General features: G+C 47.5%; 1 protein-coding gene across 1 annotated transcript; it reads right to left on the reverse strand.

Annotated features, from left to right (window-relative positions):
- Positions 1-840: 840 nt before the first annotated feature.
- Positions 841-113,593, reverse strand: COL15A1 (collagen type XV alpha 1 chain; the record flags this gene model as incomplete). Its single annotated transcript, XM_080708923.1, has 41 exons — positions 841-1,054; positions 2,042-2,157; positions 3,425-3,610; positions 7,203-7,262; positions 8,018-8,077; positions 8,226-8,354; positions 9,129-9,193; positions 13,608-13,752; positions 14,623-14,724; positions 15,199-15,248; positions 15,662-15,742; positions 16,773-16,818; positions 19,241-19,282; positions 19,394-19,462; positions 20,745-20,804; positions 20,902-20,955; positions 23,682-23,717; positions 23,824-23,892; positions 26,548-26,610; positions 28,446-28,481; positions 30,393-30,458; positions 32,538-32,621; positions 32,731-32,766; positions 33,563-33,631; positions 33,824-33,964; positions 34,352-34,387; positions 42,932-42,994; positions 43,460-43,585; positions 44,738-44,830; positions 47,913-47,966; positions 51,513-51,656; positions 52,017-52,166; positions 53,941-54,093; positions 55,227-55,361; positions 57,611-57,723; positions 61,441-61,585; positions 67,234-67,314; positions 68,715-68,789; positions 70,168-70,709; positions 113,437-113,522; positions 113,583-113,593. The coding sequence occupies 41 exons, from the start codon at positions 113,591-113,593 to the stop codon at positions 841-843; spliced, it is 4,086 nt and encodes a 1,361-aa protein (XP_080565049.1).
- Positions 113,594-144,179: the final 30,586 nt, after the last annotated feature.

Consider the following 144,179-nt stretch of genomic DNA (forward strand, 5'->3'; position numbering starts at 1 on the left):
AAGATCAAAGTATACAGCAGATATATTTTTCTTGGAAAATGCATCCCTACGAACCTGTTTGCTTCAGTTGCAGATATAATTCAAGAATTGTCAAATAGAATTATAAAATCAGGGAGTGGGGAGCGGGGAGGAAGGCCACCAAGGGAAAGGTAATAATTATACACTATTTCTTTTCTAGTTTCAGATAATTTAGTTTCAACTTTTCCAGCAGGTCAGAGTTATATAAACAGATGCCATACTCAAATATGATTGGGTAAACATATAAAACTCCTACAGCATGACAGCAGCAATATTTTAGGGAAAACAAACCACTGAAGTCTGATACTATAAGAAATTACAAGTAAGATCATTTGAGCAGTTCTGTTTCTCTGTAGGAACAGCAGTTGCAAATGATGGCTGTATGTGAAATAATAAAGCATTTGGTTTGCACATAACTTAGAAAGGGGTAATGTTTCTAAACACTGACTTTATAAGAAAACATGGAAGACATCTTACACTCAACAACCATGGTTCAAAGGAGGGCACTGCTCTCTAAAGGTTGTGGTGGGCAAAGGTCACAGCCTCTATTTTCAACCGCCCTTGACTCTGCTGGGATGTGTTCACACTGCACGGGAGTTCCTGCAGAGTCTAGCACCAATATATGGATCAGATGTTTGCCTTTGATCTGAGTCCTTTATGTCTTCAGTTTTGAGTATATTGAGGTATGCTTTCTTTGGTTGCTTTGTGATGAATGCATAATAAAAAAACTGTAATATTTACAACATTTAAACATTTTAGGTTTCAGTGTCAACTCTTCATATAAGAAATACTGGAAAGCTCTTAAGAATCATCGGAAGGCTATTACTTCCTAGCGTCTGTCATGAAACTGTTTTCGATACACAGAACGATTAGCCTATTAGCACAGCTGTATGCTTTTTGGTCCAGCATCTTCCCCGTGCTCAGTGGGGAGGCGAAGCCCGTGACTGCCATGTCTGCTGTTCTCCACGCTTCACAGTAGTTATCCACCAGACGGACACCGTGGGTGCTGGAGCCGTGCCACACGACCTTCTGGGGCCTAAAAAGTAATTTTGTCATATTACTTTTTGAATGACACATCCTTGAGATATAGCTTGGTAAGCAAATTGTCATATGTCTAGTGAATCAGGTTAAACTCCCTATCCCTCCGGAGTCTAATGCCAAATCAACTCTTTATCTTCATTGCCCCTTCCAACATTCTGGGTACACTCTAATCCATCCATACTAAGGTTGCAATAATTTCCCAACCATACTCTCAGCTCCCATGATGCAAATGTGAATCACTGCCAGAGGTCCCCTGGGCTAGAGTGGTCTCTTTGTCATGTTTAGAACAGTGGCTCCTTCTTATCTTTCAAAGCCCATTATCACCTCCCCTTTAGGAAGCTTCCCAATTCCCACCCCTAAGGGAACACGCATGCTTTCTTTGTGCTTGTATCATCCCATGTGTCTCTCCACTCTACAATTACAGTATTGTGTCTAGAATCATAGCTAGGCTGTGTCTATTTCCTCTGTAGAATGGGAGCCTTTTTTGAGTAGGGGCCCTATAGGTTTATTAACTGTGCCTTCCAGGCCTGGCATCCAGCCTGTTATTGACACTGAAGAAAGGTTTGCTGAGTTGCTGTATTCTGAAAAGCACATAGAGTTTGCAAAAGTGAAGAGTGTAGTCCCCAATACAGAGTTACAAGGTCACCAGGAGATGCATCATTTATTACTGATGAAGTGTCTACTCAAGCCATGTCCTCACACACATTTGCTGCCTCTGCCCCATGGTGTAGTTATAGCTCTGCTGCCCGCTTTTCAGACAAGGCAGCTGAGGCTCAGAGAGTGCAAGTGCCTTGCCTGAGGTCTCATACTGAGCTACTGGACTCAGGGATCGAAGACTAGGGCTTTCTCCATAACCTTCAGCTGTCTCACTGTGGCTTTACATTGGCAATAACCCAGAGGGCAGCTGATAAAGGCATCTCATTGTTAGGATGCCTCCTGAAACCATCACATGCCACATAAAAGGGCTCCCATCCCCACTTACCAAGAAGGATCTGTCATCACGTCTCGGCCATCAAAGGAGTATATCGGAACATGCGTATTGAACTGACCTCCATGGCCAGAAAAGATCGAGTCCCAGTTATTAAAAAGAACTTGGCCCTAAGAAGACAAATGGCAGATTAGGATTGTTATGCCACAGTCTGCAAATGGACTAGATTTTTATTCATTCTTCAGAGGCCAGATGCCACCTTACACCAAAGTCCCCAGCCCCAATCTCAGAGCCTGGGTAGAGTGGAACTCAAGAAATGCTAGCAGTTTGACTTTATAATACATTTTTGAACCTTTTTTGTTCAACTGTCTTGCTTCTTGAGACAAGTTCTCTTATTATTACATGCATGGACAAAGCTTCTGCCCATCAAAAGCCTGTTCTAGGTCTGTATTTTATTATTGCTACTTAAAAATATGTATGCATATGTACTGAGCTTCAGATTTGGGCCAGGCCTTGAGCCAGTGTCCCTGAGGGTGATGTGCGGACAAAGCTCAGTCCTTTTTTCTGAAATAAAGAGCCTGGCCTCTTGTGGAGAGATGGGAGAATACCATTCGCGGAGGGGGGAGAGGACCTGGGCAAAAGAGATGAGTCCTGGCTCTGGGTTCAGGTTGGAACTTGTTACTTGCTTGCCTCCAGGCTCCAGAAATGAAGAACTGGGATTCCAGGGACTGAAGCATAGTGTGTGTGTTTGTAAGTATGTAACTGGGGACACACCCAGGGTTATTCTATCTCTGATCTAAACATAAGAAGGACATAAAGCCTTCTTATGTTTTATTTTGAAACAGGGTCTCACTAAGTTGTTGAGGGCCTTGTTAAGTGGCTGAGACTGATCTTGACCTTTACAAACTCCCAAGTACCGGGATTATAGGTGTGTGCCACCACACTGGGCCCAGAGGGTCTTGAAGACTGCTTGAGAGCTGGTTAGTCATTAGGACCGAGGATGTGTGCAAGTAGCAACAGAGCTGTCTCTCTGTGGCTACTTCCATGGAATAATGCAGGGATCCTACAAGGCCTGCCTGGCCAGCAAGAGGAGCAATGAAGATCTGGCAGGCTTTGGCAGCTTAGCTGCTCAGGAAGCACCAAACCAGAGTTCAGGGCAAAGTGCCTCTGCCTTTGGGCCAGTGCACCAGCTAATCTCTGGTGGCACTACAGGTGACATTCTTGGATGAAACCAAGGCATAAAGACTCAAGGTGGTCAATTCTTGTTTGAAGTGGCTTCCAGAAAGCAACTTTCTTCCTCTGAGTCTCACTTTTCCCATAGCTAACCAGGGAAAGACCTGGGCCTTGAACCAAGGTTGCCGTCATGGAATAATGACTATAGCGGTCCCCATGGAGACTGGTGCTTCCAGAAGGCAGTGGGACAGTACTGATTTTTACCTTGAGGTTCACTATGGGAAGGCTGTATCTCTCTGCTTTCCTCACAACTGTGGAAAGATCTTGTAGATGGGAAGATAAGAATGCTCGGAAGGTGGAGAACAGGCCCGCAGCCCTGGCCTGCTGGAAGCACTGGAAATCAGCTCGGAAGTCCCCAGAGAATGGCATGTTCAAAGCAACCAAGCGCAGCTGAAAAAGTGAGAGAAAAGACTGTGGAGTGAGAGTTGAAGACAAACTCCAAGCCTGTGACCATCCCGCCTTCTGAAGAAGATCCAGCCGCTTAGACCTCCACTGTAATGGCCTGACCCTGGAGGCCTGGCCAAGGCCTCCCAGAACAGCCCGGTTCAGCTCTCTGAACACGTTGTGTAGGGTGAAAATGACTTTCTGGGTGAGAAAGCAAACCAAATATTGCTGGGACCAAATAAAGTGCTTCAGAGATCTGAATCCAACTTGCGGGTCCTATGTTTGAGACCTCTGGGCCCGCCCCAGCTCAGTGTCCTTCAAGGATTTACACTAGCATTGGCCCCGAATTCCAGAGCTTCCCCAGGCTCTCCATCCTTCCTTCCACTTCCTGAGTAGGCCTAGGCCTGATCACAGGTGGGGCCACCAGAGAAAGGTATTGGAAGGGAGAGGACATGATGTTTGTACTAAGACTACTTGGATAGAGTCTTCTGGAAGCCAGAAGTCATAGGCAATTCTATCCTCACATCTTTGCCATCTTGTTCAGCAACTAAAAATAAAAGCTATCCCATAGCCTCCTACATTTTCTGTCCCCAAACCAAGCATCACTCAACTGTCCTCGTCCCTGGCCCTTTTTGCCAAACCCTCTGGAATGCATTCCACATTCAAGCAATACTCATCTCCTTAGTTGCTTTTTTATCTCATCTGGGACTAACTTTCATCTCACTACCATAGAGCTGGGGAGGGCCGGTGCAGGTCCAGGGCCCAAGTCATCAAAGAAGGAGAATATTTTAAACTACCTTAAGGGAAAGGACATGGAATAAGCCCCATGTGGCAGAGAGAAAGTAGTTACTGTTTCTCTCCCTGCTTCTGTGCTACCTCTCATATATGAACAAAGCCTCTGCGTGTTACAGCAATTGGTCACCAGGCTGGTGTTCTTCTGTTCTTTAGGCTTCCAGCCAGTTAGCTGCAGCTGGCCATGAGCCACTATGCCCAGGCATCCTGCACAGTTTCTCACTCACCACTCCTTTCCTTCCTTTCTGCAGGAGATGGATCTCTTTTTACTCATCCCTGGTTTACCATCCCAGCCCCCTACTTTGTCCCAACTGTGATTCGGCTCCCCCAGCAGGTCCACCAGCAGTTGCATTTAATGCTATATATCCCCAGACCTTCGGTTGGTGAGGGGCTCCAGAAGGCTGCCTAGCACGACCACTTGCAGGCCACCAGATTTCAAACTCCCATGTCACACATACCCTGCCCTCAGATGCCCTGGCCACCTGGCTGTACTACCCGATCCCTGTCTTTCTCATGCACGGAGAGACTCTGGCTCCTACAGCAAAGACCTGTGGTCTCATCAGCCATCAACCAGCATGCTTCTGGAGCTACATCAAAGGCCATTCCCAAGGGCCTTGATGAAATAAGGCTTTCCCAATGCCAGGGGCCACCTAAGGAAGGCACGGGGACACTGCAGAGCTTCCCTGCCATACCTAGCCCCACCCTCGCCTCCCTCTGTGAAAAGACACAGGAGAAACGGCTGGAATTATGTTTTTTCTAAATGGTGGGGTTGAGGATTGCTCTTACCTGTTGGTGTTTCTCTAACTGCTAGAACATTTTTATAATGAATATGTCATTTTTATGAAGGCAATCATGCTATAGCAATCAAAACGTTAAAATGGCTAGCGCACGAGTATAGTTTGGGTAAAATTATAGGTAATTTACTATTTTCTTCATTCTTTACAGACATTGTCAAACTTTGCTACAACGAATGCATGCATATTGCTTTTGAATGTGTAAAATACTATTTAAAAAACTCATTGGCAACTGCCCTAACTTCTTTGGGGGCTTCTCGAAGGGTTCCCTATAGTCACTTATCTCTTTCCTCGTCTCTCATTTACTCTTCAACTGACCGGTGTCTTGTTAGCGACTGAAATGCTTTGCTCTAGTTTCTAAATTTGAAGGACACCTTTTCGTTCTTTTTATGGACCTCCTGGCAGCCGCTGGCACCGTTGGCTACCACCCTGCTTGGCATTCTCTCTTCCTCTCTGGCCACAGCTTCTCAGTTTCCTTCTCTTATTTCTTCTATCAGCTCCTTTTCAGTTTTGCTTCTCATGGTCCAAGCCCTTTTCACTGTCTAGATTCTCTTTCAGAAAGCTCCATTATACCCATAATGATTGCCCTGGCCCTGCTGAGGTCTCCCCAGGCTACGTTCTCCAGACCAGTCCCACTGTGGGCTTCAGACCTTCACATCCCATTCCCTCCTGGCTGTCCTGTGGGCATCTCAGACTCAGGGTGCCCCAAGTGAGGTCCTCCTTGGCGGTGGCAGCCCTACAGGAAGTAGGTTTCTGATGTCTTCAAGCCCGTGGCTTGTTCTTTGACAGTGACCCACTAAAAGGAGTGGCCTTTGACATTCAAACTCATTCTCTTAGCTAGTTGTGATTGGATGGGGGGTGGGCAATTGACCCAAGAGACCCCAAAGAGACTACCTGTGTGTACCCAAGACTCTGAATTGAGTCAGGTGGTGTTGGTCTCTGCAGCTGGAGGATCACATAATCCTGGGGCCAGAATTAGTGCTGTGGCAACCTGAAGCTGGGTACAGGCTTGCATAACTTTTGCCTGCATTTAAGGATGAATTGCATGGGAGGCAGGAAAGAGACTCTTGCAGAATAGGTCTGTGGATGTAGGAGAGCAGACTGAGCACAGGGACAGGAGCCCCCAGGTCTAGTCATACTTCCTTCCTAGTCATTGAGTTTCATGAGATTCTTGCAGTGATAGAGAAAAACTCTTGATTTAAGCTAGCAAAGAAATAGCGAGGGTTTCTAATGCAAACATCACCAAGGACTCCAGGAAGGAAGCTATGACTCTGGATTCCTGACCTCTCCCACCCTTACGGTGCCATATCCAGGCGACTGTCACGCAGGTTCCCCCGCCTTTCTCATGTTCCTCTGGCCTGGCCACCCTTCCACACGACCACTGTGGTGACACCCATTCAGGTAATACAGGAGCCGCCCCCTTGGTCTTTGGATGCCTGCTCCTATCCTCTCCAATCCAATATCACACTGTAACCAAGGCAATTTCTGAAATGCCAATCTCATCATATCCTGTTTCTACTTTAAACCTGTCAGTAGCTCCCCAGTGTTCACAGGAAAAGGTCAAAGTCCTTATCTTGGCTTTCAGGCCTGTGATGACTAGTGCTTGCTGACCATGGCAGACTGAACTTCTCCCCTGTCTGCCTTGGTCTCTACTCCTTTAGCCAGACTGAAATACTTGCAGTTATAGCACCACGCAGGACTTCCCCTTGTCTCCCCATTCCATCTTTGCTCTGCCTGGAATTCTCACTCTTTTCCCCACCTGGCTCACACCTGCATTCAACTTCCTTTAAGTCCTAATTTATTGATCACCTCCTCCAGGAAGTCTGCTTTGGTCTTCTTGTAATCCTAGTATCTTGTGTTTGTCCCACTCAAACAAGTTACTACATTTCATCTGCCTCTCTCACTATTCTAGAAGCATCTTGACAGTGGGAACCATGGACTATGCCCAGGGCCTAGGACATAGTAGACTCACATTTCAGTATTTGCAAAGTGAATGTATGAATTGTACTTACGGCGGGATTCTCGTAATTGGAACTTAAGATAGGGTTCAGTGGAGGCTGGTGTTGATATGGCTGTTACATAAAAGAGGAAGAGAAACAGTTCTGAATACGCATTTAATCTGTTCTTCCCAGTACAGTTAGGCATAAGTTCAGTGTTTCTCGGGAGGACATTCTGAATAGGTTGACACTGTCTTTAACTCTTAACTGGGAAGAGTTTCATAGTGAGATGGAAAAGTCATCCTCAGAAAAGGAAGGGATGCTCTCAAAACTTTTAAAAAGAGCCCTGAGCCCAGGAGGCAGAGAACTCATGCTTAATAGGCAATAATGTGTTTACTTAATAGAGCAAGCCACATAGTCAAAGCCTCAGTTTCATCATCTGCAGGGTGTTTTGGCAATAGTCATCCCCCTGGGTTACAACAGGGCTCAGAGATGGACCATGTTATTAAAGGGCAAAGTGTGTTGAAAATTAATGTTTTTCTAGATTGCTGATGCCAATCAATGAATAAATGAATGCTTTTGCCGGACAATGAATGCTTGGCTATTTCAGCAATTGAATAAACCGAGGCTAAGAGACGATAAACCCTTGCCCAGAAGGACTCATCTGCTACATGGGAACAGCAGGTGTCCAGTCGCTAGGCCCACTTCTCCTTCTACAGCAGAATGTGAGAACATTGTGTTGGCACCCGTACTTTCTGGGTTCCCACCAGGTGCTAAGCCACGCACAGCTGGCTATGCAGAGTTTGGAGAGCTTGCTGCTGGATACCCAGGGTGGGCTCAGGAGTGCTGATGAGTGAAGGAACAACCATCGAGGCAGGGAAACTACTCACGTTGCTGGAAAGTGCTGGTGGTGGAGGGCTGTCAGCAGGAATGGGGATCAGTTCTCCCAGCTTCAAGGAAAAGAGTACATGGGAAATAAAACATCAACTAGGGACTGTTTGGTTATTTTTGAAACAGAAGAAATGGCATGCACAGGAGTTGACTATTATCTTTAAAGGGTATTCAGAGGTGGTTTGTTAAAGGAAGTTTAAGAATTACCTGTAATTTTTTCCAGCCATCTCGGACGCGGATGAAGAACTCCGTGCTGTCCCTCAGGTAGATGAATGTCCCTTCTATGACCAAATGAGCTTTCTGCAGCATGTCACCCATGTTGCTGAAGGCTGTGACCTGTCAGATCATTTTTAAGGCCAAACACTGCAGTTACTGTGAGGACAGTGGCACAATTTGATGAACAGGCCTCTTTATAAAAGCAAATGGGATTTTATCATATTTAATAAAAAGGCTTATTTTGCAGTGTAGAGATTGATAGCTTTGCTAATAACTGAAGAGCGCTTTTTTGATAAGGCAAAAAACATGCTTTACTTTGATACTCAAATTCTAATAAACAAATTAAAACATAGAAGATAATACCCTATGAGCACAAAGACATAAAAACAGAGTGGTTATGCTTTGATATTAAAACCATCCATGAGTTTTTCCTTTTATTTTTTTTTATGCTGCTCAGTGGCACTGACATGGGAAAATGTGTCTTCTTTCATATTGCTTCTTAATGAATTTCAAATTTATTTGCATTTTGAATAGAAAATGCAAGTAAGTGGGCAATTACACTTAGGTCTTCCTTTTTTGCCTAGCTGGGTAGTTACAGTGTCAAGTGCATGATAGGAAATGGGGGTCTGCAATTTCTGTGTCTAGAAAATTGCTGAAAATTAGACAGCTATTTAGTAGACTTAGACACTGCAAAAAAAATCTATTCATCTGAATTTCATTCATCTGCATAGATACTAAATTACCCTCTACTGTTTGTGGGATTGTAGCAATTCTATTGTCAGGCATTCCTAACTCCAAAATAAAAGGCACGCTGGCCCCTAAACTTGGTAGCCAAATTTTTAAGTAAATCCATCCAAAGTAGAATGATGACTACACATTGACAATAATACTAACCAAGTTTCTGGATCCCGGAAGCCCTGGCTGTCCTGGAGGGCCAGGTGGACCAGGAAGGGCCACAGCTAAGACAAAGCAGAAAACAGAAGTTACAAAAACACACACTCTGAATAGTGTCCCAGGTGTCAGCCAATCACCGGAGGGGAGTGTGCACCACTGCTTCAGTTCTGCAAGGCCTCCTGCCTCAAAGCCACATCCTGGCGCTCTGGACCCCATGTGAGGCAGGCTGCATTGGCTGGCCTGCCTCCACATTGTCATCCTGGATCAAGTGGACCTAGGACTTTTGGGGGTTCTAAGTGCATTGATCCATGTTGTTTGTAAAAACGAGTTCTGGTTGAAATTTCTGTCACTGGCATCCAAAAATATTCCAACTCAAACAACTTATTCCACCCAAGAGACAAGCATGTGACCACCGAACAGAGGAAGTGGGCTCAGAAAGAGGAAGCGAAGGGGCTAGGCTGTGGGACGAGGCCGGGGAAGTGCAGTGACAGGGGCCCTGGCCTTGGGGCCCAGGAGCATAGACTCAAGACTCGTTTGTCAACTCTCAGCTGTGTAATCTTGAAGAAACGGCAAGCCCTCCCAACCCGCTCCCTCATCTGAAAAATGTAAACATTTCTTCTTCACTTGCCTGTGGTGAGGATGAGCAAAATACAAACTATACAAACTAGACATGTGCTTTGCAAACAGTGTAGCATTTGACCAGGGAGTCTTAGCTTTTGAAGAGTTATGTCCTTAAAAATCAGACCAGGGATACTGCCCTTTGTTCAGAAAAATGCATGTGTATGCATTTGTACACACATACACATACATGTACACATGCACACACACACATGTGCACACACACACACACTTACAAAAAAATATTCGTGGGATGACAGATTGCTGAGACACAAACATCCTTGGAATCTCTAGGAGTCTATGATTCCCTAATTGAAAAGCCCTTACTTTAGGCAAACATAAAGAAGTAGTATTGCAACTATTTCTTTGTTCTTCTTCTATCTCTTTAAGCCTCCATTTTACACCCTTCCCCCAAACTGCAAAGTTCTTGGTAGAGTTAAGAAAGTTTTGACAAATCCTAGTAAAATTATCATATATGATTTGTTCAGGTCATTGCGAGCAAGCTTCCGGTTCCAGCACTAGAATAATCCACGTATAGATGGCAAATGTCTAGTGGATAAGGGTCAGGGGAGAACTTGAGTTTGGATCCCAGCCATGCCTCTTACTGTTAGTATGTGTGACCTTGAGCAAGCCTCTTCTTTTCCCTGCACTTCAGTGTCTTTGTTAATGAAATAAGTTTCATAAAAATATCCATTCCATCTTCCTTCAAGGTTTCTGGGACGATTATGTGGGACAGTGGCTATGCACGTGTATTGCAAACCATGCCTTGCCATGCATTAAGTGAGAGATACTTGTCATTCGATGCAGCAAAGTGTCCTGGGGCCTCCAAGTGTAGCATTTTTATAGACAACAGAGTCTCTGCATCCTACACTTTCCATCATGTGACTCCATCTCTTAAAGCAACGATTCATCCCTCAAGGGGATGTAGATTTTATCTGGTTTTATCCTCCCACTGTCTCCCTTCTTTGCAGGACCAGCGTCCTCATCACCTTCTTTTGAGTTCCTCTTCTTCATCTATACAACCTTTTGGTTCCACAAAGAGCTACCGTGTTTTCCTGTGATTCTACCTCCTGGCCACAGGTAACTGGTCCAAGGTTGGCTAAGTGGGCTGATCAAAAACCCTCCTTCAACTCTAGAACTTTTCACACAAAAATTGAGATTTCTAACTGAGAGTGGAAGCTATAAGTTGTCAGTAACCATATTTCCCTCTGTGCAGAGGATGTGGTCTATGGTGAGGAAGTGTCAACCTGGCACACAGAGAGAGGCAGGTGAGAAAAGAGATGGCCAGAGACTCCTTGCAGGGGGCCTGGCCTCTCCTTGGTTCTGACTGCTCTTGAGGCCCAGCTGCTTCTAACAGTAGGAGGTACCGGATATGGAACCCAGGGGCGTTCTACTTCAAGTTATACCCCTAGCCCTATTTTGTATTCTTTAATTTGAAACAGGGTCTCACTGAGTTGCAAAGGGCCTCACTAAGTAGGAGCTGAGGCTGTCATCGAACCGTGATCCTCCTGTCTCAGCCACCCAAATGCTGAGATTATAAGCATGTGCCACCATGCCCGGCTCCTTCTCTACCTTTTCCATGAATTGATTCCCTCCTTCACAGCCAATCAACTCTCATTCTGCCTGAGCTAATATGAATCCTGTCTCTGGCTTGCAACCAAGAGGCAAGGCTAAGTCAAAGCCTCAGCCCTAAGTGGCCTGCTGTGCAAAGTTTCCTCTGATGCTTCAGCCTCTATGGTCTCTTCCTGGAGAGCTCCCACCATCTTTGGCTCATGCCAACCCTATCAGCTAAGAAGTGCCTTCATGTCATTATTGCTACTACAGGTTGAGCATCCTTCATCGAAGATGCTTGGACTCAGAAGTATTCAGATTTCAGATTTTTTCATTTTGAATAATTGCATATACCTAATGAGGTATCTTGAGAATGGGAACACAGTCTAAACATAAAATTCATTTGTTTTATATATCCTTACATACATATATTGAAGGTCATTTTATACAGTACTGTGCGTAAAATTGATTATTGAACACAATTTCATGATGTAAAATTTTGTACTGTAGCATCTGAAACTCAAAAAGTTTCAGAGTTTGGATCATTTCAGAGCTGGGGTTTTGAGATTAGGAATGGTCAACTTACACTATTATTTTCTTTTTGTATGTGTGTGTGGTGCTGGGAATTGAACCCAGGGGCATTCTACCTCTAAGTTACTCCCCCAGCATGGTTTTTTATTCTTTATTTTGAAACAGGGTCTCCCTAAGTTGCAAAGTGTCTCACTAAGTAGCTGAGGCTGGCTGTGAACCGGATCCTCCTATCTCAGCCTCCCAAGTACTAGGATTACAAGCGTGCACCCTCACGCCAGTGACACTTTATTTTTCACCATGTACCCAGTAGGAATAGCATAGGCTTTGGAGAAACAATGATCAGAGTCCTAATCTTGTTGGTGATACTTAAGGCTGTGTGACCTTGGAATGTCTCCTTAATGTCTCAGGTTGTCACTTTTCTCACCTGTAAAATGGATGTGCTAACACTTTTCTTGAAGGGTTGTTGTGAGCATTCAACAAAATACTGTGGTAAAGTGACTAGCCGAGTGTCTGGCACTTGGCAAATGCTCAATACATGGGTATTTTCTTTAATTTCACTCATTTTGCATTTGAGGAACTGAAGCTCTAAGAGATTAATAGAGTTTTACATCAAAAGTTACAATCAATGCTGATCCTTAAGCTAGGTTCTCGGCTCCCTAAGGCATTGACAAGAGAGCCAGAAAGGCTCCAATATATATGAAAATATTTGTTCAACATCATTAGACACTAGGGAAATGTAGACCAAAATCACACATCTATTACAATGATTATAATAAAAAAGATATACTAAATGTTGGTAGATGTGAAGAGAAATTAGAACCCTCATACCATATTGGTAGGGATGAAAAATATTGTGGCTGCTTTGGAAAATGGTTTGGCAGGTCTTCCAAAACTGAACATAGAGTTACCATAGCAGTTTCAGTCTTAGGTATATGCCTAAGAGAACTAAAAACTTGTGTCATACAAAACTTTGTATGTGAATGTTCATAGCAGCATTATTCCTAATAGTTGAAAAGTATAAGCAACTCAAATATCCATAAAAAGGTGAATTAATAAGCAAAATGTATATATATATATTTATTCCTACAATGGAATATTATTCACTAAAAAAAAGTGAAATACCAATACATACCACAACATGGATGAACCTTGAAAACATTATACTGGATAAAAAAAAAGCCAGATACTGAAGGCCACATGTTGCATGATTCTGTCTGTATGTAATAGCCAAAATAGGTAAATTCAGAGACAGAAAGATTCATGGTGCCAAGATCTGGAGGGAGAGGTGTAGTACAGGAAGTAACTTATAATTAGTACAAAATTTATTTTTGGTGTGATGGAGCATTTTAGAATTAGATGGTAGTAATGGATAGATAACCTTGTGAATATATTAGATAACCCTGGACCATATACGTGTGTGTGTGTGTGTGTGTGTGTGTGTGTGTGTGTGTGTGTGTATGTTACTGGGGATGGAACCCAGGGGCATTCTACTTCGGAGCTACAACCCCAGCCCTATTTTTTATTCTTCATTTTGAAACAGGGTCTCACTGAGTTGCAATGGGCCTCACTAAGTAGTAGCTGAGGCTGTCCAGGAACTACAATCCTCCTGTCTCAGCCTCCCAAATGCTGGGATTACAAGCTTGGGCTGTATACTTTAAATGGACAGATTTTATGTTGTGTGACTTATATCTCAATTTAAAAAAAGAAAAGAAAAAAGGCTCCATCCAGGAGACAGCCCGTGTGTGGCTCTGAGGTGAGGGTACCTCTCACAGCACTAACCTGCACCCAGGATTGCTGGAGGTCCTGGTGGCCCAGGGGGTCCCGGTGGCCCAGGGACACCAGGTCTTCCAAAGCCAGGTGGCCCAGGCAGGCCAGGAGTCCCTGGAGGTCCTTGGGGCCCCACAACAGCCTCCCCTTTCTGTCCCTGTCAAGGCAAGCATATAGTAACGGAGAGGAGAAAGAACCATTAGTCATTAGAAGGCCCACCTATTCCTTTTATGAGGATGTCATTCGTAAGAAGTTGGGGAATTACAACTATTGTTATCATTCCTTGCAATCTGGAGCACAATTCCAGAGTTGAAGAAGCAGCAATCTTGTCTTTATGATCAAAGTCAAGGGAGAGTGCTGAGAGCGCTGGTGTCAGAAGGGCTCTTGGCAATCATCTAGTCTAGCTTTGTTGGTCACAAACAAAAGAACTGAGACTCCACAACTGGAAGCAGAACCTCAGCCCCTGCCTTTGCTGGATCTACCCTCGTGGTGATCTCTGGGGACAGTGTCAGTAATCTGGGCCCTGAAGTCAGCAGTCTGGACATATTCTTGCTGAGGAATAACTTGATTTTCTCTCTTGTGGCCTGAAAAACCCTCTTCTGATAGAAAGACCAAGCTCATCTAACAGCTATGGCTTTAGTAAAAATTCAGAAGAATCAAATTGCTCCTCTAAAGACATCATCCCCACCACCTTTCATCCTGGCTCCATTATCTGATTCCCCTTAAATAACCCCTCACTATAAATAACTCTGTGTTGAGTGAATTTCCTACCGTGTACATAAATAAGGCAGTATAGTTAGTTCCCAGAAGTTAAATGACTGCATATACCCTGGGCCAGCTCCCTTCCCATCACAGGCCTCAGCCAACATCTCTGTCAATCGACAAGTAGCAGAGAGAGTGGGCATCCCCAAGTCCTATCTCTAGTTTGTAGCATCACAAATGACCTTTGACTCTCCAACTGCCTGGTCATATTGGGAGTTTCAGGGAAGTCTTTGGGGGAATTTGACATGAAAGGGTTGCTACTTACCACCAAGCCTGGACTTCCTGGCAGACCTGGAGGCCCAGACACAAAGAAGTGGCCATTAGAGTCTCCTTTTTCTCCTTTAAAACCCCTGTCTCCATTCTCCCCCTGGAAGAAAGAACACAGGAATATTTCAGAAAGACTGGGATGAATTGCCTCTGACATAAACCCAAGATACTGGAAACATAGGCTAAATGTGCCCCCAATTTCATGTGTTGGAAACTTAGTCCCCAAAGTCATATATGAATGGCCTGTGGAGGTGAGACCTTGGAGGGGGTCATGAGGGTTCAGGATTAAAGGACAAACATATCATCTCATCTAGAAAGTGGCTCTGCTACAAAGCGGGCTCTCTCTGGCTCACTGGTTCTGTCTTGCCATGTGATATCCTGCACAGCCCTAGGACTCTGCAGAAGCCTGACCAGCCAGAAGGTCTACACCAGGTGAGGCCCTTGACCGTCCAGCCTACAGAACTGATCTGAATGAGCCTCTGTTCTTTGCACATTACCCACTCTGTAGTATTCAGTGACAGCAATAGAAAATGGACTGCATTAAGAGGCCAAATGTTTAATTGAAAATGCTTACCTTCAAGCTGTTCAGAAAATGTTTCAGGTAAGCTGGATCCATTGGGGGACCTGAAGAAGAAATGCTTCTTAAAATTCACAATCATAATTTCAGAAACTTCCAAAGAAAAGCCTTCTAACTGGTTTCCTAGAGGCAGTAACCCTGTGTTGGTTTAGTTAGTAGGAATGGCACTGGAGGCAGCTACATTCTTACTCCAGGCCCAGCAATTCAGACACTTTAGGATTGTGGACAAGTCCCTAGTTCTCTCTGGGCCTCGCTTTGAATATGAACCTGAACAATTAATTGGAAACTCTGGTCTCTGTTGATAATGTTTCATGTTGGACATACCAGACCCATGACTGGGTCTCACTAGAACTGAGTAGCTTGTGGTCAGGATGGTGATGACATTAGTCTTACTTCCTGATTCAATTACATTTCTCAGAAAAAAAAATCAAGGTCAAAACTCAGAACAGAAGCTGGATACCTGGTGGTCCTTGGGCTCCTTGATCACCTTTTTCTCCTTTTGAGCCAGGAAGTCCCCAGGATCCTTTTTCTCCTTTAACACCTGCCACCAAAAATGCACAATTTAAGGGCAAAAAAAGATAATGGAAATGTCACCTTTGTTCTATATAAAAGCTTTGTTAGGAAAGTTTTTAAATTGAGCCCCTTTAGCAAAGTATACTCAAACCAAGGCCTACTGAGAAATCAGCAGGTATAAAATCCTTTTCTAAAAGATGGCAAGGGCACCGCAGATGTTTCAGACACAATTCCTCACCTTGTAAAGCTTGCTGTGGCTGGGGAGACAGACACAGCTCGCAATGATGCAAGGTGGGACAAGAGAAGTATCATGAGAAACCAATGGGATCCACAGGAGTCTGGCAGGGGTCATAACCAACTCTCCTTTGGATGCTTGCATGAATGTCGACTGAGGCTCAACACTGGGTCCATCTTCCAATCCATCTCACCTAGGCCACTAAGTTGTGGACAGCCTCACTAAGTTGCTGAGGCTATCTGCAAACCTGTGATCCTCCTGTCTCAGCCCCCCAAGTACTGGGAGTACAAACATGCACTACTGTGCCTCTGGGCTCAGGGTCTACATTTCTAACACCCCAGATGCTAACCTCTGGTTTTTAAGTGTTCTGAGGCAAGGGTCTCCTGAGCTCTTTCCTGTATTTGCTCTTGGTATACCGTGCTATTATTAACTTTTAATAGTTACTTTCAACTAACACAGTCTAAGGGCCTGGGAGGCAGGAAGAGCACAGGATTCATCTGTCTCAGCCCAGTGCACAGGATAACAGTAGTGAGAAACTGGCATCAGTGACTGTCTCGTGAAGGGATTAACAAATGAACAAATGAAGTGCTTCCTGCTAACGACTTAAGGCGTGTAGAACAGATAGATGCGTAACAAAACCAAACAGAAGTGTCCCACCCCACAGCCTTGCTCGGCTGCCACCCCTCCCACCACTCCCCATCAGACCTCTCTGACCACCTCCTCTGAGAGTGCCCAGCCCTGGACACTTGAAAACAAGCTTCTTCAAAGCCACTAGGCCAGGAAATGTCCCAGAGAAGCATGCAGTGAAGACAGGCGTGTGTACCGTGAAAGGTGATGAGCTCTGCATCCCCGGGATGAGCAGCATCGACCTGAGAAGAGAAAGGCCAGCTCAGACCCTGGGAGCCCTGCCCCGGCACGTACCATGCAGGCAGCCACAGTCCTAGGGCATGTGACAAAAGAGGTAATGCCTGGACTCAGGTCTTCCTCTGGCTCTGGAGCCCCAAAGCCCTGAGCTCCCCAGTAGCTTTCAACACAGAAATCCCAGGTCATGGGCTAGAATGTGCAGAACTGAGACCCACAGGCCAAACACTAAGCAAAGGGGAAGCCCAAAGCTTTCAGACAACAAATCGTGGCAGCTTTGGTTTGGCCAGCAATGAGCACTCTTGTTCTCCCTTCTTATCAGTGACCATTGACTGAGGTGAGAGGTCAAATATCCAAGCCAGTCATGTACCCTGTCCCAAAGCCAGGACGGCCAGAGGCTTTGCTGTTGTGAGCACAAATATTAGCATAAGGGGCAGTGCTGTCAGAAGTGGTAGTTAACAGTGGGATTCGCATTGGATCAGGGGCTTTCTGGACTCCCATTAAGTAAGTGCCAGAGGTCTGAGGTCCAGGCTGCTCTGGATACTATACCTGCCCAGCTTTTTTCCAGCTTCCTGGTTTTTCTTATCTAGTGAGCTGGGGCTGCCTACAGCCTCTCATTTGATACCTTCACCTTTTCCCCATTTGATGGATGAAATAAAAATGACTCATCTGGCACTAGAATCCTTCTCTGCTGATGGGTGGGGGCACAAGCTGCCCAGGGGTCACCAAGACAAGATGGGAGAGCAGGAGGAAATCTTCCAGAAAAAGAAATCATTTCTAAGTTAAGGAGAAGGTCGTGGCACCAAGCTGATGCTGTGCAGTGATGCTGCTAAGGTCATCCTCTGCAGGTGTGAGTGTAAATTGTCGTGGTGTTGGAAGGGCTGAAATCAGAAGGGCTCGTGGAATGCTGGGAGAGAGAGGCAGCACTTCTATTTGAAAGTGTCCACTTTGAGAGCCCCAGCTACCTGGTATCCAGCCAGACAACATGAAATCAAAACTTAAAGGAAATGCTCTCAGCCTGGCTTTGCCTTCTTTTAAGTAACTCCATGACCCCCAAAGGCCATGGTTACTAGGAGGATCCTTGAATAGGTCTTGGTAACTACAGTAGCATTTTCACAAAGGTCTATCAAGTGCTGTCCCATGGCTGGCCTGTTTAAAGCCTGCAATCATGTAAGTTGGGAAGGGCTTCTAGTACTACTGCACCAATGGTCCCAGGGCCAGCCCATTTCCTTTAGACCTGTGGTCAGGAAACTGAGTGACAGTGAGGTTGAGGTGGCAGGAGGATATTTCCAGCCCTGACACCATTGTGTCAGGCCATTGATATAAACATACATTGGGTTGCTGCTGTCCTCCTATAGACCGTGGGCACCAGGAGGCCCCTTTGCTACCACCCTATGCTTTTCCAGGCCAGAGCTCCTGGGCTAGACTGCATACCTGGAGGCCTCAAGTTCAGACATCGACAGGTGTCTGGGGAAACACTCAGCCAGATGGTGTCATTCTAAAGTCTTGAGGCCAAGCCTCATCACCATCTCCAGCAGCCATCAGCCATCAGCCATGAACTCACATCAAAGAATATTCCTAAAATGTCACTTGCAAGCCAGAGAGGGCAGAGACCACACCTGTCTGGTCTATTCCTGTATCCCCAGAGCCTAGCAGAGTAGTTGGAACTGGGTAAGTGCTCAATAAATATTTGTTGAGTGAATCAGACTAGTTACACACAACCCTGTGACTCATGCCTGTGCACAGGGACAGGCCTATTCTCCTGGGTTCCCCACAGAAATAAGACTTTCTTAATAATATGAGCAAAACACCCGAGACAGTGTGGGGGACTGACTGGGGGACCAGACAAGCACCTGAGCCTCAGGACCACGGCGACTGCACCTGTAGCCTGGGTGCAGCTGGGCGCTCCATCATGTCCATGACCCTGGACAAGCCAGGGAGCTCTTGTGCGTCAGTCTATTTCGTCATTATGCAGTAGGAAGGGTCATCCCTGCCTCTCAGGGCTGTATTCCTCAGGGACTCTGTGACCACTGGGAAGGGTGGAATGCAGCAGTGACAGAATTTAGTCCTCAGTTCCCACAAGTGCAGAAACCACAGGTCGGCATTGATTTTTAAAAAGATCTGTTTTAAAGGGGTTTATTTTGCTCATTTTTATGCTTCTCCAAGCATGAAGACAATGGAGACACATCAACAAAAGACATTACCTTTTATTAAAGAAGCCAGCATGAGCACCTTAGACTCCCCAGTGTATATCATTGGCCTGTCTGTTGTCTAGAAGTTTCTAGTCACCTACGGGTCTATGCCTAGAGCACAGAAGACATCTGAGAGAGAGCTTCCTGGATGGAGGCGCCCACCACTCAGACTGATCTTTTTCCCCGAGTTGCTATCTGTGCAAAGCCCACTCTTGAAGACAGTGACTGTGCTACTTACTGCCATTTTGCAGTGTGGACGAACAGGTACTGGGAAAACAGCCTGTGGGAAAGAGAACAAGAGTGTGAGGCCATCAGGCGCCCGACTCCAGCCCAGCCATCTGGTGTCCATTGCAAACCCTGCAAAGCATGTCCCACCCCCACGCCAACTCACTCCTTTGATGTTAACCACAGCTCCAGGTGGTCCAGGGGGCCCTGGAGGACCCGGTAGGCCAGGTGGTCCCTGAAGGGAGAAAAGAAAGGCAGATGCTGAGTTCAGGCTGCTGCGAGGGCGGAGGCAGCTACAGGACACTTCCCCCACATAGCAGGGAAAGGAGGGTCCTCGGAAGCAACCAACTTCTCCCGTGGATAGGCCAGACTGTCCACAGAGTGCTTCCACATCTGTGATCTCAAAGCATCTTCACAGCAAACCATCGGGAGAAAGCGGAGCCATGAACACTGTTCCTGGTTGATATATGCAAATAATGAGGACCAGAGAGGAGAAGCTACCTGCTCAAGGCTACAGAGCAACTTCTAGAAAATTGAGATTGGAACCCAGAGCAGTGCTCAGATGATATGAAGCCTCTGCCTTTCTATCAATATGTCCTAGTGTGGTACCCAAAGGAGGGCCTCTTGCAAAAGTGCGATACTCATGTTAGACAGTAGAGTGATGTGCAAAGCCAGGTTGGCCTGGCCCTAAGACCATACCACATCTTTCCCTCCCGGCCTGGGGGAGGGCTTGCAGTGGGGAAGCAGGGTGCTGACAGGCAGGCACAAGAAGAGGAGAGCGGGATTGACCACTCACAGGAAGCCACCAGCTTCCCCCAACTCTCACAATGAGTGTGAGTTGGACCCTTAATGCTTCAGGAACATTGGATTTCTGGACCTATAGGGACCCAACAGAGGCAACGGTGGATGTAGAGTCTTATGGTGCTTAGAAGCTGGTGGCCTTCACAGGGAGCCTTAACTTGTGCAGGTCCACTTTCCTCACAGAGTATCAAGCACCAAGACAATGTAAGCTACCATCCTTAAAAGCTCTTTTCACAGTGTCTGATATACAGATGGTGCTTCAGAAACACTGGCTTCCTTCTCCTAGAGTCTGGACTAGGCTGATGCCCCCATGTGGTTGACCTGCCTTTGATATTCACAAGCACTAACTGAGGCCCTAGTGAAGAGAGCAATCCCTGGGACTGTGTACAGGGGGGAGAGGGGACAATACCCTTGAGTCAGAAGCCCTGGGATTTGGAACTGCACTTCCTGAGCATCCAGTTCCCTTTCTACCTCCCTCCCTCCCTCCCTCTCTCCCTCCCTCCCTCCCTCCCAGGTCTGCACAGTAGGCTGGAGGTACAGGCACCCTTCTGAGAAAAAGCTACAGGACCTGGGGAAGTGGCAGTGGAGGCAGAAGAAAACAATTTCTGAACATGTAGGTTGTGAGCCCAACTCACTGGATGCAGCTCTCCCTCATCCCTATTCTGGACATCAGCAAAAAGTCCCCTCTGCCCCAGGTGACAGGATGTGGCACTCACTGGCATCATGATCCCTCGATCTCCTTTGGCGCCCTTGAGGCCGTTCAGTCCTGGGCGACCCTGAAACCCACAGGAGACACATTAGTAGACTTCCTACCCAGAGGCCACCCTGGCCACACACCCCCTTGTGTCCAGTTTAACAAGCACTGGTACCCACCGGCCGTCCCGGGAGGCCAAATTCTCCTTTGTGTCCTGGCGGTCCTTTGGGACCCTAGAGGCAAAACAAAATTAAGACTAGGAAACAGCAGAAACTCAAGGTTCAGAAAGATGGAGGAGAGGGGGCACCAAACCTGCTTTTGTGGGCAATGATGATGGTTACCCACGGAGAGGGGGAAGGAAGGCGACTATGGTTATGGAGCACCTGCCTGCCTGTCTCCTTATCTCCTGCCCCTCCTTCAACATACCTCACTTTCCTGCAGGCCCTGCCCCATTCCAGAGCCTGGGCCCAACTCCTCACAGTCAGATATAAGTAAGGATCAAGAGGTCAATAGCTCAGGCCCTCAGTGTCCAGCTAGCCAGATACTGGACTGGCTCAGGACTGGGACCTTTATCCTCAGCCGTATGTCCCAGGGCTACCCGCATGGTGTGGCCCTGCCTCCCCCATCAGGCTGGCCTGCTTGGTTACCTTCCCCAGGACTTGGTTCCTGCCCTGCTCCTACCCATTCTAGGTACCAGTCCTGGCCTGGAACTCTAATCTTCCAGCTGAGTCCCTGACCTGTGGACCCTGGTTTAGTGCTGGCTTTCTGGATCCACATGCTTCTTGAACCACCACCTTGGGGCGGGGATATAGCTCAATGACAGAGTGCTTGCCTTATATGCTCAGGGTTCTGGGTTCAATTGTCAGTACCACAAAAAATAAGATTTACAAAAGAGTTAAAGAGCCACTGCCCTCTTCCAAGCTCTTGCAGGAATCGTCCTGCCATCCAGCATCCGGGATACAGATGACTTAGCCTACAAAGCCACCAATGATGTATCTCTTGCTAGAATATATGTGACCTTCAGTCTGTGTCGTCACACTCCTATGACTCAGGGAGCCCTGTTCCCCAGAGGAATGGCAGGTTAGATCTGGGGCCTTCAGAGTTCCTCCTTCCTTGTCATCCTTAACACAGCCATGCACAAAAATGGCAAATAAAGACCGCACCGAAACAGAGTCTGTCCATAAGTCAGTCCACATGAGCCTTAGGGAAAGAAGAGCAAAGACAGAGGCGGTAATAGGCGCGTCACTTAGTTGCCAGTTTCTAGTCAACACTTCTCAGGTGTCCACCTGCAATGCAACTGCCTACGTCTTATTAAAATGCGGGTTCAGCATGTCTGGGCTGAACCAGGGGTTCTGCTTTTCTAACAAACTCCAGGTAATGTTGGTGATGTGGGTGCATGGACCATACTTTGAGCATCAAGACCCTTGTGCATTTGCAAAGGAGTTGTAAGCTATACTAGTCGCCAGGGCCACAGCTAGCCCATATGGCATCTTTATGCAAATTAAAAGGAGCCCTTACTGCCTGTGTTTGGCAAGCTGTGCACAAGCTGGCCTTCAGTGGGACAACAGCCACGGCCATCTGCAGCCGCCTGCTGGCCCTCATCGTGATTTGTATTTTGTGGTATTGGAGGTTAGTGAGTGTTTAACTAGTTGAGGACAAGAGTCCTCCAGTTAGCTTAGCTGTCAGCTACCTACTTCAGGGTGTTCATTCTATCTGACTTCAGGGATCAGAGGCCTCAGAAAGTCTTTTGAAAGCTGCACCTGGAACATTACAGGCTACTCATCATGGACACGTGTCTGCTATACAAATGTGTGATCCTTTCTCCCCAGGCCTGACATACAGCTTCGACCAAACAAACCCATGTATAATTCCATAGCCCACAACCTTTCAAAAGAATCAAGGGCGGCATGTTCCTTGGAAGCTGTGGGGTACAGTGAAGCCGTCTAGACATGGGGTGTGATGGGCTGGCCTCAAGTCCCCCATCTGCTTCTTTCAAGCAATGGGACAGTGGCCTGGTTACTTAGGCTTTTTGATTCTTGGTTCACTCGTCTATAAAACAGGGGTTCTAATAGTCACATCTTATGGTTTTGAGTGTGAAATTAAATGTACCACGCGAAGGACCAGCAAGCTGGACCCACACATACACATTCTCCACCTGAATTTTCTTTATGGTGGGATTCGGGCGGTGGTGGGGGATATATGACAGAGTTTAGGGTTCATCCTTGAGTGACTGATTAGTTATGAAAAGGGTTCAGAAGCCCAGAGGTTTTTTCAGATCCCTAGAAGAGCGAGGCCAGCAGGGCCTAGACCACCTCGTTCTATCAGCTTCAGGTACAGGTGGGGGAAAATTTCCCAGAGAAAGGAGATGATATGCTGATAACCCCAAAGTAGGTAAGTTACAGATCCACAAATAGAATCCAAAAAGCCCAAAGAGACTTTCTTTTGAGGTTCCCAGGTAATTGGCAATCTGAAACTTGCAAGCACTGTGGTATAACTTTGAATGTCCACGATTACCCAGTTCTCTCTCTTTCCTGGACATATGGCTAAACTACATGTCTGAGGCCCCAGGAATCTGAGTTCTGGCCAGTGGAATGAACTAGAAATGATGCTCATTATCGTCCATGGCCTCTTCTCTGACCCCAAACTGAGCCTGCCAGCTGGAAGATGCTGGTGTGACCACAAATCCACAAGTTGGCAACACCACAGCATGGGTCCTGAGTCACTGACTGGAGGGAAGAGGCTCAACAGGGAAGAACCACAGTAGATCCTGCAAGAGTGAGAAATCATCTGGCCCTGTGCTCAACGCTGAGATGTTTATGTAACTGCAGTTCGCTTACCCTCATGCACACAGAGCTTCCTGCATCCTTTCACAACTGGGACACCCAAATCTACACAAGCAAAAGTATGATACATGCTTCATACTCCAGTCCAGACCCCACTGAGAGGTGCACTGACTTACCATGGGTCCTGGGGTTCCATGCATTCCAGGTTCACCCTAAAATGGGGAGACATATGCTTGTCACTCAGGGGAACAGTGCTGCAGGCACAAAGAAGGAAAGCTGAAGTAGCTGTGGGGCTTTGAGGTCTGGTGAAATGATTACCTTTTTCCCCTTGAGCCTTTCCAGAGGAATATCCCCCGTCAGGATGGCTCCAGGCTCTCCCTTCTCACCCTGAAAAGCAGAGAACCTTTTGATGAGTCAGGTCTCTTCCTGCCACCTTGTCCAGAAGGTCACTAAGATGCCTCAGTCCTGCCCCATGATTCTCACCTTTGTCCTGGCTTCCCGGAACCCCTCTAGCCCCACTGCTCCAACATTACCTTTCACTGGAGTATTGTCACAGCCTCCTGTCACCTATTCCTCCCAGGTACCATCAGTTACTGTCCTAGAGCACAGGTCATGGGCTCCCATGCCTCTCTAGGGCTCCCTCTGACGACAGACCTGGACCCTCCTTCCTAACCCTCCAGGACCAGCCCAGCATGGTCCAGTCTAGTTTTGGCACATGACACCTTTCCAGGGACCTCTGGCCTCTACTATATCTGGTAGCTTGTCTTCCTAACAACTTGACTTGAGATTTGTTCCCACCAAGAATCATTATTCTTGTTAAACATCTGAAATTGGGAAAGAGACAAAGGTATAAATGCTAGCAGCTTCTCTCAATGCGGGGGCCCCATGGCTCCATATGCAAAGTTGCCTCCAAGTTTGAGGATTCTGTGAAAACATGTACTTAGGCAAAGCTATCTCAGTTGCTGAGGAAGAGGAGATGGGAGACTAGGGCAAGGACACAGGATCCTGTCCTCAGCCGAGCCATCTACTATCCCAGGAGGCTCCTGAGAAGACATATGTCTAGAGATCAAGGCCAAGTAGAGAAACCTTTATCCCTCTGAGTCCATGCTGGCCCCTGGAGAGCTGGGCTAGGCCACATCAAAACCTCCTTTCAATGGGGCTGGAAGCAGGCAGGCAGTGGTATCAAAGCCAGCAGGACAGCCTCTTCTCTCCATCCCCGAAGCCCACACGTGTTACTTGGGTCTTACCACTCCACTGGTAAGGGAAGGCAGTCCTGAGCACGCCCGCAGCAAGAAGAAGCAAGCATGAAAGTGTTAGAGGTAGAGTGAGGGGAGGCACATTTGCTGCAATGACTGGAGCAGGGCCACCTGGGCGTCTGTTCCAGTCACTCAAAGTGGCAGGGAGTTATGGACAGGCATGGCATGCTGGCCCCTCTAGATCTACCTGACCTTGCCACATGAGAAACAGAACACAGAAAGCAAGACCCGCTCTTGCATGACCAGACTGCCTCCCAAGTCAGAGCTGCCCCATCTTATCTCCTCAGGCCCCTGGCAGCAATAGCATCCCAGCACATTACCCCCAAACCTTGGGCCAGCACACTGACCCTTCCACCCCTGCCATTGTGGCCCAATAGATACTGGAGTCTCTCTCCTCCTTCTTGGAGGCCAATATGGCATGATGGAAAGGGGGAGAGAGAGAATCATAATGTTCTACCCTCCTGCAAAGCATGCCAGCCCCACCACCCAAGGCAGGCTCCCTGCCCTGTGCATATCTCCATCATGGCAGAGGACACTCTCTGTGGCCTCTTTGCCTCTTTGCCCCTCATATCTTATTTCCATAGCCCTATTGCTCAGTACTGAAAACCTGGCACACTTGGGGCAGAGGATAAGAGGGGTGAATAGTGAATCCAATCCAGAGTCTCTGTGATTTGCTTATGATGTTACTCCCCCCTTACCTATAAAAGCCAAGTGGGACATTAATTATTCTTTTTTGGGGGGGGGGAAGAGGACCAAGCCCAGAGGCATTCTACCTCCAAACTATACCCCCAGCCCCATTTTATTTTTATTTTGAAACAGGGTCTTACTAAGTTTCTGAGGGTCTCACTAATTCGCTAAGGCTTGCTTTGAACTTGCAATTCTCTTGTTTCAGCTTCCAAGAGCTGGAATTACAGGCTTGTGTCACAACACCTGACTGGGAAGTTAATTCTAAGAGGCAAATGTGGAAAGAACAAGAATTGGTTCTTCCTGATTCTCAGGAAGTGGTCTACGTGCATGGAATATTCAGGAAGTGCTCTTATGCATGGGATATTTATTCCAAGGATCTTTCACCAAGATGGTCATCAGTTGCAGAACGCCCTAACTTACAATTCAAAATATGGGCGTTGGTTTCGTTCATTAGTTATACGCTGCTTCATCTACCAAGTGTCTTTAGTGTCTTTTGTGCACCAGGCCCAGTGCTAGTACCAAAGGTCCAGAAAAGCCTGTCCTTGAGGAGTGTGCTCCCTAGGGAAGATGCCCAGCAGGTGGCCACACCCAGCACAGTGCATGTGGTCACAGTACTCAAGGGAGTACTGTGTCGTGTTCTCTTTCCAAATAATCATAAAAGTCAATTTCACCCTCCCCCCTCCCATAGCCAACCTGTGCCATGGAGGAACCCTGAGATTATTTTTAGATATATTTTTATTCTATTCTATTGATATGCCACTCTTTTTACCAATATCACAAAATTTATTATTGTAGCTTGACTTCAACAAGATTCCCAGACACACATTAAAGATGCACATTAAAGAAACAGCTGGAAGCGACTGCCAGTACACACCGGGTTTCTTTGGAACATGATGAAAATGTTCTAGAATTAGAGAGTGGTGTTGGTTGCACAACATTGCGAATGTACTAAAAATTACTGAAGTGTACAATTTGTAGGGATTAACTTTCTGGTATATAAACTATATCTCAGAGGAAAAAGAAAGTTAACAGCTATGTTCAGCCAATTGGAAATGGTAAGCAAATCCCGGAGCCCAAGCCCACCCAGGGTCCCTCTCACCTGGTCTCCTTTCAGCCCTGGAAATCCAGGCACTCCGGTGTCGCCTTTTGGTCCTCTGGGGCCCTGGAAGCAATCATTGGAGAGTATTGTGTTGTTTGTTAAAATAAAATGCCTTAACCAGAAAAAAAATTTTTTTTTTCACAAAAAGTAGAATAGTACGCCATTGCCAGGTAGGTGGGAGTCCTGACTAGCCAGGATGTTTTCTTAACTATGAGAGGTCCAAAAATTGTGGTCCAGCAGAAAGAGGGCTGCACTGAGGGTAGGAGGCCTGGAGGCTTCCTCCAGCAGGGCAGGTACAGCTGAAGCAGGCTGTGACCTGTGTCTGCGGCTTGGCTCATCCACGGCTCTCCTAGGCCATCCTGCAGCCCACTCCCCAGTACTCGCCCTCCATGACTCCCTTTGCTGGTTCCCTACTGCCTATGAGATGGGATCTGACATCCAAGCCTGACACCTAAACCCACCCCAGCCAGGCCATGGCAGCTCATCTACCCCAGGGTGGACTCTCTCCCCTTGACCTCCCTGTGTCCCTCAATGGCTCTGTCCTGATGCTCATGTCACCCCTGCAGGGTTGCCCATCCCCTCTCTGCAGAGCCAAATGCCACACACCCATCCAGAGGTGACCTCTTCTAACTCCAAAAAATGCTATCGGTGACAATGACTTACCTAGTCACAACATCTGCCCAAAGGCATTTCATCACTATTCTTAGCTTTTCACAAGCACTATTTTGTCTTCTGGGTGAAAGCAGAAGAGGCTTTCAAATATTTATTATTATTGTTCAGCAGTAAAGCTCACTCCCCAGTACTAGCCCTCCTTTTCTTTCCTTTTTTTCATATAAAGTCTTAAATGAAAGCCCAAGACGTAAGTATGTCAAGTGGCGCTTCCCTTGCTAGAGGCTGATGGCCGGGATCCCACCTATTTGACCCTTCCCTTGTGCCCTGCGATGGTCCAGGGGTGCTGAGGATGCTGGGGCTCCCTGAGGACACAGACACATTCATTTAAAGAAGTATGTGTTCTGGAATAGTCTCTGGGTCCCGAAAAAGCCAAGTTTACCCTGAAACTCAGTCTTCCCTCTCCCCTCCAAAAAGTTCATCTCCATCTTGTGGCCGGCGCTCCCTCTTCTGACTTCTAAAGTCCAGTTTTTCAGTGTTACCGTAGTTTATACGCCTTTTGAAAATGTAAAAAGTTCAGAAAAATGTGAACGAGATCACCTATGATTCCACCGTGAAGAATGAATTTCTACTAGAGTTTTGATAAATTTCCTTCACTTGTCCTGGAAGCAGTGCCTGTCACCTGGTGGCACTAATCCTTTCAGAGTTTCAGGGTCTGGGAGAGACTGTGCAGGTCCCACCCTGGGGCCAGGCCTTGGTCTTCAGCACAGGCTTCAACTTTTAGACAAAACTAATCACTTTCTCTGCAGACGCACATTTTCCACCAACCATGAGGAGAGCACCATGATGGCGCTCACACACACTATGACTCCTATTCCATGGCTCCTCTCCCTCCACTGCTTCCCATCACCAACATCCTATCTTTTAGGGACTATCTACTTTGCCTTTTTCTACTTGGCATATTTGGCTCATCGACTTTCATTCATAGCAAGCCAACTGCTGGCTCAGGTTTTGGTTGGTCCTGGGGTAAAGAGACACGAGTGAGAGCTGCTCCTCCACCAGCTGTCCACAGAGCGGTAGAGAAAGGCACAGATAACTAAGAGAATCATAAAAGTGGTGAAAAGAAAGCCTGTGGGGCTCAAAGAAGGGACGCTTCCAGGTGGGAGCAAGGAGACAAAGATTAATGAACAAGATGGTGCTAAAAGCTTGGTCATGCAGAGCTGGAGGGAAATGTCGTTCTGGTGGAAGGGACGGCATGAGCACAGTCATGAGACACAGATGGGACTTACTGGAAATCCGGGCAGCCCAGGCAAACCATCCGGCCCCTGTGACGAACCAAAGACAAGGAATGTTCGCAATCAGCAGGAACCCATGGGTCCCAGTGTCTTCCCAGGGCCAGAGCCTGTCCCCCACCGTGAGCTCCTGAGCTTGCTTTGCCGCTCCACAGAGAAGGGTGCTGAAGTCCGGGAGGGAGAAACCTTAATGCCACCTGCCGGTTAGGGCTACAGGCAGAAGCTGAGCTCCAGGACCCAAGCCCACTCCCTCTCAGCCAGAGCTTCACGGCTTCCTCCTCCATGTCAGCCACTCAGCCTTTGAGATCCCTGGGGCAACAGAGCAGCATTGGGGACCTGGATAAGCAAAGTCTGAGAAGTGGGCTCGGGAGGTGAGCTGGGGCCGGGGGTAGATGCGGGTGCATGTTAGTGGGGTTAGCTCTTTTTTCTTGGTAGGAGTGAGAATTTTAAAAGACCCGAGACAGAGAATTTTGTACTTTATTACTCCAGGGGCCAAGACTCCTCTTTCTGCCATCCATAGATACCTGCTGCTATTAAAGGTATGTGAGTGGCAGATTTGGTGGTGTGAGGGAGATAACGAGACAGTGACAAGCTTCTTGACATACTGGAGTGGGAAAGCATACGGTGATGTCCTGAGACCCCTTAGAAGGGAACTGCCAACAAGCAGGAGAAGCTGGTAAAGCATTAGGGATGAAGGGGCCTGTATTCACCCATGGGGAGGACAGCGGTTGGGAAGGAAGCGGGAAAGAGAGGCGCGCTGGGCATGGCGACGCAGGCAGACAGGGCCCAGGGACCCGCAGAGAGAGCCGTCCAGTCTGCTTTTAGGCTGCTTGTGTCTTGCTTCAGTATCAGTCCATCTAATATCCTATCTACTTCAGGAGTTTGGTGAAAACAGAGATTCTCGGTGGATGGGCTTTTGCCAGTGAAGTGGTTCGCCTTAGTGTTTTGATAACTGGCATCTTTTGAATGGATCATTTTGGTAACAATCAAGTAAAGGGGGCTCAGGTGGATGAAATATGGAGATACAGGGAGATGGCCCATGACAGACATCACTCCACAGAAGAAAAAACCCGGTGGCAGAGGAGCCTCTCAGATAACCAACGAAATCTTCAAGCCAGTACCGGGTTTTCCCCAGGACAAGGATAGATGGAGGCTTGGGCCAATTCATTGGATCTGCAGAGGTGGGGGCCCCAGCAGACATCTGTATCCCACAGCTGTGCCGGTATACGCCTCCGCCTCCATAATTACTTGCAGATTGATATACAGAGGAGTTTCACATCCCTTGCGTCCTATAAACCACCCTAAAGACTGGCGAAGTGCTAGCAGAGAACAGACTCCGGGGCTCAGGGTAGTGTGTGTGGTGGAGATGGGGCTGAAACCCCCAGGATCCCAAGGCCAGAGCGTTCCTCTCTCCGCAGCTCCCAGTGGATACAAGGGGATTTATTGCACAGGGAGGAGGGGGAGGCTTCTTTCCTCTCGGGCCTGTAGCACCGTGGGCCAACTTTGCCAACTTGCAAAATAATGTGACTTCCTTGTGTGTTAATTTCCTCATCTTTAAAATGGGGCTAAAAAGACTGAAGCAAGTCACGGTCCCTCTTCTTGCTCATTAGCACAATAGGTCCCTCTGCACTCCTCTTATCCTGTCAAATGGGATAATGCAGATAAAGGCAGTCTCAATGCATTGCACATCCTCGATCTGTTAGTGGGATTATCTGATTTTCGTTATAGCCTTGGAAGCTTCTCCTGCACTGGACACAACTCTCTCTGCATGATCAAATTAATATGATAGCAGCTTTTCAGAAGTGTGAAGTTCTCCTTCCACCCTGCTTTGATCTATTCTAGTGCTATGCTTCGGGAACTACAAGGATCTCAATCTGGCTTGACAATGCTTCAATGGAGTTATCTCTGTAAGAATTCCACTTTAGGGAAGCCATAGATACAAACCGGAGGCCCCATGAGCTCAGGAATGTCCGAGAAATTCATGGATCCATGGGTAATATTGATCAAAGACTGAAAGGAGAAAAAACAATCACACAATGAGGACCCAGGATGGCATGCACTTGTCTTGTTTCTGGAAGAGGCTTTAATTGAAGTCACCCAGCGTAGCACACATTGGTAACACCCCAAAGCCACTGCCCAATGCCCCTCTCTCCCCGCTCCCTACTCAAAGGCCTGAGCTGACTTGTCACTTTGCTCCTTTAATTAACTTTAAAATGACATGATACATGAATGCCTTCCCTCTTTCAAAATTTTAAACACACACACACACACACACACACACACACACACACACACACACATATGTGCCCTTAGAAAGCATATAGTGTTGGGGTATGTGTGGGTGTATGTGGTTATTTTACATAAATGGCATCAGGCTGTATGTATGATTCTTCAATTTGCTGTTTTTCACTCAACCATATTGTGTGGAGATCTGGAGTATGTGGAATTTCAGAGTATGTCTATTTTTAGTATCAACAGATTGCCAAAGAGCCATCCAACGGGGCCGCCCAATTTACACTTTTACCAGAAGCATACAAGATTACCTATTTTTCCTCCCACTTACCCATACTCGATATTTTTAAATCATATTGTCCTTTTCTTTTAACTCTAGTCATCCTTTTCCCAGTTATTTGGAACTTCCTGTCCCTTACCAGCATGATGCTGTTTCTCCCAGAAAGGTCCCAATATTTCATGACTGTAGTGGCCTAATACCAAGCTGACCATGTTCTGATGACAATACACTCCAGCCTTCTCCAGGTTCCATCACTACCCACCAACCCGTGTCATCAGCTCCCTTTGCCTGGGGCACATCGCTCAGTGCCATTCTCTCTTGGCACAGGGTACAGCTGCCACTGGAACGTGAGACTTTCTGTCTTCTGTGCCTACTTGGAAAGATCCTTCTTAGCTTTCCAGCCCCGTACAAAGATTCTTCCTCCAGAGGGTCTTTCTTAATTTTCCATATCTCAAACCATCTTTCCTCCAGTGCTTCTCCATTTACAGTCTTTTGCCTCTGTCCAGCCACTGTCCTGACTACACTGGGCACAATTTGTACCTTATCTTTACACTCACAGGGCCTGGTATGGAAACTCATACAGAGTGTGTGCCCATGAGTATATATCCTAGAGTGTTGATGACGGAAATATTTCCATGTTTCATTAAGCTAATGCTGATGACGCCTGCTGCTCATACCAGGCAGTGAGGATAAAAAGAATAATAATTTTTAAAAAAGCCTCAGGGAACAAGTGGAGGAGACATGTTGCCAGGCCATCGCTGTATGATGAAGATTTTAATGATAAAGTCAAATTCACATGTTACTGACTTCCCTGTTGATGGAGGTTGGAGAGGAAGGGGGTGCTTCCCCTCCTCATGTGGAGATCTTCCCATGTGGAATTCTGGAGTACGAATATTTTTAGTTTTACTAAGCTGCCAAAGAGTTGTCCAAAGGGGTCGTCCAAATATGTTTCCTTGACACAAAGGAGCTCATAGAGTGTCACCCTTGGCTTCTCTTGACCCTGTCTCTTCTGACCTGGAATGTGGAGGGTTTGGGGAAGCCTATCTGGGCAGACTTAGCAGTGTACCATCCTTTCATTTGGCTTTTCCTGCCTTTAGGAAGCATACTCAATAGCTGGTAGAAAAATCTGACCCCAGGATCAGTCAGCAGGAACATTTGGCCCTCCCACTGGGTGCAGGCCTTCAATCCACCCTCCATCAGCAACAAAGATGGCCTCTGAACCTCTTTGCCTTTGGCTTGACTTGTCAACTTGTTTAGAACTTGGCTGCGGAAGATGGACACTTCTTATTTGGGGCTTTCTCAGGACTCTAACACGTCTCATGCTTCTAGGCTGCTTCTTGAGTTGACCCCAAATTCTAGCAATCAGAGAAGAGGGTTCTGGAGGTGCTGTATGAAAGAACAGTAGCACCAGGCAGGAACAGATGGAGAGCTTGCTGCGGGGCGGAAGCTCCACACCAGCTGCCTTCCACTTGTCTCAGCACAGCTAGCAACCTGGAGGCCCTGCAGTGGTGGCCCACCTGATCTCCCTCCAGCAAAAGCAAAAAAACACATAGCCAAGCTCCAACCTTGGCACTTACGCTGGGTAAGACCTCGATGCGCCCAGGTGGGCCCCTGGGCCCAGGGGGACCCACGGTGCTGCTTCCATCCAGTCCTCTTTCACCCTGGTGAAAAAGGAGAAGTGAGAAATAATAATAAAAGAAATAATTGCACAGAAATAATACTTCAAGAACCAGGCTGGAAAGTCCTCCCGCTTTTGATCAGTGACCTTACCTTGGGTCCCTGGTCTCCTTTCTCCCCTTTGAGACCCTGGAAAAATAAACAGGCAGATAAGAAGCCATCCTTTGATTTCCTCTATTCACTGTGCTCACTCTCCACCTCTCTTCCCATCTTGTCAGCTCTCCCTAAGCTCTCTCACTGACTTTGCTCAACCAGAGAGAAGAATAAGAGCAAATTCTCCTTCTACATCAGGAGACTCAGAGGCTCTCTCTCTCTCTGTACCAGGTGAGTGTCCTCTTGACCCCAGTCTCAGAGCCCTCTGCTCAATCACAGAAGGGGCTGATCTGTTCCCTCCTGGGTGCTCAGCTCCAGGACCCATGTCACAAAGATAATGAGATCCAGAGGGGTGTCCTTATGAGAGCAGACATCACAGTGAACACGGGCAACACCTCCCAGGAATAGACACTGGGGAGGGGTACCTGTCAGGACCAAAGGGTTTTGACATGGGCCAAAGGATTGAAGGAGCAGCAGAAGGGAGGCAGAGACAGAAAGATGCTTGGAGAGAAAGAGAAAGAGAGAGAGAGAAGAGAAGAGAAGAGGAGAGGAGAGGAGAGGAGAGGAAAGGAGAGGAAAAGAGAAGAGAGATAAAGAAACAAAGATAGTTTTCCAGTTTCCCCACACGACATTTTGTGCAAAACTGTGTTACCCCCTGGAGAAACAGGCTGTAAAGGACAGGTTGTAAAGTCTCCCGCTGCACAGGTGGGAGCTGAAGACACAGGGCGGGTGAAGGATTGAAAGGGGCAGAGCCAGGATCCTCCACCCTGCCTCCCTGCTCCAGCATGACATCAGGACAGTCCTCACAGGGAGGTTTGCAAAGTCCACCTACACTTGAAGCAGTCGGCCTGGGGATTCTTGGTTCACTCAGCAGCGTGATGCTTCCCGAGCCTTCCGTATCCTAGGGAAGGAGGGAGAATGGAGCTTTCAGATCTGATTCCCAAGAGCCAGCATGTGCCAGGTGTGGTTTTGGGAACTGGGGGGCTCAGAGGCAAATCGGCAGCCTCTGCCCCAGGACCAGCATTTCCCGAGCTGCTCTTTCCAGTGGTCCTTAATACATATCGGTATTTAACCACAGCAAGCGGACAAGTACCTCAAATCCAAGTTCCGTTGTACATCCAGGACCTGGGGGCCCTGGGGGCCCTGGAGGCCCGGGGGGCCCCATGACTCCAGGACTGCCAACTTGTCCATTCTTCCCTGGGGGTCCCGGTAAGCCCCTGCTGCCAGGGTCACCCTGTAAGGAAGAGGAGAGGCTGATTACCACCCAGGATCCCCTGGTGGAAGGGGCGGCACACACCTGAGTCAGAAATGTGCTCTCTGAAGTTAATTAGGCTGATGAATTCTCTGATCGGTACTGCTTAATGTCACAGAAACAGGTGTCATGCTAGGTGACATTTCCCTTGCAGAGCAGCCGATGTGCTCCTGCAGATGAGTTTGTGGGGGTGCGGGGAACCCGCAGGGCACTTGGTCCCCACCATCCCCAGCTGCCCTGCCCCAGCATTTCCTCTGATGTGTGTATTTCTCTGCTCTGCTACATTTATATATTCAATGCTCCAGCCCAGAAGTCCAACCACAGCAAACCAAGGAGAGGGAGCAGGGTTGGGGGAGATGCTTTATTTACCTTTTCACCAACTGAGCCGTTAGGACCTCTGGCTCCCTGAAAAACACAAGCATGGGCCCGTGAGCATATATTCCATGAGGTATATTAGGAAATGCAGAATTACAGATAATTCAGTAACAGGATATTGAAAGGGGACTCTCTCTGTCTGGGGTTTGGCTGATGGCTCTGAGCTGAACACATGGCCATAGGAGGCAAGTCATGCTGAAAGTATGTGAAACCCATTCTTCAACTGTTAGCTCATCCCCAGCTCAAGAGTGAACCAGACAAATTGGAGATGAACCAGGAAATCACAGAAGGCCCCCAGAGAGCCACTGGTGTGCTGAGGGCCCCTCCCCCACCATCTCATGACAGAGGCCAGGCTTCTCCTGCTCTAAACCAAGAGAAGGCTTCAAGAACTCGACACGTACCCCCTGGACTCTTAGAGACATGGGGGTGATGCCTGATTTTCTTCTGGAAATATCTAAAGTGGCCCCAGGGGACAGAATGGGGACAGGAATTGCACTGGGGCAGGTTATGTGTCCACCCCTAGAGGGAATCAGTGCAGTTTCCAGGACAGTTAGACACAGATTCCACAGAAAGGAGCCAGCTGTGATCCCTGAGCAGAGGGCAGGTGGTCAAGGCGGCCAGCTACAGGAGACACTGCTTAACATGGGGGCTCTCAGCTGGCGAGTCTCTGAGGAAAACACAAAGCACCTGAAAGAGATAAGCCAGCAATGGCATGGCCACACGGAAGGAGGTTGGACACCGCTACAACGTGGCAGTCATCTAAGACTGTGCCCTTCCCCCAGCTCGCTCGCTCCCTGGGCTGGAGTCTCCTTCTTCTATGAAGCCCGTAGGAGTGATAGAATGGGCAGTTCTAATAGCCATGTTTGAAAATAAGTAGGGAGCCACTTTGGATCTGAAATAGGAATGCTAAAGGCAATAGATGGGAGGCTGCAGCAGAAACCACAGGGAGGAAAGGATCCTGCAAAGTGGTGCAGGAAGCAGGAGCAGGGTGTGGCCCAGGGGCCTCTGGGAGGGACACAGGGCAGCCACCCAGCCCTGACCATCTCGTCTCACCTCCTTTTTCCCACTCTTGTCATGGGGACACCTCTGAGGGCCTTAGTGCCACAAGAACAATAAGAGTTGTTTATTGGAGCAAAGAGATAGGGTAGAGCCCCAGGAGAGCAGAGAGTCCTAGAAGGTCCACAGGCTCCCAAAGCTCAAATCACCTGCAGAAGCCTCCAGTCTGATGGTTCATTCTATTCCTTCCATCCGTTTCTGAAACTCAAAAGCCTCAAAAGTAGCTACTTCCCATTTAAAACAAACTAAAGCTATATCTCAAGTTTGAAAGCAGACACATGAGCAAGAATCATCAATCACAAAAAGAACAACACTATGAAGGAGACACAGCAAAGACAGTAATAGAAAACACACTAGAGGAAATAGTGTTACAAAAAGCAATCCAACCAGGACTTTAATTACATAATATATATTCTAGTGGAGAAAAAGAAAGATGTTATAACCATTAAACAAGGACAGGCTACTACAAAATAAGAACAGTGGTTCTGAATTTGGAAATAAAGACGCATAACTGTTGGAAGACCTCTAAAGAAGAAGTGCTGAGTAACAGAATACACATATGTGAAGAGAGAATTAACAGAAAAGATAAGGTTACAAGATTCTCTCAGAAAGCAACACAAGAGGACAAAGATCTAGAAAGAATGACAAGCTAGAAGTCAGATGACAGAGTCAGAAGTTCTACTACCTGTTTAATTGGAGAGGTGGATACAGAAGACAAAAAAGAAGAACGAAAAGGAAGGATTTATTTGAAGAGACAAAAGGTAGAAATTTTCTGGAAAAAACTTCCACACACGTTAGTCTCCATATTAAAGAGTACTCCCTCTTTTTTCCCAAAAGGCCATAAAATACCAAGAAGAATAAATGAGAGTAAATTTCACAAAGAATCCACATCTAGTTATAATGTAAGAGAATTTCAATAGACTAAGAACAAAGAAAAGTAAATCCCCTCCCCACCACAGGGAAAAGTCAGGTGACTTTTGACAGGCTGAGAATCAGAGTGAAATCTGACTTTATGTTCAAGCTGCCAAGAGCAGATGACTTCGAACTTGGAATTCTACATCCAGCTGAATGAGAGTAAAAGAAGACATCTTACACATTCACGCGGAGAAACTCTGCCTTTTATAGACCCGCCCTGAAAACATGACTAAAGGGCATCCCCACCAAGGATAATTAAGGAGGAAACACAGCGTGCAGAAGCAACAAAAAATATATATGTATATGTATGTATATATGTGTACACACACGCACACGCACACACACACACACATGCACACACACACACACACACACACACACACATATATTGCAGGTCTGGGGATGGAACGCAGGGGCATTCTATCTCTGAGCTATACCCCCAGCCCTATTTTTTATTCTTTATTTGGAAACAGGGTCTCACTGAGTTGCAAATGGCCTAAGTAGCTGAGGCTGGCTGTGAACCGTGATCCTCCTGTCTCAGCCTTCTAAATGCTGGGATTAAAAGCATGCGCCACCATTCCCAGCTAAAAATGTATATTCTTAGACTGCTTTTATAATGAACATCAATTTTAAAAGACTGTCTAAGATGGAATGGCTCTGTCCCTCCATCTAACGGCCCCAAGGCACTTTCACGATGTCTCACAGTTCTGCCAGGACACTGTTAGGAAACTAGGGAGCTAAATAATGTTCCAGGTTCCTTCCAGCAGTGATTCTTTGGGACTCTCATCAAGGGTGAGCCTAAACAAAGATCTTGTGGTAAATGACAAAGGTGAGGCTCGGAGTGTCCAGCAGAAAGACCTGCACATGATGGGTCTGCAGCTAACATATCACAATCTTCCCCTTTCCCCCTTCCATGGCAGGGAGAGTGACACTGGGGTGACACTGACTTTTTTTGCACTTAAAACCCTCTTTGGGTGCACCTTGGGCACCTCCCTGGCCCAGAAGCCAGTGGGCACACCCTGCCCTCCGGAGAAGTGGGGGAGAAGGAAGCTGGGTGAAGGAAGCAGCCACAACTGGGACCTGTCACCTGCCTCTGGCCAGCCCTGCCACATAGAAACTGAGCGTGAGGCCGGGCGTGGTGGCGCACGCTTGTAATCTCCGCACTTGGGAGGCAGAGACAGGAGGATCGCGCAGGTTCGAACCCAGCCACACTGGCTTAAGAGACCCTTTTTCCAAATAAAATATAAAAATAGGTCTGGGAGTGTAGCCCAGAGGTAGAAGGGCTTCCAGGAACCCCAGTACCACCAAAAAAAAAGAAAAAAAGAAAAAAGAAAAAGAAAAAGAAAAAGGAAAAGAAAAGAAAAAAAGAAAGAAAGAAAAAGAAAAAGAAAAAGAAAAAGGAAAAGAAACTGAGCGTGACCTTCTACCTGGGGCACAGACAAGACTCAAATAATTGAGTTCCTATTTTGCTGCCTCATCCAGAGTCTACGGTTTCTCTGCGTCTCTTGGGTGTGACAGTCACACCATTGCCAGCTGCCTGCCTGCCACCACCCATTTTGGAGGGAAGTGCCAACCTTCTGTACCTTCCCAGCAACAAGTGAAACCACTGTCCAGGCTATAGTGAAATGGAAGCTAAGAAGCCCCGCGTCTGAACGTCTTACAGCTGCCCTGCCACTTGTCCCTGTGCAAGAAAACGATGCTCATGAGGTGAAAACTATGTTTTTGGTGCTTTCCTCATTCCTTTCAGGCCACGAATGCATCTTGTAACAGTTTCAAAAGAAGTTCTAGAAGACATTTTGGACCTCCATATCTGCCTCAGAAACATGATTTTATCCAGTTTGTACAAGGTGGAGGGCTAGTGTTTGGATACACTCCACTGGCTCACAGATAGGATGGCCTCCAGTTTGGAACAGGAAGAGATTAGGTTGGGAATGGGGGAGTCCATCTTACTGGGATTTTGGTGATAAGGTAGGGTGAAAAGTGAGAACTTTGATGAAAAGGCTGAGGATAGACTCCGTACCTCCAAAATAGAGAGGGTGGAGTTGTACTTTATTCCTTGGAGAAGTTTTGTGTGATGAGGCCTGGTACTATCTTGGAATTCTGTCTAGCAGAGTTGCTAGTGTAGCTGTTTAAGTGATGAAAGACGGAAGATCAGCTCTATAATGACAACACTGTTCAAGGGATATGATACACTTGTGCCACATGTGGTAAAATCATGGGGTTTTTTTGGTACTGGGGATGGAACCCAGGGGCATTCTACCTCCAAGCCACACTCCAGCCCTATTTTGTTTTTATTTGGAAACGGGATCTCACTAGGTTGATGAGAGTCTTACTACTTGCTGAGGCTGTCTTTGAACTTGGAATCCTCCTGTCTTAGCCTCCCAAGTGTGTATCACCACACCAGCTGAAAATTATGATTTTGAACTAATTAGAGATTTTGTCTCATTATGGTGAACTGGATCACTGAGAAGATTACTAGTTTACGTGTGTGTGTGTGTGTGTGTGTGTGTGTGTGTGTGTGTATGTGTGTGTGTGGTACTGGGGGTGGAACCCAGAAGCTTTCTACCTCCAGGCTATATTCCAGCCCTATTTTGTAGCTTATTTGGAAACAGGATCTCACTAAATTGCTGAGAACCTCACTAAGTAGCTGAGGTTGGCCTCAAACCTGCACGATCCTCCTGTCTCTGCCTCCCAAGTATGGGGATTACAAGCGTGCACCACCACGCCCGGCGAGAAGATGACTAGTTTTTGACATTTTGACATACAGAAACTTCAAAGAATGGAACAGATTCATGAGTCCTTTTTTCTTTTCCTTTTTTTTTTGGTAGTACTGGGGATAGAGGAATTCTTCCTCCTCCAAGATACACTCCCAGCCCAATTTTATTCTTTTATTTTTAATTTTTTTTTTTTTTTGGTGGTACTGGGGGTGAAACCCAGAGGCTTTCTACCTCTGGGCTATACTTCCAGACCTGTTTTATATTTTATTTAGAAACAGGGTCTCACTGAGTTGCTGAGAGCCTCACTAAGTAGCTGAGGCTGGCTTTGAACCTGCATGATCCTCCTGTCTCAGCCTCCCAAGTGCGGGGATTACAAGCGTGCGCCACCACGCCCGGCTATTCTTTTATTTTGAAATGAGTCTCACTATGTTGTGGAGGGCCTCGCTAAATTGCTGAGACTGGCTGTGAACCTGCAATCTTCCTTTCTCAGGCTCCCAAGTACTAGGATTACAGGCATGCACCACCATGTCTAGCTTGAAGGATCTTTGTTATACAAGATTTAGGGACTTGTTCAAAGGCCAAAGGGGTTATTTGGAGAAAGAGAAGGTGGTAGTGATTTCATTGCTCTTCTCTTACATCCTATGGAATAGACAGAAGCCGATTTCACAATGACATTTTGGGCCCAGTGAGATAGTACTCAACACTGGTTCTGAGAGCTCAACATTCCTCAGTAATTCTGGGTATTAAGAAAATTTCTTTCTTGCCTGGGTGTCTCAGTACCTTTTGAGAATGAAGAATAACATGAATGACCTAGATTCTGAAATAAGCAAGAGAAGCAAAAAAAAAAAAAAAAAAAAAAAAAGAAGAGTGGGGTGATTTTCAGAGGGCCATGATCCTTTGCATACTTTCCAGAGCATTCTGAAGCAGAGAGAGCAGGCCACCCCCATCTAGCTTTCTTGAGCTAAAGATCTTAGGGTTAGCTCCTCATCTTAATTTGGAGAATAAGGAATAGTTCTATCAGTGAACTCAGATTGTCATCAAAATGTGGATAGTCATTAAGATTATACCTACAAGCCTACATTTGATAATAATAATTATAAATGGACCTGTCCATCTATGGGAGGCATTGCTTGGGCAGGGAATGAGGGCCTTGCTGCTGGAGGTATGCAAGCTGAAGGAGAGATATCATGGAGGGGAGCCAAAGATCAAACGTATCATTGGGTCTGTGTATTATAACATCCCTGAGATCGCACACTGAGCTACATTCAGCCTGTTTTGTTATTTTACATTTAGACCATGTTTCTTGGTTTACTTTTTGAGTGGTACTGGGGATGGAACCCATGAGCTTTCTACCTCCGGGCTATATCCACAGACTTTTTTAAAATACTTTATTTGGAAATAGGGTGTCACTAAGTTGCTGAGAGCCTCACTAAGCTGCTGAGGCTGGCTTCAAACCTGCGATCCTCCTTTCCCACCCTCCCAAGTACTGGGATTACAAGCACATGTCACCATACCTGGCTTACTTTTTTTTTTAAGCTAGATAGCATATGCAAAGCTTCCTTCCAGCTCTCCAGATACAAATTCCCAAGTCCCTTCTGCTTTTATTTGACCAGAAACTATCATCTACACACAGTGCAACATACTGGGGTGCAGAACAAATTTTAGAAACAAACCAACAAATAAACACAGGATTCATCTCCAGCAGTCATCCTGGGCAAGCTGCCACTCCGCCGTGCCTCCCCTGCGCTCCCAGCTCTCCAGAGCAGCCAGGGTGGGGCACTTGTGTGCAGATGTGGCCTGGGTACGGACAGTGTGGGAGGCCTGGGTGCGGTGGCGAAGGGAGCTGGTAAGAACAGGCAGGAAGAGTCTAGGTCGTGGTGCTTCCTGCAAATTTCACTTTTTCATGAAACAGTTGGTACCTGTGAGATGAATTCTCTAAATGCTCAACAGTTGTTTCATTTTCTGAGAAATGCATTTCCTATGAAATTGGGTTACTGTTTCAATTAAAATAAACATACTCAAGAGCCATGGAAGTTGGAAACTCAGTTCAGGGAGGATGGTGTCTGGGCGGTGTGTCTTTTTGTGTGTGTACGTGGGGGGTGTGCACAGATGCCCCCACCCACACCCCAGGGTGGAGGACAGACTCCCTTTCCTCTCAACCCTGGTCAGCACTACTGACCACATCACTAGTACATGGTTCTTATTTTTATTGCCTCGATTTGCCAAATGTCTTATCTCATTGGAAAGGCTGGAGGGGCAGTGATCCCTCCCTCTCACAGCACCGGCACAGGCTTACAGACAGGAGACGGATGAGCCTACCGGCAGAGGATGAGGCACCAAAAGCAGACCAGACTGTGAATGGCAGGTCAAATGGCGTCTGAAGGAAGTTTCGTTCACTCATGCATTCATCAAATGCTCATAAAGCCTGTGCTAGCATTTAAGGGTACAGAAAGAGTACCTGGGCTCTCTGGCAGGGTGGGTGGGGACAGAGGGAAGCTGACATTTTTAGTGTCATGGATATGAACAGTCTCAGCTGCATAAATGTCATGCTAATAACCTCTGCTGGGCATGGTGGTGCATGCTTGTAATCCCGCTTAGGAGGCGGAGACAGAAGGATCGCACAGGTTCGAAGCCAGCCTTGCTGGCTTGAGACCCGTTTCCAAATAAAAATATAAAAAATAGGTGTCTAGGAGTATAGCCCGGAGGTAGAAGGGTTTCCAGGAACCCCAGTACCACCCACCAAAAAAAAAAAATATATATATATATATAGCTAATGGGAAGTGGAAGAAGGGGGGATTTTTCTTCTCACAGAGTTAGGAAAGTGTCCAGAGGATATTTCATAGTCCCCCTTTATCCAATTTCACTATCTGCAGTTTCGGTTATCCACTCAGCCATGGTCTGGAAATATTAAAGTGAAAATTCCAGAAATAAACAATTCACAAATTTTAGATTGCACACCATTCTGAGCAGCATTATGAAAACTTGCGCTGCCCAGCTCCCTCCTGCCCAAGATGTAAATCATTCCTTTGTCCAGCATATACATGCTGTATACACTACCCGCCCATTAGTTATTTAATAGCCACTCTGGTTATCAGATCAACTATCAAGACATCGCAGTTCTGGGTCAATTAACCCTTATTTTACTTAATAATGGCAAAATGCAAGAGCAGGGATGCTGTCAATCTTATTATAGTATAGTGTTATAATTGTCCTATTATTGGTTGTTGTTAATCGCCTACTGTGCTGAATTTATAAAACAGACTTTATCATAGGTACGTATGTACAGGGAAAGACATAGTATAGGGCTTGGTACTATCTATGCATCCAGTGAGGATCTTAGAATGTATCTCCTTAGCATAAAAGAGGGCCGCTGAATCTGAGCTGGGCCTTGGAGGATGAGAAAAGGAAACACACGGGGAGGGAACCATGCAGGGGCTGGGAGGCTGGTGAAGAGGCGTGGTCCCGGCAGTTTCAGCAGGCTTCTGGCTGCCAGGCTGGGTGAGGAGCTAGATCAAGGGTATGGATTGGGAAGGTCTATGGGGCATTGTCCTGCAGAGAGCCATTGGTATTTTCTCAGTGGACTAGAAAGTCCTGGGTGAGGGCCTGCTGGGGAAGGCAGATAGGGCTGTGAGGGAGGATGAACTGGGGCCCCAGTGGTGAAGCCATGCCACTGTGTGGTCCTGCAGAGCAGAATGTCTGATCAGGGAGGAAAGAGAATTGAAGTCAGCCTGGCAACCAACCAGAGGTGGCAGGGAGGGAAGGAAAGGAGGAGGGATCTCCAGATGGGGGCATCCTGCAGAGAGACCAGCGGGAATGACAGAGAATCCATCAAAGAGGCAGGGTCAGGGCTGGGGGTCATAGAGTGGGCTCTGGTGGCGGCCCTTACCTTCTCCCCTTTCATCCCTGGAAGGCCGGCAGCTCCGTCAGGTCCAGGCTGTCCCTCGGGGCCCTGGGGAACACCAGTGACAATCAGTCCACAACATTTCTGCTAAAAATCATACACAAACTCTTCCTGGAAGGAGAGCAGAGTGTGGAGGACGGCGAGCCCAGGGTCTCAAGGCAGGGCCAAGGCAGCCTCCACTCTCCGGTCACGTTTCCTCCCCTTGGAGACTGATATTGGGAGCAGGTTCCAACTAGATGGTCTCTACCCACCCTAGACCTGCTCAGGACCCGTAGTTCCAGGGTTCTGCTCGAGTGACGATAAAGCAGGAAACCCATGTGTGGTGAGTTCCTGATGCTGCTTCTCCAGGGTCTCAGCAATGATTCACATGAGGACTTGGCTTACAAACATTAGCTGGCTGTTCTCTCTCAGGCTCTAGCCAGTGATCGCTGGAGTCTGCAATCTGTACACCCTTCCCCTGGCTAAAGCAAGCCCTGTGGCCACAAAGATGGGGAGGGAGCTTCAGTTGCTCACCGGGAGCCCAGGTTCACCGGCGGCTCCGTCCTCTCCAGGAGAGCCAGGGGGTCCCATATAAACATCAGTTCCTGGCTTCCCAGGAATCCCAGGCAAGCCAGGTGGACCCGGAGGGCCTGGCGGACCCTAGAAAACACAAGGAACTCTGTCAGGACCAGTAAGGGGAGGATAAATATGCATGCACACACGTGTTCTTAATTGTCTTCATTCCACATAACAACCCTGTAAGGAGGCATTGGTGTTTGCAACCGGCAGAAGGAAAGGGAGGCCAGAGAGAATTTGACTCAAAGACACCCTCCACATACACAGCTAATACATAGAAGAGCTGGGATTTGTTGAACCTAGGGCTTTCCACACCCATTACAGCATGCTGTCTCCTAGATGGTGTGTACAGTCAAGACCCAATTAGGACCTCTGGCTAATTTAGTTTTCTGGTTAACCATGAGGTCAGTAGTGCCTGTTGTTTGGTCTTGTCCTCGAATCTTCCTGAGGGGTACTCTACCCTTTCATGGGGCTGGCTGATCCCACCAGCCTGGAAGGTCCCCAGAAGCTCCCCCTGGCTTTGGTTCCATTTATCTGCTATAAGCAGAGAACTTTCAGCTCTGGTCATGGGGGGGAGGAGGTGGGTAGCCAAGAGGAGCTTCTGATTGGAGTCAGCACAGGGGCTCAGAGGGAGGGCTGGAGACAAGATCGAGGCCCTGGGACAGAGGCAGCAGCCTCAGGCAAAGAAGGGAGGCACCTCCTTGGGGGCCACTTAGAGGCTGGTGGGACCCCGCCTTGGCAAGAGGCCAAGGGTACAACAGGTGCCGAGGAGGGAGAAAGAAGTCTGGAAATTAGGAAAGGGAGGATTTCAAGAAGGGCCTGCAAGTCAAGGCGTGGGATGCTGTCCAGACAGAAGAGGCCGGGGTTTGTTTTGCGAACACAGAGCAAGATAAGGGAATCAGGAGCCAACTGAGGAGGCCGAGGTCAGCGGGCAAATGAGCCATGGAGCAGCCCACGGATAAGGCTGCCAGGGAAAGGAGGAAAGTGGAGGAGAGGAGGCTCTGATCATAAACACAAGCTCAAACCCACTTAAAATGAAACAGATCGAAATTTGCAAACATATAAAAAAGTAAAGAAAACGTAAAATGAGACCCCATGAACTCACCACCAACAGACCCCCATGGTGGCCAGTCTGGTCTTATCGATCCCCTCAGCCCCCAGTCCACTCCTCCCTCCTGGCTCATTTTGAATTTGGTCCCGAACCCCAGGTCCAGGCCGGTCACCCTTCACACTCACTCTTAACAGCTCCTCGCTGCCCACCAGGTCCCCAGAGCCAGAGCCGACATCCAGGCCCAATCCAAGGCCAGAGCCCTCAGCCTCTGTCCCCATCTGTAGAGAGAAGACAGTCTCACAGCCTGAATTCCACAGCCAGTCCCCAAGGACAACCGTGTCACCTCGAGTTTTCCCACATTCTAAAGCCCTGTAACTCCTGACGCCAGCTTCCCTCTGGCCTCTCCTGCTGTCCATCCACGAGGCCAGCTTTCAGACTCCTTTCCTGCCTTTCAAAGCCCCACTGGGCCTCCCAGGGCCATGGCTGCCTCCCCCTGAGGCCTACTCTTCTTCAGGGGCGTCCATCTCTGCCTCCTCTGACCTCACCGGCCTCTGCCAAGGCCTCAGTTTGGAGTCAGAAGCAGCTGGCTTGAATCTTGCTGCTCAGGTGTCCATCAGCCCTGCTAGACCAGGGGCTCCTGAAGTACAGCCCCAACCCCAAGGCTCCCTGTGCGTCTAGAGGTCAGAGCAAGAGCTGGCGTGGAGAAAACAACGGATGCACTTTGGCGATGTCACCAAATTCCTCCACAGAAGCAAAGGAAATTTCCAAAATACTCTCCTAGGCCTGAATTCCTAAAGACAGGAGCCAGGCAGGGCTCCTTCAATTACTGAATGGTTCGTGCACTCAGCACCACTGAAATTTCTCAGGGAAGAGTTGGGTTTGCGTTAGAGCGGGGTACGGGAGTCATGGTGTTGGGTGTGTGGGTGGGAAGTGGGAGGTGGTCATGGAGGCAGGGAGACCTATGAGGAGGCTGCTGTCTCATCTTAGGGAAAAAGAAACACTCCCTGGCTAGAGCCAGGGACACTTGGGGACAGCCTGAGTGTGGAGGGCCAGGGAGAGGACCCCTCGAGGATGTTTCCTGGTTCCTCTCTTGGTGTTCAGATAAGTGGGGTGCCACTGTCAAAGATGGGGAACCAGGGAGAATAAAAGGTGAGGGGCAGGGCGAGGAGTCCAGTTTGGAGCACTGAGCTGGAGGGACCTTCGGGCAAATAAAGCTCTTGTGACAAGGTGAGAAAACCAGGGATCAGGTCCTGGTTCCACCAAGTCTCCGATGAACAGAAATTAGAACTTCACTAGCAGAACTGTCTGCAAATTGAAGGACTGCCTAGAGAGGTGGTGAGCACCCCATTCCTAGACATATGCAGGGTATTCACCAGATAGCAATACATTGTGACACTGAGTGCTCTGCAGGGTCCTAGCAGAGGCAGAAAGCCCTGAGGCCTGACTGGAAGGCACTACAGGGGTCACTAGGAGAACCACAGCCTGTTGCTATTACCGCACACCGTGTGTGTGACAAGACTGGATGCAAATCTCACTGTGGGTTGAGCAGACCCAGGGATACAGGAAGCAGAGCAAGGTGCCCATCTGACTGTTCTCTCCCTTGTGTGTGTGTGTGTGTGTGGTACTGAAGATTGGAATCAGGGGCATTCTATCCCTTAGCTATACCCCCTGCCCTATATTATTGGTTATTTATTTTAATTTTTTGGTGGTACTGGGGTTCCTGGAAACCCTTCTACCTCCGGGCTACACTCCCAGACACCTATTTTTTATATTTTTATTTTGAAACATGGTCTCTTAAGCCAGCCAGGCTGGCTTTGAACCTGCGTGATCCTCCTGTCTCCACCTTCCAAGTGCGGGGATTACAAACATGCTCCACCACGCTCGGTCTATTATTGTTTATTTTGAAGCAGGGGCTCGCTAAGTTGTGGAGGGCCTCACTAAGTTGCTGAGGCTGGCTGTGAACCTGAGATCCTCCTGTCTCAGCCTCCCAAGTACTGGGATTACAGGTGTATGACACCAAACCTGGCTGCCCCCTTCTCACACATAGGGACTACCCTCATCTTTAAGATCCAGATAACACGAGGTAAAGAGGGGCAGTGCCTTTGCAGGGGCAGCCCAGGGGAGCACCCTACACCCCTCAGAGCTCAGGAGCCCTTTGCGCACACTAGTGTAAGGGGGTATGGTGGAAAGGGCTGATGATGTGGACATGCGCTAGAGACCCCTGCCACGCAGGTCTCTCCCACACTGATCTGGGCCCTGCTAGAGCCCTGGTCTCCAGCTCAGCTTAGCCTCCCCTAAAGCCTGTTCTACCTCCCTGCCTCCCCACCAGCCCCTGCCACTTTTGGGGTCTTTATTGTTCACAAGTCTGCCTTTCCAGGACCCTGGCCTTGGTCAACTCCAGATCCCAGCTTCTGGCACAGGGCTAGAGTTTAGGAAATGCACCTGAACCCTAGGAGATGTTGACTATCAAAAGGTCCAAAGAAATGGCTGCCCTGACAAGGTAACAGAATGACTCAGTGACCAAAAGGAGAATGGAAACATTGACAGGGAAATCCCAAAATATAGGTGCTGTGACATCTCCCTCTCAGAGACCTCCAGAGCCCTGCTGTCCTCTGAACTGTACAGAGGTGGCCAGAGGTAGAGAGAAAGGAGGACAGAGGCCTCCTTTTCTACGCCTCAGTGGGCAGATTCCAGGCTCCAGGGCTCAGGTGCTATTTTCCAAAGACCACCTTCACAAAGCCCAAGGCAGCCGAGCAGAGACGGAGGGCCAGGCCATGGTGGAAATGGGAAGGACCCCAGAGGCAGCCAAGTTGCTGCCTGCAGCTGGGCAGGCTCTCTGAGCAGCACCTTTGGGGATCCCAGGCCAGGGCCACTGTACTGCCTCCTCTTGGAATAGTTTATGGTCTCAATGAGAGAAACTTGTTGTCCTTCTGCAATGACTGACATCAAACAGCATTTCCATAAACATCACCTCCCTTCATCCTGGCTATGGCCCCTAGGGATAATGGTATATCTACCCCCACTTCACAGATGAAAAAACTGAAAGGTGAGGATGTGGTAGAGAACTCTCCAGAGACTCTCCACGCATGCAGAGGCAAAGCCAGGGCCATGGTCCTTGCAAACTCTTGTTCCCTCAACACCTTCCCAGGAAGAAGACTGGGGCAGAGCTCAGAACACGTGCATCTGAAGGACCCTTCCTTAAACAGGGAACACCTAGGCCCATGGAGGTCAAGGGACAGGCCAACATCACCAGCTGGCAAGAAAGGGCCAGCCAGAACTGTTCCTGTGGTTGGCATGACTGAGTTAAGTGCACACTGTGGTCGGGGCCCAGAGGGTCCTGAGAGCCATCTCAGCACAAACCTCTTCTCCTTTAGGCCCAGTCTGTCCTTCCATTCCTTCATGGACTCGTTGAGCCTAAATCAGAAATATTTGGTTAAAACTTGATTACAGTGTCCTTGGGACATGAAGCCGCTGAGCTCTGTGGACATTCCTGGCCCTGGCCAGTGAGCTGGGCATGCTCCAGGGCCTCCTGCTGGGCTGGAGTTGGCGAGTCCACAGAGAGGCCATGGCCGCTGCCGCGTCCTTTGCTCAGGGCAGATCACAGGAGTTCAGTTCCTTCCCTACAGGGAAGTCAGTGGCATTTGGAGTCACCCAGACCTGATAGCCAGTCTCATTTTTTGCTACTGTTGTGCAACACAGACTTTCAAATATAGTAGTTCATTTTAAGGGTAATGTTATCCTATTTTCTCCTAAAAGATTCAAATGTATATTCAGTACTTAGAAAAGGAATGACTTCATTTCGACCACCGTGGGCTTTGCTAACCAACTCCGCTCCTGGCATCAGATGGCAACGGTTGACAGTATATAACACCAGGGCAGAAAGTCCAGAGGCCAAGGCCATTGTCCCTAATTGACCCTGGGAACCATGTGACACTGAGAAAAGTCCTATCCCTGTCTGGGCTCCATCTGCAAAATAAATATATGTGGCTAATTTGTTGAGCATGTACTGTGTGCTAGACAAAGCTTTCCATGTATTAACTCGCTTAATCCTTACAACAAATTAAGAGGTGGGCACCATGATTATGATCCCTGTCTTATTCATGAATAAATCGAGATAGGGAGAGGTGAGCATATTCAATGGATGTGTGGCAGTTAGGCTTAGATGCTGTCTCTCACTCATGAAGCTAAGTCTCCTGTGGTGACTCTGAGATTCAAAGTGATCCTAAACGTATTCCAAAGGGGGTACCCTCTTGACTGTCTTTACTGTGCTTTCAAACTATCGGACCGGGAATCGGAGCATCCATTTCAATTCATTGCAAGATGCTAACATATGCCCAGTGGGGATCTAGCTTCTTCAGTTCCTTTTTTTCTCTCTTCTCCACCCCCGCCCTTCGACTCCCTTTTTCTTAGAGCTTTCAAAAAACCTCAATTATAAAAACCATAAACCTTTGGGTGGAAGACTCCACAGGGCATTAAGAACCTAGCAACCTCCCATACTTCCCCCACTTCTAGGCAACAACTGCTAACATTTAGAGAGGGCAGAGTTTCCTTGCAGAGTTTCTGCATGTGTATCTTCTTAAATACTTAGGACCGCACAATATACTTGAGTTGATAACCAGCTTCTTTCACTTAACACAGTCTGGTAAGCATTTCTCCCATCATTAAATACTAATAAGAATAATGTTAATAACTATGCAGTGCTCCGTTATTTGACTATATCTTAATCCAGTTATCCTCTATTGTTGGTTAATTTAATCATGCCTGATTCTTCTCTATTATGGGCCAAATTGAGATTAATGCCCTTGTAAACAAAGCCTTCTTTACATATTAGACTATCACCATTAGAATAGGTTCCCAAAAAAGAAATTCTGGTCTCAGTTTCATGGTGGTTATTTCCTGGTTGTTAATAGGCAGTTTTTTTTTTTAATACATGTGAACAAAGAGTTTCCCAGAATTAGTGGGCCCGCAGCTTCCCACCAGCATGGCTGGTTTTGCAGGCATTTCTCAAAGCAGAAAACACAAGGGCACCAGTACAAATCAAGAAATCAGTGGCAAAAAGAAAAAGAAAGTTAGGAGATGATCAGAGTTTAAGACACCAAGAGACACACTAACCACATGCAATGTGTAGACATTGTTCTGATTCAGTGGAACTAACTGGAGAAAGACACTTTTTAAAACAACCGGGGTATTACAGAAAGCAAAGGAACCATTGTTAATTTTATTAGATGGATAATAACATTGTGGCTATAACAAAACAAAATAAAATAAGGTCCTAGATCAATCAATGAAAAATATACACTGTATTATTTACAAGTTCTATGGGATTTTAAAAAATACTCCAGCCTTTTCCTTACTCTTCCAAAAGATGGTGGTAGGAGGTAGACCAGATAAAGACACACACACACACACACACACACACACCCCTACACACAAGTTAAAGGAGAACCCCCTTGTCCTGTCCTGAGGTGGCCTGCTCAGGGGAGCTGAACCTAGGTTTGCACAGGCCGGGGTGAGGGGCAGAAGGGCAGGGGACATTGTTAGAGAGTCACCATGTGCAGGGGCAGGGGTGCAGTAGCACAGCCCACTGGGCTGCTCCCAGCTCCTGGCACCAGCGCCAGCGATCATCCCCTGGGGCCCTGCCCAGCCTTGTCTCACTCCCTGACTCCAGCACTGGACCCAGACTGTATAGCGCTATAAGCTGCCCAGGTGTGTCTAATGTACAACTGGGTTAAACCCAGAGCTGTTGCTCTCCTTCCTCCTTTATCAGTGATGCCGAGGAGGCCCGAGGGCCTTTCCTCCTGGGCCTCCATAGAGCACCTCTCCACCACGGATGGGGACACGTGTTGAGAGCAGGAGCTACGCAGGCCAGGGGGCACTCAGTGAACCCCAGCACTGCCTCTCAGAAGCCTGCAATGGCAGCAGGTACCTTTACCCCACTAGTTGTCCCCTTCTTCTCCTGGAATGAGATCCTGCACCTCATGCTGGAGGCTGCCATGCGACTAGGATCAGATAATCATGGAGCAGGTTGCTCCATCAATGTCACCCAGTGGCTTACTTCCTCCCTCAACTGTGGGTTCCTGGGGGACAGGAGGAGGTCGTAGTCTTCTCAGTCCCCAGGTGTCAGAACCAAGGGTCCAGAGACATGTGTCCAGGAACTTGGGAGTCAGCATGGGAGGGGGGCACTCTGGCTATGAAGAGGCGGCAGCATGGTGGGAAGGGCCACTGGCAAAGATGCACGGGGAAGGGTACTGTGGACTCTCTCAGTTGGCTCCCCTGCCCTGCCCCTGCAGCCCCCAGCTCACGGGGCAGCCCTGGACTCCGAGTCGTGGCTCTCAGAGTGTGCACCCGGCTTGCTTGGGAAGCTGCCTTGCTCAAGCTGGTCAGCAGTGGGGATTTTCCTCTAAAGATGCATTCACCTTTGAAGAACATAAAGTGATTCGCATAAGCTCAAACTGAGGGCCAGCTCTGAGTTTTCTGTTTCTAAAAGACAAAGATAGCATCCTAAGTGGTGACAACCTCATGTGCAGGTATGGTAGGTTCTGAACATGCTGACTGACCTCACAGGCACCCCGTTTCGCATCCAGGAAAGCAGGCTCAGAGAAACTAAAGAATTCACTAACTTCACACAGCAGCAGCCCAGAGTCTAGACAGGTCTAGAAAGTGCTGGAAGGGATGATGCTTCCAGCTCCCGTCCCTGTGGAGTCTCCCAGTCAGCTTATGCACTGCCCTCAGTGCCACCTGCTGGAAAGGTCTCATTTCAACTAAAAAGAGCAATTTGGGGACCCCAGCCTAGGCCTCTCAGTTTTTACTTCTTGCCTTTCCCTCCCCAGGATGCATTTTCCTTGCATGTCCCCAATTGGAAGGCCCTCAGATGCCCAAACACACAAACCAAAAGGAGAACCCACCTCTGCAGAGGCCAGGGGCTGGCCCTGCCAGGTCTGCACACCCGCTGCCACTTACCGGGGTGACTCCTCTCTCAGGAACTGCGGTGGGCGTGGGGAGTGGCAGCCCGTCAGGGAGAGCATCTCCAGACGCCTCCTCCTCAGTTGTGACAAGGGGCTCCACTGTCGCAGCTGCTGCCTGGTCTTCTTCATCACCAGGTGCCTGTAAAGGAAACCACGCGGCTGCGGGCATCCTGGCAACAGTTCCTGTGGTGCTGGTTCAGTTTTAACCTCTACTCACAGAGGCACAGGTTTGCACCTGCCTAGAGAAATCTGCACTCTCAATAAGGATTCGGGGCCCTGGTACCTCCTTCTGTCTCTAGACCACTGGTCTCTGAAAAACTTGGGACAAAACCCAATGCTTGACCTCTGTCATGCTCTGGCATCACATTCTGACAGCCTCAGACACTTCATAGCCTCGCTGACTCCTGCATGCGCTTCTTTGGGGAATGTCAACTGCTCCTGTCTCAGGATGTTGACCTCTATCCCTCAAGATCCAGAGAGGATACTAGAGGACACTTACCGCAGTGGTCACTTGCCCCAGGGCCACTGTGGATGCGAGGGTGGCAAGGCCATCAGTGGGGGTCCCGCTGGCTTCCTCTTCTTCAAACATGCCCAGAGACACTTCTGATGCAGCTATGGCTGTGGTTAAGTCTTCTTCACCTTTGGGACCCTAGAATAAAACTGGCATGAGGGATCGTGCCATGTGACCCATGCCCCTTGTTCAGCAGGTATACAGGTGGCTGTGGGAGGGAAGTGTTGGCATCACCTTAAGGTCCCTTCCCTTTGCTCATAGAGAACTGAGCCTGGGCTCACAGAATATTCCTCTCTGGGCATCCCCAACCAGCCCCCAGAATGCCTCTAGCACATCTCTGCCAAGTGCTTATCTGGTCTTAGTTTGCATGTGTCTAGGAATGGGGAGCTCACCACCTCTACAGGTACACCTTCTATTTGCAAACAGTTCTGCTAGAGAAATTCTAGTTTCTATTAAGCTGAGACTTGGTGGAACTGGGACCTGATCCCTGGTTTTCTCACCTTGTCACAGGAACTTGTTTTGAAAGAAGAGAAGAGAAGAAAGGGGAGAGGAAGAAGGAGAAGACCACCTTGTCCACCGAAATAGTTCATGTAATGGCCAAGTGGCCTGGGAAGCTCTGTCACCAGTCATTGCAGGTCCTGAGAGCAGTCTGCCTGCCTGGATGTCAGACCAGAGCTGGAACACTGCCCGACCAGCATGACACAGACCAGGGAGTGGGTGTGTGGACGGCCTCGAGGCAGGGGAGTTGATCTGCGCTGGCCTGGCCACCCCTGCGTGCACTTGCATGGAGGTTGCCTGCCATTTATCAGCAGTGAAGCCTGCCCATGAACCGGAAGCAGCAATCTATGTCCTCATGAGCTTACATTCTCCTAGGAAACCAGGCATGGACCAGTGATCATGGTCATTATCAACTGCAATGCCTACTGCCTTCTAGAGAGGAGGAAGGCCCTCTGAGGAAGCAGGGTTTGAGATGCATTCTGAAGGACATACAAGAGTGGAGAGAAGGAGGGTTGCTGGCAGAGAGCTGGCCCCTAGGTCACAGAAGGCTGCAAGGTGAGTGTCAAAACCGTTGCTCAAGACACTGAATGGGGGGGGGGGTGTATGAGGTCCCTGGGGCGCCGAGGCTGGAGCAATGGATGAGATGTAGTCAGCCAGGCTGGCCAGCCAGATCCTGCAAGGCTCCTCCTGAAGCTGCTCCACAGGTCAGGGCAAGGAGAAGCTTCCAAGCAGAGGGCTGATAGCCAGAGAGGCATTGGAAGAGGACAGAGAGGCCAAAGAGGGGCCTGGGGAATCACCTGGGCTGGACATGTGCAGTACTGTCGGGGCCCCCTTCTGGAGGACAGAAGTGCTGGAGAGCTTAGGAGGCAAAATCAGTCAGACTCCATACTCAATGGGGGTGTGGGATGTAAGAAAGAGGGAAAAGAATTCTGCATTGGGCAACTGGGAACTGTGTTCCTATGAGGTAGGGATGCAGGAGGAGTGGGCGTGGGGAGTTAAATTTGAATCTGTTGAGTGAAGAACTTGAGGGTATCTGTTACAGGGACATCAGAAGGACAGAGTTGCCCTGCGCTACTGCGTCCAGCCTTCCAGAGCTAGGCAGTCTCTGCCTTGCAGGCAGATGTGGCTGAAGCCTGGCCGTGTCCTCCACCCTGTGGGGCCTGGCCTGCTTGCACCCTAATCCTGCTCTGACAGCTTGCTGCAACTCCATTTCCATTTCCACTTCCATACGCACAGACCACCCTGCCCACTGGCTTCCGGGGTGGCTTAGCCACATGCTCACCTGGGCCTGGCCAGCTCAGCCCTGAAAGAGCATTTAATCAGAAAGCTGCTGCCTCCTCATGCAGGCTTTTCTGCATTTGCTGGGTGTGAGACCCATGCTGAGAGGCTGATCCCAGAATTTCACAGAGCTTACCATGGTGGTCTCCTCCCTGGGGTTCTGGGTGGGCATGGAGAGGGCTGGCCCCATAGTGGGCATGCTGCTGGCCTCTGCTTCCCCAGCAGTGCTGATGGGCACCCCATCCTCCCCTGCTGCTGTTGCTGCTAAAATGTCTTCATTACCTGGATCCTAAATAGAAAGACATCCTGAGGGGCCGCATTAGGGGACCACAATCCTGATCCATGGGGCTGTGGCTGGAGGGAGCAGCAGCCCTGGCCCCTTGCACCTGTGTCCTGCTGAGCCCACATTTTTAAAGCGTGTACACATCCAGAATGGCACCACTGCCCTCCATGTGGCATCAGGATGGGAACCTGGTCCCCGTGCTGCCACCCTGCCTGTGCTGTTCACCTGGCTCCTCCCTCACCCTGGAGTGACAAGTGCTCTCCAGCAATCCCGTCCAACCTGTGCACCCAACCCTCAACCCTGAGCACAGAGCTTCCATCGGTGTTGAAATCCTTGTATTAGAAACTCAGGTCCTTGGACTCCAGGGCTTTTTGGTGGAAGGAGCTGTCCACTTGACCACTTGACCACTTCCTGCCTCCCGCTCTCCCTAGCTCAGGCCATCTGGCTTCCAGCCCTCCCACATCCTAGAACTGCTCTCCCTACCTACCCAGAGTCCTGCCTAGAATTCAGTGGCAGCTGGCTCCCCTGTCTTTCCTCCACCCTCCATTGGGGAGCTGGGGGGTCTTTCTAGAATTCCAATCTGGCTGCACCTCTTCCTGGGCCTCTCATCTCTGCTGGACCCACTCAATGACCTCCAGGGTCTCCGCGGCCTCCACAGCCCACCTCCCCTCCCGGTCTCACAGTGACACATGGGCACGCTGCTTCAGCTCCTGTGCTCCTGCTGCCCCTTCCCGGGAACCAGCCCCATTCCCATGTTCCTGGCCACCTCTGCTCATCCTCAGGCTCACCTTCCCCTCCTCCACCCCGACACTGGGCATGGGCCCTTCTTCTGTGCTGCCAGAGCACCCTGGGCTCTGACTCTTGCAATGTTTACCACTGTGACTCTAGGAACCGGGTTGCCCTGTTTACCATCTGTCCCCAAATGAGGCCCGGTGCCCAACACGGTGCAAATGCTTGGCGAACATTTGTGCACTGAGTCAACACACACCTCGGCCTCCTACTCTGTGCCCACTCGGCCTCAGCCCCACGGGGCTGTCATTCTGCACTTAGCGGACAGATGAGGAAGGCCAAGCACTGCTCCCACCGGAACGATCCCTTCCCTGGAGCAGGTGGGGTGTAGCATGCACTTGAGTACTTACTGAGGTGACCCCTTCCTCAGGGTTCTGAGTGGACATGGCCAGGGTTGGTCTCCCAGTGGGTGCACTGCCAAGCTCTGCTTCCTGGGTGGTGTTGCCTGGCACCTCGGCCTCCCCCGTTGCTGTTGCTGCTAAGCCCTGGAAACAAGGACGTCAGGAGAGACCATGTCATTGGCCCTTGGCCCTGTTCAGCATCTCTGTGTCTGGAGGGAATAGATGGCCTGAATCTCTCCAGCAACCTGTGCTTCCATAGCTTCTTTATCTCACGCATGTCCATCTAGGGCCACCCTGGCCCCACGCCAGTCCCAGACTCGCAGAAGCCAGGGCAGGAGAGGCTGCTGTGGTTCTGCCTCGTGTTTGATTCCAGTGTGTTTGCACCTGCAGTGACAGGCGATCACTGCCCCCCGAGTCCGCCCGCTCCAGCGCTGCACACTTCTTGCCTAGATACGTGGGCTTCCCCGTCCCACCCCAGACACAGGGACCAGGTCTTGCCCATGATGGGGCTTCAGAGATGCGCAAGCAGCATCACTGTCCTCCTCAGCCTCTCTAGACCCCATACTCCGCTGTCCTCTCTCCCCATGACTCAGTTTCCTCTGGGCAATGCACAGGCATTACACACACACACACAGCAAGTGGGGAAATAAATGGAAACAGAGCGGCTCTGGCGGTTGGCATCACCAAAGAGGCGATGTCATATCTCCACTTTGCAAAGTTTTTTATTTTTTGCAAAGAGATAGTTTCTTTGGATAATAAGCACATTAGGCTGACTGAAGACATTTATTTTTCAGATGCAGGACTTCTCAGAGTGGAGCACTTCCTATATTTATGCATCCTCAGAATCCCTTTCCAATAGTATAGTAAGTCCTTGCAAACTTATCCTCTCTATCTCACCCCCATAAAACACACACACACACACACACACACACACACACACACACACACACTGGATAACAGTTGAGTGTCTCTCTGACTCAGGGTCAGGTAAAGCCCCAAAGGGCAAGCGCGGTTGTACAGGCAGCAGGTAACTTCCACGTGCTTAGAGGCTTGGCCGGGCTGCACAGGTGGACCTGCTCAAGAGACAGGACAGCAGTTCCACCAGTGTTTAACTATCCCTCTCTTCACGCTATCCAGGGCAGTGACAGAGAGGAAACTCCTCCTTTGGAAAGAGTTTTCAGTGTGCCGCTCTTCCACCTTTCCTCTCCTGACTACAAACCATGTGGTGAGCTGGATATGATTTCCTTGGAATTTGGGAGACAGAGGGACTGGTGTGTGGTTCTCTCCAGGAAAAGACTAAAACTAAAATTAGGGGCTCACCTGGATTCAGAATGGGAAGAGAGGAGGAATGGAGAAGGGAGAAGAGAAGATAGGGGTGACACGTACCTGGTTTTACTGGAGAGAGGCAAGATAATGATCCCTCCAAAGGGAGCTGGCTAAATCCATCATGAGAAAAATCTATCCAAGTTCTACCCAGAGGGTCAGGGCACCCAGGAGGACATGGAAGCCAGAAAGAAGTAAAAGAACAGTACTGGAACTTTGGTTGTAGGTCTACTGTAAGAAGACCTCTGAGGAATCCCCAAGCTCCCCGAGAGAAAATCCCAGTGGTCAGATGTCACCCACACCAAAGGCTCACACTGCAATCTGACTTGCCATGTACAGCTGTGCCCTTTCCTCCAGGTGGGCCAGACTCTGCTGAAAAAAAAAAATGGCTAGAAGGGAGGGGGGAGGCCACGGACAGTGAGGAGGAGAAAGAAATAAAAAACAGAGAATAAACCCCTAACTATGCTTTTCTCCCCCGGCAAATACCTGGTCTGTAACAGGCCTGCATATGCAAGGGGAAAAACTGTATTTGTATTTGTTTTGCAAATTTTTATATTATCCTAGACTGGACTAGTAAAATCTGAGTTCTCAGTCTAGGATAGGGAAGGAAATGAGCTGTCATTGTGTTTTTAGCAGGGGTCATTGGAAGACAACCACATTTGCTTTAGTTTTGTACTCTGTGTCGTCTAGCATTTCAAATACCGCTGGTGTAAAAGCCAATCACCAAGCAATAGCATAGACACACTTGCATTACTGACTCTGTCTTGAAGGGGTCTCAAATAGCTGGTGAGATATGGCCTTCAGATGGAGTTGCAGGGAGGTGGTTACCATGGCAAGGCCCTGGCTCCGATCGCCAGGCAGTTATGAGAACAAGCAGGGGCCACATCCCTTTCATCTGTCCAAGTGCATCCCTGGAGCCTGGGAGTCTTGCCTCCTCCATATCGCGGAAACAGAGGCAACCTTGATGATGTTCACCTAAAACTCTCGTGGTTCTCTACAAAGCCCAAGTCACTGAAATGAGCAAAGGAGTTCACTACTGACTTATCAAACGAACTTGACCATTCACTGACCTTGTCTTCAGTGGCATCAGGGAAGGCTCCATCCCCCGAGCCGATCTCAGGAACGGGGTTGCCATCCTCAGGATGGACCCCCTCCAGTGTGTCATTCAGGAGCTCACCAGACCCTAGGAAACAAACATTCCATAATCAATGACTATATTTTGTAGTCTTGGAAAAGAATAAGTTAAGTCTTCACTTAATAACTTAGAAAGATGTCCATAATGCCATAATACAGGGGAAAAACAAGTTGTAGAACTACAAGGCAAGGTAACACTGCTTGGTGGTTTCCATCAGGAGCTCTGGAGCCTCTACCAGCCGCAATCCTGCTTTACCACCTTCCAGGAATTGACCTGTGGTGGGCTGCTTAACCTACACCTCAAGGTTCTCCTCTACAAAAGTGGGAGTGTCGTAATGTCATAATAATTCCTACCTCATAGGAGTGTTTTGAGAATATTAAGTATGTTAATGCAAGAAAAACATCAAGAACATCCCCTGATATGTAGTAAGCAAGTGACAGTCAGTCAATGTGGTTCTATTTTTGTAAAATGAAAAACTATACATGAATATGTGTCTTTTTTTTTTTTTTTTGCTGGTATTGGGGATGGAACCCTTCTACCTCCGGGCTACACTCCCAGACCTATTTTTACATTTTTATTTGGAAACAGGGTCTCCTTAGCCAGCACGCACAGCTGGCTTTGAACCTGCGCGATCCTCCTGTCTCTGCCTCCCAAGCGTGGGGATTACAAGCGTGCGCCACCACGCCCGGCTGAATATGTGTCTTTTATCATTATTATAAATTTGATAACAAATTCATGGCATGTAATAATTATTCAAAATATATTATATGTATGTTTACATACATGCTTGGCTTAACCACAGTGCTTAATATTTGTTTCTTGCAGCAGATAGGAGTGGAAGAAGAAGAGAGCTTTTTTTTTTGTTTGTACAACTGCGTATTGATTGAATTTTTAGCACATGCACACATTTCTTTTGCAATTTAAAAACCAAACGGAAGCCAGGCGTGGTGGCACACGCTTGTAATCCCAGCATCCAGGAGGCTGAGACCGGAGGATCGCAGTACACGGACAGCCTCAGCTACTTAGTGAGGCCCTCTGCAACTCAGTGAGACCCGGTTTCAAAATAAAGAATAAAAAATAGGGCAGGGGGTGTAGCTCGGAGGTCTAATGCCCCTGGGTTCCGTCCCCAGACCCACAAAATAAATAAATAAATAAAAACCAAATGGGGTTCTAAAGCAAAGAATAAGAGGTAGCCGGGCGTGGTGGCGCATACCTGTAATCCCAGTACTTGGGAGGCTGTGACAGGAGGACCACAGGTTTGAGGATAGCCTCAGCAGTGAGACTGTCTCAGCAGTGAGACTCTCATCAACCTAATAAGACTCTGTTTCAAAATCAAAATAAAATTTGGCTGCAAGTATGGCTTGGAGGTAGAATGCGCCTGGATTCAACCCCCAGTACCACAAAATAAATAAATAAATAAATGAGTAAATAAATAAATAAAAGTTAAGAAGTGATGGTAAAATGCATGGGTACCTATTAGTACTGTGCTCTGGCCAAGCATGTGCCATGTACACCCTCCTTCAGCCCCCTGCTAACCCACTGATTATACCTCCAAGGACCCAGCCCAACACCAGGCTGCTGGTGCACAGAGCCAAGACAGGAACCCATGTTTAAGACTCCCCTCCATCCACAGGGAATGTGTCCTGCTCTGATCTAATCTGCACATCAACCCTTTTTATTACTAACCCCATTCTACAGAGGAGGAATGACATCCCAAGAAGTGGAGAGGAGGGGCCTTGAAGCTGGATGGACCTGTATCCTGCCCAGGCTCTTTCTACACACACTGGTCATGGACAGACAGGAAAGTGCTGAACTATCTAAAGGGTCCATGCACTTGAACAACAGAATGATAGCACCAGCCATGTGCTGGCGTCCTCCCAGCTCTGACCACCAGGGGGTGCTGTGCAAGCAGCCCTTGGCCCTAGGTCCTGACCCTGGGAGGATGGAGGTGCCATGGATGCTCTCAGGGAAGCCTGGGATACAAATAGTGGCCAGGGATGGCACTCGGTGTGCAGGCTCCCTTCTCCTCACTATCTGGGTGTCTATGCAGCAGGAGGAAAGGAACATCTCACTCTGCTCCAAGTATGGCTGGTCCTGGGCACATGGGATTGGTGCTAAAATCTGAGTCCCAGGCTTCTTTCAGATCTTACCCCTCTGATGAGAAAAGCCCACCCCAATGTCTCACCCCACTCCTTGCTACTCCTCAGAGATCCCAGCCCACCAGGAGAGCATTTGCAATTCACAAACCACAGCCAGTTAATGAAGGTTGAAACAGGGATCCTTAACACTCCAGCAGCCAGTTAATAAATCCAAGGCTTGGAAGCCTTCAGCCCCAGCCCACAGCAAATAGGTGGCCGAGCAGGGTGTCCACCCAAGCTGGGTCACCCCCTGCCCCTCAGGGTTCCCACAACACACCCCACTCCTTGGTTTCATTGTAATTTTATTAAATTATTATATATTTTTTCTGTCCAACATCCTGTACTGCCTCTTACCCACAGACTTCTCAAGTTTAATTATTAAAATAAGCTTTATTAACTGAGGGCAAAAGCAAAGAGAATAATGACAAATGTTATTATGGAAGACTTATAAAACACAAGTCCAATAGGAAAATAAAACTCATCAGAGACTACTGCTCAGAACATATTGTATATTGCATTTAGTATGTAGTGTATCTAGCACACACACGTTGCTCTACATTGCCTAATGGAAATAGATAGAAATAACATATTTTCAAAAGAAGGGTTGTAGCATACAGCTTTGAAATTTGCTTTTTTTGGTGGAATACGTCAGGAGCATGTTTCTGGATCATTAATCTTCCACACCCCCAGCATCAGGGCTGTAGATATGAATGGTACAGAGTTTGCCCAAACAATCCCTACTATGGATGCTTTGGGTTGTTTTGCTACTAGAACAGTGCTGCTAGGAATGACCTTGACCTACATCTCGGGGCTCTGGCCTTGGCTATAACAATGGTCTAAAATGGCTCCTCTCCAAAAAAGGGGAGAAAATGCTGGAGACCTCAGGCCTTGGGAATATGCGGAGCTGCTGCTGGGGGCACGGGGGCTATGTATCTGATTTCGGAGCTTCTGCCGATGTTCCTGGGTATGGTTGGAGGAACCTAGGCAGGAGCCAGAGCCAGGAGGATGGGGAGCCAGGAGACATGTTCTCTTCCCAGAGAAAACCACCGGCCTGCTGGGTGACCAGGGCAGTCCCTGCCCCTCTTTGGTCATTGGTTAACTGACCTGATCCTCTGATAGTCAGAGAGTTTGTGGCAGAGGTTAGAGAGAGTGGAAATTCTAAGCTGGGGCTCTGGATTGTGTAACTGTAGACACACATATCTTTTCAAGTGTTATTTTTTCAACCTATAAAGTAGCGGCTAGTGATTTTGACTAGGACATAGGGTGTTGGGATTGGAAAGGAGGTATATAAATACTTAACACATAATAGGTATTCAATCAAACAGCAGTGATTGTTATAAGCTTTTCTACTAAACCCCAGAAGAGATAGAGTCTGGGGGCTATTTAGATATCTGAGGTCAAATTCTAGCCCTGCAATTTACAGGCCTCATAGTCTTGGCTGGACTGCTTGACTTCTCTGTGACTCAGTTTCCCCCATCCTCTCTGTAAAATGAGGATAATTATCATCCCTTCCCAAAGGGCGGGTAGAAGGTTAAATACGACGCTGGATGCCACACACGTGGCCCAGGCCGCACACACAGTAAGCTTCCGTGGAAGGCCACCACCCCTGACTGCAGCCAGGACTTGCCTTGCTCAGGGCTGCTGTGCGGGCTGCTGCTCAAGTTCGTTTCCGGGGTCCCCTCTGGTACAGGTTCACCAGAAAGCTCCGTGTCCTCAAAGGGAGAGGGTGAAGTCGGAGGTGTGTTTATGGGTTCAACTTTTGCTTCTTCATTCTGAAAAGATGAAAAATGAGACCCAAAAGGATTTACTTAACAGTAAAGCCAAAAAAAGAAAAAAAAACAGTGACTTTTATTAGAGAAAATAATTTATCCACAAAATGTTGTTTAAATGCAGAAGAAAGCCTCGCCCTTCTTGCTGTGTCCCCGAGGCAGTCACTGTGTCTCCCAGCCTGAGAGAGGTGCAGTGAGAGGTCATTAAAGCCCGGTCAGCTTACAGAGTCTCTGCTCATCTCAGACAAAGGACTTTGAGCACAGGGGCCACATTTCTATGATCCCTGAAGCCCAGGCCAGCACAGAGGAGGTGCTCGGTAAGATCTGGCAGACAAGGGAACAAATGAATGGACAATTGAATAAGGCAGCTGCACCCAGAAACACCACGTAAATCCAGTCCTGGAAGTGAACTAGGGAAGGCCTATGAAAACAAAAGATGCACTTGGTTTCTTTCCAGGAACACTCCAGCACCTGTATACATTTTCCAAAGCTAGTCAACAGCTAGGGATAGCCAACTGAATAAAAACCATCAACTGGAAATAGAATGCAAAGATCCAAGCAGAAATCTCAGTCAGATCCTAAATGTCACGATATCACCCCAGACGCTGGCAGCAGCAACTTTGGAGACCTGGGGTGTATGGGCATCACTTTCTAAGCACAATGTTGCTAAGGGTGGGGATGGGGGGTTGAATCACAGCATTACTTATCTATCCTAGTAACAGAAAGTTATTTCCTTAACATCAGAATCTAATGTATAAGCCGGGAATCTCTGGTCCAACTGAACAGGAAGGATTTTTAAGAGCCCAGTCATTTATAATTCAATGGTTTCATTTTTACAGGTAGACATGCCTGTAAATCCTAGCTCTTATTAACTAAGACATGTTGGGCAAGTCATGTAACTTCACTGAGTTTCAGCTTCCTCCTTGGTAAAACAGTGATAATAATAATAAATATTCAAAGGTATTAAATGGATGAAAATGCTCAGCACATCTTTATTTTTAGTACCCAAATATCCCTTGTTTATTATTGAAAAAAACTGCAAGTGGAGATGGACAAAAACAGAAAATGATCACGTTGGAGACTAACACTTGAGAAAAGCATTGTCAATTTTGTCCTGCTGTGAAATCTCTAGGGCACAGATGGGGTGAGGCTACAGGGAGCTGGGCCGTGAAAAGTGAGCAGAATTTCAGAAAACAAAGATGGAGGGAGAGTTGGTGGGCCATGGCCTGGCGCCCTGAGCTTGGCAGAGGCCAGGGTTGGAGGAGGAGGGCTGCAGGACGGGGAGGGAGTGTGGACAACTAAGGAGGGCTGGTTCATCGGTGAGATGGGCTGGAAGCGGTGTGGTCCACTGTAGACTTTGGAGAATCCCCACAAGAGCAGTGAGAACATGGATTAGGGACGCTGAGGTCCAGGTCAGGACATCCGGGGCTTGCACCGGGAAGCCTAGGAGGAAGGAACTAGGCAGAGTAGGAGCAGAGCAGGTCCCTCCCCAGGACAGGCTGAGAAGACCAGGCAGGGCTTCCACATCTCCCTTCTGGATGTTGATCTAGCTGAGTAGGTGAGGACCCCTGACTTCCTCAGGACAGTCCTCTCCTCTCCCTGCAAGGGCCTAGGCAGAAGCCACTCCACCATGGCTCCCTGAGGGCGCCATGAAGGCCCACAAAAGCACGTGTATAACCTTGAGTGAGGGGCTGGGAGCAGAGCTGCTTCCCAAGGAATAGAGCTTTGGGACAGGCAGACGGGTTTTCAGGAAGACAGGAGGACATGGTGGTGGGCTGAGTTGTCACTCAGGGTGGTCAAGATAGGCTTTCTAGACGCCAGACTCCAGCCCATCAGTCAAAAACTTCCCGTGGCAAATCTCAGACAGGTAGTTGCAAATGCTCCCAGCCCTGCTCAAGGGCACAGTGAGACCCTGGTGAGCTGACCCTCTGTCAGGAGGAAAGATATTCTTCTCTAAGCACCCAGATACTGGGGAAACATATGTGGCCTATGACAAAACAGGGCAGTCAGCCTTTAAGGCTTTGAGAACTTCTCAAGTTATTGAAAGAATGTGATTTGCTAAGTCCACACTCAAACCCATATGATCAGATGCACTCATTCCATGTTTCCTGTGGCCCTACTGTGTGCCAGATACTTGGCTGAGTACTGGGAATGGAGAAATGAATAAAGAAGACAGTGTGTCTACCTTTAAACTGCCATACCATGGAGGAGGCACAGGTGCAGATCAGAAACGACTGACCGTGGTGTAATGTAAGTGTGGCCTCGCAGAAGGGAAAGCGAAGTCGGGGAGGAGGTCGGCGGGAGCGGCCTGCCTCCGAGGAGGGGCTGGGACTCCATCCTGAAGGGTAGGTAGGGATTGGCCAGGCAGGAGGGTGGGAGGCAGGAGCTCTAGACCAACAGAACCACTTGATCCAGGCATAGATGGAAGGGAGAAAGCCCAGATTGTGTCCAGGAAACTGAATGTTTGGGTGTTGTTAGAAGAAAGGTCCTGGCTATGGAATTGGATTGTGGAGCTTTATGGCAATTCATATTCTTGGTCCTCCCTCCAGACCTACTGAAGGTGCAGGAAAGCAGCCCAGGCAAGAATCTTTATTTAAAGGTCTCCTTCTTGCCCCAATGCCCCTCTCTTATACACATACTTAGGCATAGCTGACTTAGATGCACAGCCAGGGTTGAAAGGGATGTTATTAATTGTAAACTGGCATAACATAGAACTTCCCAGAAATGCAAAGATGTGTTAGCAGAAGCTAACTCAGTGTGAGATAGGATTGGGGTAGCAGAAGCTCTGGCCCCAAATGAGGAGGAGGGAAAGGCTGACTTTTTATTTTCTGAATTCATTCAATCAATCAATCAATCCATTAATTTTGGCACCAGTGGATGAACCCAGGGGAATTCTACCTCCAAGCTATATCTCCAGCCCTTCTGAATTTTTTTTTTATTTTGAAACAGTCTCACTAAGTTGCATAGGGCCTCATTAAATTGCTGTGGCTGGTGGTGAACCTGCGATCCTCCTGACTCAGCCTCTCAAGTGCTGCACCAACTTGCCTGGCTGAGGAGTTGACTTTTTAAGTCTCCGACCACACAGTCTGTGGCTCAGTTCACTGGTTATGGCTTCTGCTTTGGAGGACAGCAGGCAGAAAAGACTGAGGATGGGAATTGAGATTCATTCCTCAAAGGGAACCAGCAGGGAAGGGAGGGACTGTTTAAGGATGAAATCCCCCATTCTGGAGGGGCGGCTGCTGAAAAGAGCCACAAGCCCTTTGGGGAGATGGTAAAGGGGGACATCCCAGCTCAGGGTGGTATAAACGGCCCTGCCACCTTCAGACTTGGCTGCTCTAGGCTAAGCTCCCACTTCTCCTTGCCTCTGTGCTGCCTCCTCCTCCTCCTCCTACTCCTTTTCCTCCACTCAAAACACCTCCCTGCAAGCTAAGCTGAAGGAAGTGTGAGCATTGGTCAAGCATGCACCCACATGGATGGAGGGGTATGTGGAAGGGATCCTGAGGGTCAGGACAGACAAGGTACATCAGAAACAGCCCTGCCAGGACCTTCAGGCCCAGAGCTGGGCCCGGGGGAGGGGGGTAATTCTCTTGAAGAGGGAGGGCAGCCCTGGGTTTGGCATCCCCATTAGCCCCAGCTACCAGCCAATCGGGAACCAGATGGCAGGAGGAGGCCCCAAGAGGAATACGGTATCTGCGCAGTGCCGAGTCCAGCCCTGCACATGCAATCTGACATCTTGCGTTCCTTAACCCTCTCAACAGACCCATCGCCCAAGAGTAACTGCAAGAAGCATTCACTGCAAGAGCTGGTACCAGGACTGGGTGAGTATCATGTAGGAGTCGACCCACGCAGCTCTCGCAATAGCCCATGCAGTAGCTAAGCTCCGCTATAGGAGGAGGAGGCAGAGACCTGGAGAAGTGAGGTCATCTGCTGAAGGTGAGCAGCCACTAAGCGCTAAGTCAGGACCCACACGTGGCAGGAATCTGGTCTGCGCCAACTCTCTTAAAATCATGGAGAAAAGTGGGGCTGGGAATCTGAGAAAGGAAGTGTATGGGATACCCCAGAGGCCACCAAGGACATCAGATCACTGACCACTTTTTCTTTCCTCTGGGGACTTATTTCACGCTCCCTCGGCTGACCTGTGCCTGGCATGTGCCCCGTCTCTTCAGTGTGTGGTCCTGAGAAGGGACCGAGGCCGGGGAGCAGGCCAGGCTGGGCTCGAGCCCTGACTCTACACCATGTAACTATGGCAGAGCACCAGTTGTCCTGGGCAAACATTTGCACATTGACACAGTGAGGCATGATGTCACCAAACTCACCAACGTGGCTTGTAAGGAACAAGGTATATCATGTAGACAAAAAAAAGCCAGCCCCACGTGGGGTTGAGAGGTGCCAGCTCTCTTTCCTCCTCTTCCATTTCTCTGTGCTGTCCCAAGCTCCCTGGCTCCAATATACCCTCCCAAGCTCCTGGTCCTCTCTCCCACCCTTGTCACTATCTCATACTCTCAACCCTACTCTCCTTTCCCATCTTTCTTGAGGGTCATTGGTACCTTTGCCTGAACTTGCCGCCCCCCAAATTATAGACTAGTATGCTGGGGGGAGCACCAGGCTTCAAGCTCTAAGGTATCATGGCTCTGGGCCCTGCTGCCCTGTGCTGGGCATGCCAACAAGGTGGCCTATGGGCACACAAGACTGCAACTTCCTCAGTTACCAGGTGGGCAGACCCTGGGACCCTAAACTTCCCCATCCCAGCCAAGCATGTACCAGGGTCCTGGGGATGAATGTCTATCACACCACCCAGGCCATGAACCCATGGGTGGGCACTGGAAGACTTGTGCTCCCACCCCAGCTGTGCCCAGGCACCCTCCAGGCCTTAGTTTGGCATTCTGTACCAAGGGCAGTTTTCTATACACTCTGTGCAGGATAATATGACCACTGAGTCCTTCCAGCACTAGCAGACCCATGTCTTATATATCTGCAGCGCCCACACCTCTGTCACCCTGAGGTCTAGTTTATTAGCCTCTGCCTTATTTCTATCTCCCTCCTTTTTGCTGTCACTGAGTGAGCCAGCTCAGCCCAGGAGGTTCCTGGTGTTCAATGACTTTGATGCATCTTGCTGTCTAAGTCACTGAGCACAAAGACAGCATAGCCACCGGACACAGGGCCCTTGTGCAGGAAGGAGGCAGAGCAGGGGGACACTTGGCATCTCTTGGGAACGGGGACTCTGACTTGGCTCATAGCTGGAGCCCCTGACAAATATCACCAGGCACTGGGCTGAGACAGTCCCTGTGCTGCCTCATCTCACTCTTGCAACGTCCCATGAGGGTGATAAGTACTATCACCAGGAGAGGGATCAGTAGTATCATCATCCCTAGAGAAGGACCCAAGGTTCAGACAAGTAAGTTGTCCAAGCCCACGCACTGGGAGGCGGTAGTGCATGAGGTCAGCCTTTGCACGGGCCTCTCGCTGCTACATAGATGTCCAGAGCAGCCGGGGAATTTGCAAGATGCCCATTATCCAGTTCCCTCCTGGCTCCCCCAGAGGAGCTGACAGTTAACCTCAGAGATGTGAAGCCAGAGCTGTCTGACTGGGGCCCTGGGCACCAGTTCCCGGAGAGCCAGCCCGGCTCACAGGCCGCAGCACCCTGTACCCACCGGGGCTTGAGTGTAGGTGACGGCCTCTACGATCTCAGCTACTGTGTCTGTCTCCTGAAACCCGCTGGCCTCTCCTGATGCCTGTGTGGAGACAAACAGTGCAGGTTACGCAGAAGCATGAGACTGGGAAAGTCAGAAACCCTCAAAGACCCCTGCAGAGGAACTGTGTGTGTGTGTGTGTGTGTGTGTGTGTGTGTGTGCGCGCGCGCACGTGTGTCAGACAAAGAGTTGGAAGAGGCTGTATGTGTACAGTGGGCCCGGTTGGTTATTCTGTTTCCTTGCACTTTTTATTGCTCAAACAAAGCCCATCTTTTCAGTCTGACATCAATTTCCATTTTGTTCAGGTTCCCTTCGCTCCCAATCCTCGTAAGGCGGTCACTGGAATCTTATATTCAGGGCATTGCACCTGACACGTGACTTCTGTGGTTACCTAATTTTTGTAATCAGCCTCCTAAAGGCAGCCCGGGAGCCTGGGTGCTGGGATTTTGCAACTGCTCCCTTGTTCCTGGGCTCCAGTTGCTTCTCTGCCTCTTCAGTATCAGTGGCAGTGGAGAGACGAATGCACAACAGTATGATGGCTTTCCTTTCTCCCAGCTTCCTGCGAATGCCAGGCAGGGTCACTGGCTTAAGAAGCAGGAACCTTAGAACACAGCCAGATCCCACCGCTGAGGGGCTTTCTACCTAATAGCTGTGTTTTGTTTTTTTTAACAGTAAATTAATGAAGTCAACTTATGATCTGTTTGGAAGCTGACACGCTCTCCAGCCCTTCCATCTGCCTGCCAGGCCTCTCGGACCTGGACTTCCTGATTTTCTTCCAGTGCCTCCTCCTTCTTCCTGCTTCCCAACATGCTGGTGGGTCCCAGCACCTCCGGCTCCAACACACACAGCTCAGTCAACCGCCTCTGGGTGTGCGAGAGTGTGCTAGCGGCTGGAGGAGGGGGGCGGTTCCCAGGTTATCCCTCTGTCTCCAGCATCGCCCCAAGGCTGTCAAGCACCAGCTGCTCCTTAAATCCTAGAGGGAGGGAAGAGGAAAAGGGGGGGCCATCTTGTTGCCCCACCCCCAGCTTAGGAACTGATCCACTTGCCAGGCATAAAACTAACCTAAATTTAGGTTAGTTTTTTTTTTTTATAGGAATTTACACTCAGAATATCTCAGAGTCTTAACTCTGATTTTAGAATCCTAACACCCTTCTTGGCAGGAAGTCTGGAAACCAGGCCATTGACTGCCACAGCCGTGGAAGAATCTAACACCTTATAAGACACGCAACCCCCCACACCAAAGAGATGGCTGAAGCCCTTGAAAAAGAGAAATAAACCAAAAGCTCAAAATAGGACTTGAGGCAGCGCTTGCCAAGATGAGAGGTTTTAGAGTCTCCGCCGTGACGTGGGGGATGAATTGTCTGGGCACCGGGCCCTTCCTGCTGGCGGCCGCTGGGGCCATGGGCTCGCCTGCCCGCTGGGCGGCGGGGCGGGGGGCTCACCGACGATTCTTGGGCTTCGCACATCTCCTCGGGAGTCCTGGGGTCAGAGTGGATGGAGAGCTGCTGAATGGAGCCCTGGGGGAAAAAGAGAGGTCAGAAGCCACGGATTACATGCCAAGCACAACCACCAGCAGAAAATGGGATTGTCATAGTAACAGAAAAGACAAGTAAAAAGACAAGCTTAGGAATTTATAGCCTGTCACCGTGACAAAGAATCCAAGCCACCTTTTGGCCCAGTCTATTTGTGGTGGTGGTGGTAGGGAGACTTTCTTTGGGACAATATAATAGGAATCCCCTTAGCTGGAAAGGCCGTTGGAGAGTATTAAGCCCCGAGTGTGGTCTACCACAGCAACCTCCTCATTGTCCCTCGGGTTCCTGCTTGCTCTCAGCAAGGCCCATAAAGCATGTTTCCCCTCCCAGAAAGCATCTTTTCTCTATAGCGCAAAGCTTCTTGGCTGGACGGCCTGGTCGCACAGAAAGCTCCCAGCCTCCACTCTCATCAACTCCCATCAGCTCAGTCTACACCAGACACCCAAAGCGAGCGTGCAAAATCCACCCACCAGACCGTGACTCCTGATCATTCTCCTGCACCTTCCACTGTACTACAAAGAAGCCCAAACTCCACCCATAGCCGTGTCTGTTTCACCAATGTGGTGTCAGTAAATACAGGCACTGACTAAAGGAATACCTATAATCACTCAGCAATCTTCTTTGGAATGGCTTACTCAAAAAAAAAAAAAAAAAAAAAAAGCCCATTCAGAAAGTCAGCTTTCTGAAGCTTTGTTTCAGGGCACATTGTCTAAAAAATGAGGGAGACATTACCTCTTGCTCCAGTACTATAGAGTAATATAACTTTGCAGAAATTACTTAAGTGCAATGATTATTGCCCATATCAAAGATAAAATAACTTAAGGATAGAACCTTGCATTTTTTTTAAATCATGGCTTAAAAATGTACAGTGTTTTATTTTCTTTCTTTTGTGTGTGTGTGTGTGCTTTTTGTTTTGTTTTATTTTTAGTACTGGGGATTGAACCAAGAGCATTTTACTTACAAGCTATACCACCAGCCCTATTTTATTTTTTATTTTAAAATAAGGCCTCACTAAGTTACTGAGGCTGGCCTCAAACCAGTGATTCTCCTGTCTCAGCCTCTCACATACTGAGATTTATAGGTGTGTGCCACCATGCCTGGCAGGCTTTCCTCTTTCTACAATCAAGTAAGAAAACACAGGATCAGAGAATCCAGTACTGTCTGAAATCTACAGGCTAATCCAAAAATGAAGCACTAGAATTAGAATCTAAGTTTTTGAGCTCTAGACCTACCATTCTTCCCCCCATAACACTCATGACTCTTGGAGGACATAAGAATAAAACAATAATCACTGGGGTTATTTAGTGCAGGGGAGAGGAAGTCCATGGGCCCCCTACCAGGGCCCCGAGGGGAATTAACTCACAGTGAATCTTTCCAGCCCTGTGACCCCTGCACTGCCCACGAAGATCCCCGTGCTGGGTTCGAACGCCAAAGGCCGGGAGGACCGCTGGAATAGGACGTGGCTGTGCTCCTCGCAATCCACAAGGAGGCTCACTTCCTCGCCCTGGACGACCACGGCAAAGCGGTTCCACCTGTTGGTCATCACCGGCACCGAGAAGACGGCGGCCTCGTGGGACACTTGGGAGCTGGGCTCAGTGTAATAGAGGATGACCCGCTGGCGGCCATCCTCCACGCCCGAGAGCCGCAGGCCGAGGTAGATGACCTTCTGCAGGGCATCGGTGATGGCGAACAGCACGCCGCCTCGGTCGCTGCTGGGCTTCACCGTGACGCTGATGGCGAAGTCCCTGAAGAAGATGGGCGGGATGAGTGTCCTGGCCGGGCGGCCCACGTTGGCACCAGGGCCGAAGCTGTAGGCAGGGAAGCCACCGTAGCCGGTGACAAAGGACACGGACGAGGGCAGTGGGACGCCGATGAGCTCTGTGAGGTCCAGATGGGCGGCTGGCTCTGCAGGAGGAGAGAGAAATCACACTTCACATGTGTATTCAGCCTTGCTGGGAAGTCAGAAAACAGCCACGGGGGCCCCACTGAATCCCTACTTGCAGATTGTTTTCAATCATTTTTGACAGCGACCCACAATATGGAATGTATTTACAGTGCAACCTGTTGTAGACATGTGTAGATAAATACGCACCTGTAATACTGAAGCAAATGTTCCATAAAGCACTATATTGGCCTTTTTATTCTACTGGGGATGGAACCCAGGACACTTTACCTCAAGCTATCCCCTCCCTCAGCCCTTTTTATTTTGAAACCATCACGCTAAGTTGTTTGAGATAGAAACATCAAACCTGTGATCCTCCCAGCTCAGACTCCTGGGTTACAGGTGTGTACCACCAAGCCCAGCAAACCTTCTACTGACTTTTTAATACTCATCATGCCCTCAAATGTTTTCTCTTCCATTTGATTATTATGTTCTCTTATTTTATTAAAAACATGCCAGCAAAGCTGGTACATGCCTGCAAAGCTCAGTACATGGGAGGCTAAGGCAGAAGGTTTGCAGGTTCAAGACCACCCTCGACAACTTAGCAAGACTCAACAACTTAAAAATAAAATAAGGGTGTGGTGTAGCTTGGAGGTAGAATGCTCCTGAGTTCTATCCCTAGTACCAAAAAAAGACCATGTTTTCCATATACAATTTTGCTTAGTCCAAACAGCAGCCCTGGGAACTGTTATTATCCCATTTTCCACTGAGGAACGAGGCTGAGGAAGAGGGGTGACAGGCCTGAGGTTCCACAGCTGGTGTTTGGCAGGAGGGTTTCCAGCCATGGCTGTCTGACTTCCAGAAGATCGAAACTGTAGCCTCACGGAGCCAGGGCTCTCTACTGGGTTCTAGGTGGGTCTTGAGCTAGTCTGCCCCTCACCCAGGACCTTCAGCAGCAAGAAGGAGCAGGATCCACAACTCAGACTCCGCATGGAGGTCACAAGTGTTCTCACAGAGACACCTCAGCTACTACAACCCACCCCAACCCATAGCACCCTAGAAGAGGATGCCCATGGTCAGCAACTAATGTGTGTGTGTGTGTGTGTGTGTGTGTGTGTGTGTGTGTGTGTGTGTGGTTGAACTGAATTATCACAAAACAATTATCCTGAAACATTTTGATCATATAAAACAGCATAAAAATGAGGCACTTAAAAATAGTTAAAATGGAGCGCGAAGGTCACAACTCCTGTCATGAAGCCCTGAGAGCTCCGCGGGCCTCGGGAGCCTCAGGGAGGACACGGGTCCGCCGCGGCGCCATGGCGTTGGTAGCTTTTGAGGATGTGGCTGTGACCTTCACCCTGGAGGAGTGGGCTTTGCTGGATCCCTCCCAAAAGGAGCTCTACTGACAGGTGATGCAGGAAACCTTGAGGAACCTGGCCTGCGTAGGCCAAGATCAGGAGGAGCAGAACATTACTGATGATTGCCAAACTTTCAGGAGAAATCGAAGAAATCAAATGGTAGAGAGATTATTTGGATATAAACTTGACAGTGATTGTGGAATAATCTTTAGCTGCTCTGCAGATCCTATTTTCAAGCAGAAAACTCATCTTGGTGTCAAACCAGGTGAAAGGCAGATGTGTGGAGATGTTCTCTTTGGTCATTTATCCTTATATAAGCCCCACAACACTCACTCTGGACAGAAACCATGTGTGCCCTTGAAATATGGAGAGAAACCTGATGAATACAAAGAAGAGGAGGAAGCCTTCAGTTCTCCCAAGAGCTTTCTGAAGGATAAAGGGAGTCACCGTGGAGACCAACACCATAAGTGTGAGCAGTGTGGGAAAACCTTCAGTAGTTCCCGTTATGTTAAAATCCATGGAAGAATTCACAGTGGAGAGAAGCTTTATGTTTGTATACGATGTAGGAAAGCCAATAGTTCTCCTAATTCTCTCAGAAGACATGAGAAGATTCACTCAGGAGAGAAACCCTATGTATGTAAGCAATGTGGGAAAGCCTTTAGATTTTCCTCTGGCCTTCGGGCACATGAGCGAATTCACACTGGGGAGAAACCCTATGTATGTAAGCAATGTGGGAAAGCCTTTAGATCTTCCAATGCCCTTCGGACACATGAACGAATTCACACTGGGAAGAATGTATGTAAGCAATGTGGGAAAGCCTTTAGAGCTCGTTGTGAACTTCAGAAGCATGAGTGAGTTCATACAGGTGAGAAACCCTTTATATGTAAGCAATGTGGGAAAGCTTTTAGATCTTCCAGTGAACTTCGGGTACATGAGCGAATTCACACTGGGGAGAAACCCTATGTATGTAAGCAATGTGGGAAAGCCTTTAGATATTTTAGTAGCCTTCAGAATCATAAGCGAATTCATACGGGTGACAAACCCTATGTATGTAAGCAATGTGGGAAAGCCTTTAGATATTTTAGTAGCCTTCAGAATCATAAGCGAATTCATACGGGTGACAAACCCTATGTATGTAAGCAATGTGGGAAAGCCTTTAGATGTTCCAGTCAGCTTCAGAAACATGAGCAAATTCACACTGGGGAGAAAACCTATGTATGTAAGCAATGTGGGAAAGCCTTTAGATCTCACCATCACCTTCAGAAGCATGAGCAAATTCATACGGGTGAGAAACCCTCTGTATGTAAGCAATGTGGGAAAGCCTTTAGAACTTCCACTGACCTTCATGCACATGAGCGAATTCACACTGGGGAGAAACTCTGTGTGTGTGAGCAATGTGGAAAAGTGTTCACTTATCCTTCTCTTCTCAAATCCATCAAAGTAGTCACACTGGAGGAAAACCCTATGTATGTAAGCAATGTGGGAAAGGCTTTAAATCTCACTCTCACCTTCAGCAACATGAGCGAATTCATATGGGTGGGAAACCCTATGTTTGTAAGCAATGTGGGAAAACCTTTAGATTTTCCAGTAACCTTCAGACACATGAGCGAATTCATACTGGAGAGAAACCCTGTGTATGTGAGCAATGTGGGAAAGCGTATGCTTATCCTTCTCAAAATCCATCAAAGGAGCCACACTGGAGGGAAACCCTATGTATGTAAGTAATGTGAGAAAACCTTTAATGATTCCAGAAGTACAAGAGACACGAAAGGACTCATGCTGGAGAGAAACCTTTTAGTGTGTAATCTGTGTGGGAAAGCTTACTCTGATCCTCATTCTCTCAGAAACCATGAAAGGAGTCACATGGGAGAGAAACTGAGCAAGCAGTGTGGGACAGCCTTTAGTTCTTCCAGTCATCCTCAAATGCAGAAGCCTTACATATGTAAGCCATGTGGAATGCCTTCGGGATATCTAGTTCCTTGTACAGACATGAAGGAACTCACACAGGAGAGTAATTCACAATGTACACTCTAGGCAGGCTTCCCTGTCGTGGAGGAATGCGTGGTTAAGAGTGCACCTGTCAGTGTAAAGCTTGTGGGGGTGCCCTTAGCAATCTTGAACCAATTTACAGGAAAGAGCTCAGTGTGGGGAGAAACCTTGACCAAAGGAGATGTGCAGAGTCTGTAGTTTGATGCTGAGTTGCACAATAGATTAAAACCTTACTAATGTGAAAAGTAAAAGTGAGTATTTTGTTGCAACAAATAGTGCTCAAACTCTTGGAAAATTTGCCATGTAGTGTAATCCCCTAAAGACAAGTTATTTGAAGAGTTCAATGCAAATAACTTGTTTGGAATAATCCAGAAAACACACAAGGTGGAAGAAATGATCTAAACTTATGACTGTACTGTTTATCAGTATCTCAGAGTAAATCTCGGGAGTATGCATTGTTTTTACAGTTAACTGACAAAGGACCTAGTTTTTTTGTTTTTCTTTAATTGTGAGTTTAATATGTAGGATCTTTTATGATTAATCAGGTCATAATTTTTTTTTCTTTTAAACTATAACTTGTTGATCCTAAGTAAATTGAAATTTGCTTGCAAAAAAATAGTTAAAATGGCAAAGCTTATATATATATTATCACAATAAAGACACAAGTAATCAGCTCACAGGGATTGTTAGGATCAAGGCTCAGAAATAGTGGGTATCATTAAGCTCTTTGTGTTCCTCCTCCTTGTCCTCAGACTTTCAGGCTCAGGAAGGAGTCTGCGAGGTCACCTGATATGACCTCTCTCTATGATGTGAACACTGTCTTGACCGCAGAGGGCTACTGAGAACTTGAAACATGGGTCTTTCCAATTGAGATGTGTGGTGAGTGTAAAATGCAAACTGGATTTCAAAGACTTCCTTCAGGAAAATAAATGTAAGGTATCTCGTTAATGCCTTTTATACTGATCCCGTGTTGAAATGACAATTTTGGGGGGATGGAAATAACTTTTTTAAACATTTTCAAAGAATAATATGAGGAGCAAGCATGTGGCTGACACTCCACTTAAGAAAGAAAAAAAAAATCAGCGTAGCTGAGGCTCATGCACTCCCTCCAGCCCATTCCTCTGCCCAGGCCACAGGGCAGCCACTATGCAGAATTTGTTTTTTTGTTGCATAAAGATATGTCTCTATCAGAGTGTAGAGCCTCCATGCATGTTCCTAAATCTCCTACCAGTGTTGGCGAGCTGTGTGTATTCTTCTGGCTCTTACTCTTTCCCACTCGACATGGTATTTTTAAATTTATCCTTGTTGACACATACATGTGGCTCTGGTCTTCTATATCACAACAGTGCTCTAAGGTACAAATATGCCACGGGGGACTGATTCCGTTTTCTGGTGATGGAGAGCAAGGTTGCCAACACTGTCACAAACAGTACTGCTGAGGACTTCCTCCCCGTTCCCGGGCTCCTGCGCTCAGCTCACTGGCACAGGTGACTCCACCACCTGCAGGTGGGCTGGCTGGGTGCGCACCTGCGCTCTCCGTGGGCGCCGCTAGCGGGTCTCTGAAGCAACTGTGCTGTTCCACACGCTCATTATATTCTCGCCAGTGTCTGGGGAAGGCAGAGAGGTGCCGTTTGGGAGAGGTCCGTGGGACTTTTCCACTGAGGTGATAATGTTTATTTTTAAAACTAGGCGATGTTCCAAAGTAGTCTTCATTGCACTATTCTTTATAACAAACTTCATAAAAATCACCTGACGGTCATTTTATGAGAACAGTCTCCCCCCTCCTCAGCAAAGAGCAGATCTGAACCCCTTGGTGCCCTGCTTAGCTGCCTTCTGTGGCTAGCCCGGCCCTTGGGGGCAGGGCAGCAGGGCTGCCATCAGCTTGGCACTCTCCCAGGCCCCCAGGTTGCCCCCATGTAATCTCTAGAGTGCCCCACGCCGCCACAGGTCTCCCATCTCTGTCACGCGTGCTTTTCTGTCTACTCCAGCTATTTCACCCTCTGAACTCCTGCTCGTCATTCAAGATTCAGCACAGGCCTCACCGCCTGCAACTCTGTTGCACGCCCTCTGCCTTGCCTCCTGGCACTGCACCAAAAGCTCCCTCGGCACCTGTCTGGTCCTTCATCACAGCCCCCGGCAGGCACACACGTGTTAGTGTTGGGTCTCTTGTCTCTCTGCCCATTGGCCACGAGGACAAGGACTTTGCTGCTCATTGCTGTGTTTCTAGTACCCAGCCCAGTGCGGTGGATGAGTGAATTAAATAGTGTATGGATGGATGAATAAAAAGATCCAACCCCCTCATTTTACGAAACACCAAACTAAAGTTAATAGAGGGAAAAGTCTGTGAATCAAATTAACCACAGACTCCAATCTGATTCACAAATGACTGCTTGTCTTCTCCAGTTAACAGCGTGCTTTAAAACAGAAATTAATTTTAAGTAATTTGGTTGTAAGACTCAAATCCCAGGAGGCAAAAGCTAAAAGATAGATGAATTTGGGTAAATTAAACAAACCAACAGAAAAATGGGCAAAGAATGGGAAATTCTAGCTGCAGTAAAAGAAAAACAGCCCTTAAACTATGAAAAGACATTTGATCTCACTCATAACGAGAAATCTAAGTTAGCTGGGCTGGTGGAGCATTTCCAGAATCCCAGTAGTTATGAGGCTGAGGCCTCAGGTTCAAGGCCAGCCTCAGCAACTTAGACCTCATTTCAAAACAAAAAAATAAAAATAAAATAAAAAGGGCTGGGGGGACAGCTCAGAGATAGAACGTCCCTGGGTTCAATCCCCAGTACAAACACAAAAACAAAAAACAGACAAGATGACAAAGAGATATGATTTTCCCTATCAGATTGACAAAAATCATAATGTTGGATGATATACTAGTTTGGCAGGGAATCGAGGCAGCATGAGGCCCTCTTATGCATTACTAATGGAGCATAAATTGGCATCACATCTGTGACAGACAATGGAACAACATTTATAAAAATTACAAACCTGCCTGTCCTCCTTGACCAGGCAACTAGTTATACTTCTATGAATTTCTTAACAAAGTTACATATGTGAAACATAAGGCCTCCTGCAAGAGTATTTGTTGTCATATTGTTTAAAATTTATTGTTTAAAATTCATACAATGAAATATGATGCCATCTTTCAAAAGATGTGATTCTTTATGTTTTACTATGAAGCCATCAAGGTACATTAAGTAAAACAAAAATAACAGGGTACAAGATAGAATTGCTACCAGTTGAAAGTACGTATAGAGTAGTATATGATAAATACATAAACATGTAAACTATATTTAAATACACAGTCACGCACTGTATAATAACATTCTGGTCAGTGAGGAAGCGTGTGTATGAGGGTGGTCCCCTAAGAGCCTGTTGCCTAGTGACATCATGAGTATCTTAGTTTAAGTACACTCTGTGATGTTTCTACAATGACAGGATCAGCCTCGGCTCGTTTCTCAGAATGCATCCTGTCATCAAGCGATGCATGATTGCGCATATATTAGAATATCTCTAGAAGAACGCACAAGAAATTGGGGCAGGAGATTGTCTCCAGGGAAGGGAGCTGGTGGCTGGTGGACAGGAGCCTTTTTTTCCCCATTGAATTCCCTTTTCTACTTTTCCAATTCTATACCACATACATGATATGAAAAATAGACATCTACTTATTTTAAGACATTAATTCCTTGTACCTGCTTTTAGAGATTTAAAAACCGAGTCCTTTTGCTTTTTCTCATGCAGATATAGCAGCTCTTTGTACAGAAAGAAAGGAAAGGAAAAAGAGTGAAGAGAAAAAAAAAAAGACAAACGGCCCATTGAAATTTAATTTCTCCACGGTTCAAAGATGTTTTAAAAGCCACCAGTGCCCTCCTGAATGCTCTGTTCTCTTCATGCTTTATCTAATCAGGTAAGCAGCTTCTCCTCCAGATCCTCTCCCCTGCTGAGAACAGGTGGGGACTCCCCTTCCCCCATCCCAGGGATGCTTCAGGTTTGGAAGAAGCCCTGGGATGACTGGGCTGGAGGCTCAGATACAGTGGCTCTTTCCAAGTGGTGATTCTAGGGTCAGGTGGGGGTGCTAGAGACAGCGGGAAAGGGGCTGAAAGAATCCATCCAGGAGGCTCTTTAAAACAGCTCAGGGCTGCATATTTATGTGGCAATTCTGGAAATCCCTAGAATTTTATTCCCAAAAGTTTGCTTTAAAAAAAAAAAAGCCACAAATAACCTGGCGAGTTTGTGCATGCCTATAACCTGAGGCTGAAGAGGCTGAGACAGGAGGACTACAGGGTTGAGGCTAGCCTCAGCAACTTAGTGAGACCATCTGCAATTTAGCAAGATGCTGTTAGGAAGAAAAAAAAAAAAGCTAGATGTGATGATGTATGTTCATAATCCCAGAACTTGGGAGGCTCAGACAAGAGGATCACAGGTTTATAGTCAGCCTCAATAACTAAAGGAGGCTTTTCATAACTTAATGAGACTTTGTTTCGAATAAAAAAAAATAGGACTAAGAAGGTATAAAATAGGACTCCGAGGTAGAATGCCCCTGGGTTCAATCCCAAGTATCACAAAAATAAATAAGCTAATTAATTAATTAAAAATAAAATAGGTCTGAGGGTATAGCTCAGAGGTAGAATGCCCCTGGGTTAAATCCCCAGTAATCCCCTTCCCCCCCAAAATCTTTTATTTTATAGATAAGAAAACTGATGGTCAGGGAGAGAGATTCATGAACAAGAAATCCAGCCGGGGAGGAGAGGCTAGGCGGACAGTCTTGGAGGGCAAGTCCCCAGAGCTAGTGTCCTCCCAAGACCCCCAGCTACCTCAACCCTCTGGGCACCAGTGGAAGCCAGTGGAACGGAAGAGAGAGTGAAGGAGTCAGGCTGCAGGGAAGAAGCTCTCTGTGTTGGTCATGCCGGGTCCTTTACAAGTGCGCGGCCTTTGGACGGATGACCTCCTGGTGATGCGGGGACATTGCTTCCCACTTTCCAGATGTGCTCGAGGGATGGCATGATGACCAGTGGGAGGTGCAAGTGCCTGACAAATGTTAGTGCTCGGTTTGTAATTTGATTTAAGGCATAAACTTAGCAAAAAACGAAGTCTGCAAAACTGTCCTAACTCAGGGCTGAGCTGCAGCGTCTTTTCCACACGGGGACAGAGGGAGCCGGCCTCATTCTAGAGGACGCCCAGGCCGGCCGGGCCCGCTCTCAGCAACCCCCCCCCCAACCTCCCTGCACATGTGGCTGCACACAGGCTGTCCCACATCCCTGTGGAGACCCCTGGCCTGGACTGACCCCTGCTCAGGTTGTGTCTGGGCCAGCTGGCTCATCTCCCCTTGGCTGACAGTAGAAGGGCCACCTGCTCTGGCAGTCACCAGGGAGGGGAGGAGAAGCAGGGAGCCAAGAGAAACAGGCCCGGCCACCGAGGCCCTGGGCTAGTCCTGGCTGGCTCTGTGCGGCTGTGGGGTGGGGGAAGCGCAGCTGGTGGGAAGACATCCCTCCAACCCGTGAGCAGGCACTGTGCTGGTGGGCCCCATCATGGAAGTCTCCAGGTTCTGAATCTCCAAGCAGGCCCACATTGCTCCCAGATTATAATACCTATTTTATAGGACAGATGTGAGACTTGAGTAAAAAATTCCACCTACAATGTAGCACACACAGTGCTTAATGAATGGCAGCCGCCATGTCCCTCACTCTTATTATCCTGCCGATAAGTATTTCTCCAGATAACTGTCACACTGAAAATTCAGAGTATCCTGAATGGGTCTACTCCTTCACACCTACGAGCTTTTGCACACGCTGCTCTGCACTTCCCAAGGCCAGGCTGGTTGTCATCACCTCCTCCAGGAAGCCTTCTGGGACCCCCACTGGCTAGCCTGGGCATCCTGCTCCAGCACTGGGCCCCGACTCTCTGCAGCAGGCATCAGAGAATGTTACAGAATGTCAGATCCCACCATCTTGGGAGCTTCGTGGGTGCTGAACAGGCCTCTGCCCCTGTCTGTCTCCCCGGCACCCAGCTCTGGTCCTGACCAGGGGCTCAGGGCATGTCTGGTGACTGGACTGGATTCTCTGCTGAGGGTCAGACGGTTCAGGCTCCAACCTCGCCTCCAACCATGACCTCACTGCGTGCTCATTCATCGCTGGGTATCCAGGCTCCATCCAATCTCTCAGGTAGCAGCACATGGCCAGGGGATAGTGAGAGAGGTCCAGGCAGAGGATGCGGGACTCAAGCCCCAGAGTCAGCTCTGCCACAGACCTCCTGTGGGATCAGACAGGATGGGCGCTCAGAAGCTGTGTCCATGGTGACATATTCTATTTATTTTCACCATATCTGAATACTTCCTGGGGCCGAATATGACTTTACGAATGCATAGGGAATTTTTCCACTTCCAGTTCAACTTTCCAATTCCAGAAATTGCTAACACTGATGATGCCCCACAGTGCACCTCGAGCAGAGCTGGAGATATGAGGCTCAATTGGGAATATGTGCTACCAAGCTCAGCATGCCTGACACTCGCAACCTTCAAAGCCGTCCACGGTTCCCCAGTGCCCCCGCATCACTCAGACACTCCATGCAAGATAATTTCTGCATCCGCTGCTCATTGTCCCCCTCCCCACCTCTGTGCTGGCTCCTGCTGCACCTGCTGTTGATGCTCCCTTCTCCACCCCTCACTGATGAATCTTCCCAGGCTTTCTCAAGCCTGGAACCCCACTCCCACCCTATAAACAAAGCCACAGGAACCACTCCTCCTCCAAAACCCACATGAGAGATTGGCACCAGGAATGTAGCCTGAGGAGGGGGACCACATGGATACAACCCCAGCCTCAGCCCCCTCCTTTGTGGCTCTGCAGGGGCAGAGGGGGCGGCTTCCCAGGGCACAGGCAGGAGACATCAGACAGCTTTAGAGGTGGACCAAGTGGAGAAAAATCTGAGCAGTCCCAGCAGGGTGCGACTTCCCTCCTAAGGGTCCAAAGCCTGTTTCCATGGAAACCACAGCAGACTCCTGGAATGAAGAAACAATATGGACAAGGTTTAGGTTTTCCTTCTACTGGGATGACAAGGACCTGACCAGAGGAGGTGGAGAACCGGGACCCTCCCTTCTCCCTCTTCTCACTCCTCTTCCACAGGCTCTGTGACACCTGGCGCCTCCCTTTCCCAGTCCGGCCTCAGTTTCCCCTTCGAAATGAATGTTCTGGGTCAACCTTTCTAGCTGTGAGGTCCTGAAGCTGCGCCTGGGGCTGGCCTGGGCTTTGGAGCCTTGCCTCCCTAGGGAACTCTGCGAAGCGCCGTCCCACAGATGATCGTCTGGGACCTGAGCCCAGGGCTTGTTAGCATTTGAGGGCGGGCGAGGCTAAGGAGCCTTCCCCTGGCTGCGGGCCCAGTTGGGCTGCGAAGTCCAACAGCCTGGCGAGGGCGGAGGGCTCGCATCACAGCGCGCGGCAGCGGCCCCTGGCGGCCGCACGGGGAGCAGCGCCGCCGCCGACCGCAGCAAAGGCTTCGGCCGGGATGAGGGGCTGGAGGAACCCCACCCCAACCAGAGTCGTGGGAGGGACCCAAGAGAGTAGGTCTGAGATCATGCAGTGAGCCGTGGCCAAGCCAGCCCTAGATGCCACCTCCCTGCCCCCATTCTCTTTCCCTGCACTCTGCCGGTAAGGCCAAAGGTGCCCCTCCCCACATCTCTCCCCTTCCCACCAGAGGTTGAGGAAAATGTACAGAGCCCTTCATATGGCTGCACGTTGGTCAGTGTGCCCCTACTGCGGCCAAGGCTCAGGGTCCAGATGACCCTGTGTGAGCTGCTGTGGCCTGGGGCTGAGGCCAGCAAGCTGAAGGTGTAGAGGGTGACCATCCTCAGACCCCAGCAGGGCCCCTCTGGCCTGAAGTTGCCTGCTCTCAGCCCTAGAGGAAAAACAGCAGTCTTCACCTGCCCTCCTCTGTGGTCTGCAGCATGTGTGGGGAGCCTCAGAGAAGCCCAGCGTCCCTCCTCTTTGCCCCTTCTCAGGCTGTCCAGCCTGCGGCCAGGGTGTTCTCACATCCTCTCAGGACTGATCTTTCCTTTCCCTCTGGACATCTCCTCAGGTAGGCGGCCCCTGAGGCCCCTGGGTGCCTAAATCAGACCTCTGGGCCGCTGGCTTTCCTTCCTCTCACCTCCCTGGAGAGACAGGATGCTCAGCACGCTGGAGCCTGTGCAAAAAGAGCACAGCTCTCCATCTGGGGAAGGGTCTCCTCCAAAGCACACCCATCAGCCAGGCGTGGTGACACACGCTTGTAATCCCCGCGCTTGGAAGGCTGAGACAGGAGGATCGCACAGGTTCGAAGCCAGCCTCAGCAACTTAGTGAGACCCTGTTTCCAAAAAATATATATAAAATAGGTCTGGGAGTATAGCCTGGAGGGAGAAAGCCTCTGAGTTCCACCCCCAGTAACACCAAAAAAAAAAAAAAAAAAAAGCACACCCATCAAAGGCCATCAGGGTTCTTCTTGCACATCTCCACTGCTGGAGAGCCCAACCCACCCCAGTAGCACCGCAGGATAATGTTCAGTCTGGGAGTTCTTTCTCACATTGAACTGGGACGGGTCTCCCTGTGACTCCCACCCACCTGCTGGGCCTAGCTCTGCCCTCTGGGACCACAGGCGAGTTAGCCTCGACTTCCCCACCGTGGCCTCACCTTACACGTTGCATGATGCATTGGTAAGGCAGACTCTGCCCCAACTTAGCATGTGGTGTCAGCAGTCTCTTCTCTCCCAACCTCAGGTCCAGTGTCAACAAGCCAGAGCCCAGGACTCAGTGTTTCCCAGGGCCCTCGCCAGTCCAGAGCCGCCAGTTCCACATGTTCCTTGGCTACCATCTGCACCCCAGTTATTTTTCTAGCCATCCTGGATGGCCAGTTCCATCAGCCCACAGCTTTCAGGCCTGGAAGGAATGACTCTGACAGGGACAAGGCCAAACCCGGCCCTTCCCACAGACTTCCTCGTCCCAGGACAGCGTGGCCTGGCCCAGGCAGGAAGCACCATGCCCAAGAAAATGTCACAGCAGCCTGCCTGTGAGGAACCTCAGGGGTTCCTGGTGCTACCTGACTCCGTTCTCGAGGACAAAAACACAGCTCTTGTGATGCCCCACGGCATCTGTCTACACCCAGCAAAAAGCAAGAGGTTCTTAGAAAAACCTCCCATCCGAAGCATTTCTTAGAAAAAGAACTATTTCCTTGCCAGAGAAAAATCGTGGACCAACTTAGAAAGGAGACCTGGCTGGGCAACCATCAAAGACCCCATTTTTCTGAATTACAGAAGAGCATTTTCCTACGTGTAAACTTAGAACGCCTCCTTCCCTTTTCCGCTTTTCATATATAGCGTAGGAATTTTCCTACTCAATGAAGTTACTGTGTGAGCACTCCCTCAAACACTCCCCCATACCACCTTCTTTTTCTTCCTTCTGCTCTCGCTCTCCGGCTCTCTCTCGCTCTCTCTCACCCCTGCCCTAGGCCAAGGAGAGGATGGTTTAGCGGGGACCTGGAGCGAAGCCCAGGGCTTCAGCTTGGCTTTCCCAGCTGGCAGCTGGAAGGCACTGGAAGAAGCCTTTACCTGTCTGGCACCTTATCTACTTTCCGAAGCATCCTCTCACCTGTTCCTTCCACCAGGAAGGAAGCAAGGCAGGAATCATTCTCTCATTTTGCAGGGGAGAGAACCAAGCCCTAGAGAGAAAGTACCTGTTAGGTCCTCAGTACAGGAGCCAGCACTGTGCCTGCCCATCATGACCCACAACCTCCAGGCTTGTTCTTGGCTCTCCCAGATGCAGCTGCCAGGTGTGTTCTCAGAGCCCCATCCATCTTCCTACCTCATCCATCTGCATTCTAGCATTAGTACCCTGTGATGACGTGATTCGGCGTGGGGTCCTGAGCACGAACCGCATCACTCATCTCTCAGTTCCCAGGACAGAGCCTGGCAAAGGTCACCTGTGAATGAATCAAATGACAAGAAACAAGAGCATCTGCAGTTTAAAGGCGCTGTGGGCTGGCTTCATGCCAAGCACCGTTCACAGAGCTTGCTACGGATCTGTTTACCTTTGTGTTTGACTCTTTAGCTTTCGTTTACAGTTCAGGAAACTGACCGATGGAGACATTAAATTCCTGTTCTGACACTATGAGGTTGACAGATGGTAGGAGTCAGGATTCAAATGGGAATAGGCAAGATGGAATGTGGTGATGGTTCTAACCCTAGCCACATGTCTAAGTCACCTAGGAAACTTTGTTAAGTCTGCAGTCTGCACCTCCTGCCTGACCCTGTGGAGTCAGAGTGGCCAGGGTTTAATGCCTGGGCTGTGGCATCACCCAGACCTGGACCTGGAGTCTATCTAGGTCTGCCTTCACCTCGCTAAGCTGAGATTCCCAGTCTGCACAGCGGGAGGGCAATGGAACCTGAATCACAGAGCCATGGGGGATGGTGGCATCATGCAATGAGGCGGAGAGCACTTGGTACACGGTGTGAGTCCTAGCTAATCTGCCCGGAGGCCGACCAGGGACTGGGCATGCCCAAGCTCTCAACACACAACATCCTGGACCAGCCTCACAAACAGCCTCCATCTCTGAGCCATTCAGAATATGATTGAACACACAAGGCCAGAAGAATGCACTGGGGAGGTCAGCCTGGAGTGACTCCTTCGTTCTGTGACCTGGGCCTGCTCTTCACCACCCCAACACACACACACACACACACACACACACACACACACACACACACACTCAGTCCCAGCAGAAATCAGCCTCAGTACAACCAACAGCCATGGCCAAGTCTCAGTAGGTGTGTGTGCCGAGGGTCCTGCTGTCTGGCCGCAGTGGGAGCCTTGGACCCCTCCTTGACTCTGTCCTGGAAACCTGGGTGGAGAGTCACCCCAGGACCATGTGGACCAGGTGGCACAGTGAAGATTGGTAGGTGCTGGTGGGTGTGAGCAGGCAGCCCTGGGCATGGGGGAGAGTTTTGCAGTCAGCCCCTCTCGGTTTATGGAGTCTCCTTTTCCATTTGGGGAACAAAGGCTCTTTGAGTGCATGGAGGACTTGACTCCCAGGATGACATCAACGGCAGTGAGTCACCACCCTGCCCAGCAGGCAGCTCTGGAGGGCTCAGCTCAGGCCCTGCGAGGAGCACATGGAAAAACAGCTCGCGGAAGGGCTGCCGGGTACGTGTTGGATGCCCTGGATGGGAACGTGAGGAGGCCTTGTGGGAGGGGCGTACCCCACAACCCCCAGCTCCTGAGAACCACGCTCAGAGGGGACACAGACTGCCAGCTGGTAGAGTGGGCAGAGCCCGTACAGACATCTGGACCAGAGTGCTCCAAAGGGGCAGAGCAGGGATGGGAGGAAGTGCATCTAGGAGGCCACAGCAGAAGTCCTGCTACCTTGATACCCTAACACACACATGCACACACACAGAGGTTCATGTGTATACATTCACACACATATGCACACACACACACACACACTCAGGATCACAGTTTCACTCTCACTTGTAATACACACATATGCTCTCAGATAGTCACACCAAACTAATACACACATTTGCAAACGTTTGTCTACTTGTCTATTTATGCACACGTTCAAACACTCATATATACAGACTCACACTCTTCCCCCACACTCACTGCACATACACACACAACACAGTCATGCACATATCTACTCACCTGCCTTCACACACTCATTCATGGGCCCTCTCTCACACACTAATACATTTGCACACTCATGCCCAAGCACTCAGGCTTACTTTGTTTAATGTATTGGGTTCCAGCCTCAGCTGGAGACAGGGTTCTGCAGCTAAACACACACAAGCGCACGATCCCGGCAACCCCTGAGGTCACAGACGTGAAGCTGGCCATCCAAGGGCAGATTGTGTCTCCTGAAAGATCAGAGATCTGTGGTCGCCTGCCCACACACGGGTTCAGCTTCTCTGCAGGGCATGTTTCCTCCACCTTCTCCCTTCTTCGGGTCAGTAAAAAACCTTTCTCCCAGAATATCAGACCCGAGGTCAGATGTTCACAAAGCACTGAGCCCACTGTCTTGGAAGCAGTGCTGGCGGCAACAGCCTCCAAGTCAATGCAAACAGCTGGCACCTGTAGGACGGCTGGCAGTGGCCCAACGTCTGGCACAGGCAGGTGTCAGTACATGCCGACCTTGTGGATCTACAAGTGAACGCACAATGACAGCTCCTGTTCCCGAGCCCTTACTCTGTCTTGGCATCAAGTGCTTCACCTACTACCAGGGCTTCCCAACCCTGGAGGCACAGCACAATCACCCGGGAAAGTGTGTGTTTGTGTGTGTGTGTGTGTGTGTGTGTGTGTGTGTGTGTGTGTGACTGAAGATTGAACCCAGGGAAATTCTACCTTCCAGCTACACCCCCCAACCCTATTTTATTACTTATTTTGAAACATGGTGTCACTTAGTTACAGAGGACCTCAGGAAGTGATCCTCTGGTCCCAACCTCCCAAGTACTGGGATTGCAAGCGTGCATCACCACGCCTGGCTCCCTGGGGAGATTCTTAAGGCACTACTAGTGCGGTCCTCTTCCTCAGGGATGTTGATTCAGTTGGTTTCCTAGGAGGCCAGGGCACCAGGGGATCACATGGGCTCCCCCTGTGATGCTCAATACAGACCTTGAATTCTTCACAGTTCCACTCTTATAATTCCCAATTCAGATGAAACTGAAAGAACAGTAAAATAATTTGCCCAGTAGGGAGGTGATCCACACTTGTAATCCTAATATTTAGGAGGCTGAGACAGGAGGAATGCAGATTTGAGGCCAGCTTCAGCAATTTAGCAAGACCCTCAGGAACTTAGTGAGACCTTGTTTCAAAACAAAAAATGAAAAGGGCTGGGGTGTAGCTCAGAGGTAAAATGCCCCTGGGTTCAATGCCCAGTACATAATAATAATAATAATATAATAATAATAATAATAATAATAATAATGAGGAGGAGGAGGAGGAGGAGGAGGAGGAGGAGGAGAAGGAGGAGAAGGAGAAGAAGGAGAAATAACTGCTCAATGGCACACAGCTTTCCAGTCCCAGATCGAACGATTTTAAGCCCTGGTGTGTCTGATGTGAGGTGCTGAGTCTTTCTCCAGGAATGTCACTTCAACTAAGGCCAACCTCCCCCAGAAAGCACAGCCGGACTGTCCTAGCCCTCAGTGACCATGGCTCATCAGCCTTTCCCCATCGCTTCGGCCATATCTTCTCATCACCCCCAGAATTCACACCCAGTACCTCCCTACCAGCCAGGAGCTGGGCTCTGCTGACAGTGAGAGGCAGTCTCTCATGGACCTCATCTTCTGACCAGTTCTGGTGGGGCAGGGGGCTGTAGTCCTGGAACCTCTGGGCAGCTGGTTCCATCTTAGCTGCTGTGATTCCCCATGCCCCAGAGCTTGGAGAAGGCTCTTCCAACAGCCTGGTCCAGTAGAGAAAGACTCAGCCAGCTCCATCCTCAAAGCTGTGCAACTCTGAACAAGACACTTTAGCTCTTTGAACCTTGGTCTTGTCTGCAATGGAGGAATAATGCTGCCTACATCAGGAGAGCGCTTCAAGAATGACCTGAGATTGGAGACATAAAACTGAACACAAGGTCTAGCAAAATCACAGCAGCGGTTGTTATTATTGTCAAAGATATTAGCTTTCTTTTCTCTTCTATGAACCATCTTAGAATCTCTATGAAAGGTAGATTCATGCAAGTTTCCCTCTGGCTCTCAGTTTTCTCACCTACAAAATAGAGTGATACAACCTCCCTCCCTACATTGCAGCAAGGATCTGAATGGAAAAATGAACATGGACAGAGGGCCCCAGACAGAGGTAGGGGCGCTGTAGGTATTGTTCTCAGATTAGTGAGATGAGAACCTGCTGAAATGCCATAGTGTGGCCACTGTGGCTTCACAAGCAGAACCCCTGGGGTCATCCGGTGCTGGGAGTCAGCTTCTCCTTCCTCAAGTCTAAATGCTCAGGGCTAGCCAAAATGCAGCTGCTGGGAGAAACGACGCCACAGCAATAGGACCAGCCCACGATCCCCACAGTGGGTTCCATGTGACCCTCCCAAAGATGTGTCTCTAACCCCAAGCCTGGAAGCTGGGAGTGTTGCCTATCTGGACAGTCTCTGCTGACACAAGTTAAGGATAAGGAGACCAGGATGGATTTGCTAGTTGGGACCTAACTCCAACGACAAGTGTCCTTATAAGGCACACACAGGGGGATGTGACAAACAGAAGAGGAGAGGCACATGACCACAGAGGCAGAAGTTAAGGCAACCACTAGCCAAAGAATGATGGCAGCCACTAGCAGCTGAAGGGGCAAGGAGTGGGTCCTCTCCAGAGGACCAGCAGGGAACATGGCCCTGCCGACACCTTCATGTCAGATTTCCAGCCTTCGGAGCTGCGCAAGAATATATTGCTGTTTTAAGTCACTCCGGTTTTGGTTATTTGTTACAGCAGCCCCAGGAAACTAATACATTCACTGAATACTCAGGGTGCCAAGCACTGGTCCATGTGAGTTGCATGGGCAGGGTCACTCAATACTCACAATAGCCCAACAAGAAAAGGTATTATTATGGCCTGTCTTATATATAAGAAGAGGGAGGTGCAGAGGGACTCAGCCACATAATTAGGAAGTGGCAGAGGCAGAATCTGGACCTTGAGAGCCTGGCTTCAGACTCCACAGCCCATCTGCTTAGCTATGACACCAGTGGTTCTCAGAGTGTGTTTCATAAACCTGCAGCAGCAACAGCATCCAGCAACTGACTGGAAATACAAATCCTCAGGATCAGCTCCAGATCCCTACGTCAGAAACTCAGGGATGGGGGAACCCAGCCTCCTGTGTCTTAACCAGCCCTGCAGGTGTCTCTATCACACACTCATGTTTGAGGCTTGCTCTGCTGCGGGGATGAGATGGCATCCTATGACCAGTCACTGGGAATCATGGAGCAGGAGACAAGAGTTGTCAGCTGGCAACAGAGACATCTACTGTAGGGGCCACAGACCTAGGCCCAGGGCTCAGGGACAGATGCCAGCCTCTTCCATCAGGCAGCAGACCCAGATGGGAAAGATGAGGCTTTCCCATGACTAAAGCACAACAGCTGAGTGAGCGCCCAGCCAGGCTGATGGCAGGCAGAGTCCCCTGAGTGACAAGATCCCACGGACAGGAAGCAGCACTGTCCAGGGGCCTGGGGACAGCCATCAGGTGGCTTCCACTGGGGGAAGGAGGCCGGCCCGCAGTCCAAATAACTGGCAGTAAGTGGGCTGGAGAAAGGCTTGGGAGCTCCAGCTGCTGGGCCTGGGTGTGTGGGGCAAGGATTCTGCAACAGGAAGAAGCTGTGGTCTCCATTAGCACTGCCCCAAAGGAAGAGCCATGCAGAGCAGAACGGTGTCATGCCTTCCAGGGGGTCCTCAGTAGCTCACCCCAATTTCCCCTTGCCCTGAACTGGGCTGGGGGTGTAAAAATATCAGGAAGGACTCCAGCTCTCCACTCGTCTACTTCCACATGGCCATAAATGAGACCACCGCCTGAGGAACGCTTCATCCCCCCAGCCCTGAGTTTCCCAGGAAGCCCCAAATTCTTATTCCTCGGTTATTGTCTATTCAGTTGCCCTTGTCTCCCGCTGGCCTGTACGTCCTTTGGGGACAGGCAGCATGTTCTGTTTTATCTCTATACCTCCACACTTCACCCTCGTCTCCCTAATGTGGGCCTCGTCTCAGGGATGGCAAAAGTTGAGCATTTAACAAATGAATGAGTAAACAAGTAACGACATGTGAGTGAATGAATGAGCTTGATGGATTCTGGGAGAGGCTAATTGTTTGCCCATCTTAGCCCATCACATTTATTAGCATTGATCATCAAGATCGCTCATGAATGCCAGTTAAGTGGCACAGTAATCCCACCAGGGCCACTTAGCTTAACGTGTACTTCATAGCCTGGCTCTCCTCTGATCCCGATGTCCTGGTATATTATAATATTAGTTAATACAATATTAATAGCCATCAGAGACTGGATGGTGACTTTTCAGAGGGTGGCAATGCCACTCTTTTGGCTGACCCATAAGCAGGAGGTCTCTGAGTAACCAGCCTTCTGCAAAATGGCTGCCCTTGGCTCTTGCCCACCAGCTGAGCTGGGAGAGCCTCTCCCAGACACAGTGGCCTCTCAGACTTCAGACTAAATTCCAGCCGCCTCCACCTTCCTCCTCCCTGAAAAAAGGGCCTGGGTGGGGCACGTGATTAACCAATTCTTCCCCTTCTCTGTGACAGATTGTTAGGCTCTTGGAGTTTGGCTGGAGGCCACAGGGAGGCTGCTTGTGGCCCCTCCAGGTATCAGAGCATGAGCGAGGACCACTGGGCAAGATGAAATGGGCAAGGCCCGCCCTCCAGGCTCCAGGAGCAGCAGGGTGAGACCTCTGGTCTTTCTGCATAGACAAGGCCCCGTCTCCAGGGTGATGGGTAGAGTGAGTGGGGCACAGAGTGGTGAGAGGAGCTTGAAAAAGTGCTGCAGTTCAATTTGGGAGCTTCTCTGAGTCTCACCAAGTCTTTAAGTAAAGCCTATCCTGGGGCATTTCTTAAATTCTTTGGCATGGTTCAGACTACATGGTCAATAAAGCATCTTAAGAGTTGCTATTCACAGGCCCCAAGGCAGTCATGATTTACATAGTCCCAGTCCCAGGGGAACAGAGCCACAAAGGGAGTCTGGGTCTCAGAGGAGGAGGCGGGAGTGGGCCTTCTCATCATTTGCTTATCCTAGTCCCAGACTGGCCTCACCCACAATCAGCATCCATGAGCCAACTTTGTCTGGGCTTGGCTTGGGCTGGATTCTAGGAGGTGGAGAAATGAAGAATTTGGTCCCTAACTAGTGCTCAGCCTAGTAGAGGGGCCCAGACACCAACACAGAAAGTCCAAATACAGGTGGCCTAAGCTTGGGGTCATGAGCAAAGAACAGGCTGAGGTCTGTAGGGCCTGCTGCAGCTCTGGGAAGGGACCTGAAGTGGGGAGTGACTGAGATGGGCCTGGAAGGCTTTGCAGAGGTGAACCTAGTGGGGTGGGCAGAGCCTAAACACACCCAGGGTTAGGAAAGCTGGGATTATATGGCTGATTCCAGTAACAGGAGAAATAAGACCATAAATAGCAGCCAACATTAGAGCAGAAAAAAAGGGTACTATGGTTTTAACCTGAAATGACCCCAAAGTCTCATGTGATGGCTTTGACAATGACTGGATCTTGAGGGGTCTGACTTCATCAGATGATTAATCCACTGATAGCTGAATGGCCTACTGGGAGGTGAGAAAGTAGATAACTGGGAAGTGGTGGGAGGAGCTTCCCTTTGCCACATCTTTCCACCATAATGCTGTTTCCCCTCAGGCCCAGTGCAATGGAGACAGCCAATCATGGACTAAACCTCTGAAATTATAAGCCAAAATAAATCTTTCTCCTGTAAGTAGTTATTGATAGGTATTTGTTACAGCAACACAAAACTGACCAACACAGAGGGAACTATGGGTCCAGACAGATACAGACTTGGAAATGCTAAACTAACAAGAGACCAAGCTCTGAGCTAAGCACTTAGATGCGTGAGCTTATTTAGTCTGAGGCCGGTCTGATAAGGTGGGGGTGTGGCGACTCCATCCTTCAGATGAGCAGACTGAGGATGAAGATCAGGCCACAGGCTGGTAAGGGGGGTGCTTGGGATTCCACGGCTTCTATTCTTACTCACTCACTCTTCCCTTTAGGATGGAGTCACACAGTAGGGAGACTTGAATGTCATGCCCAGGAGACTAAAATTTATGTGACAGGCAACAAGGCGCCTCGGAAGGCTCCTGAGGAAGGCTCCAGCTGACCATTTTAGGAGGAATCACCACTTCATCTGGAGCAGCTGCTCCTGGCAGCCGGGCCCCTTCCCTTTCCCTGCCAGGGAGAGGGTGGGACTGGCGACTTGGAATGTGGAGCGCAGGCGGGAGTTTGGCAGCAGAGGAGACACGCTTTCCTGCAGTCTCTCAGCACTTGGCATGTTATGCCCTGGGCCACATCAAGTGCCCTGGGAATGGCCCAGGGCATCCCAACAGGCAGTGCAGGCAGAATGAGCTCACGGCTTCAGCAGGCACCGTGAAATCACACCTACACTGACCAAGGCAGAAGAAGAATCAGGACAACCTTCAGAGATGGGAAGGACCTTGGAAAAGACCCAGGCCAGGGGCTCCAAGATGAGCAAACTGAGATGCCCAGACTGATGGCATGAGGTATGCAAAGTGCCTACATGGTGGCTGGTACCCCCCGGATGCCCACCGCAGGAATGAATGCAGGGGAATCGCAGTGGGGCTGTGGGCCAAGTGTAAGGACTGATGCTGTTCAGTAGGAGGAAATAAACAGCACAAGAGATTGTCCTACAGTTGTTATCAAACACACTGCAGCTTTCCACACATTTTCTGGCTCCGTTGTGCAAAGAGACCTTCTCTCTGCTGGATGCCGGAGCACATTTTGGCTCTGAAATAGGATTTGAGTTTAAGGGAACCGCTAGAACAGATGGTGACCCTGAAGTCATATTTTGAAACAGGCTGACTCTTGTTTAACGTAGATGAAAGTACAGCTTGTCGGTCTCCAAATGTTTACTGGAGGAAGAGCTTGTGGCCTCCAGAATAATGTGAGGGACCGGAACTTCCCGGGTGAGAACCTGGAAGACAGCGCCTCACTGGAGACCAGAAACTCAACAAGGAGGGAATGATTTTGGAGAAACCCATAGAGGACCAGCATTGCCCAGCATGTTGCAGGAAAAATGACACAAAATTTAGCTCCAGTGAGAGCTGCAGGCAAGTCCCTGCTCAGCCACTTATTAGCCAGATGACCTTGGGCATGCTCTGCAACTCCTCTGAACCTAAGTTTCCTTGTCTGGACAGAGATGACAATAACTGAGATGGCTCCTGGGATTGTGGAACAAGGTGAATATCAGATGCCAAGCACATCTTGTTGGTTCATTCATTCATTCATTGATTAATTATCAAGTACCAAAGATAACATACCTGGCAAGGCTAGTGCTGGAAATTCGGGACAAACAGGATATATTTGTCCCTACTTCTAGAACACAGATGTGTTGTACTGAGCTCAGCATCTCTGGGGCTGAGGCTCAGGCCTCAGCAGGTTTAAAGGCTCCCAGACAATGCTGTGGTGCAGCAGTGTGAGGTCCGCAGTCTCTGGAAGAGCCAGCATGACTGAACTACCTGCCTCTGCCCTCAGGCTCCACGCTGAGTGCTCCTTCATACTCTCAGCTAGGTTTCTCACAAGCCCTGGAAGGCAGGACTTCTACTCCTCCTCTGTCCAGATGAGGACACCAATGCCTTCTGAGCAATGTGCCCAGGTCATATAGCTATAAGTGGCAGATCTGGGATTTGAAGCCCACCTGATGACTCCAAAGCTTAGCTCTAGCCACACACTACAAGGTCTGCCCTGAGATGAGTCCCAGAATGGCAAGGCACCTATGGCCAAGAGGCACTCAGGGATTCCAGGGTGGTGGGATGCACTGGACATGTGTAGACAGCATTCTAGACCTGGGTCTAAAACCACATATTTTATAAGTGCCTGTTTTCTCTGCCCCCTCCATCTTCTCATCTGCAATTTGGGAAAGCTCAAACAGATGCTCCTCAAAAATCTAGCATCTTCTGTCCTCAAGTTGCCCATGGGTTCTGATGGAAGCCAGGTTCTAGGGGACTTGCAAGGCCCTGGGGCCCAGCTCTGCAAGGTGCACTGTTGGAGAATCATGCCTTCCGCCCACAGGAGCCACTATGCAGCATGGACCTCACTGGGTAGGAGGCTGCCTCCACGGACGATTCTTAGAAGTCTTAAGCTCAAGCAGAACTGGCCAGGCTCCCGCATGCATATGCATGAGCAGCATTTTTCACATTCCGCCTGAGCTTCCCAGGCTACAGTAGCCCCACACACTTGTTCCTGGAAAGGTAAGCACAGATGGATAAAGGCAAGCTTCTTGTAGTCGTCATCACACGCTGCTATTCATGCAGCATTTATTGAGCACCTTCTGTAGGGCAGGTACTGTCCTAGGTACTGGGGATTCAACGGTGACAGAGAGAAATGAGTCCCTTCCCTCTTGGAGCTGACACCATATCTCTACTACAGCACCCGATCATCAGAGAGAAAATCCTGTACCTGCAGGTCTGAGTCTAGCCAAAGAGCCCCGCGGGAGCCTGGAAATTGAACTAAAGTCTCCTGCTTTAAAGTGCTTCATTTCCCCCTCCATAATGTACACGCATTTGGTTCTTTTAATTATGTAAAAAAGTTTTAAGCAGCCGGGCTTGGTGGTGCATACTTGTAATCCCAGCATTCGGGAGGCGGAGACCGGAGGAGCAGACAGCCTCAGCTAGTTAGCGAGGCCCTTCACAACTCAGTGAAGCCCTGTTTCAAAATAAAAAGAATAAAAAATAGGGCAGGGGGTTCCATCCCCAGACCCGCAAAAAAAAAAAAAAAAAAAAAAAAAAAAGTTCTAAGCGATTCCCCAGTTGTTCCTGGTCTCCTCGCCTCAACTTACCAACTGCTGAGTAAAATAGACACTCCGGGAAATAAACAATGTGGCTCTTTGCAGGCTGCTGTCACACAGCCAAGAACCGCGAGCACAGCCCGGTTTGAGAAGCAGGTCTGGAAAGGAACAGCCTGGGCAGGAGGAGGGCGATGCTCCACACACATCCTACCGTGCAACCATCACCGAAGGAACCGCTCCCCTACGAGCAGGCCTCTAAAGCCTTCCCGCCAGAGAGATTCCCCCCAAGACCTCATCCCAGTTCTTTGGCAAGCACATTCTGCCTTGTGTATATGGTGTGCCTTCTCTATATGGAGATCCAGAGAGACAAAGTGAAAAGATATGATGTCAGAGCTCATCCAATCCATGGTGCAGGGAGGCGGCTCAGTAGAGCCAGGACTGAGCATCCTGCAGAGGATGCTTCATAGGTACCTTCCCTCACCTGCCCTTCACCGCCTGGTGGCAGGCAGCTGGGAGGCTCTGGGTGGCCCAGGTAGGCCAGGGGCTCTTAGCTCTGGGATACCACCCTCACTCTGGCCCTGCTTCCCTAATATATTGCAGTGAGTCTCTTAAGTTCGCTTTTCTTGGGCCACTTGGAGGGGTAGCCCCTTCACCCTCACCCCGAAGCAGTTCACTCAGGATCAGAGCAGGGAGTCAAACCCGGAGCCTTGCTCTGTACTCCCCCTGCCCAAGACCCCCAGCTGGTGCACCCCGGGCTATGAGCACTTCCTGGGACCCGAAAGACCGTGGCACCTGGGCCAGGCTGGGGAAAGCAGCGACTGGTTGGAGTGTCCGCTCTCCTCCAAAGACCTCTGCACAGCCTCCCCGCCCTCACCAAGCTTGGCCACCCACACCTGCCTCGTGAACCCTCACCTCATTCAGCTCCCTCTATCTGCAACATTCTACTCCCCAGCACCACCCCTCTACTGACTAAACCTACTCCCCCCTCCATCTCATATTATATGTCACTCCTTGGAGAGGCTTTCCTGGCCCCAGTACAGATTAGAGTGTCCAGGTTAGACCGTGCTTTCACAGTCCCTGAGGCTTGAGGCCAGCCTCAGCACCTTAGCAAGAACCCTGATTCAAAATAAAAAAATAAAATAGGGTTGGGGGTGTGATCAGAGTAGAATGCCTCTGAGTTTAATCCTCAGTACTCCCAAAAAATGTTTATTAAATAAAAATAAGTAGAGCTGAGCCGGGCGTGGTGGCACACACTTGTAATCCCCGCGCTTGGGAGGCAGAGACAGGAGGATAGCTCAGGTTCGAAGCCAGCCGCGCGCACTGGCTTAGGAGACCCTGTTTCCAAATAAAAATGTAAAAAAGTAGGTCTGGGAGTGTAGCCCGGAGGTAGAAGGGCTTCCAGGAACCCCAGTACCACCAAATAAATAAATAAATAAATAAGTGGAGCTGGTGCACGCTTGTAATCCCTGCACTTGGGAGGCTGAGACAGGAGGATCACACAGGTTCAAAGCCAACCTCAGCTACTTAGTGAGGCTCTCAGCAACTTAGTGAGACCCTGTTTCCAAATAAAATGTAAAATAGGTCTGGGAGTATAGCCTGGAGGTAGAAAAGCCCCTAGGTTCCACCCCTAGCACCACCTAAATAAATAAAGAAATAAATATGAACAAATGGATAGATGGTAGCCTCCTACGTTGTAACAAATAGAATGGTTATTTCTACTACAGCTAGCAACTCTGGATTTTATTCTATCCACCCACCCACCTGGCAAAGTCCATGCTTGGCTACATTTCACCTCTTCCAATTCTGATTATGATTGTTTATCTTCCTGCACTGGAGGGCCAATGCTTTTAACCTCAAAGCTGGTTGACATCGTCCTGGCCCTCCTGGTCCTTGGAGAGACCCCTGATGGAAGGAAGTAGGTACAAGCAATGCTGAACGAAGCCACAGGAGGGCTTAGGGATGTCAGTGACGCCGACTGAAGACGGTTACTGCAGCCACGATGTTACTGAGGGCTGACCATGTGACAGGCACTCTGCATGAGTTCATTTGCTCATTACAATCCTGAGACAGGCGCTATTATAATTATATTCTTACAGATGAAGAAACTGAGGCTACGAGAGAGTTAACAAATCGCCCAAGGTCACCAGCTAGTTCAAGAAGAGTCTAAAATCGAGACTTCCGGGAAGATGGCGACCGAGAAAAGCGGGGCTTGAGAGTCCCGCTAACAACCAATCTCCATTACCACAAAAAGAGCGCCTTTCATAGCCAGAAAACACCATCACCAGAAAAACAAAAAAAACCACCAGGCTCCAGAGAGAAAGCGGACTGAGAACAGAGCTCAGGGCCACAGAGGAGACACACGCGCCCGAGGACGCGGCAGCAGCGCCATACTGCCGGCGGCAGCGGCGAACTCAACGGACGGCTACAGCAAGCCAGGTGAGCCGCTGCGGAACAGCCAGGCGGGATCTTTCGGCGCAGACAGCATTTAAAGCTCCCAGTGGCTGAGCTCAGCACATGCTGCAGGGATTCAGAGTGGAAATCAAAACCAGAGAAGAAAAAATACGCCAGCGTCATGGCCGAGGGCGTGGCAGAGGCGCCATATTGCCACCGGCGGCGGCAGCAGCAGTGAATTCATCGAGTCCAGTACAGCTACATCTGCGTACTCAAGAACAGTGAGTCAAATTGCGGGCCACAGAGGAGAAATCGCAGTATTGGGCCTCCTGGGACTTGACCCAGTGAGGGAGTGGTGGTGGCAGAGATATCACACCATAGGAGAACGTGCAACCTGGCACCCCCCATAGTTTAAAGCAGCCTCTATCGACTCCCTGGGTCGGAGACTCTGTGATACAACCCAGTAAAGGAGTAGTGGGGTCTGAGATAATACAGACTCGAGATCCAGAGCACCTTAAGTAAAGCCATAGTGACCCAAGGGAAGAACCCAGAGAAGGCACAAACCTCCGAAATCATGGGAAAGAGGAATAACACTGGAGTAATGAATGTGCACAACCCCACAACATCAGAACCTGATAAAACAGAAAATCAGAGATTTCTAGAAGATCAAATCAGGAAAATAACTGTAGAAATAATAGAGGTGCTTCGAAAAGAACTCAGAGAGAGCCAAAAAGAGATAAAGGATGCAATTAATGAAGTAAAGGCCTCAATTCAAAGCACAAACAACCGATTAGACCACATGGAGAACAGAATCTCGCTCTTAGAAGATGAGCAATCCAAAAATGAATGCATAGTTTCTAATCTAGAAAAAAATATCCAACAGCAGGAATCTGACATTGAAGAAATATGGGCCCATTTTAAGAGAGCTAACCTAAGAATAATTGGAATAGAGGAGGGAAAAGAAAGTGAAACCAAAGGGATCAACAATCTCTTCAAGGAAGTAATAGCAGAAAATTTTCCAGACATAGAGCAAGAGGTCGATACACAGGTCCAGGAAACTTATAGAACTCCCTTTAGACAGGATCGGAGAAGAGGATCCCCACGCCACATAATTGTCAAAATGCCCAATGTGGAAGCCAAGCAGAGAATCTTAAAGGCAACAAAAGCAAAGGGCCAAGTGACATTCAGAGGCAAACCAATTAGAATCACTCCAGACTTCCCAAACCAAGTCATGAGAGCCAGAAGGGCTTGGAGTAACATATTCCAAACTCTGAAAGAAAACAACTTCCAGCCAAAAATTTCCTATCCAGCAAAACTTTCTATCAAATTAGATGGAGAAATAAGAAGCTTCCATGACAAACAGAAACTGAAGGAATTTATGTCTTCAAAACCAGCGCTAGAGAAAATACTCAAAGAGATTAACTACAAAGAAGAAATAGGTAACACTCACCAGAACCAGAGAAACAAGAGTTTCCATCCAACAGACAACTAAGATTGGTTATCTGTGGAGATTCATTATTTATGTTAGTCTTTTACCTACCTCTAAGTTGTATTGTTTGCCTTTATTGTTGTTAATTTTTAGGATTTCTAGTTGGAATATTAATATACCTTCAGATATAGCATTTGGAAATATTTTATCCAATTCTATTAGTAACTTTTAACTCTGTTTACATTGTCTTTGGATATACAATATTTTCTTTTATTTTTTAGGGAGTTTGTATATTCTTCTGTTGCCTGTGCCATTGAAATCATATCCAAGAAATCACTGCCAATTACAATGTTGTGAGGTTTTATGACCCAGATTTTCTCCTAAAAGTTTATAGTCTTAAGATTTATATTTAGGTCTTTTATCTATTTTGAGTTAATACTTGTATATGGGATTAGGTAAGGGTCCAATTTTATTCTTTTCCATGTAATTATTATTTTTTAACAATATTTAGTTAAAAGATTATTATTTCCACCACCAAATGTTCGTGGAAACCTTGTCAAAAATAACTTGACAATATAGGGAAGAATTTAGCTCTAGGCTTGTATTTAACTCCAATGGTCTATATATCTGCCTTTAGAACAGTACTACACTGTTTCAATTATTGTAGCTTTTATATGGTTTGAAATCAGAAAATATATATCTGCTAGCTTTGTTCTTTTTCAAGATCGTTTTGGGTATCTAGAATTCATATTCCATATTAGGATAGATTTTTTTCTGAAAAATAAATATATAAATATATGATAGTTTCACCTAAAAAAACAGAAAAAAATATGCTCTAGTAAGAAAGAAAGCAAAAAGAAATATTGAAATGCTATCTTTAAATCATCAAACGCTTGGTATCAGACAAATGAAACTGTTATGTGAGATTATCATTTTTAATTTTGGATAAATTGCTATAATACTAGATGTCAACCACTAAGCCAAGCATGGGAAGGAGGGATGGGGAGAGAATGGGGTGGGGATCGGGTGGGGGCTGACTGGGCGATGTGTGCATGTATGTCTACAAAAGTTTGTAGCCCACTATGATGTATGAATACAGTGCACCAATAAAATAAAATTAAAAAAAAAAAAAAAAAAAAAAAAAAAGAAGAGTCTAAAATCAAACCAGCTCTGCCTGGCTCCACAGCCCCAGCACCTACCACCTGCCACAAAGCACCATGGCTCCCACTTTAGCATCCTACCCATCACCCAGGGACAGCTAGAGGACAGAGTCTGGTGCTGCAGGTCTAGGATAGGACCTGGGACCCTGGGCTCTTAGGGAGATCTTGGGTGGTATCAATGCTGCTGGCTCAGGAACTACAATTTGAGGAGCACGTCTATAAAGGAGAAAAGTCAAAACTAACAAGAATTCAAAGCAAACACGCTGGTAAAACCAAAGACCTGCAAGTAGTTCAGCATAACTGAAGCTGGGACACAGAAGGGAGGCGAGAGAAGAGCCCTTGACCCCAGCCCAAGAGCACGAACTCGCTGCGCTGTAATGGAAAGCACGGGGGAGTTTAGAGAGAGGATGTGCATGACAAGACCTGTATTTTAGATGAGCCACTCTGACTGCAGGGAGATGCGCCAGAGGTCAGAGAGGGGGGAGGTCCTACAGGAGAGGGAGCTGTTGCAACCACCCATCAGGGAGACATGGCAAAGGCCCGAACCCAGGTGGGGCCAGGGGGTGGCAGGGAAAGGCTGCAAGCCTCAGGCACCACAGGGCAGAATCCACGTCTTTTAAACCAAAGCAGCGCCGGGCGTGGTGGTGCACGATTGTAAACCCTGTGCTTGGGAGGCTGAGACAGGAGGATTGCACAGGTTCGAAGCCAGTCTCAGCTACTTAGTGAGGCTCTCAGCAACTTAGTGAGACCCTGTTTCCAAATAAAATAGAAAATAGGTCTGGGAGTATAGCCCAGAGGTAGAAAAGCCTCTGGGTTCCACCCCTAGTACTACAAAAAAATAAAATAAAATAAAATAAAATAAAATATAAAAATAAATAAACCAAAGCAGCAAAACTCTGTCCAGGTGCGAAAAAAAAAGTCTCTCGCCCATTCTACAGAGAAACTGCAAAAGCTGATGGCAGATGTGACCTGCGGTGCATGCAATTCCAATACAGTCTCAAACAGAACCACCCTTAGAAATGGGCCCAGGAACCACTCCTTCCAGCCCAGCCCCACTGTCTCCGTGGCGAGCCAGACTGTTCCTCCCTTTGCAGATTAAGTGTCTACGTACAGGCAGTGGAAGTGAGTTGGCCAAGCTCCCACGACCAGGCCCAAAACTAAGGAAACGGAGCCAGTGCCGCGCATCTTAGAGCAGAGAAAACCAAGACGTGCAGGGGTGCTTTGGTATCAGCCCACAATTACAAATATTACAGAAACCAAACGATTCCATTTCTTAAGCTGGAAGCTCATATCCTAAAAGGGCTGGGAGAGACCCTGAAATGGAGCCATCTACTGTGGACGGTTTAACCTGAAATAAAATTAGAAAATGTGTCACATGGAAAATCTCTGTAGCAAGAAATGGTTTCTTTTTTTGTCCTCCCCCCCTTTTTTTTCTTTCTGTAGAAGAGTGAGTAATTTGGCATTTTCACTAGACAGGGCAGCTGTAGTCTCTGTTTTGTACCAAATATACACAGTCGTTGGGCAGTTCTGTATCCCAACTCGAGAATGGGCCGCCAGAGAAGGATGTGCTCAGAGCGGGATGCCAGGACTGAGCACGGCCGAGTTGAATCACCGTCCCCATCTGCTGCCAAGTTTGGCCAAACGGAACTCAGATGTCCTAGAATGTCCTTGCTAACAGTGATTTTAGGGTTTGCCTGATCTGACCCCTTCATTCCTCAGATAGGGAAATTGAGGCCCAGAGAGGGAACTTTGCCAGGGCAGAAAAAGAGGCTCTGGAGGATTCTCCACAGCACCCTGCTATGTGGCTGTGGTTGCCTCTAGCGATGGGGGCTTCTCCTTGGCTGGTGGAGACCTGGATGCAGCAGGGCCCCATAGATTATCCCTCCAATAAGCACTGTCCAAGGATAACTCACAGGCTGGGCACAGTGCTAGGGATTAGGGCACAGAGAATAGCCCACCTGGATCCTCAAGGAGTCCTCCTCGACCCCCCAGCCTCTCAGAAGCCTCATTGGTGTGAGATCAGGGTGTGGAGAGGGATGTTCTGAGACATGTGGCCCCTTCCTCCAACTTCAAAGACAGCTGGTCAGGTCCTCCTCAGGCCATAGCGCTCCAACCTCTTCCTCTACCTCCCTCTCCCACTTGAAAGACCCTGTAATTACATTGTCCCAACCAGATAACCCAGGGCAGTTTCCTCTTTAGAGTTCCGTAGATCCTCACCCATCAGTCCATCTGTAACCTCACTTCCCCTCTGCCATGTAGCCTGATGTAGTTGCAGGGACTGGGGGTTAGACATTTTAGAAGTCCGTTCCCCTGCCTACCACAGGTGGCTATCGTGAGAAAGGTTTTAAGCAGGAGCAACTGAGCAGAGCTGCTGCATGCTTCAATGTGCATGCGACTCACTGGGGGCCTCCCTGAAATTCAGATTCTGATTTATGTCTGAGTTGGGATGGGGCCAGTCTGCATTTCAACTGAATTCCCAGGTGCTGCTGCTGCTGCTGGTCCATGGACCACAACTGAGTAGCAAGAAGCTAGAAGGCTGCTGAGGTTGCAGTGTGTGTGTGTGTGTGTGTGTGTGTGTGTGTGTGTGTGTGTGTAGGGTGGAGGCTGTCCCATGAAGAGAATGGAGTCCAAAAAACAGTCCTGTGGGTTGTTGTCAAATTGTAACTGAACTTCATTCACAGACTGGTTGTGAGAGTTTGATATATTAAAAACACATACATATACATAAAGACATTTATATATACCAGTAGTTTTATATGTAGAACATACACATACATGCATATAACTGAAGTATATATTTAAAACGTAGAAAGCACTCTACAATTGTTAGAATAAATCATATCCTCTGCATTGGCTTAGGTCCGTGTGAAGTTACCTCAATAAGAGAGCCCTGGTCTGGGAGTCAGGACACAGGACACCTGATTCTAGGCCTGGCTCTGCGGTCAACTTGCACCTTGAGCTAGTCACTTTCCCTCTCTGGGATGGACAATAAAGACAGGACCAGCCAGGACAAAGCTAGAAGTGGAGAGCAGCTGGCTGAGTCCATTTCAGATAGCTCTGCATATTATGCTATTGAAATGACACGAATTTAGGTTCTGTTTGCCATGGGCGGGGATCTCTACCTCTCAGTTCCTCTGTCCCAGTGGATGGAATGGTTCTAACTCCCTGGCACTGAAAAAGCAAATCTTGTGTTTTATTTTTCACAAGACATATTATAATTCCCATCATTTCTGCTGTATGAGTCCCTGCTCCCCTCCCCACCCCCAGCCACCACAGTGGATGGCTGCGGGGTGGTCCTCCAGCGGTTCGTCATGGTCAAGGCTTCATAATGCTGGGTTTTCACTAAGATCCCCACAGCCCCGGGCTTTGAATGATTCATTCATTATCGTATTCAAATGCTCATTGTGTCCACTTGGTGCCATGTCAGATGCTGGGGAAACACGGATAAATAAAACAGGGCTCCTGCCCTCAGGGAACCCGCAGGGAAGTGGGAATGGGAAGTAATGAGGCATTGGCCGGGTCAAACCCTCAGGAATAGGAATTACCTTCCCAATTTACAGATAAGGAAGACAAGGATAAGCGGTCACTGGCCCCAAAGCACTCAGGGGGAAGTAGCAGGGTGGAGACTGAAGCCAGGCCTCTGCATCCTAGTGCTCCTGGGCATGAACTACACCCCAAGCCTCTCCCAGGCGCCAGCTCTGCCGGCTGCATGGTGACTGTGGACAGGCATATGTGCTTTTAGGGATTCAGGGCCACCACCTCTGCAAAGCAGTTGGACTGGATCGGATTGTTTTCAGCTCTGTTGCCCCTTAGAACAGAAGTGAGAGCTTTTAAACCCACTGGCAGTTGGGCCTCACCTGGGTTTGAAAAGGGAGAACATGGGGTTTCATTTCTCTGGAACCCCCAAGGTGTTTCTAGGGGTAACAACCACCAGGGTCCTCATGACCTCAATTCTCACATTCTAATTTTCTGAAAAACCCTTAATCTTCTTAGCTCATACCCCAAGGTACATACACTGTGGGAAAATGAATAGGGAACGAGGAATCTCCGGCTCCTTTGGACAGTCCACAACATGGAGAAGGGACACAGGCACTGTCCCTTTAGCTGTCACCATTTTCTTCTTGGAGCCAGAGAAGCAGCAGCCGTCAACAGAGGCAGAGTGAAGGCGACACCCTCACATGCTGTCACTGTCAGGGTGTAAGTTACCACTGTCTTTCCAATGAACACAACCAAAGCCTTGCAAATGGGCATGTGCTGTACCAGAACATAGCAGAGGGGAATATTTAATGTTACAGAAGAAGTGTCTAGATGATTGAGAGGGAGGGAAAAAGCAATCAACAAAATACAAGGTACAGACTGATCTGTTCGTATTCTAATATATGTGCATATTTAGGCCTGGAAAATAAACTTGAAAGACAGTCCACCAAATGGTAGCTGGTTTTATCTCTGAGCCATGAGATCTTTCTTTGCCTAGGCTTTTATGATTATGCGTTACTTTCATTATTAAAAAATTAATGTTATTAAATAAATTTCCTCTTTCAAAGGCTGCTTACATCCCACTTTCTCCCTGATCTGGTGTAGAAATGGATGTCCTTACCCAAGCAGTGCCCAGGCTTACATGAACTGTTCTGGGACACACAGGACAAGCTCCTAGCACACAAGTCAGCTGCTCCACACCCACTTCCATGCCTCCCAGATGGATGTTGCATCTAGAGCAGCTCTTCAGCCACCCCACACCACTCCAGAGCCCCAGGAAGAGCAGACAGCCAGGACAGATGGGAGAAAGACAGACAACTGTAACTGTTCTGTTCAACACAGAACAGAGCAGACCATTGTGAAGACTTCAGTAGAAGTTCTCCTTGGGAGGAGGCTGGTTGCAAAAGACCTCCTAGTTAGGATGGAGTGGCTGGGCTCCATTTGAGTTCCCTAGAAATGGCTGACTCCTACAGAGGCCCAAGAGCAGGCCACTCCCTGGCCTTAGGGAGACTCTAGACAAGCCCTCCAAACCCAAGAAGGGGCTCCCGAACCTTTGATGTTAGGGGTTCTGGTCACTAGAGAGATACAGTTTTTCAGCCCTGTCAAATTATTTGTCACCCATGACATATAACAAGCATGAACTAGATTGGATAGGATTAGATTGTGCTACAGTGGATTGATTAGGTTGAGTTAAGCAGGAGTGGATTGAGTTGGGTTGTGTTAAACTGACTTGGGTTGAGTTAACTCAACCACAGGTGGGGTTGGGTTGGGTTGGGATGAGTTAAACTGGGTTGATTTGGGATGGGCTGAGTTAAACTGAGCTGGGTTAATTGGGGGAGGGTTCAGTTAGGTTGAGTTAAACTGAATTCAGGGTTAGGCTGGGTTGGATTGAACTGAATTCAACTGAATTGGGTTAAGTGGGGTTGGGTTAAGTGGGGGTGGGTTGCGTTGGGGTGGCTTGGATTCTAACAGGAAGGAGGAGTCGGCTACACTCATTAGGTGACCTGGGCGCCATGTCTCTCTCCTTACATGGTGCCCAGAAAGAGGTCTGGACTTTCTCCCAAGTTCTGCTCTCACCCTGGCCTGTTTTTCTCTCCAGCGGGGGTGAAGCAGAGGCAGGCCTGGTTCCTGCCATCACCTCAGATGCCATTTCAGCTCACCGGGGCTCTGTAGGGACAGTGATGGCTCAGGTCCCACCATCTGGTGCTTTGACCTTGAAGCCTTATTTGCTCACCCATTCCCCTCACTGGACACTAATGCCTTACACTGGGTCTTAGTGTAACATTGCTTCCATTTTACAACCTTCACCTACCTGTCATCACTTGTACACCTTTAGTAGCTGATCATATCATGAAGAAGTCATCTGATAGACCAATCTATACTGGAGAATTCAGGAAGGAGTCAGGGGTGATTTCTCTTGCCAGACTTTAAAACATATTACAAAACACCACCACCACCACCAACAACAACAACAACAACAGCAACAACAACACATACACACACACACACACACACACACACACACACACACAAATACAAGAAAGTGACTAACAGGATAGAGATTACAAATCAAAATTTATATCATTAAGAGAAAATTTTGACTCAATGTATCCTGTAACAATGATGGGGAACACAATGATGAGGCAATGTAAGACATTTTATCAGTACTTTTGGCATCCTGGGTACCACTCTGAAACACAACTGACTTCAGATTATACCTTTATGGTCCATTTTAAATGGATAAAGTTCTGCATATTAAAAGAAACCCTGAAGCCGGGCGTAGTGGCGCACGCTTGTAATCCCCGCGCAGGTTCAAAGCCAGCCTCGCTGGCTTAAGAGACCCTGCTTCTAAATTTTAAAAATATTTTAAAAAATAGGTCTGGGACTTTAACCTGGAGGTAGAAGGGCTTCCAGGAACCCCAGTACGACCAAGAAAAAAGAAAAAAGAAAAGAAAGACTGAAAATAAGCTTATATGTTTAGCTAGAAGATAAAAGATAACTAAATAATTTTTGATAAGTGTAAGCTACCAGGAATGAGTCTAAACAAGTCAGAAAATAAATTGTTCATGCAAGTTATATAATGAAAAGCAAAGTAAGCCAAGCATGGTGGCACACACCAGTATTTGGGAGGCTGAGACAGGAGGATCGTAGGTTTGAGAACAGCCTCAGCAATGTAGAAAAACTCAGCAACCTAATGAGACCCTGTTTCAAAATAAAAAGGGTTAAGGGTATAGCTTGGAAGTAGATGCCCCTGGGTTCAATCTCTAGCAGCGCATATCAGACCGCATGCTAGACTAATGCATTCCTTCCTCATTTGATTCATTGAAAAAATGTGCTGGGTGAAGTTCCCACCTTGTGGCAGGAACCAGATTCAGAGCTGGGCAGGGCCCAGTCTCTGCCTCACACTGACCTTCCCACGTAGCATGGGAGACACAGGAATAGTCCACGGTCACCATGCAGTCTGTGTAGCCCTGTGATGAAGAGATATCCAATAAACCTAGGAGAGGAGAGACGGCTTCCTAGAGCAGTGTCCTAAAGGCTCTGTAGGCATCGCCAGATAGACAAGGGGAGGGGCATGTCTGAAAGATGCAGATGTACATCGAGTGCCTTCTTTAGAAACTTGCTGGTGGCTCAGTGTGCACCCGAGTCAAGAGGGTTCAGTGTTAGTGGAGGGGGGACGGCAAGGCTCATAATCCAGCTGGGACAATTAAACTAGGGTGTGGTATGGTTAAATTTGTATCTAAGAAAGATCCATCTAAATATATAGTAAGAACTACTGAACTAGTTCTATTCTTTGGTGGGTGAGCCCACAGGAGGGAGTATTGCCAAAGGAAATAAACCAAAGAGGAAACAAAGGCCATTTGTCTGAAGATGTTCCTAGCAGTGCGGTTTATAATAATAGCAAAATGGCTACAGTCCAAGTAGTCAACTCTGGGCAGTCGTCCTTTGGGAGATGAAGTCCACAGCCAGTGATGTGAAATCTCAGGTGTTGCTCCTACTCATGTCTCTCGCTCAGGAAAGCACGTCAGACTTCCAAGGAGCAAGAATGACATTAGAATAAAATTCTAAACTTCCCTTACATTTAAATCAGGATTTCTCCAAAGAAAATATACCCATGACCAGCAAGCTCTTAAAAAGATGCTCAATGTCATTAGTCAAGAGAATGCAAATAAAAACCACAGTGATCCAGGCATGGTGGCTCATGCCTGGAATCCCAGCACTTAAGAAGCTGAGACAGGAGGATTGCAGGTTTGGGGCCAGCCTCAGTAACTTAGCAAGACCCCAGTTTAAATATATACATATAGCCGGGGGTGGTGGCACCCTTGTAATCCCCGGACTTGGGAGGTGGAGACAGGAGGATCACACAGGTTCGAAGCCAGCCTTGCTGGCTTAAGAGACCCTGTTTCAAAAAAAAAAAAAAAAAATATATATATATATATATATATATATATATATATATATATATAATAGGTCTGGGAGTGTAGCCAAGAAATAGAAGGGTTTCCAGGAACCCCAGTACCACCAATATATATATATGTATATAATTTGGGGGTATAAGTCAGAGGTAGAAATCAACCTCCAATACCAAAAATAAATACATAAATATTTTTTAAAACCACAATGAGATACCACTTCACACCCACTAAGATGACTATGGTGAAAAAAATCCTAAAATAAAAAGTCTTGGTGATGTGTGGAAAAATGAGACTCTTCATACATTACTGGTAGAGATACAAAATGGAAGAGCTACTACAGATAGCAGTTTGGGAGTTTTTCAAAAACTTAGACAAAGGAATTACCATATGACCCAGAAGTTGTACTCCTGTGTGTAAAGAATTAAAAGCAGATCTGTGAACACAAATGCTCACAGCAGCACTGTTCACAATAGCCAGAAGGTAGGAACAATCCAAATGTCCATCAGTGAATGAGTGGAAAACCAAACAGGGTCTATAGATACAACGGAATAATTATACGGTCATAAAAAAGGAGCAAAGTACTGATACTTGATACAACATGGATGAACCTCGAAATATTATGTCAAGTGAAAGAAGCCAGACATAAGGTGTCTCATGTTGTGTGCATTCCTTATAAGAATATTCAGAAGAGGTAAGTCTATGGGAAAAGCAGTTTAGCAATTGCCAGGGACTGGGAAGGAATCGGGGGTGACATCTTAAGTGTCACCCTTTAACCCTTAACTTTCTTTGTGGGTAACAAAATGTTTTGGAAGGAGATAGAAATGGTGACTGCATAAATAAGCTAAATGCCAATGAACTGTATACTTTAAAATGCTCAGTTGAATGCCATATGTAGCATGTGCCTCAATAAAAAATGAGTCAAGATATCCAAATGGTTAATTAACATATGAAAAGCAGATCAACTTAATTACTAATCAAAAAAATGTAATTTAAGACTCCAGTAAGATTTGAATATGCATCTATTAAAAATGCTAAGATTAAGTTCAGTGGTAAGGCCAAGTGCTAGTGAGGATGTGGAGAAATGGGGACTCTGATGTCATGGCGGCTGTGTTACAAACACAGTAGACAGGCTGGCGCTATCTGCTCAGTTGGAGAGTATATACACCTTATACTCTAGAGACATGTGTAAGAATCCCCAGAGCCACACAGTCGTGTAAGCCAAAAACTATAATAATTCAAGTGTTGCTGGAGAAAAATGAATAACTAATAGCTGATATATTCACAAAGTGAAATATTACACAAAAATGGAAGTTAACTAACTGCATACTCATACAACAGCATAAATAAATCTCAAAACTTAATATTTAGTGAAAAATATATGCTGTGTGTAAGAAGTTCAAAAATGAAATAAAACAGAACTTCCGAATTTAAGGAGACACTTAAGATAGTACAGTTATTTTTAAAGTTCAAGTAAGTGATAACAGTAAAAGTCAAGTCAATGGTTACCTCGGGGAGGGAGGGAAAATCCCAGCCAGGGCCCAGCAGAGCTGCAGGGCTAGCCTACATCCTGACCTGGGTAACATGGATGCTTGCTCCATGAAAAATCAATGGGCTATAATTTTAGCGATCACAATAAAACAGTTGAAAGAAAAGCAAATAACTTACACATATTAGCACTTTATTACAGGAACAAATGTTTTATAAAAACTCCTTCCCTGCCCCAATGATAGTCATATATCTTCCCAAATAGCAGGTATTCCAGTGATGCTGTAACTTCACCAGGGAAAGGAAGGGGAAGCTGGCCTGCAGCCCAGCCCTGACCCATAGGGACTCAGTAGGCTGTGTGCATGAAGCCCCACTCACAAGGTCTCTTAAACAGGCTGGTGTAAGCGGTTGTGGTTGGGTGCACACAGGACATGATAGATACTGGGTAAGAAGAAATCCAAGAAAAATTGTCCTGCAGTTTTCCATTACCTTGTCTTTTTGCTGGTGTGCCATGGGCCCCACAGGGCAGATCTCTGCCCAACTCCTTTCTGTTCCCAGCCAGCCAGCATAAAGGCTGGCAGAGTCAGGGCTGGGTTTGCATTTGTTGACCTAAACTGTGAAATGATTACACCTTAAGCCAGGCAAATATTGTTTTTCTTCCCAATGTTTAAACTAGAAGGAATACAGAGATGAATAAATCTTGTCTCTCCATTTTATAGATGAAGAAACTGAGTCTCAGAAAGGAAAAAAAATGACTCATCTCAGTTCACAGATTAAGCTCAGATTTTCTATGCTTGAAAAAAGTTGGGGGAAAGAGGATACAAGGAACCTTACAAAAATCCTCTTTCCATTATCTACGAATTGCCTTATATCGGTGTCCCGCCCCTAACAGAGAAGCCTTGTGGGCACCACAGTGACATTCAGTGATGCTAGGGACAGTCAAGTAAGAGACCTGGAGGTGCAGGTGGACCCTTTTTCCCAGGGAAACTGTGCACTCTGCATCAAGCGGCTTGTGAGCAGCAAGCTGGGTACCAGCTACATCCTAGGCTGGCTAGGAAATCACCAGGAAGCCCCACCAGAAATGGAGCCCAAGTTGCCTGGGAAAATGCATCATTTTGCTTCTATAAATACCTGATTAAGAGATGATACACATCCCATGAAACTCGACATTTTCAATGTGCAGCTAGATGGGTTTTAGTAAACTGATATCATTGCACAACCACCATCATGGTCCAGTTTTAGAACATTCTCCAGGAAGTTCCTCATACCTATATTCAGTAAATCTCTGCTTTTATCCCTAGCCCTGGCAATTGCTGATGCTTTCTGTTTATTTAGGACAAAAAGAAATTTTGTATAAATGGGCTTTGACAATATATAGATTTTTTTTTTTTTGGTGGTACTGGGGTTCCTGGAAGCCTTTTTACCTCCGGGCTACACTCCCAGACCTATTTTTACATTTTTATTTGGAAAAAGGGTCTCCTAAGCCAGCGCTGAGGCTGGCTTCGAACCTGCGCGATCCTCCTGTCTCTGCCTCCCAAGCACGGGGATTACAAGCGTGTGCCACCACACCTGGCGACAATATATAGATTTTTATGTCTGGCTTTTTTCACTTAGCTTAATGCTTTTTAAGGGTTTTCCACGCTGTAGCAAGAATTGTGCTTCAGTCCTTTTTATTGCTGAATAGTATTCTATTGAAAAGATACATCACATCTTGTGTGTCTGTTCACCAGCTAATGAGCCACTTTGCTTCTATTTGGGGCCATGATGAAGAATGAAGCCATGAACATTCACATAAGAGTTTGTGGGTGGACATGTGTTTTTCTCTTACTTGAGTAGATATTTAGGAGAGGGTTCACTAGGTTGCAGGGTTAGGGATATGTCTACCGTTTTAAGAAACTACTAAACTATTAAGAAAATGCAGAAAGCTCATAACAACTTGCTTACAAATATGTTTCCAGAAGGGACCCTGATGAAGGGTTTAACATAGTGTAAAGAGCACAAATTCTTCTACCACTGAAGCCCACATGTCTCAGTTTCCTCATCTGCAAAAGAGGATAATAAATAGGGTCCATATGAAGACTGCGGGGGGTTAATTCACACAAAGCACTTAGGAAGCTGCTGGCTCTTAGTAATGCTAAAAAGTCTTAGCAACTTTTTTTTTTTTTGTACTGGAAACTGAACTCAGAGGAATTCTATCTCTGAGCTCCACCCCCAGCCCTATTTTTAGTTTTCACTTTGAAATGGTCTCACTTGGTTGATGAGGGTCTCACTACTTGCTGAGGCTATCCTCAAACCTGTTCCCATCTCAGCCTCCCAAGTACTGGGATTACAAGCACATGCTACCACAGCTGGCTAGCAACTTTTCTTACAGCCAGTTGACAGTGGCCCTATGGAAGAAACAGCAAAACAGCATTAGAGCTCTCATGGGTCTACCCAGGAATGACTCCATGACTTTAGGCACAGCACATGCCCTCTCTGAGACTCCTTTGGAAGGTAGAACCCAACTTCCCAGCGCTGCTGGGTGGTGGATCAGTGATCCCATGTTGGTTAAGTGCTTTGCAGAGAGCATCATGCTGTGCAGACGCAATCACTCATGTTACAGTTGTGACACTCCAGTTGTGGGATCCCCTAGCGACTGTGGGGTCCCTAAAGTCCTCTCCATCTATGAAGCTCCTCCAACTGAATACTAGGATGGTTACCAGCAAGGACACTGGAGTCACACTTTCCCATTCAAATCCTACCCCAGACACTTAGATGGCTTGTGACTTTGGATGTCAGTTTGCTCGGCAGAACAGAGATGGTGGGTCCTCAACGCCCACCTCCTGGAGTGACTGTAAGACTTGGATGAATGAAGCTGGGAGCATGCACACAGTCCACCTGAACATATAAAGCATTTTGTAGGTGCTAGCCATATTACACTGCATGACAAATGTGGGTGGTTCATACTTCCAGGAACTCATAAAGGGGGACTTATAGGCATCGTTTGTAAATGGTCCTCTCGATGGGCTCCTGGTCCTTCCTTTTTAGGTTATGGATGGAATTAGGACTTCCTCTGCTAGAAACAATATTCCTGACCTGACACCAAAGAACCTGGCCACAAACTCAGGAGGAGAAACACCAAAGAGTCTTTCCCCAGACCCCTCTTTCTTTGGGGTGAGTAAGGATTGGCCGCAAACTTCGCAAAAGGCCACAGAACCCAAAGCTGCCCTCTGATGCTGAGTTGGCAGTGTCCTATAGCACACGCAAAATTGCAATGTTCTGACATGGGCCATGGTGCTGAGGAGCCAAAACTGTGATCCAGCTGCCCTTTGATCTGAAAAAAATAAAAATGCCAGGCTGGATGCTCTGGCAGGAAAAGCTATCATTGCATTTGAGTCTCACTCCCTAGGAAACAAATCTGGGCTGTCCTGGGCTTCTTCAGACACACGAGGAGTTAACCAAGGCCACCCACTTTATCCCCAGCTTCCTTCTGGAAACCAGGGGGGTGCTTTCCAGGCTTCAGCTGGGGCTGTGTACTAAGCCCCTCAATCCAAAAGGGGTCAGAGACCACGGTTTAGAAAACCCGGTTCTCCTGCAGAAATGCATAGGGTGGTGGCTGAGCAGAGCAGGAGCCTGGAGACCTGGGTTCGAGCTCTAGCTTTCAGACTGGCCAATTCCTAAGCCTCCCTCAACCTCGGTGATGCAGAAATGCCTGCACTGCTTTCCAAACACTAGTTACTGCAGGGAGCAAGCAGTGAGTCCCAGCACTTATTTTCTGACTCATATGTGCAAAGAGCAAGGCAAATACATTACTTCTCGTCTTTCCTTTAATCTTCACGACATGCCAAGGAGACAAGATGATCTAATTATTCCCCCTTTTCAGATGGGGAAACTGAGGCACCAAGAGGTGAAATCCACCGTCCACCCCATTCACCCAGCTGAGTCACAATTCACACCCGGGCAGCCTGACCTTCACCCAGACCCATTTTAACTCAGATTCCACTATTCATCCAACCACCTTTCAGTCCCGGTGAGGAAACAGAGGCCCAGAAAACAGAAGGGACCAGAATCCTTGGCTCCTGTCCCACAGTTCTTTCCATGACCCGTGGTGCCACTGCCCGGGAGAGAGGTGTCCCCCTAGGTAACTAAGAGCTAAGGGAGATGGAAACGGTTCAGGTCGGTTCAGCTTAGGTGCCAGGCGTCCCTCTGGCGGTCACACCTGCGTAGTCACAGGGCTCCAGACGTGCGCTTGCCCTGAGCCAGCCAGAGCGCACGGCCGGGGCGCGGGCGCTGGACGCGCTGGGGCTGGACTTCACCTCTGGTGCTGCCACTGTTTGCAAAGTCCCTCTCTGCCCCAGACTGGAGGAGCCGCGCCCAGCTCGGACACCTGAGAGCCCAGACAGCGCTCTGCCCGCGCGGCTGCCCAGGGACCCCGCGTGTGGCTGGGACCCCGGCACCGCCTGGAGGAAGCAGCGGCTCGGAGAGCCTGAGCGCGCTGAGTGGAGGACTCCCTTTTATGTCCAGGAATGAGGCGCGCACCGCAGCCGCGCCCGCCGCCCCGGCCAAGCTGCCAGGGAGGCCGCTTACCTGTCGAGGCGCGCGCCTGGGTGCCAGCGGCCAGGAGCGCGGAGATGCAGAGCGGCAGCAGCAGGCGCCAGCACCGCGCGTTCCTCCTGCAAGAAGGGGTCGCGGGAGAGGAGGTGCGGCGCGCGGGCCGGGGCGGCGGGGCCCACCTCGGCGCCATGGCACGGGTCTGCGGAGCCCCGAGGGCGCGCGGCGGGCGGGCAGACGGCGCGGAGCTCCGCGGAGGACCCCGGGCGCCCAGCGCTTCCTCCGGCGAACAAAGGCGGCGCTCGGCGGCGGCGGGCAGGGTCGCGGCTCCCGGCTCGCGCCTGAGTCACCCGCGCTCTGAAACCCGACTCCGCCGCGGCGCCCCACCTCGGGCAGCCCCGGGATCCCGGCCCGCGCGCTCCCCACGCCCCTTTCCCCGACAGCGCCCCGCCGCCTCCACCCGCCCCTTATGTAACCCGCCCCAGAGCCCCGGGGAGGGACGCGCCTCTGCTCCAGGATCTCAAGTCTGGCCTGTTGGGGCTGCCCGCGGACAAACCACTCTCCTTTAACCTCAGCTACCCCGAGAGGCTGCAGTCTCTGGGATTTTCTTACAGGACCGAAGAGGAGACTGAGGCTCAGAGGTGGAGTGGACGTCCCAAGGTCGCACAGCTCCCAGAAGAGGAGACTGAGGCTTGGAGGTGGAGCTCAGTCTCCTGGCTGCCGTGCCCAACGGGCATGCCTGCCCCTTGAACCCACTTTCGAGTGGCCCTGCTTAGGGGACATTAGTATAGAGGTATTCCCTGAACATTCGTAATCCCAGAACATTTTCTATGGACAGAGCTCTAAGAAATCTGATCCAGCCACCCCCAGCCTGTCCCCATTTTATTGATAGGAAAACTGACAGCCAGAGAGGCAGTTTACCAAGTCATCTACCTCATGAGTGATGGATGTCAAGGGAGGACACTCATTAGACCAGGAAGGCATGGAAGAGGTCTTTTGATGTTGCAGAGTCTGGTGTGTAGTCAGAAGGCCTTCGTGAGACAGTGAGTTCCCTGTCACAACAGGAACTAATAAACAAGGAGCAGGGAGGTAGGGATTCAGAGCTTGGGCTCTGGGCCCATTGTCTGCAATGAATCTGTGACATACGGATTATGTGAAACTTGGGCAGCTCTGTAAATGGGAATGAGAAAGCTGGTGGGAAGACTGACTCAAGGTGCTGCTGAAATCAAGCATTTATCAGAGTGCCTGGCAGGGAGGGATGCTCGTGGGGGCTCGCCTCCGCTATGGTGCTCCTGAGGAGCTTCACTCCAGGCTGCAGACTGGGAGGAGCTTGGTGGGGAAGGAAGACAGAGGAAGGACCTTAGAAGGAGGGCCTAAGGAACTGGGGAGTCAGGAGCTAAGCAGCTCTAGAGGTTGGCCGGCCCCACCTGGAGTCAGGGGAAGACAAAACGCATTCTCACTTAGCTCTCTGCTTTAGGCTTCTCTAAAATCTGTTCACATTCTCTGTGAATGTGAATCCTCTCCCACTGGCAGCTGTTCTGTGATGGGCATAGCCGTACTTTATTATGAATCACTATAATAAATTATAATCACTATAATGAGCTATATATTATAAAGCTTGTTATAGTATATAGTAAAATTAGTATAATTCTGCAGTTCTCTATTGCTTATAAAGTACCACATCAATTAGGAATATAATTGACTTTCTTTTTTTGGTACTGGGAAATGAACCCAGGGACAAGCTACCTCTGCCTATTTTTTTTTTTTTTTTTTTTTTAGCTTTGAAATAGGGTCTTGCTGAGTTACTGAGGGCCTTGCTAAGTTGCTGAGGCTGACCTTGAGCCTGCAATTCTCCTGACTTAGCCTCCCAAATACTGGGATTATAGGCATGTACCATCACACCTGGCATAGTTAACTTCTTTGAACAATACTTTTATATTGCTTATATTTCATCTCAACTCAGGGAAAAGCCACATCAGTTATAACTACATAGTTGTTGCATAGTTCTCTTTGACAGGCAACACCAGAGGCTGATCTGGCGGCCCTGGGCTCCATGTTGACTCCATTTTGTCTTGTTTGCTTTGCCAAGCATCAACCTTCCAATTAAATTAGTTAGCAATATTTGATAATTAGGAAATTACCTATGAAGTGCAGACGTCTTGCTTTTTTAAAACAATCCAGAAAACTTTGCAGCATGAGGCCTGCACTCCCTGCACTGACTGTTGATTGGCATTTATTAGGGCCGCTGCCTAAACGGAGAGGCAACACTCTCCATTTGACACACTCCCCTCCACTCCCTGTTGTTCCCTGCACCAAGGCTAAGAGTAAATTACCATGCTGCGCCACACTTACACTCATCTTTGCTTATAAAAAAAGAAAAAGTGAGCCGGGCGTGGTGGCGCACACTTGTAATCCCCACGCTTGGGAGGCAGAGACAGGAGGATCGCGCAGGTTCGAAGCCAGCCGTGCGCGCTGGCTTAGGAGACCCTGTTTCCAAATAAAAATGTAAAAATAGGTCTGGGAGTGTAGCCCGGAGGTAGAAGGGCTTCCAGGAACCCCAGTACCACCAAAAAAAAAAAAAAAAAAAAAAAGTGGAAGAGATTGAGAGCTCATGTCCCGATTAAAACTAGGTAAATAAAAGATACATAGAGAGAAGGCTATGTTTAAAGGAAGATGGGAAAAGACATATTTCTACATGTTTAATATACAAATAAAGCGTGCCTGAATTGAAACTATGCACACTAGCATGCCATTGTGAAATCAGCCCGCTCACCCCCATTACATATGTTCCTAGGATGAAGCGTGTCTGTATTTGAGGTGGTGAGCTTGATGCTGGGCCAGTTTGTAAGTCCAATATACTTATGATAAGGTAGTAGATTGCTTTTTTACTCTTGTGGGGAAGTTCTTACACATATTCATATTTCATTGGTTCTATATAAATACCTAATAATTCACCAGAATCTAGAGATGAAAGGCCCCGAAGCTCATTTCCCCCCTATCAGAGACTGGAAATAGATGCCTGTTAGTAATGTTGATGTTGTGTCTCCTTCACCTACGTCTCAAGAAGACGTCGTAGACAAGAAGTGCTTTCATTTCGGAGTTTAGCCAGCGGTGGGAATTACGGCCTCGGATTGATGGAGGACAGCCTCCTGAAAGCTGAAAGAGGGGTGCAAAGGGCCCCAGCTGTGGGAGTGGGAGGGATGGGGCAGGAAGCCAAGAAAGCTGTTTCACCTCCTGCCAGACAGTGTCGTGAGGGCTTAAGCGATTTCCTTCCATTCAATGTGAAGTTGTAGAAATAGCCAAGAGGAAGCTTCATGTCATTCCCAAGCTAGTCTAAATTGTTTACCACTGTTCAGTACAATCTGCAGTACCGGGACGTGTGGAGACTAGGGATTTTATGTCCCAGCTCTTCCAGGACTAATAGGCTGTTGCATTTTCCTATCTCCCATCCAAACACCCCAGAAAACCCTGCATCCAAAAGCTTTCTCCAGACTGTCTCAAACAGCTGGAAGGGACACAGAAACTTGCACGAAGCAGCCCAAATTTGGTTTGGAAAGAAGTTACCAAGAATCAGCACATGTCATTCTGAACTTGAGTTTCTTCCGTGCACGGGTAGAATACCTTCCTGGTGGAATTGTGGTGAAGACATTTGTAGGAGATACCCTCAGCTTGCCTGAAACCTGATCTAATGAGCAGAAGGAGCAGAATAGACTTCACTGGTAGACTAGGAAAGAATTTACTGGAATAACCAAAGAAGATGGCTGCCCCTTGGGTAAAAAGAGAATGACATTTTAAACTGTCATTTTAACAGCTGCCTAAAAGTTAGTTATATCCTGGAGTATAACTGCACTGCACTTCAGGTCGGTTAGTCCAGGGTGCTGAGCAGACTATGAGAAGGCCATGCCTTAGCATCTGCAAGGAATCCCTGGGGGTGGAAGTCAGGGATGATGCTTCTTTTAGTTCTGATGAGCACCTTGATATGTTTGGTTTTGCAAAGAAGGACTATAGGCTGAGAAAGCTTGATTAGGTCAGCATCATAGAGAATGGTGTTGATGGATTTAGCCAGGTGTGGTGGTACATTCCTGTAATCTCTGTACTCAGGAAGGCTGAGAAGAGGATTGTAGGTTCATGGCCAGTCTCTGCAACTTAGACCCTCAGCAACCTAGCATGACCTATTTCAAAATAAAATGGGGCTGAGGGTATAGCTCAGAGGTGAGAGAGAGAGAGAGAGAGAGAGAGAGAGAGAGAGAATCATATGAATTTGAAAATTTGAAAATTCACAAGGGAAAAGGCCAATATAAAACAGAAAGGAGGATGTGCCAGACACCTCTCTGTACTGCCCAGTCATGTGTGTGTGTGTGTGTGTGTGCGCGCGCACACACACGCACACACACTCGGTGGCTCTCTTCTAGCTATCAGCACCTGCATCCCTTTACCTAGAGTCTGCTCTACTCTGGGAAACTGATGCGACTCTCTCCCTAAACCCAGCAGCAACTCTCAGCCAATGACTGGCAGAAGCTGGTAGACAGAGCTGGGTATGGTGGTACATACTTGTAATCTCAGTACTGGGAAGGCTGAGGCAGGAGGATTGCAGGTTCAAGACCAGATTCAGCAACTTTGTGAGGCCATCAGCAATTCAATGAGATTCTGTTTCAAAATAAAAATAGGGTTCAGGATATAACTCAAAATAAAAAATAATCATAGGGCTGGGGGTATAACTCAGAAGTCGAATGCACCTGGGTTTGATCCCCAGTACTGCAAAAAAAAAAAAAAAAAAAGCATAAATGTGTCAAGGGGTGAGAATTAAAGTCCATCACCACCTCACTCATCCTGGACTACTGAGACAGTAGCATCCTAGGCAAGGTTTTAGGTGTCTTTATTGTATTAGGGACTACAGTCCTAGGGAGCAGAGGAGAAGAAAAGGAAAGTGAAGCTGGGTAGGGAGAAGAGCCGATAAGAGGCATCAGACCCCACCCATTATTTAGTGTCCTGACACAGTCCTCTGAGGTGCTTCAGAAATTACTTTCTTGAGGAGAGACTTCCGGGAAGATGGCGACGGAGGAAAGCGGCACTTACAAGTCCCGCTAACAATCCAACTCTACTACCACAAAACCAGCGCCTTTCAGAGCCAGAAAACACCACCAGCAAAGAAATAAAAACGGTAACTACAAGGGACAGAGAAAAAGGGCTGGAAAAACAAGACACCAGAAAAAAACCAGCCCGAAGTGCCGCGCCCGCGCGGCGCTGAGCGGCCAGAGCCGCAGCGCGGATTGGGGGGAGCCGCAGAGTGGAGCGGCCTGCCGCGTCGCGGAACCGCCAGAGCGGCCGGAGTGGCCAGACCCGCGGTGCAGAGCAGCCGAAGCCGCGGTTCAGAGCAGCCGAGTAGAGCGGCCAGAACAGCCAAGCGGAGCGGCCAGAACAGCCGGAGCAGCCAGAGCCGCAGCGCGGATTGCCTGGAGCGGCCGTGCGGAGTGGCCAGAGCCGCGGAGTGGAGCGGCTGGAGCAGCCGGAGCGGAGCGGCCAGAACAGCTGAGCGGAGCGGCCAGAACAGCCGGAGCAGCCAGAGCCGCGTTGCGGAACGGCCGGAGCGGCCGGAGTGGCCAGACTTGCGGTGCAGAGCAGCCAGAGCCGGGCGCAGAGCGGCCGGAGCGGAGCGGCCTACATCTCCCCTAGCAGCACCAGGCTCCAGAGAGGAGGGAGACTCAAAACAGAGCTCAAATCCAGCGAGGAGGTACTTTGGCCTCGCGGCCTAGGACGCAGAAGCAGCGTCTTACTGCTGGCGGCAGTGGTGAGTTCACCGGACGGCCCTAGACCAATCCATTCAACCAGCCACCAGGAGCCTGAGAGGAGCGGTGGACAGCGAGCTGAGGTGAGCAGGTGCTGAACAGCCGGGCGGCAGTCAGCAGTTTTGTTGGTGCAGGGAACATCTAAAGCTCCCAAGGGCCGAGCACAGCACAACTGGCAGGGACTCAGAGCGGAGTTCAAAACCAGAGAAGAAATACGCCGCATCACGGCCAAGGGCGTGGCAGTGGTGCCATATTGCCAGTGGCGGCAGCAGCGAATCCACCAAGTTCACTACAGCTCCATCAGCGCACTCAATAACCGTGAGTCAAATTGTGACCCCTAGGGAAGAAATCCCAGTACTGCGCTCCCAGGGACTTGCGCAGATAGTCTCCCTGGGTCGGAGATTTTAGCAGTGCAGCCCAGGGGGGGAGTGGCAGTGGCAGAGATATCATACCATAGTCACAACTCCCCACTGGAGAACGCCCAACTTGGCACTCCCCACGGTCTAAGCAGCCTTGATTGACTCCCTGGGTCTGAGACTTTGTGATACAAACCAGTTAAGGAGTAGTGGTGACTGAGATACCACAGACACGAGATCCAGAGCATCTTAAGTGAACTCGTAGTGACTCAGGGAAGAACCCAGAGAAGGCACAAACTTCCAAAATCATGGGAAAGAGAAATAACAATGGAGCAGTGAATGCCAACAACCCCACAACATCAGAATCTGATAACACAGAAATCCAAAGATCTCTAGAAGATCAAATTAGGAAAATAACTTTAGAAATAATAGAGGACTTTCGAAAAGAATTTAGAGAGAGTCAAAAAGAGATAAAGGATGCAATTAATGAAGTAAAGGCCTCAATCCAAAGTATAAACAACAGATTAGACCACATGGAGAATAGAATCTCGCTCCTTGAAGATGATCATTCTAAAAATGAACGCATAGTTTCTAATTTAGAAAAAAAAACCCGACAGCAGGAATCTGACATTGAAGAAATATGGGCCCATTTCAAGAGAGCTAACCTAAGAATAATTGGAATAGAGGAGGGAAAAGAAGGTGAAACCAAAGGGATCAACAATCTCTTCAAGGAAGTAATAGCAGAAAATTTTCCAAACATAGAGCAAGAGGTCGATACACAGATCCAGGAAACTTATAGAACTCCCTTTAGACAGGATCAGAGAAGAGGATCCCCACGCCACATAATTGTCAAAATGACTAATGTGGAAGCCAAGGAGAGAATCTTAAAGGCAACAAAAACAAAAGGCCACGTGACATACAGAGGCAAACCAATTAGAATCACTCCAGACTTCCCAAACCAAGTTATGAAAGCCAGAAGGGCTTGGAGTAACATATTCCAAACTCTGAAAGAAAACAACTTCCAGCCAAAAATTTCCTACCCAGCAAAACTATCCATCAAATTGGATGGGGAAATAAGAAGCTTCCATGACAAACAGCAACTGAAGGAATTTATGTCTTCAAAACCAGCGCTAGAGAAAATACTCAAGGAGATTAACTGCAAAGAGGAAATGGGTAATACACGCCAGAACCAAAGAAACAAGAATTCCCATCCAGCAGACAACTAAGCAAAGAAGAATAAACAGTATCTTAAACAGAAATAAGATCTTAACATGTTGGGAATTAAAAATTATCTCTCTATAATCACACTTAATGTAAACGGCCTCAACTCCCCAATAAAAAGACATAAAGTGGCAAAATGGATTAAAAGCCAGAATCCATCCATCTGCTGCTTACAAGAAACACACCTTACAAGTAAAGATAGGAACAAACTCAAGGTAAAGGGCTGGAGCAAGGTAATCCATGCTAATGGTACTCGAAGACAAGCAGGAGTAGCAACTATGATATCAGACAAGTTAGACTTCAAACCCAAACTTATTAGAAGAGACAAAGAAGGTCACATCTTACTGGTAAAAGGAATAGTCCAGCAAGAGGAAATAACAATAATCAACATCTATGCCCCAAACATAGGGGCAGCTACTTTCATAAATCAAACTCTTTGTGATATGAAGTCACACATAAATCCCAACACAATAATACTGGGAGACTTCAACACACCTCTCACAATACTAGACCGATCTTCCAGACAAAGGGTCAGTAAAGATGTCTCAGAACTAAAGAACACCATTAACCAAATGGACCTGTTGGACTCATATAGAATATTTCACCCAACTACAGCAGAGTTTACATTTTTCTCAGCTGCTCATGGAACCTTCTCCAAAATAGATCACATCCTGGGACACAAAATGAGCACTAGCAAATTTAAAAAATGTTACATACTTCCCTGTGTCATTTCAGACCATAATGGAATGAAACTAGAAATCAACTATAAGAAGACTCAGAGAAACAACATAAACATGTGGAGACTGAACACCACACTTCTGAATGAAGAATGGGTCATAGAAGATGTAAGAGGTGAAATCAAGAAATTTCTAGAAACAAATGAAAATAAAGAAACAACATATCAAAACCTCTGGGACACTTTGAAGGCAGTATTAAGAGGAAAATTTATAGCACTGAGTGCTCACATAAGAAAAACAGAAAATCTTCAAATAAATAGCCTTATGACACACCTCAAAGCCCTTGAAAAGCAGGAACAATTGAACCCCAAAGCCAGCAGAAGACGGGAAATTATTAAAATTAGAGCAGAAATTAACGAAATAGAGAATAAAAAAACAATACAGAAAATCAACAAAACTAAAAGCTGGTTTCTTGAAAAAATTAACAAGATTGATAAACCATTAGCCAACCTAACTAAAAAAAAGAGAGAATCAACCCAAATTATGAAGATAAGGGATGAAAAAGGAGACATTACTACTGACAGCATAGAAATCCAGAGGATTATCAGAAACTACTTTGAAAAACTATACTCCAACAAAATGGAAAACCTGGAGGAAATCGACAACTTCCTAGATAAATACAACCTTCCTAAACTGAGTCAAGAAGATATAGAACACTTAAACCAACCAATAACAATCAAAGAGATTGAAACAGCAATAAAGAGCTTACCATCAAAGAAAAGCCCAGGACCAGATGGTTTCCCAAGTGAATTCTATAAAACCTTTATAGGAGAACTAATCCCAATACTACTCAAACTATTTCGGGAAATAGAAAAAACCGGGACTCTCCCAAATACATTCTATGAAGCCAACATCACACTAATACCCAAACCGAATAAAGACAGTTCAAGGAAGGAAAACTACAGGCCTATATCTCTGATGAACTTGGATGCAAAACTATTAAACAAAATACTAGCAACACGCATTCAAAACCACATCAAGAAAATCATTCACCATGACCAGGTAGGGTTCATCCCAGGGATGCAAGGCTGGTTCAATATACGAAAATCAATCCATGTAATTCATCATATAAACAGAATCAAAGACAAAAACCACATGATCATCTCAATAGATGCTGAAAAAGCATTTGATAAAATTCAACATCCATTTATGATAAAAACACTGCAGAGAATTGGAATAGAAGGAACATATCTCAACATTATTAAGGCAATCTACAATAAGCCCACTGCCAACATCATATTAAATGGGGAAAAACTTCAAGAATTCCCCCTAAAAACTGGAACGAGACAAGGATGTCCACTATCACCACTTCTCTTCAATATAGTACTAGAGACTCTAGCCAGAGCAATAAGGCAAGAAAAGGAAATCAAAGGAGTACAAATAGGAAAAGAAGAACTCAAGCTTTCACTATTTGCAGATGACATGATACTATACTTAGAAAACCCAACAAACTCAACCAAAAGGCTTATAGAACTGATCAACAAATTCAGCAAGGTATCTGGATACAAAATCAATCTTAAAAAATCAGAAGCTTTCCTGTACACCAACCATAAATCCACTGAAAAAGAAATTCAGAAAACACTTCCACTCAGGATCTCCCACAAAAAAATAAAATACCTAGGAATAAACTTGACCAAGGAGGTAAAAGATCTCTACAAAGAAAATTATAAAACACTGAAAAAAGAAATCGAAGAAGATCTTAGAAGATGGAAAGACCTTCCATGTTCATGGATTGGCAGAATAAATATTATTAAAATGGCCATACTCCCAAAACTGATCTACAGATTTAATGCAATGCCCATTAAACTACCAAGATCATTCCTCACAGACATAGAAAAATCAGTCCTTAAATTTATCTGGAATAACAAAAAGCCCAGAATAGCCAAGGTAGTTCTCAGCAACAAAAACCACGCAGGAGGAATCACAATACCTGACTTTAAACTATACTACAAAGCCATTGAAATAAAAACAGCATGGTACTGGCAAAAGAACAGATATATAGACCAATGGAGCAGAATAGAAGACCCAGAAACAAGTCCACACACTTTCAGCCAATTGATTTTTGACAAAGGGGCCAAAAACATACACTGGAAAAAAGATAGCCTCTTTAACAAATGGTGTTGGCAAAACTGGTTAACCATATGCAGAAAATTGGATGTTAATCCCACTTTTTCACCCTGTACAAAAGTCAACTCACGATGGATCAAAGACTTGGAAATTAAACCAGAGACTTTGAAGCTCCTTGAAGAGGGCATAGGTCCAACACTACAACACATAGGCACAGACAAACATTTCCTCAACAAGACCCCAAAAGCACAACAAATTAAAAGGAGAATCAATACATGGGATTGCATGAAACTGAAGAGCTTCTGTTCAGCAAAGGAAACTATCAAGAATCTCAATCGAGAGCCAACAGAATGGGAGAAGATTTTTGCCACCTACACCACTGATAGAGGACTAATATCTAGAATATACAGAGAACTCAAGAAACTCAACACTAAGAAAACAAAACATCCAATAACAAAATGGGCAAATGAACTAAATAGACACTTCACAAAAGAAGAAATTCAAATGGCCAATAAATGCATGAAAAAATGCTCAACATCACTGGCAATCAGAGAGATGCAAATCAAAACTACCCTGAGATTTCACCTAACTCCAACTAGAATGGCCATCATTCAAAACACAAACAACAACAGATGCTGGCGAGGATGTGGAGAAGTGGGAACTCTAAGACATTGTTGGTGGGATTGCAAATTAGTGCAACCACTTTGGAAAACAGTATGGAGAATCCTCAGAAGAATGGGAACAAATCTACCATTTGATCCAGCAATACCACTGTTGGGTATCTACCCAAAAGAAAAGAAACCAAACTATCAAACTAATGCATGTGTATCTATGTTCATAGCTGCACAATTCACCATAGCCAAACTATGGAACCAGCCAAGATGTCCATCAACAGATGAATGGATTACAAAACTGTGGGATATGTACACAATGGAATTTTACTCAGCCATCAAAAAAAACTCAATTACATCATTTTCAGGGAAATGGATGGAGCTGGAGGACATTATGCTAAGTGAGATTAGTCAGGCACAAAAAATAAGAAATCAGATGCTTTCCCTAATATGTGAGAGTTAGGGAGAAATGGGTCATAGGAGGAACTCTTGGAAGAGCATCAGTAACTTTTAACTCTGTTTACATTGTCTTTGGATATACAATATTTTTTTATTTTTAAGGGAGTTTATTTACCCTTTTGTTGCCTGTGCCATTGAAATCATATCCAAGAAATCACTTCCAATTTCAATGTTGTGAGGTTTTATGACCCAGATTTTCTTCTAAAAGCTGATAGTATTAAGATTTATATTTAGGTCCTTTATCTATTTTGAGTTAATATTTGTATATGTGTTAGGTAAGGGTCCAATTTTATTATTTTTCATTTATTATTATTTTTCAACAATATTTAGTTAAAAGACTAGTATTTCCTCCACCAAAAGTTCATGGAAACCTTGTCAAAAATAACTTGACAATGTATGGAAGAATTTATCTCTAGGCTTTTATTTAGCTCCAATGGTTTATATATCTGCCTTTAGAACAGTACTACACTGTTTCAATTATTGTAGCTTTATATGGTTTGAAATCAGAAAATATACATCTTCTAGCTTTGTTCTTCTTTGAGACTGTTTTGGGTATCTAGAGCCCATATTCCATATCAGGATAGATTTTTTTTCTGAAAAATAAATAAATAAATGTATGATAGTTTCACCTAAAAAAAAAAAAAGAAAAAAAAATATTCTCTGGTAAGAAAGAAAGCAAAAAGAAATATTGAAATGTTATCTTTAAGTCATCAAAAGTTTGGTACCAGACAAATGAAACTGTTATGTGAGATTATCAATGTTAATATTGTATAAATTGCTATAATACTAGATGTCAACCACTAAGCCAAGCGTGGGAAGGAGGGATGGGGAGGGAATGGGGTGGGGATCGGGTAGGGGCTAACTGGGCGATGTGTGCATGTATGTCTACAAAAGTATCTTATTTATACCACTATGATGTATGAATACATTGCACCAATAAAAAATAAATTAAAAAAAAAAAAAAAGAAATTACTTTCTTGACACTGCCTTTGGAAGCCTGTGGAGTGGGCATATTTCCTTGGCCTCATGGAGCTATAATTTGCACTCTTCCTCCAGGTCATTTGCTTGAGGGCACTGATACCCCGTGAGGTCACACCTCAGCATCCCCAGGAGGCCCCAGGGCAGGAAGCAGAGGTGTGCGCCTTGAGGGCGGCATGAGGCAAGGGGCTGTGAGCTGCCCCTGAGTGACACTGGTGAGAGTCCAGGTAAAATTGGTCTCCAGAAAGGGACTGGGGCTAGAATGAGCAGCCAAAGACCCGGGAGCCAGGGGAGGCCCAAAGAATCTACAGTGACTGTCTTAGTTTCAATTCCCCTCCAAGTAGTACAAGAGGCAAGGAATCTACCCCAGTAGTGCATTAGATCAGTTTTCTTGAGAAACACTGGGAACAGAGTCAGGAAATGAGGCACCCATTGGGTGGCCAGGGGTTCCCAACAGCTGAGTAAGAAAGCTGAGGTTTCTGTTCACCAGATGCTCTGTGTGTGTGTGTGTGTGTGTGTGTGTGTGTGTGTGTGTGTGTGTGTGTGTATTGAATCCAGAGGCATTCTACCCTCAGCACATATTTTATTTTGTACTTTTTATTTTGAAACAGGGTCTTACTAAGTTATGGAGGACCTCACTAAGTGGCTGAGGCTGTCTACAAACTTCTAATCCTTCTAGTCTTAGGCTTCCAAGTACTGAGATTACAAGTGTGCACCACCATGCCTGGCTTTGTCCACCAGCTTCTGCCAGTCATTGGCCGAGAACTGCTGCTTGAGTTGGGGAGTGGCTATCACTCCCTGCTCACCAGCTCCAATCAGTATGTCTAGTATAGGGACCAGCATTATAGTCTATAGATTGACACAACCCTGTAGACTCTATTATAACTGATAACTGGACAGCTAACACAGCATTGAACAAAATGGTGAGTGTGTACTACTGTCCTTGCCATGTGAAAGTACATTTTTAAAAAATCTTCCCTATTGTTGCATTTCCCAGATGGTGTTACATTTCATGTGCAGGCTCTGTTGATACATTCTAGTAAAGGTACTACATCTGACATGCCAGCTGTCCTTGATGCTCTGGCCAAGTCTGTGATATCCACGATCATCTGCCACAATCCACTTCACATTTACTAGGGCTATATACGTGAATTAATGGAAATATACCAGAACCCGTTGTACCCATACCATGTAAGTCTTGACGGTGGCTCTAATCTCTGCAGTATTTCCTGGGAGGCGGGATTGCTCTTGATCTACTACCTTGAAGTGGGGGAAAGAGGGGATGTTTCAAGGACTTCCACTTGACTTTTCTGGACACTACAAGCCAAGTTGCTGATGTAAAGGTTCTGCCAGCAACTCAGCTAACCTACCTCTATTAGATATTTGACATCCTGTCTAAACAGATCTAGAAAGCACAGTTATGTAAACAGGTAGTCCAGACTCCACGTCACCTGCTGTTTTGCGCCGATACTCCTTCTCTAGCTCACACCGATGGCTTCATGGGTGATTTCCTACAAACAACAACAGAGAAGGAAAGAACTTAGGTCTTGCCACACACAAGTCAGTGTGACATGTTGGTGTCAGTTGAAAATGGACCATTGCTGCGTTGCAGCCCTCTCAAGGGTGATGGCAAAGAGAACCCCTCCCAGTGGTAAGTGACACAACCAACCTCTTTGAAGGAGGGAGGATTGGTATATTTAGGCATTGGTAGATTCCTAGCAGTGGGCATAGGTCTTGGATGTTGGCCAAAGGCCTGAGGACGAGCTTATATTTTCCAGGACAGAGACATCCAGGGAAGAATAATGTGAATAGACCTACAGAAATGTGTCTAAAGGGTATTGATCTTTTAATCTTAAAATACTCACCAAAGACCATCTACCAAGAGGGGACATTCAACAGCCAGGTAGACAAGATGGCCCATCCCGTAGATATCAGCCAGTCTTCTCCTTGGCTACCCTATAGCAGCACCTTAAACAGTGATGGCAGGGGTGAATGCTAAGCAAATACCCAATAGCATGGACCTGCTACTAAAGCAGCTCTAGCTGCTGATATCACTGAATGCCCAGCCTACCAGCTGCAGAGCTGAGCCCTCAATATGGCACCACTCCTTAAAATGACCAGCCAACCACCAGTGACAGGTTGACTTAATTAGACACTCTTCTGCACAAGTGTCCCTCACCAGCTTAGATACCTACCTGGAAATGGTTTGCCTTCCCTGAACAAGTGCCACTGCCAAGCCCCACCATCAGGAGACCTACAGAATACTAGCATCATCACTGCGGTTTCCACATCACACTGCCTCAGGTGAAGAGTGACAGCGGGTGAATGACCAAGGAAGGCACTGGTCTGAGCACCCATCATTTTACCTAGGGACAGCTGGCTTTAGTAGAATGGTGGAAAGGCCTGTTGAAGGCTCAACTAGGGAACCAGCTTGGAAATAACCTTGCATCAAGTTGTGGCCCCCTTCTCCAGAATGTGGTGGTTATAGCCAATGATGGCCAATACATGTGGCTGCATCTCCAGTAACTCGAATCCTCAGTATCCACAGAGGATTGGCTCGGGGGCCACCTGTGGACACTGGAATCCACGTATGCTCAAGCCCCTTAGATAAAATGGCTTAAAATTTGCATATAACCTTTGCACATCCTCCCATACAGTTTACGTTATTTCTAGATAACTTATGATACTAATACAATGTAAATGCTGTGCAAATAGTTGTTATATTATACTAGGAAAAATGACAAGAAAAGAGAGTCTGTTCATACTTAGTATGAACAGAATTTTTTCTGAATTTTTTGATCTGTAGTTATTTGAATCCTTAGATATAGAGCCCACAGATACAAAGAGCCAACTGTACTCGGGTCTGGAAACCAAGGAGTAGGGACAGCATTAAGCTCTTTGACCAGTGATCTACTGAAACTTAAGCTGGACAGAAGTGCTTGTGTCCAGCAGAAGAACTTTTCCAAGGGATACAATAAGGCCATACCGGGTCTCTTTGAGTTCCCTGTGTCTGACCATGAAAGTGGTGACCATGACCCCTGATCACCACCAGGAGCTTCCATGACTTCCTGTGGGCAGAGAAGATAAGTCTAGAATCCAGGGAATGTCCTGGGGTATTTTTTGGTGCTTCTGTATGCTATAATGACAAATGTGTGCAAGGAAGAATCAAGGCAACTGAGAGACCAGACCCTCAAAAGATAAAAGTCCAGATTACCTCGCCAGGCGGCCAAGCCAGATCGTCCACAGTGTGGGCAGCCAACCAAGGAAAGCCAGAACGGGTGTGGAGAGGGAGGGGAGCAGCTAGGGCTGGGGGAGCTGGAGCTTATTTTGCTTTGATGTTTTTCAGAGATTTCAGTTGGCTGTGAACTTGAAAGGAACTCTGACTACAGAGCTTATACCTCTCAGAAAATGAGTGAGAACACTGTGTCCTCGCAAAATTGAAAGTTCTACATGATAGAACAGTGCATGGGATATGTTCTAATACCCCCAGCGGTTGCCTGAAAATGCAGATGGTTCTGAACCCTACGTATGCTGTGTGTTTTCCTGTAATACATAATTATGATAAAGTTAAATCTATAAATTAGGCACAGGAAGAAATTAATAACGAAAGCATGTGAATATGATGCTCCTCTCTTTCCCAATATACCTTAGTGAATTCTATTTTTCCCTCTTTTCTTATGATGATATGAGATGATACGATGTCTACAGGACCAGATGAAGAGAGGTGAGTGATGAACTCAGAAACTCATGCAGTTTAAACTGTATGAAGCCAGGCGTGGTGGCGCATGCTTGAGGCTGAAACAGGAGGATCGTGGTTCCCAGACAGCCTCAGCTACTTAGTGAGGTCCTTTGCAACTCAGTGAGACCCTGTTTCAAAATAAAGAATAAAAAATACAGCTGAGGGTGTAGCTCAGAGGTAGAATGACCCTGGGTTTTAAGGCATCCCCAAATTCCTCAAAAAAAAAAAAAGTTTGAATTGCTTATCTCTGGACTTTTCCGTTTGATTTTTTTTTTAAACTGAATCTGGAGAAAGTAAAATCATTGGTTCCATGCACCTCTCATCTCTAGGGCACTGCTTCATGTCCCCACAGCACTATCTGCCTCGAGGTGGCCATTTGTGCCTGCTACAACCTTTGCTACAGAAAACAAATTAGTATGGATTTCGAAAATCCCTGGGTAAGCCCTGGCGGTGCCTCAATGCCCCACCAGCACTGCCTCCTTCTCCTTCTGGTCTTCTCCATCCATCCTAGGGTAAGAGATGTTGCAGGGTTCACATAAAACCCATACACAACCCCGTGAAAATACAAAGGAAATTCTATGTGGCAAGCATTGGAACAATGGGAGATGGGAACAACGTGGAAATAAATGCTCTCCCTTCCTCTCCCAGATGAGCATCCCTGAGAAGCAGCTTCTTAAAAGACAGTGCCACCACGGCTGGGCGTGGTGGCGCATGCTTGTAATCCCCGCGCTTGAGAGGCAGAGACAGGAGGATCGCGCTGGTTCAGAGCCAGCCTTGCTGGCTTAAGAGACCCTGTTTCCAAATTTTAAAAAAATATAAAATAGGTCTGGGAGTGTAGCCCGGCGGTAGAAGGGCTTCCAGGAACCCCAGTACCACCAAAAAAAAAAAAAAAAGACAGTGCCACCAGAATGTGAACTCATTTCTACCGAATACTTATTTGTTCTTCCTTCCTCCCAGCCTCATTTCCCCTTCCCTCGTTCCTGAGATTTGGCTCTTTGATACAGTAGCACAGAAGTCTCAGCTTCAGCTTCTGTTTGGGGGAACCCGAGGTTGAGCCAGAGGAGTAGGAGCTGACCAGCATCCTGAGAATCCTGCGAGGCCAGAAGTTCTGAGCCATGAAGCAGCAGAGAAACTCCCCAGCACCTGGACTCGGCGGGAGCTATTGAGAGTCGCAGCCCCAGAGTCATCAGCAGGGGTCTTCACTTGGTTACCAATTGCACCAATGTTTTGTGAAATAAAGTTTTATGAGTATTGACTGAGAGATGAATTCCACATCTTGGTCAACCAAATACCACAATCTACAACCAGAAACAAGAGCCAGCCTCAGAGGTAAGCTCAAGAAAGTCAGCTTTCTGGAAATTTGCGTGAGTATTGTATGACTCTGGGCCTCCAAAAGCTACAGAATGAGAGGGAGGGCATAGGTCACTTCCAAGGGACTCAGTCCAAAATCTGACATATGAGCAGTCTTGAGTTTCCAAAATTAGACGATATGGGCTTAAATCCAGGCACTGTGTGACCTTAGGCAAGTTACCTATCTTTGCTCCTCAAGTTTCATGAATTGAAAAAATAGTCATAATACTATCAAGTGGCTGAATGCATCAAATCGAATAACTCTGGCACAGAGCACTTCACTAAGCATTTTTCTGATTTGTTGTTATTATTAATACTTTTGTCTGTTTAATACTAAGAGAAAAGCCAGATTCAGAGTCATAGACTCTCAAGTCTAGCAGAGAGAGTTTTAAGCCTAGCTCCACTCATGCCCAGAGGGAGAAAGGGGCTTGCCCATAGACACAGTTAATCCAGGGCAAAGTGTCCTAACTCTTATCCAGTTTCTCTGCCTTTGGGGGCTCCTGTTCAGTTCCCCTCTACATCCAGAGTGAAGCTCATGACATGGGAAGAGCTGGGGATGCTTACGTGTTCCAAGGGTCTACCCACTCTACTGAGCTCTGCCCTACAGGGCATCACTACCAAACAGTATGGTTCAACCACGGTGCAGGCTAGTGTATTCTAATCTGTGGCCCGCCTGCATCAGACTCACTTCATGGAAAGATTAGAACAGATTCCTAGTCTCTACCCAACACCTACCAAATCAGAATGTCTGCAGGTAGGGCTGGGGAATTGGAAGATCAAGCAGCTCGCTAGTCCTCCTGACACACCCTCAAGTTTCATCACCCTTGGCCTAAGGTTTCACATCTGCCTTTCTCATGGCATCTAGTTGCTGAACTCTATCTTGGAATTTCTTGCATAAGAACACTTTCCCATTTTGAATGCTATCTCCACAATAGGCATGTGCAGTTTTCAGCTCAGACACACTGCCAAAGCCTCTCTTGGATGGAGTTTCCCACTTGCCACACCCTTGGAAGAGCAAGAAAAGAAAAATGTGTCCATTAAGGACTTTAGGATCCAAGATTTTGAAGAAAAAGCAGCCCAAAGTAGAAGGGCCCTTGCACTCAATCTCAAGCCTGATCCAATCAGAGGCTCTGCTGGGCAAAATTTATTTAATTTAAAAAATAAGCCAATTAAGTGATCCCTGGATACCAAGAGACTTTATGAGGAGCCCCCAACTCTTTTCCCATGCACCATGCATTGACTGCCCCTTCGAGTCTCTGTAACAAAGGGTGTGGCCAATAAGGAAGCTTGTCAGTCATGCAATTGCTGGGTTGTGTTGTTGTTTTTTTGTCTCAAGATGGATAAGAGGACTTCTGGGAAGATGGCGACCGAGAAAAGCGGGGCTTAAGAGCCCCGCTAACAACCAATCTCCATTACCACAAAATCAGCGCCTTTCATAGCCAGAAAACACCATCACCAGAGAAACAAAAAAATCACCAGGCTCCAGAGAGAAAGCGGTCTGAGAACAGAGCTCAGAGCCACAGAGGAGATACACCGGCCTCACGCCCGAGGACGTGGTAGCAGCGCCATACTGCCGGCGGCAGCGGCGAGTTCACCGGATGGCTACAGCGAGCCGAGGTGAGCCCTGCGGAATAGCCAGGTGGGATTTTTCAGCGCAGGGAACATCTAAAGCTCCCAGTGACTGAGCTCAGCACACGCTGCAAGAACTCAGAGTGGAATTCAAAACCAAGAAGAAATAAGCCAGCCTCATGGCCGAGGGCGTAGCAGCAGCGCCATATTGCCACCGGCGGCAGCAGCAGCGAATTCAATGAGTCCAGTACAGCTACATCTGTGAACTCAAGAACAGTGAGTCAAATTGCGGGCCACAGAGGAGAAATCCCAGTACTGTACTTCCTGGGACTTGACCCAGTGGGGGAGTGGCAGTGGCAGAGATATCACACCATAGGAGAACGTGCAACCTGGCACCCCCCACAGTCTAAAGCAGCCTCTATCGACTCTCTGCGTCGGAGACTCTGTGATACAACCCAGTAAAGGAGTAGTGGGGTCTGAGATACTACAGACTCGCGATCCAGAGCACCTTAAGTGAAGTCATAGTGACCCAAGGGAAGAACCCAGAGAAGGCACAAACCTCCGAAATCATGGGAAAGAGGAATAACACTGGAGCAATGAATGCCCACAACCCCACAACATTCAGAACCTGATAAGACAGAAAATCAGAGATTTCTAGAAGATCAAATCAGGAAAATAACTGTAGAAATAATAGAGGTGCTTCGAAAAGAACTCAGAGAGAGCCAAAAAGAGATAAAGGATGCAATTAATGAAGTAAAGGCCTCAATTCAAAGCACAAACAACCGATTAGACCACATGGAGAACAGAATCTCGCTCTTAGAAGATGATCATTCCAAAAATGAACACATAGTTTCTAATCTAGGAAAAAATATCCAACAGCAGGAATCTGACATTGAAGAAATATGGGCCCATTTTAAGAGAGCTAACCTAAGAATAATTGGAATAGAGGAGGGAAAAGAAAGTGATACCAAAGGGATCAACAATCTCTTCAAGGAAGTAATAGCAGAAAATTTTCCAAATAGAGCAAGAGGTCGATACACAGGTCCAGGAAACTTATAGAACTCCCTTTAGACAGGATCGGAGAAGAGGATCCCCATGCCACATAATTGTCAAAATGACCAATGTGGAAGCCAAGCAGAGAATCTTAAAGGCAACAAAAACAAAGGGCCAAGTGACATTCAGAGGCAAACCAATTAGAATCACTCCAGACTTCCCAAACCAAGTCATGAGAGCCAGAAGGGCTTGGAGTAACATATTCCAAACTGTGAAAGAAAACAACTTCCAGCCAAAAATTTCCTACCCAGTAAAACTTTCTATCAAATTAGATGGGGAAATAAGAAGCTTCCACGACAAACAGAAACTGAAGGAATTTATGTCTTCAAAACCAGCGCTAGAGAAAATACTCAAAGAGATTAACTACAAAGAAGAAATAGGTAACACACACCAGAACCAGAGAAACAAGATTTTCCATCCAACAGACAACTAAGATTGGTTATCTGTGGAGATTCATTATTTATGTTAGTCTTTTACCTATCTCTAAATTGTATTGTTTGCTTTTATTGTTGCTAATTTTTAGGATTTCTAGTTGGAATATTAATATACCTTCAGATATAGCATTTGGAAATATTTTATCCAATTCTATTAGTAACTTTTAACTCTGTTTACATTGTCTTTGGATATACAATATTTTTTTATTTTTTAGGGAGTTTGTATACTCTTCTGTTGCCTGTGCCATTGAAATCATATCCAAGAAATCACTGCCAATTTCAATGTTGTGAGGTTTTATGACCCAGATTTTCTTCTAAAAGTTTATAGTCTTAAGATTTATATTTAGTTCTTTTATCTATTTTGAGTTAATACTTGTATATGGGATTAGGTAAGGGTCCAATTTTATTCTTTTCCATGTAATTATTATTTTCAACAATATTTAGTTAAAAGATTATTATTTCCACCACCAAATGTTCGTGGAAACCTTGTCAAAAATAACTTGATAATATAGGGAAGAATTTAGCTCTAGGCTTGTATTTAACTCCAATGGTTTATATATCTGCCTTTAGAACAGTACGCCACTGTTTCAATTATTGTAGCTTTATATGGTTTGAAATCAGAAAATATATATCTTCTAGCTTTGTTCTTTTTCAAGATCGTTTTGGGTATCTAGAATCCATATTCCATATTAGGATAGATTTTTTTCTGAAAAATAAATATATAAATATATGATAGTTTCACCTAAAAAAAATAGAAAAAAATTCTCTGGTAAGAAAGAAAACAAAAAGAAATATTGAAATGTTATCTTTAAGTCATCAAAAGTTTGGTATCAGACAAATGAAACTGTTATGTGAGATTATCATTTTTAATTTTGGATAAATTGCTATAATACTAGATGTCAACCACTAAGACAAGCATGGGGAAGGAGGGATGGGGAGGGAATGCGGTGGGGATCGGGTGGGGGCTGACTGGGCGATGTGTGCATGTATGTCTACAAAAGTTTGTATCCCACTATGATATATGAAGACAGTGCACCAATAAAATAAATAAATAAATAAATAAATAAATAAATAAATAATCAGGCTGGGGGTGTGGCTAAGAGGTAGAATGCCCCTGGGTTCAATCCCCAGCAACACACATACACACACACACACACACAGCCAATTGCTAGCCAGGCATGGTGGTGCAGGCCTATAATCCCAGTACTAGGATGGCTGAGACAGGAGGATCTCTGGTTCGAGGACAGTCTCAGCTATTAGTGGGAAGATTCCTTCAACACAGGAATTGGAGGCTAGTCTGGGTAACATAATGAGACTATCTCAAAAGAAAAGAAAAAAGAAATATCGGATGGGCATTTGAGGGTAAAACAAGAATTTGAGCCATATACATTTATAGTTTTCATGAAGGGACTTCATCTCTTTTTCTTCCTGGTATTTCTCCCTCAGTTCCTAAAACTAAGAGAATGGGGGAAGACCTATCTCAAAAGCTCTTGGCCTCCACATATATCCACGTGTAGGGAAGTAAAAAAAAAAAAAAAAAAAAAAAAAAAAGATGGATAAGAGTTGATAAATAGGTCCCTGAGATAAGACAAGATGTGAAATCTGTTCAATATGACAGGAGTTTCATCACCGATGTCCCCAGACATCAGGGCCACACCTTGCCCTTGAGAGTGGCCAGTAGTGCAGGCCCTCTCTGTCCCCCTTGTCTGCCACACAGCCTCCTGCCCCTGCTGTTGGAAGCCCACTCTGCTGGACCGGTCTGGGAAGTGGCAAATGGTGTGGTTACTTGGATCAGCAACAGGTCATAGCTTCCTCTTCCCTCTGCCCCATGGGTTCAAGGCTTTGCAGCTGGTCAGTAGCATTGCTGGGGGATATTTGGAAATGTAGGGTAAAAGGGAGTTTCTTTTGTCACAGTGTTGGGGGATGCTATTGGCATTTGGCAGGCGAAGGGTGCTAACTTCTGCAATGTAAGAGGCAGTCTCTCCAACAAAGAAATATCCCAGCAAAAACTGCCAAAGGTACCCCTGAGGAATATTAAAGATTGTAGCTTTCAATTTTTCTTGACCAAGACCCTTGATCTCACAATCCCTTAAACACACACATCTGAATAGCATTATTGCATGGAATACACTCAGATACTTTTTACTCTGTTCTGTCCCAATTTACTAAGAAAAAGAAGAGGTGGATCAAAATCCATTAAATAGATTTTAGGACCCACAAAAAGGCAATAACCCCTATTAGGGTGTGATTATTTTAAATCTCTTGGCCCCAGTGGTGGGAATGTGGAGTGAGACTCACCAGGAAGACCATTCATCTGCTCTCACATATGCTCCCTGACTTAAAATCTCAGGGCTGGAGGGAGAGCCCATGACCTCTGATGCACTAAACCTGCTGTGCTCAGCCTCCCCAAACCAGATGGTCAAAGAGACAGAGCGCTGGACCTCCCGAGGGCCCTGGTCTTCCCAGGACCCCACCCGGCTCTGGATACTCAGAAAGCCCTTGTATTTGGTGTTCCCCACAGTGGGAATGGATGGATCTGACCCTTTCAAGGCTCTTGCATCACGGTGGAGAGTGAAATTGACCACTCTGGGTGTGAGACAGGATGGGAGCGAGGACAACAGATGTCACCTGAGGGACTTGAACGAGTGTTTCTCAGCTCACTGGGCTGAGCCTGGCACTTTGTGCCATATGGCCAGCCTGGTTCCCCGGCCTATTCCAAACTTCCCTGCTACCTTGTGCAAGCAGAGCCAGTTCTAAGCCAGCAGAAGCATCCAGCGGCCAAGGGCAGGGTCCAGCTCAGAGCATAGGGCCTGTGACTGGTTGGCAGGAGAGCCAGCCACACTTGGATCCTCTCCTGACCAGTAAGGCTTCCATCACAAAGCAGTCTGATCTCTCCTTCCAAATTTTTCTTTCTGATATTTTTACCACCTTCTTGTGTTTTTGTTTTTTGCAATACTGCGGATGGAACCCAGGGGCATTCAACCTCCAAGCTACAGCCCCAGCCCTATTTTTTATTCTTTATTTTGAAGCAGAGTCTCACTGAGTTCCAAAGGGTCTCACTAAGTAGCTGAGGCTGTCCGAGAACCGTTCAGCCTCCCAAATGCTGGGATTACAAGCGTGCACCACCTTCTTAACAACCATATTGACACATTACTGTTAGGTGGCTAAGAAGACATCACTTTAAAGAAAGCATAGCTCCCCTGAACCCCATAGTTATTCCCTCCGTAACTTGGTTTGTGGGCTTCCAGCCTCCTAGACTTGGGGACTCAGTGTTCTTACATGAAGGGCCCTCCATAAAACAAGGCCTATTTCCTCTCTAAGGGCCCTGGTGCCCCTGAGGAGCCAGACCCCACTCCTACCCACCCCCATGGATCCAGGCTTTCTGTTCTCTATCACACAGATTTCATGTTTCCCCACCAACAAGTTAACGAAAGAAAATCTTGGTTTGCCTGTCATTATAATCTAAAGAATATTTTGCTAGCCCACATGGGTAGGAGTCTTTATAGATTCTACCACTTAACCCACCACAACAGACCTGGAGGATGCTTGTCTCCATCATAGAGACAAGAATCTGAGACTCAGAGGAGGCAAGTAGGTAACTTTCTCAAGATCAGTAGGTTGCTGGAGGGCAGAGCTGAAACTTGAACCTGAGCCTTCTGGCCCCACAGGCATAGTCTACTCTTGTTCCAGTCCACTCCCCCACCTCAGTAAAGCACACAACCACACAGGCAAGAAAAGGAGAGAGAGAGAGAGAGAGAGAGAGAGAGAGAGAGAGAGAGAGAGAGAGAGAGAGAGAGAGAGAGAGAGAAGAAGAAGAAGAAGGAGGAGAAGGAGGAGGAGGAGGAGGAGGAGGAGGAGGAGGAGGAGGAGGAGGAGGAGGAGGAGAAAGAAGAGGAGGAAGGAAAGAGGAGGAAAAGGACAAAGGGGAGGCGAAACAGAAAAGGGAAAAAAGAGAAAGGAAAGGGAAGGGTAGGGAAACACAACTTTATCAGAACTTGGTCACTTACCTGGCTTTCCAGGTAATATACATGAGAAGACCTGTGAGAGGTCTCCACTTCCCATGAAAAGTTGAAGGCGATTGTGGGGCTTCTGTGGGAGAGGCAAGTTTCTAATAGCAAGATGAATCCAGAGAAACCCCAAACACCCTTTCTGAGTGCTCTGCTGTTTGACTGGGGTCAGCCCTCGGACCCCCATCCTGAGAGTTACCTGTACTCTGTGAATAAAGAGGAAAGAGCAGAGGGGCTTTTTAGAATCGTTTTAGAAAAATTCAGAAGAGTAAAGCAGCTCAGAAATGACCCTCCTTTAAAGAAATAAAACAAGAAGTAACTTTTTATGTTTATTTAATTTGAGAGGACAAGATTTAATTACTTAAAAAATTATCAGAACAGCCCTGTGCCCAAATGTTAACATACATGTGTAGCAAAGGATTTTTTCTAAGCCAAATTTCCTCTTTTATGTTTGGGAACCTCATGAAATGGAACACCTACCTTCTTCAAAAGATACTTTGAAGCCATAAAAACGTTCATATGCTTTGACTCAATAATCCCCTTCTGGGATACTAGCCTAAGAAAATAGCCTAAAATATGGAAAAAGCCATATGCAGAAAAATATTCATCAAAGAGCTGCTTAGTGAAAAACTGGAACAGACCCAAGTATTCAGAAAGGGGAAGGAGGGCCGTTAAGTAAGAGCCCTAAAGAAATATTCTATAGCCATTAAAAATGATGGACATACAATTTATAAAGGATCATACAAACTGCTTTTGATAAAATATTAGGTGAAAAACTCTGGAAAATATTTAAACACACATGAGTTGTAAAAACAGCCAGGAAACATAAAAATGCAGTTGTCAGTATGTCAAAGTGGTAGGCTGTGGGTTTTTACCTTGTTTTCACATTTCTGTTATTAGAACTCAACTTTAAAAAATATTCAAATCCTTAAAAATCAATAGAAATGCTCTAAGCAGGAAGAAACATTATTAATGAGTTTAGAATAAGATGAGAAACTGCCCATTGCATTGTGTTCAGACCGCTTTAATGTTTTATAAAATAAACATGAAAATGCATGCAAAAGATCAGACAAATGTATTTTTGTTCAAGACACAAAAACCTCAAATTATATTCCTGTAGAAACCACTCAGGGATTAAGGATTCTCTTATTTTCGTGTTTTCTGGTTGCTATGGAAGCACTTACAAGGAACTTCTTGTTGAGAAATGTTGAAATGATGCTTAGTATATCTCTGCGTGTGTGTGTGTGTGTGTGTGTGTGTGTGTGTGTGTGTGTGTTACTGGAGATTGAACACAGGGGCATTTTACCTCTGAGTTATCCCCTGGCCTATTTTATTTTATTTATTTATTTATAGCACTGGGGATGGAACCCAGGGGTATCCTACCTCTGAGCTGCACCCACAGCAGCTGAGTTGCAAAGGGCCTCACTGAGTAGCTGAGGCTGTCTGCGAACCATAATCCTCCTGTTTCAACCTCCCAAATGCTGGGATTACCATTACAAGCGTGTGACACCACCGCCACCACGCCCGGCTCCTATTTTATTTTTTATTTTGAAACAGAATCTCACTTAGTTGCAAGAGCTGGCAGGCCTTGAACCTACAATTCCCATTTCAGCCTCCCAAGTACTCGGATTAGAGGCATGTGCCACCACGCTTGACTTAACGTTTTTTATTGCATTTGTAGCACCTAAGGTGATATGATCAGCTGGATATGGGCGTTAAATTTGGAAAACAAATTTTATTTCTCACTCTACCATCCAGAACATTCTGAAACGTGGAAGAACTGGAAGGAGGCTCTGTAGCCATTTGGGTAGAAATCTCTGTGTCAGGAGCATGTATCCCACTGATGCAGGTTAGAGGTAGATGTGCTGGGTCCCACACATGCTGTGTTAAGTGTGGGTCAGAGTCAAAGTGTGACCCCAGGACAAAACAAGTCCAATTCATGGAAACACAATTAACTGAAAGGGGAAAAAAGTCACCACTGCAAATCCAAATGCCTTGGAAAAGTAAACCAAAGAAGCATAGAAGGGAACGTAAAGGCATCTGTTCCAGTGAGCTATTGAGGCATAAGAAAGTATCCTCACAGGTAGTGGCTTAAAACAACCATTTCACTGTAGGCCATGCATGTAAGGGTCAGGAACGTGACAGTTCTCCGTTGAGAGATTCTCTTGCTCTTCGTGGCACCTGAGGACACTCAGAGACGTCACTCACATGCCTGGTTCCTGGGGAGGCAGGTGGGGAGGCAGGGCTCCTCCAGGACTGTCAGCCTCGGCTCCTGCATTATGAAAGACCTGGGAAGGAGCTGCAAGGCTTTTTGTATCTGGGCTCAAAAGTCTCAGAGCATCACATCTGCCGCATTCCATTGCTGGAGCCAGTCTTGATAGCCAGTCCAGGTTCCAGGAGAGGGGACCAGACCCCACCTCTCAGCAGGAGTGGAGACAAAGTGTCTGGGATCATGTTGTATCTACCACAGCATCACCTTGCATACAGTAAATTGGGGAGGGTGTTTTCAGAGAGGAGAAGTGCAGACAACATGGAGATGAAGTCCATGCATAGATCTCTGGTGATGGCACAAACTGGTACAGCATTTTGAGAAATGGCCTTGTCAGAACATATAAAATTGCTCATCCACTTGGGCCCCATAGTCTCACTCCTAAGCATCCATCCTAAAGAAATAATTATCTAGAGGCATGAAAGATTTACTGGATCTATCACAGTGATAAACTAGACAAAACCTGCACGCTCAACAGTTGGGAGGTGATCAAGGCTTACATTACTCTGGAAGATTAAGGGTTATTAAAAATGTTAACAATGAAAGTTCCATATAGAGACGTGGAGAAATATTTACAGTGCATAGAATAAAAAAATAGAAAAGGTTAACTGGGCATGGTGGCACATAATTGTAATACCAGTACATGGGAGACCAAGATAGGAGGATCACAGGATCAAAGCCAGAGTCAGCAACTTAGTGAGACCCTCAGCAACTTAAAGAGACCCTGTTTCAAAATAAAAAATTTAAAAGGAATGAGAATGTATCCCAGAGTAGACTATCTCTGGGTTTAATCCCAAGTACAAGAAAAAAAAATGAAGAGGTTTGTGTATGTAACCAGAGATTAGAATAGACAGAAATAAAAGCATTTTTATTAAGGTAGTGACATTAGTTCTGTCTTAGTCTGTTTTCTCTTGTTAACAGCACAATAGCACAGACTAGGAATGTTTAAAAGAGAAAAGGTTGATTTCGGCTCATGACACTGGTCTAAGGTTGAGGTCTTAGACCAGTGTAATGGTCTTCCTGTTGGTGGAAGGGGTGAGGCATCACATGGAGAGGGACAAGGAGAACTTGATCTAGCCAGAATGACTTTTACAGCAGATGCCCTCTCAAGACAAATCACTTATCGTGTGTGTGTGTGTGTGTGTGTGTGTGTGTGTGTGTGTGTGTTTGGTATTTATTTATTTATTTATTTATTTATTTATTTATTTATTTATTTTTAGATACTGGGGATGGAACCCAGGGACGTTCAGTCACCTCCAAACTACACCCCCAGCCCTATTTCTTTTTCTTTAGTCTTTATTTTTGAAACAGGGTCTCACTGAGTTGTAAAGGGCCTCACTAAGTAGCTGAGGCTGTCCACGAACCCTCATCCTCCTGTCTCAGCCTCCCAAATGCTGAGATTGCAAGCGTGCTCCACCATGCCTGACTTACCTGTTTTGTTGTTGTTGTTGTTTGTTTGTTTGTTTTTTGGTGGTGTTACTGGGGTTCCTGGAAACCCTTCTACCTCTGGGGTATACTCCCCAGACCTATTTTGTACTTTTTATTTGGAAACAGGGTCTCTTAAGCCAGCGCAGCTGGCTTCGAACCAGCGCGATCCTCCTGTGTCCACCTCCCAAGCGCAGGGATTATAAGCGTGCGCCACCACGCCCGGCCTTACCTGTTATTTTTAATGACACAATTGGATTCATCTATTCCTGGGGCAGAGCTCTGATTACTTCTAGAAGGTTCTATCAGGTCCCACTTCTTAATATCTCATAGTAGGGATTAAATTTCAACATGAGTTTTGGAGAGGACAGACCATAGCAAGGTCATACTTTTGCTCTTTGGGTTTTTTCTTCAAAATACAAGGAACAGAGAAACATGTTAAGCAATACCACAGGGGATGCAGACAGCAAAATCAGGATGGTGGGACATTGACTCTACAGGTTAGCTGACCAGCTTCTTCAATTAATAAATTGCAGGGGGGAAAGAACAAAGACAAGGAGAATCTAGAGGCTAAAAGAAACTTGAGACATACCAGCTGACTGGAATAGGTTCTATTTAAACTTAATTCAAACAAGTGAATTGTAATGATGACATTGAAGGGAAAATGTGAACTCAATATTTTTGTTCCTATTATTTATCTTGTTAAAGATAATACTAGTATTGTGGCAGTTTCTTTAGTTCTTCGTCTTTTAGAGATAAATATAGGAATGCTCACAAATTAAGTGGTATGATTTCTAGGATTTTCTTTAAAAAAATGTGAAGGTTGAAGTAAGGCTGAAATGAGAGAAAGAGCTGGTTGTTGGATCTGGGGTGGTATTACACTGTTCTCTCCCGTATTTCTTTGAAAGTTCCCATAATAAAAGGTAAGTATATTGGTGGGGGAGGTTCGATGTCCTTTAAGGTTATTTAATGAAGGGAGAAGCCAGGCAGAGCTTGGAGGAACGGATCTGATGGTGGTGTGGAAAGGATGGGTGAGGAGCCCAGGGCAAGGGGAGCCTGAGTGATGGGAATCTTAGGGACCTCAGCTGGTGCTTATGGGCAGGAGCCCTGGTCCTGGTCTTGCCTCGATGAGCTCTCTCAAGCCCTGTGTGCTTTCCAGAGGCTCAGTCTCCTCGCCCATCAACTGGGAACAAAGACCTTTCCTTTCTGCATCGTCCTGAGGCTCTCCTGATGGGCGTCCTTGGAGCTGTTGGATACCTGCTAGAGACAGAGTGGCTGCTGGGCAGACACCAGAATGGCAATGAGGCCCGAGCTCCGCCTGAACTGTGCACAGCCCGCCCACTCCCAGCAGGCCACCCAGAGGCCACGCCTGTCCAGGACTGTGATGGACACACACTGACCTCACTGCTGCCGGCCAAGTGGCTGGGGAAGGGATGCCGGGACTACATGCCTAGGCAGTGGGGTATGAAAGCCACCGTCTCCTCAACCTTTAGTGGAAAAAGTGAGGGTTCTCTAAACCTGAGAAGCTCATGGACTGCTCACAGGGTCAGGCATAGGGTCCAGGGTGGGGTGCAGACAGAGGAGCCTGCTGGGTTCTCAGCTGTGTGGGGCAAGGGGAAGGGTCTGGGCCACTACAGCAACTAGACCACAGCCTGCTGCTATCTCTTTTCTTGCTGTCACAGGCCAGAGATTAAAGATGACATCTGTTAGGGTGGCTGGGCCCTCCTGGTTTGCCCAGGACTAAAGGGTTATTTAGGGCACAGGACTTCCGATGCTCAGATGAGTGAACAAGAAGGGCCAGTCCCCTGGCTGCTGTTTATGCTGGAGAAGCACAGTCCCCATGGGATCTTACAGCTGAAGAACATGCCCCAGATCCATGGCTTTGTCTCACACTTAAAGCAACTGTTCCAGGGAAGCTGTAACTACAAAAGCAGACAGTTAGTGACAGGGTTGGCAGGGAGACCCAGGGTCCCACTTTCTTGCCTGGGATTACTGAATTTTCTGGTTGTGCTGCCTCCTAGTACCCTCTCCTGATTCATCACCCACAAAGGGAACTTAAGGACACACAGAAGATACTCCCTTCACTTTCCCTTCCCAAACAACAAGACAGCCAAGCCCTCCCATGCCCAGGTCCAGTGGATCAGGCTCCCTCAGTCCTCTCCAGGCAGGTAGCCTGGATGACCCCTTTCCCCAGAGACCATCTCTTCCTCAGGAGAGAGGGCAGTCCCAGAAATGGCGAGCCGAAAACTAACCAAGGCCAGGCAGAGTGCACAGAGTGTTTTGGAACCCAGGGCAGAACCTTGGGACACACGGGGCTGGAAGCTGGAGATGGGATATGAGTGAGAGGGGGCCACTGGAGTTCCGAGACATCTGAAAGAAGAATGAATGAGCTGCCTTAAGAAGGGAGGGGGTCCCTGTGCCTAGAGGGAGCAGGCAACAGCAGAACAGGACTCTCTCAATCAGCCTTCCCCAAGGAGGAAGGGAGACACAGCCTGGCTCAAATCCCACGTGCTGATTTGAGGACCTTGGGCAAGTCAGTGCACCTCTCTGAACACATCTGCTATAAAGTGAAGACCTGTCTCATAGGGTTTTGAAGCCGATGGCACTAGGAAGTCCTTTAGTCAGTAGGAGTTCTTTTCCCGTTCAAATCAGAATCCCAAGTGGCAATGTGTCCACAATCTAAGGAAGGGCCTCACTCCAGGAGAGAATGTTTGGGAA

This window comes from Muscardinus avellanarius, assembly GCF_963383645.1.
Source record: "Muscardinus avellanarius genome assembly, chromosome: 13".
NCBI classification, from domain to species: Eukaryota; Metazoa; Chordata; class Mammalia; order Rodentia; family Gliridae; genus Muscardinus; species Muscardinus avellanarius.